Source organism: Callionymus lyra, chromosome 18 (assembly GCF_982586985.1).
Source record: "Callionymus lyra chromosome 18, fCalLyr1.hap1.1, whole genome shotgun sequence".
Taxonomy (NCBI): domain Eukaryota; kingdom Metazoa; phylum Chordata; class Actinopteri; order Syngnathiformes; family Callionymidae; genus Callionymus; species Callionymus lyra.
The window spans coordinates 16,078,932-16,202,651 of NC_141835.1; the positions used below are offsets into that span (position 1 = coordinate 16,078,932).

Here is a 123,720-nt window from a genome sequence, read left to right on the forward strand (position 1 = left end):
TTTAATGTTTAAAAGAAAAATACTAAATTATATTATAACATTTACGAAACCAAAAAAAGTAATGAAAGATAGAGGTGGTTGAAAGCTGCGATCAATTATTATTTTAAATAAACACTTTAATCATATTTAATCGTGTTTTTTGGCCCAAAACTAAAACGACGGTCGTTTATTTTCAAGTATCAAAGTTAATGTGACGTTGATAAAAACTTGTGACGACATCAATGACGTGAATATTGAGGTTCGTATCTCTAATATTGAACTCAGTTTAAGTGTAAATTCTTCACGAGCATAATGACTTTTTATGTGAAAAAAACCCCGAATTTTACGACGTTGCAGATGTTATTAAATAAACAGATAAATACAAACTAAATGTGATTTTATAAAGTAGGTTTGTGTTTAAATGACGCGAGAAATAAAATTAAACTTTAAGTGAAGTAGAGAGTAATTCAAACGATTTTAAAGTCAGATTTATTTCCATTAATTTGATGTATTTACCAGTTGAATTTTTCAACAATAGAGTTTGAGTTTTTGTCGAGACTCATGCGACGGTTCGATCCCCGCAGGTGTGGTTCAAGAACCGACGGGCCAAGTGTCGCCAGCAGCAGCAGCAGCAGCAGAACGGGGGTCAGAACAAAGTTCGCCCCGCCAAGAAGAAGAGTTCTCCGGCCCGGGAGGTGAGCTCGGAGAGCGGCGCCAGCGGCCAGTTCACGCCCCCCACCAGCACCACCACCGTCCCCGCCGTCTCCACCAGCACCGCGCCGGTGTCCATCTGGAGTCCGGCCTCCATCTCCCCGCTGTCCGACCCGCTGTCCACCTCCTCGTCCTGCATGCAGAGATCCTACCCCATGACCTACACGCAGGCGTCCGGCTACAGCCAGAGCTACGCCGGCTCCACCTCCTACTTCAGCGGCATGGACTGCGGCTCCTACCTGACCCCCATGCACCACCAGCTGTCCGGGCCCGGCTCGACGCTGAGCCCGATGGGCACGAACGCGGTGGCGGGCCACCTGAACCAGAACCCGGCGTCGCTGCCGACCCAGGGCTACGGAACCGCCGGCCTGGGCTTCAACTCCGCCGCGGACTGCTTGGATTACAAGGAGCAGGCGGCCTCCTGGAAGCTCAACTTTAACGCGGATTGTTTGGATTATAAGGATCAAACTTCCTCGTGGAAATTCCAGGTGCTGTGAAGAAAACACACGCGCGGACCTCAGTTTTCTGCTCCTTTTGAAACAACAATAAAAAAAAAAGAGGAGGTTTAATTTATTGTAGCGTGGACTCACCTGTCGAGCTTCTGGACTCTGGTTCCGAGGACGGATGCACTACTTTATTTAAGACAAAGTGTTTATAAAAGAATCAATATGTAGTTTCTAAGAGACAATCAGTGTGTGTCTGTCGATGGTGTGTTTTCTTTTTGGGTAACACTTTAAAATAAAGGTACCTTTATTCATGGTTACAGTCTTTAAACACGACAAACTTTCTGCTTCTGGTGAGGTCAGGTCCATCAACAACAGACGGGAAGTGGACCTTTTTTTTGGTCGTTTTTTTTGCACCGTCGATCATGAAAGGTTTCTTACAATTACACGACCAACGTAAATAAAATAATGGCCACAAATTTGGCCTCCGCCCTGAGAAAGTAATAATATCAGAATAAAAAAAAATACATCGAGTTCTGCTTTTCCCGGTCAATAAAATTATGGTCATACGAAAAAAAAAACATTGCGTCACAGTTCTGACCACAAATGTATTTTTTTTTAGTTTACATTGTTCTTTATCTCATGTTAACCAACATCAGAAAAATGTATTTCCACTTTTTCGCGATCTTTTTTTTCGTTCTGCAGAAAGAAACTTTACTGTGTTTTCAGTGAGCGAGATTTGATGTTGAGATTTTGACTGAAAATTGAAGGATAAAAAAAAGGTCTGAATGCGATTAAAGTAACTTAAAATGGATGAAACACATTTCGATCAATTCCCCGCTTTGATTCCAGGTTTTGTTATATTTCTGCACATCATGATAATGGAAAAAAATGTATTTTCTCATCAGCTTTACAATTCTTGTTGTTCACAAACGTCATACAAAATGTAGTCAAAAATGCGGTTTTATCAATTCACGTCAGAAACTCCGTGCCAACAAAAAACGCACGACGACTTTCATATTTGACAAAAGTGAAACAGATATTTTAACAATTTTAAAGGTTTTATTATTTAAGCAACACATGAATAAAAAAATCTGTCACCTTATGATTTTAGCTTAATTTTTAACAAATATTGAGAGACGAAGATTCTCATGTCGACAAATGTGAGTCGCACTAATGTGGAAAAATATTTACTTGTCGACAAAGTAAAAAAGAAAATGTTATAAATGCCACTACGACTTTTTTATAAAGATGCTAAACCAAGAGGAGATTTTTCAACCTGCTTCCTTGTTCCATTTAAATAGTATGTTTCCCACAAAACAAGATAAAATAAGATTCACGAGTCAGCAATTATTTTCCCCAACGAAGTTACTTTAAGACTTAATTTGTGACAAGAATAGTTGCAATAATTGTTTAGGATTTTTTTGTGTCACTTATCAGTTTCTGCGGACGTTTTCAAAAAGTGAAGAAATGTGCGAAGATTTGATGAGTAATATTTGAGTTTTAAATTCGCTGCTTTTATTTTTATTTTTTACGAAACACTTCCTAGTTCAATAGTCAATAGTTGAAAGGTCAAAGTTTCAACGCTTAGAATGAATCTGGATATATTAAGATTTTTGCGAAACGTAAATTAAGAAAAGTCTCGATGTGAGAAAAAGCGAAACTTGAAAAGAATGATTTAAGCTGCAATGTTTTCTCATATGAAAAAATAATGATAATGTTTTTATGTCATCGTGTTTAAAACTATATTTTATAACTTTCATGTTTTCTTTACGTCAAAAGTCTTAAAGACATCGTAGTCATAAGTCACAGCTAAGCTAAGGAGCTAATGCTTTCGTTCTATTTCAGAAATTAAAATAAATACATGTTACAACGAACATAAAAACAAACTATTATATAGATTAAGTTATGAACGGGACTTTCAACCATCTTGAGGCAACTTTTTCTCATTTATCTTTATTTGTTGAATTTGCTAACATACTTTTTAATGAAAACTTTCTGAAGTCCAAGACCATTTTCTTATGTTAGCATGTTAGCATTTATTTTTGCTTGGTCCTTATTTTGAGTATCTGCTTTTATTTTATCAATCAGTATAAAAGATGGATTATTTATTCACTTTTCAAGTGACTCTACAGTTTTTAACTGTCGTAGCTAACTAGCTAGATAAGCATGACACTCATACACAAAGTTAAAATACACTTTCGACGTAAAAAGCTAATTGAACCGATGCAATTGTGTGGCAAAACAAGTCGACAGTCTTTTTAAAGAAAACAAAAAACAGTTGTTTCTTTTAATTTCTTTGAAAGCTTACACTTGTTGAAGACGGCTAAGTAATGTTAGTGAGAACCAAAAAAAAGCTGAAACACACAAACATCGCTCGACTTTTACATTAACAGTCAGAAGTTGAAAGTGTTTATTAAACACAAACATCTCGTCGACAACTTATCATGCTTTTCAACTTTTCCTTCGACAACAAAAACTAAAGAAATTTGCAACATTGGTCTTAAGAAATATTTCTCGGGTTTTGTGATGACAAAAAGGACAGAACATCAACACAACTTACGGCAGTAAACGCACTGGAAAACGACAACGATAGCCGCGAACTAACAACACTTTTTCATTAGAGCTACAGCTTTAAATTGTTAAAGTGTTAATATTACTAGAATAATAACGTCGTAACTGTCAGGGAGAGACTTGTGTGTGGATGCTTGTGTGAGAGGTGCTTAAGTGTTGCTAGTGTGTGTGTGTTTGTGTGTATGTGTGTGTGTGTGTGTGAAGTGGTCACAGGGGAATTGTTAAAAGTCCGACGTTCATTAGTGTCCTTGACTTCGCCAACAATCTCTCACGGCACTTCGTCTGAAGTACAAACTAATTAACGATGTCACTTGAAACATTCCAGCCGCTAAGGAGGGGAGGGTTGTGTGTCTGTGTGTGTGCGTTTGTCTGTGTGTGTCTGTGTGTGTGCGTGCATGTGTGTGTGTGTGGGGGTGAGTGTGTGTCTGTGTGTGTGTTTGTCGGTGTCAGTAGTTGGGTGTCATTTTTTTTATGCATATGTTTGTGTCAGTTTGTGTTTGTTAGGTGTGTGTCATTTATGCGTGTGTGTGTCCATTTGTGTCTGTGTCATTTTGTGTGTGTATTTGTCAATTTATATGTGTGTCAGTTTGTTTTTATGCATGCGTGAGTCAGTTTATGTGTGTTTCTGTGTCAGTTTGTTTTTGTGTGTGTATGTCAGTTAATGTGTGTGTCTGTGTGCGTCAGTTTATGCGTGTGTTTGTGTGTCTGTGTCAGTTTGTGTGTGTCTGCTTGTCTCTATGTGTATGTGTATTTGTGTGTGAATATGTGAATACGTGCACACATATATCTGTGTGTGTGTGTGTGTCTGTGTGCGTGCGCGTGTGTGTGTGTGTCCAGCTTGGCAAAAAGAAGACAATGAACTGTTACATTTGGGGAACAATGGCCGACAAGCAGACGTCTGAATATTCATGAGTTCGTCTCAGAAAGTTCAGGCTCAGATTCTTAAGACTCTCCAGATTTGTCTAGTCGAAAAAAAACGCCTCCAGCTCTTCTGAGGTCAACTGGGAGATGACATCTCTCCCAGATCTGCCCGTGGCCTCCACCCAGGTAAGCACCTCACTAGTCCAGGAGACCTCAAAACAACTTAGAGCAAGTTATCGAGTTCTTCTCCTGCGAGTTGTCTCTGAAAGAAGACGTCCAGGACAGACTCAGAGTAGAACCTCAGTCCCACCTAAAGAAGATGTTCCACCGGGAGGAGGCCCGGGACACGCTGGAGATCTGGAGGAAGCTGTGGATTAAGAAGAAAGTCTAGTCTCAAGAACAGAAGACAGAGATAATCGTACGTGGGCAGGATCAGGAAGTAGATCTGGGATCATGTCCCCAAAAACCCGAGCACGGAATCGAATCCGGATCGCATTTTCACTTTGACGTGTCACTTCCTGTCCGGCGCGACGACGAGGTGACGGCAGTAACCGGCGATGCTCGGGAGGTCAGGAGTCGTCACGCTCGTTAGGCGGAGACAAAAACGGACTCCCCCCATACAGGTCAAAGACTTAACAAGATCTAATTAAGGTTCGAGGGTCTCCACGGTGATATACAGCTAATTTCATACGTCCCACATCATCTGGCCTCCATACACCCCCCGGACCCCCTTCCACCTGTTAGTCCGCCCGCTTCTCCCCTCTCTCCTGACACCAGATGGAGTCGAGGCTGACCCTGGGAGTCGTTGAGTTTTGGGGGGAGGCAGATGCAACACCCCTCCCCCCAACCCGCAACCACCTTCTACGCATCCACCTGTCTGGGTCATGGACCAGGAGGACCAGGCGAGCGTCGGACCAAAAACCTAGCGCTCGTGTCTTTGTCACACCTAAAACAAAGGGGGCATTTAGGGGAGCCCTGAGTGGGGGGGGGACGGGGGTCTGGCAGCACCGGCGGAGCATTCACGTGCCCGCGCTGTATAGGGGGCATCTGGTGTCTACAACCGGAGGTACGATGCCAGACGAGGGTCCAGACAAAAGAACGTGACGTGTGTTGGTGCACACCAGGGGGGTGTTCTGGGGGGATGGGGGGGCGGTTGTTGCAACCAAAACAATTACATCTATTATGACCAAATGAGGTCTTGTCATAATAGCAGGTCAACTCTTGCCCGTCATTAGTCGCACTCTGGTCTTTGTCCCAGGTTGATGGAGTGACGCCGGAGATGGTGTCGGAGCCGAGGGGGCCCGGAGGAGGAGGACTATCCTAAGACCAGGTGCCGAGACTACAGGTCGAGTTTTCGAGTCGTCAGAAAAAGTCTCAAGTCGGACACTTCCTGGAGTCCTATAATACGACGATCAGGTTTTTGGGTCTTGCTAAAACATTCAAAGTCTTCTAGTCTAGTAGACTAAGGTCCTCAGTACTTGACCTATGACCCTCGAGTCTTTAAGTTGCACTAAAACTTCCTAGTCTTTTGTAAAAGTCTTGGGATCTCACTAGGAAGTCTTTTGAATCATCGAGTTTTCTGATAGTAACGGCAAATCAAAGTCCTTCAAGACTCACTGAAACCACTTCAAGTTCATCAAAGATCCAACCTCCTTAATCCACTGAAGTATAAAGGACCTGACCTGCACCTTGGACCCCCTCAGATGTTGTAGAGTCGTCAATCTGCTGTTTTGATCCGAGTCGCTGCTCGCGTGTCTCACCGATCAATACCTTCGATTAGTTCTAACGAGTAACGATTAGCATCAGGGCCCAGTCATGAACTCAGCAACACTGGGCTACAGCAGGAGGGGGGATTGGGGGGGGGTGCAGGTCAGGTGGTGTCAAAGAGGTCGGATCAAGTCGAGCCGCCCGAGTGGAGAGGATCTTGACCTCGGGTCAGCGAGAAAATTAAATAACACAACACGTCGTTCAGAGAGAACCGACAAGGTCGCCGAGTTCTCCGAGTCGACTGAAGTGTCTTCTCTGCTGTTGAAGGTTTCCAGTCCTGCAGAAGTCCAGAAGGTTCAGGACTGAATCTTAAGGTATTTCTTAATGTTTTTATTCTTCTGCTCAATACAAATATTTAATTATTCTGTTATCTACAGACTCTTCTAGTCTTTTAGTCTTAACTTATGCTCCAAGTCTTTCTGTCCCAACAGACTCTCAGAGTGTTTACAGAATGATCAAGTTGTCTGGTCTCAGCTGATGTTCCAAGTCTTTTGGTCGCTACATAATCATCTAGTCTCCTTTTCACTACAGTATCTTCAAGTCTAATACTGTCTATAGAATCTTTAAGTATTTTAGTTACAACAGAGTCTCCAAGTCTTGTTATATCTACAGTTACAGATTCTTCAGGTCAACTGGTCTCAACAGATATTCAACACCTTTTCGTGTTAACAGAATCTCCAAGTCTTTTGTTTTCTATAGAATCTCCAAGTTTTTTGCTTCTACGGAATCTCCAAGTCTTTTTCTTTCTACAGAATCTCCAAGTCTTTTGTTTTCTATAGAATCTCCAAGTCTTTTGTTTTCTATAGAATCTCAAAGTCTTTTGCTTTCTATAGAATCTCCAAGTTTTTTGCTTCTACAGAATCTTCAAGTATTTTGCTATCTACAGAATCTCCAAGTCTTTTTCTTTCTACAGAATCTACAAGTCTTTCGCTTTCAAAAGAATCTCCAAGTATTTTGCTTTCTAAATAATCTCCAAGTCGTTTGCTTTCTACAGAATCTACAAGTCTTTTGCTTTCTACAGTAACTACAAGTCTTTTTCTTTCTACATCATCTACAAGTCTTTATCTTTCTATAGAATCTCCAAGTCTTTTGCCTTCTACAGAATCTACAAGTCTTTTGCTTTCTACAGTAACTACAAGTCCTTTTCTTTCTACATAATCTACAAGTCTTTATCTTTCTACAGAATCTCCAAGTCTTTGGCTTTCTACAGAATCTCCAAGTATTTTGCTTTCTACAGAATCTACAAGTCTTTTGCTTTCTAAAGAATCTCAAAGTATTTTGCTTTCTACAGAATCTCCAAGTCTTTTGCTTTCTACAGAATCTCCAAGTCTTTTGCTTTCTAAAGAATCTCAAAGTCTTTTGCTTTCTACAGAATCTACAAGTATTTTGCCTTCTACAGAATGTACAAGTATTTAGCTTTCTACAGAATCTCCAAGTCTTTTGCTTTCTACATAATCTACAAGCCTTTAGCTTTCTACAGAATCTCCAAATCTTTTGCTTTCTACAGAATCTACAAGTCTTTTGCCTTCTACAGAATTAACAAGTCTATAGCTTTCTACAGAATCTCCAAATCTTTTGCTTTCTACAGAATCTACAAGTCTTTGGCTTCCTACAGAATTTATAAGTATTTTGCTTTCTACAGAATCTACAAGTCTTTTGCTTTCTAAAGAATCTCAAAGTATTTTGCTTTCTACAGAATCTCCAAGTCTTTTGCTTTCTACAGAATCTCCAAGTCTTTTGCTTTCTAAAGAATCTCAAAGTCTTTTGCTTTCTACAGAATCTACAAGTATTTTGCCTTCTACAGAATTTACAAGTCTTTAGCTTTCTACAGAATCTCCAAATCTTTTGCTTTCTACAGAATCTACAAGTCTTTTGCCTTCTACAGAATTTACAAGTCTTTAGCTTTCTACAGAATCTCCAAGTCTTTTGCTTTCTTCAGAATCTCCAAGTCTTTTACTTTCTACAGAATCTCCAAGTCTTTTGCTTTCTACAGAATCTACAAGTCTTTTCCTTTCTTCAGAATCTCCAAGTCTTTTGCTTTCTACAGAATATCCAAGTATTTTGATTTCTACAGAATATCCAAGTATTTTGCTTTCTACAGAATCTCCAAGTCTTTTGCTTCCTACAGAATCTACAAGTATTTTGCTTTCTACAGAATCTCCAAGTCTTTTGCTTTCTACAGAATATCCAAGTATTTTGCTTTCTACAGAATATCCAAGTATTTTGCTTTCTACAGAATCCCCAAGTCTTTTGCTTTCTACAGAATCTACAAGTATTTTGCTTTCTAAAGAATCTCAAAGTATTTTGCTTTCTACAGAATCTCCGAGTATTTGGCTTTCTACAGAATCTACAAGTCTTTTTTTTCTATAGAATCTCAAAGTCTTTTGCTTTCTATATAATCTCCAAGTTTTTTGCTTATACAGAATCTCCAAGTCTTTTGCTATCTACAGAATCTCCAAGTCTTTTTCTTTCTACAGAATCTACAAGTCTTTCGCTTTCAAAATAATCTCCAAGTATTCTGCTTTCTAAATAATCTCAAAGTATTTTGCTTTCTACAGAATCTCCAAGTCTTTATCTTTCTACAGAATCTCCAAGTCTTTTGCCTTCTACAGAATCTACAAGTCTTTTGCTTTCTACAGTAACTACCAGTCTTTTTCTTTCTACATAATCTACAAGTCTTTATCTTTCTACAGAATCTCCAAGTCTTTTGCTTTCTACAGAATCTCCATGTCTTTTTCTTTCTACAAAATCTACAAGTCTTTTGCTTTCTAAAGAATCTCAAAGTATTTTGCTTTCTACAGAATCTCCAAGTCTTTTGCTTTCTACAGAATCTCCAAGTCTTTTGCTTTCTAAAGAATCTCAAAGTCTTTTGCTTTCTACATAATTTACAAGTCTTTAGCTTTCTACAGAATCTCCAAGTCTTTTGCTTTCTACAGAATCTACAAGCCTTTAGCTTTCTACAGAATCTCCAAGTCTTTTGCTTTCTACAGAATCTCCAAATATTTTGCTTTCTACAGAATCTACAAGTCTTTGGCTTCCTACAGAATTTACAAGTATTTTGCTTTCTACAGAATCTCCAAATCTTTATCTTTCTACAGAATCTCCAAGTCTTTGGCTTTCTACAGAATCTACAAGTCTTTTGCTTTCTAAAGAATCTCAAAGTATTTTGCTTTCTACAGAATCTCCAAGTCTTTTGCTTTCTACAGAATCTCCAAGTCTTTTGCTTTCTAAATAATCTCAAAGTCTTTTGCTTTCTACAGAATCTCCAAGTATTTTGCTTTCTACAGAATCTACAAGCCTTTAGCTTTCTACAGAATCTCCAAATCTTTTGCTTTCTACAGAATCTCCAAATCTTTTGCCTTCTACAGAATTTACAAGTCTTTAGCTTTCTACAGAATATCCAAGTCTTTTGCTTTCTACAGAATCTCCAAGTCTTTTGCATTCTACAGAATCTACAAGTATTTTGCTTTCTACAGAATCTACAAGTCTTTTGCTTTCTTCAGAATCTCCAAGTCTTTTGCTTTCTACAGAACATCCAAGTATTTTGCTTTCTACAGAATCTCCAAGTCTTTTGCTTTCTACAGAATCTCCAAATATTTTGCTTTCTACAGAATCTACAAGTCTTTGGCTTCCTACAGAATTTACAAGTATTTTGCTTTCTACAGAATCTCCAAATCTTTATCTTTCTACAGAATCTCCAAGTCTTTGGCTTTCTACAGAATCTACAAGTCTTTTGCTTTCTAAAGAATCTCAAAGTATTTTGCTTTCTACAGAATCTCCAAGTCTTTTGCTTTCTACAGAATCTCCAAGTCTTTTGCTTTCTAAATAATCTCAAAGTCTTTTGCTTTCTACAGAATCTACAAGTATTTTGCCTTCTACAGAATTTACAAGTCTTTAGCTTTCTACAGAATCTCCAAGTATTTTGCTTTCTACAGAATCTACAAGCCTTTAGCTTTCTACAGAATCTCCAAATCTTTTGCTTTCTACAGAATCTCCAAATCTTTTGCCTTCTACAGAATTTACAAGTCTTTAGCTTTCTACAGAATATCCAAGTCTTTTGCTTTCTACAGAATCTCCAAGTCTTTTGCATTCTACAGAATCTACAAGTATTTTGCTTTCTACAGAATCTACAAGTCTTTTGCTTTCTTCAGAATCTCCAAGTCTTTTGCTTTCTACAGAATATCCAAGTATTTTGCTTTCTACAGAATATCCAAGTATTTTGCTTTCTACAGAATCTCCAAGTCTTTTGCTTCCTACAGAATCTACAAGTCTTTTGCTTTCTACAGAATCTCCAAGTCTTTTGCTTTCTACAGAATATCCAAGTCTTTTGCTTTCTACAGAATCTCCAAGTATTTTGCTTTCTAAAGAATCTCAAAGTATTTTGCTTTCTACAGAATCTCCAAATATTTTGCTTTCTACAGAATCTACAAGTCTTTGGCTTCCTACAGAATTTACAAGTATTTTGCTTTCTACAGAATCTCCAAATCTTTATCTTTCTACAGAATCTCCAAATCTTTATCTTTCTACAGAATCTACAAGTCTTTGGCTTTCTACAGAATCTACAAGTATTTTGCTTTCTAAATAATCTCCAAGTCTTTTGCTTTCTACAGAATATCCAAGTATTTTGCTTTCTACAGAATCTCCAAGTCTTTTGCTTTCTACAGAATCTCCAAGTCTTTTGCTTTCTAAAGAATCTCAAAGTATTTTGCTTTCTACAGAATCTACAAGTATTTTGCCTTCTACAGAATTTACAAGTCTTTAGCTTTCTACAGAATCTCCAAGTATTTTGCTTTCTACAGAATCTACAAGCCTTTAGCTTTCTACAGAATCTCCAAATCTTTTGCTTTCTACAGAATCTCCAAATCTTTTGCCTTCTACAGAATTTACAAGTCTTTAGCTTTCTACAGAATATCCAAGTCTTTTGCTTTCTACAGAATCTCCAAGTCTTTTGCATTCTACAGAATCTACAAGTATTTTGCTTTCTACAGAATCTCAAAGTCTTTTGCTTCCTACAGAATCTACAAGTCTTTTGCTTTCTACAGAATCTCCAAGTCTTTTGCTTTCTACAGAATATCCAAGTATTTTGCTTTCTACAGAATCTCCAAGTCTTTTGCTTTCTACAGAATCTCCAAATCTTTATCTTTCTACAGAATCTACAAGTATTTTGCTTTCTAAAGAATCTCAAAGTATTTTGCTTTCTACAGAATCTCCAAGTCTTTTGCTTTCTACAGAATCTCCAAGTCTTTTGCTTTCTAAAGAATCTCCAAATCTTTTGCTTTCTACAGAATCTCCAAGTATTTTGCTTTCTACAGAATCTACAAGTATTTTGCCTTCTACAGAATTTACAAGTCTTTAGCTTTCTACAGAATCTCCAAGTATTTTGCTTTCTACAGAATCTACAAGCCTTTAGCTTTCTACAGAATCTCCAAATCTTTTGCTTTCTACAGAATCTCCAAATCTTTTGCCTTCTACAGAATTTACAAGTCTTTAGCTTTCTACAGAATATCCAAGTCTTTTGCTTTCTACAGAATCTCCAAGTCTTTTGCATTCTACAGAATCTACAAGTATTTTGCTTTCTACAGAATCTCAAAGTCTTTTGCTTCCTACAGAATCTACAAGTCTTTTGCTTTCTACAGAATCTCCAAGTCTTTTGCTTTCTACAGAATATCCAAGTATTTTGCTTTCTACAGAATCTCCAAGTCTTTTGCTTTCTACAGAATCTCCAAGTATTTTGCTTTCTAAAGAATCTCAAAGTATTTTGCTTTCTACAGAATCTCAGAGTATTTGGCTTTCTACAGAATCTACAAGTCTTTTGCTTTCTTCAGAATCTCTAAGTATTTTGCGTTCTACAGAATCTACAAGTATTTTGCTTTCTACAGAATCTTCAAGTCTTTTGTTTTCTACAGAATCTTCAAGTCTTTTGCTTTCTACAGAATCTCCAAGTATTTTGCTTTCTACAGAATCTCTAAGTATTTTGCGTTCTACAGAATCTACAAGTATTTTGCTTTCTACAGAATATCCAAGTCTTTTGCTTTCTACAGACTCTCCAAGTCTTTTGCATTCTACAGAATCTACAAGTATTTTGCTTTCTACAGAATATCCAAGTCTTTTGCTTTCTACAGAATCTCCAAGTCTTTTGCATTCTACAGAATCTACAAGTATTTTGCTTTCTACAGAATATCCAAGTATTTTGCTTTCTACAGAATCTCCAAGTCTTTTGCTTTCTACAGAATCTCCAAGTATTTTGCTTTCTAAAGAATCTCAAACTATTTTGCTTTCTACAGAATCTCAGAGTATTTGGCTTTCTACAGAATCTACAAGTCTTTTGCTTTCTTCAGAATCTCTAAGTATTTTGCGTTCTACAGAATCTACAAGTATTTTGCTTTCTACAGAATCTTCAAGTCTTTTGCTTTCTACAGAATCTTCAAGTCTTTTGCTTTCTACAGAATCTCCAAGTATTTTGCTTTCTACAGAATATCCAAGTCTTTTGCTTTCTACAGAATCTCCATGTCTTTTTCTTTCTACAGAATATTCCAAGTATTTTGCTTTCTACAGAATCTCCAAGTCTTTTGCTTTCTACAGACTCTTCAAGTCTTTTGCTTTCTACAGAATCTCCAAGTATTTTGCTTTCTACAGAATTTCCAAGTCTTTTGCTTTCTACAGAATCTCCATGTCTTTTTCTTTCTACAGAATCTCCAAGTCTTTTGCTTCTACAGAATATCCAAGTATTTTGCTTTCTACAGAATCTCCAAGTCTTTTGCTTTCTACAGAATCTACAAGTATTTTGCTTTCTACAGAATCTCCAAGTCTTTTGCTTTCTACAGACTCAAGTCTTCTGTTCTCTATGGTATCTCCAAGTCTACTACTTTATTAGTCACCACTGATTTTCCAAGTCTTTAGGTCTCAACGGAATCTTCAAGTCTCGTTCTACATAAAGAATTGTCAAGTCTTCTGAGACTACATCCAAATCAAATCTCTAACCTTGATGATTTCTTGAACTGTCAATAAAAGTTCTCAGACTTCTGTCGAGTCTCAGTCTTTAAACAAAGTCTTCTGGTCGCAATAGAACTCAATGGATTTTTTATTCTTTGTGATCTAATGAAACCGTCCTGAACGTATTTATTGTCGTGTGTGTGTGTGTGTGTGTGTTTGTGTGTGTGTGTGTGTGTGTGTGTGTGTGTGTGTGTGTGTGTGTGTGTGTTCCTCTGTGACGCCTCGGTCACACTCAGCTGCTGACCCACAACTCCCCCTCTTGTTTGTGCGCTTGTTTGGCCCAGTTTCTGCTCACAAATACGCCGTTTGTTTTGTTTTGCATAAAAATGGAATCAACAAATAGTGAGACAAAGAGCAGTTGGACGTGTGTGTCTTTGTGTGTGTGTAGCACATTAACATGTATTTGTGTCATATTTAGGAAGACTTTTTAACGTTCGTTTAAACAACATCTGCTGCATCAAAACCTTGTTATGTTGATTATTGTGTTTGTTTATTCTTCTCACTTGTTGTCATCGAATCTTTAGGTATTTCCCAAAGCATCGGACGACATTTCTAAATTGTTATTGCACTTGAAAACCTTTGAAAATGCATAAAAGTTGCAAAGTGAATTAAAAATGTAAACATTTGACAAAACCAACGGAAAAAAGAACTAAAGAAAAAAATAAATAAATATTGCTATCATTTTGAGTTTGATGTTCCACAGTTTTGGTGGGTTTATATTGGACGTTAAATGTTCAAATATTAGCGTAAATCTAGAGATAACAAAAATGTGAAATATTAGTCATTTTTGAGAAAAAAAAAGAGTAAAACAAGCTATAATTTTACATTCTGCACTTGAAATCTTAGGTAAATGTTATCTTTTTTCTTTGATATAACTCAAAACTCAAAATTATCTTTGTCTAACTTTTTCGTGGCAGATCAAAATCTGAATTTTTTTCCAACTGGAATTGTACGACAAAAACAGAAATGAGAAGATGCTAACAAAGATAATTAGCTTGTCATTCTAGTTAGCTTCAAACTGCTAGTGTTAGCGAGAAAGCATGGCTAAAAAAATAATTCGCGTTTCCCAATCTTATCTCAAATATTTACAAAAAAGTTAAATTATAACTTCAAAAAATGTAGCTAATAAAAGCTATTTTTTAACATTCTGTGCTTGAAAATTTAAGATAATGAGCTCTTGTCTTTGCAATCGCAGTAAAAAAAACTATACGTATAAACGACCTTAGATTTCCGACCTTCAGTTTAACTTATGCTAAATGTTAGCAGACATTTTCTTAATATTAACTCTAAGAAAACTTTTCTTTGTCTAACTTTTTCCATGGCAATTCAAAATCGGAAAGGTTCTCCAACTGGAATTGTACAACAAAAACAAAAATTAGAAGATGCTAATAAAGCTACCGAGCTTGTCATGCTAGTAAGCTTCACGCTGCAAGTGTTAGTGATAAAAAGGATAGCTACAAAAACATTTCATGTTTCCTGATCTTATCTCAAATATTTACAACATTTTTTAAATTATAACTTCAATTTTTTTTTACAAAAAACTGAAAACCTCTTTTTTAACCAAAAAAACAAGCTTATTTTTAACATTCCGTTTTTGAAATTTCAGATAAACTAGCTCGTCTGCAATCGCAGTAAAAAGAAATTATACGTACAAACGACCTTAGATTTCTGACATTCAGTACTTACGTTAAACGTTAGTGGACATTTTCTAAATATTAACTGAAATAAAATGTTTCATTGTCTAACTTTTCTTTGGCGATTCAAAACCAGTAATTTTCTTCAACTGGAATTGTACGACAAACAAAAAATGAGAAGATGCTAATAAAGCTACCGAGCTTGTCATGCTAGTTAGCTTCCCCCTGCTAGTGTTAGCGAGGACGGTTAGCTACCAAAACACGTTTTCAGTTATCGGCTCCAATGTTGTTCTTCTTCTAAAAGCATTAGTGTTGGTCGTGCGGTGCAGCGGCGCGACATCATCAAACGGTGATTCGCGAGCCGGACCCGTCGGTCGCGCGTCTGGCAGCGACGCGGCTGCGAGTCAATGAACTGTAGCAAACACGTGTGATTGAAAAGCTTTAAACGGGTGTCAAACAAGCGGCGACACCATGTTTGACTTACATTATCAGCGCTCCCACAGGAGGACGCCGGAGCGCTCCCCGAGAGCGCCGGGGTGTGCCCGGAATACAAACACGGGACTCAACCGGTGACCGCCGGGGTCAGCGGACGGGTGCTGCTGGCTCCTCGGGGGACTTGGCCACATTCCTGCGGCAGATTTTTTAATTTGCTGGACATGACCCCCCCCCCACCCCGCCGGACCCCCACTCACACACCCCCCACAGCGGGAACATACAGTGTGTTTGTGAGGCGTGTGTGTCGGGGGGGCTGTTGTCAGGTTCCAGATGGGTTAATGGGAGTTTAGCATCAGGATTACAATGCCCCTTCAGATTGGACTCTGATTGCCACACATAACCCCCCACGCTACGCTACTGAGAACTGAAAATAATATACTAAGACTTCTGCTTACGGGTAGGTGTCCCAGCTAGCCGGGGCGAGAGACCACTTTTCGCCACGTCCCCCATATGGACAACCTTCTCACCGTCACCAGCATGAGCGGGAGGAAACCGGAGTCCCCGGAGTAGACCCGCACGAGCGTGAGGAGGACCCACAAAGTTTTTCCAGACCAACAGTCGCCTCCATCTGTGTCGCCTCACTCCAACACAATAATCTGTTTGTCAAACACGTGTCCCTCACTAGCGCCCCCCACACAGACCCCCCCCCCCCCACACACACACACACACACTCACACACACACACACAGCCGAGGGCCCGCTCAGCTGAGATTGAACTGTCCGGGCAGGAGCCACTAATTAAATTCCTCAGGTTAATCTCCACGTCGCACTCTCCGACCAGGAGAGAGAGGGGGGGGGTTCGAACCAACCTCCGACAACAACAACACAAAAGAACAATCTGGAAAATAATGGAAGCAGCTAAACGAGCATCTGTCGTCTCCATGGCAACACCGCGCCGTACTTGTATTCCACTGTGGCCAGCAGGTGGCGGCATCACGTGATCGACCGCCGTGGATGACGCTAGAAGAAGATGAGGCTCTACTCCGAGTCTTAGCAATGCTGTTGTGTTGATTGATCATAATTGTGTTGTCGTTGTGGTGCTTTGTGTTGGATACATTTATTTGTGTGTTTAGTGATTAGCTGTTGTGTTGACTTCTGTTTTGTTGTGTCGTTTTTTCTCTGTGTTTTTATATCCATCTGTTGCAATTAGTAAATCGGTGTTGTGTTTAATAAACAGTTTTGTATTTAGTGATTCATTGTTGTGTTTTAAAATTCTTTATTATGTTTAGTGCTGCACTTTGTGTAATCGTTCGATATTGTGACCAATTATTTATGCGTGTATTTGATTGTGTTTGTTGTTACCTCAAGCTATGTGGGTTTTTCATGTTTAGATTTGTTTTGTCGTGAGCAACTTGTTGCTTTTATTGATAGGTTAGGCTAGGTTAGGTAGAACTTTATTGATTTGTAATTTTGTTCAAAACTAGTGTGTTTATTAAAATATTTTGTTGTGCTGAATAATTAGTGATGTTGTTTGTAGTTGGTTGTTATGTTTAGTAAATGTCTTGTTTAGATTTTGTGATGGTTCGTTTTGTTTTATTATAGTGTTTTGTTTTATAATCAGTTCATCTTTTCTTTACAATTCACTATTGTGTTTAGTGCTTTATTTGTGCGTTTAGTGGGTTTTTATGAGTTCATATTGTAACTATTATTTTATGTATTAAATTGTGTTTGTTTTTATATCAAGCTTGTGAGTTTTTTCCTATTTCGTGTTTAGATTTGTTGTCATGAGCAATTTGATGCTTTTTATTGATTTGTATGTAAAAACGGTGTGTTTATTACATTATGTCGTTTTATGTAAGTTTTTGATGTTGTTTGTAGTTCTGTTGCTTGTTGTGTTTAGTACATTTGTCGTGTTAAGATTTTGTGGTTGTTGGTTTTGTATTATTATACAGTGTTGTGTTTAATAATCATTGATTCTTTGTTCTTTCACTATTGTGTTTAGTGCTTCATTGGTGTGTTTATTTGTGTTTGTTTTATATCAAGCTATGTGGGTTTTTTCAGTGTTTAAATTAGTTTTGTCATCAGAAACTTATTGATTTGTGATTGTGTTTTAAAATAGTGTGTTTTTTTTAAATATTTTGTTGTGCTGAATAGTCTGTGATGTTGTTTGTAGTTACGTTGGTTGTTGTGTTTAGTACATTTGCCGTGTTTAGATTTCATGGTTGTTGGTTTTGTTTTATAATCAGTGATTTTTTTTTTAACAATTCAATATTGTTTTTTTTTATTGCGTAGTGTGTTTAGTGGTCTGTTTTTTAATGAGTTGATATTGTGACTATGTATTAATTTGTGTATTTAATTTTGTTTGTTTTTATATCAAGTTATGTGGGTTTTGTTCATGTTTAGTGTTTAAATTTGTGTTGTGATGAGCAATTTGATGCTTTTTATTCATTTGTGATTGTGTTTAAAAACAGTGTGTTTATGACATTATGTTGGTTTGCGTAAGATTGTGTTGTTGTTTGTAGTTTAGTTGCTTGTTGTGTTTAGTCATTTGTTGTGTTTAGATTTCGTGGTTGTTGGTTTAGTTTTTTATTTTTACATCATCGTTATGTTTAAAAAAATAAACCCACTTGTGTTGAATGTTTTGTTGTGTCAAAGTTTAATGTTTGAGAGAAACTCCACTATCACTGAGCCAAAACATTATGACCAGCTGCCGCCTCACTGATCTCAGGCCAGGAGTGGGAAGATTCGCGATGCGTTCAGGTGCCGAGGTGGGCGTGGAGATTTGCGGCGACGTGGGCGTGCGGCTGAAAGAAGCGGCGCTGCGTCACGCGCGCCTGCGTTGTGGCTTCGCTCAGAGGTGTAATGCCTGATTAGGGGATTACAGGAAAGTGCTTCTTTGCAGTTCTGTGAGAAACAATTATTAACATGCTGGTGTCTCTAATCCTGGATAAACAGCTTCTCAACAACACTCTTTCTTCTCCCCCTCGCTCCTCCACAACTAAACCCCTGAGTCACTTCAACTCAACTAATACCGGCGGAGGCGACCGGCCAGTGGATCAGCGTCGAGAGGTGGTGATCCGGACGGGCCGGCGGGTCCTTCATCGGAACCCAAGTCTAGCTGGAGGAGAGAGACGCATTGTGCGACGCCTTGAAAAGGCATTAGCCACGAAACATGTTCGCCGCCTGTAATCTTCCATTTGTTTGTGCTCTTGTCACGTGTAATCTGCTTTCTCGCAATTCCGGAAGATTCCCGGAGTCACGCTGGGAACCCTGCCGAGACCTGATCCAGGTTTGTGGCATCAGGAGGAATTAGAGAGGAAATGTAGCAGGTGCCCGTTCTCAGGATTGCCCTTTTTTTTACTGGCTGGACATTCCTGAACCAGAGTGTCTACCCCAGTGCTCACCCAACTTAGGTAGGTGGCGCTAGAGTCTTTAAAAAGTCTACGTAGTGCCGACGTGAACAACCACATGAACAACAATGCTAATCGGTATTAGCTAACTACGAAAAAGGAAATAAATGCAACATATCGACCCAGCAAAAAGTTTGATGTTGAGGTGGAGGCCACAGAATTGTTATTCATGCCCCAATTAGCCCACGGGCCATGAGTTTGAGACCTACTTTTCGTGTCTAAACAAGAAGGATCTGTCTCGCCTGCAGTTAATACAAAACTCTGCAGCGAGAATTCTGACCCGCTCTAGTAGAAGAACTCACATTTCTCCGATCCTTAAAACTCTTCACTGGCTTCCCTGGTCTAGAAAATAACTATTGCTTACTTACTTACTTACTAACAAATGTCCCCTGGTCCTGCATTCAAGCGACACAACTTTAAACACAACCTAAACTAAGCCACAACAAGCTGAAAATAAACTCCACAATTTAGAAAACAAACAACTGTGAACAACAATAAATAGTGTGTTGGTAAAATTGTTGTGCTGAAAAGTTGTTAATGTGCATCGCTGTCTACCAGTTGAATGAATTTCTTTGTTGTATTTATTGTGTTACGGGCACACAATACACAAGAATATTTACACACAATAACGACTCATAGTTTTGTTCAATGTTTAAATTTCTTGTTGTGTTATGCTGTTTCTGTTATTTTTTTAATACTTGTGTTGTATTTTTGTGTTGTGGCGGTGTGTTGACATTGTCGTTTGTGTGTTAAATTTATAGTGTTGATTGACTTGTTGTTCATCTATTATTAGTTTTGTGATTATAATAAGTTGTGATACCAGTTGTGCGTTTTATCTAACAGATATTAGTTTCACAAACGCACCAATGAAATAACTTAATCAACAAGTGCAAAGGATAGTAGTGTGTTAAAGATTTTTTTTTTTCGTGCAAGATTGTTGAGCTCGTAGCTACGAAGAGCCTGAATTCATCTGAACTTATTCTCACACAAACCTCACGGGGGGGAAGGGGGTCATGAGGAGTAGAGGGCCGAACGTGGCCCCAGGTCCGTTCATTGCCCAGAACCACCAAGTCAGCACAACTACCACGAGTTAATGAAACGATAGCAACCTGAAGGGGGAGATGTGGAGAAATGGCGGATTTATTACCCAAAGACTCACACCACATGTCGACACACACACACATACACACACACCCTGTGGCTGAGTGCAACAAATCAAAGCGAGCCGCTGGCTCGACTCTAATGCAGCTGACCGACCCGACTGTCCACCGACCGACACTTTGAAGAAACTGGTTTCTCTGACGATGTCTTGATCTCACAGGAAAAACTTGTTCCTGATTATTTATTCACTTAAGTCAAGACAAAGAGTTGTGTTGCAGTTTTTTGTCTTTTTGTTGATTCAAGTTTTAGACCCATGGTCTAACGTTGAAGTCTTTCTCTCCAAGATGATGCGAGTCCCTCATCATGACCCTGTTTTGAACTTATTACTTTATAAAGTTCTCCCCCATCTGAAATATCGGCGAACGAGAGGTTACAAGAGTGGAGTCCATTATGATGTAAAAATGGCTTCACTCCTTCTGAATCCAGCTGTAACCACACCCCGCTTTGTTTATACAACGAGTCCCTTGGAGGTGGAGACTTCCGGGATCGATAACGCGTGGAGGAAAAACCTGGATGTTTGACCAATCACAGCAGAGTGGGTGTGGTTATGGTAAACAAAATTTAATCTCCAGAAAAACTAAGCATTTTCAGTGGGCGGGGATTAAGCACATTTTCTAGTGTACATTTTTCTATGAAAAGAGAGTTTTGTACACACATACTGATGATACAATAGACGTCCAAGACACATTTAAGACACACTTAGTTTGACCTTTCCGTGGCTTCATTCCGACCTTAAAATACTACCAATTTTTCATTTGGATTCTTAACAGCCAGTTAGAAATATACGTTTTTTTCTGATCTTTTTTTCAAACTTGTTAGCGCTACAGTTGTGTTTTTGTCCGTCATGTGTGTAATGCTTGTGGGTCTGTACGAGTTTCTTTAAACCAGATAAAACCTTCTGGAATTTTCATAAAGAATAAAAAATGCCCTTTCAATAAAAAACTGGAATTAACCGCTATAAATTATTTGAGGAAAATAGGCGGCTCTACACCGAGTCTGATGCATTCTATTTAATAAATAATATTTGTGCTGTTGTTGTATGTACTGGTGCGTTTACTCATTGGATGTTACGTAAATAGTTTTCTATTGTGTTAAGATTTGTTGTTCTCTGAAGTTCCCGGTTGTTTTGATTTTTGCGTTTAGTGATTGATGGAAAATAACTGCGAGAGTGTGTGTTTATTACATTAACTTAACCACACACACATTAACATGTTAAATCATTGCTCGTGTTTGGGCTGGAAACTGAATGTAGGCGGACGACTACCAAGTTAACTACCACCAGGAAGAACACTAAAGATTTTGTCTTTCAGCTAAAGAACAGCCTCTCTTGTCTGTCAAATAATTACGAACTTACGATGAAGCATAGAGATACAAAGAAAACAGTCTTTGCTTCAGCGATAAATCAGACTATATGAATGTTCTGTATTTTCTCTCTCCTTGTACAAGTAAAACATTTATGGCTTTTAACCAAATTTCTGTTCTTTGAGTTACAGCTCTATTCCCAACCTGACAGTGATTTAAAGTTGTGTTTACACCTTTGATAATCCATGTTTTGTTGTGTCGAGCGATACATTTGTTCAGTGTTCAGATATCTTCAAGTGTGTGGAACTTCGGTCCAATTAGTAACCGACGTTTTGTTCAATAATCAGTTTTAATTTGTATTCACTGATCCTTTGTTGTGTCTTGTATCTCATTATTGTGTTTAGCGATGTGTTTTAAATGACTATATATATATTTTAATAACAATATTGTGATTTTGTATTGTGCTTATTAAATTGTGTTGCAGTGCAATTGTTTGTGATGTCTCTTTGTAGTGCAGTATTGTGTTTCTTTTGTGTTAAGATAAATTAGTTGTGGAGTTTTTTCATAAAAAAGTGTTGTGTTTACCAAGTTACGTCTACTTTAAAAAGCCATACAATTAGTTTGACATCAACCTAAACATTTTTGTGTTGAATGTTTGTGTCTTTGGTAAATAATGTTTCATGAAAAAACATGTCAATAAAAACTGGAACACATGTTATCAAGCGATTCCGGGATTTGGTGTCGTGTTGGACCTTTATTTTGTCATTGCTTAAAACAAGTGAACATTGTTGGCTGAGTTTTTATCCGATCTTGAGATACTAGAAACCCTTCATGAGGAAAAAGCCTCACTATCTGACACTTGCTATCTAACTCCTGTGATACACAACATAAAAACTTGTTCTTCATCTTTGAATTGACCAAAAAACCTTCATGGTCTTCAATAATATACGGACTGGAGTGGATCAGGACTGTCGGTGAAAACGTTTTTAGCTTAAAACCCAACAAATATTTTTGTGTTTTGTCGACCTGCAGCAAAAGTCAGGAGGTTCTGAATGTTGCTGATGTGCCCATCTGGTCCCTAATCTACCCCCCATGGCAGGAGGTCCCCCCCCCCTGAGTGTTGATGCCCGGCCCCCCGCCGGCTCGACCACACTCCTGACCTCCTCTGTCGGAGTGTAGTGAGAGAGGAACAGTCAACACAAACATATAATTACAAAAACACAGACGGACAGGCAAACACACACACCTCACCGCAGATAATCCTCCAGACGCAGGAACACACACACGGGGCATCACATTGTTTATCACGGCGCCGCAGCCCACCGACACCCATCACTCTAATTCCGTTTGTCTGTTTAGATTCGTTTTGCTTTAATCCTGCTGTTTGTGCCACCAGAGGGAACAGTCGCAGCTCTCGGGAGGTTTCCCCGACATCCACTAGGGGGCAGGTTCGGGCTCCCCCGGCCCGAGCTGCTGCCAGGCCCGCGGGCCGCCGTAATCGCCGAAACCACACGCCCACGACACAACATGACAGTATTTCACCAGCAGAGCAACTCCACTGGACTGGACTGAGAGGTTTTCTAGAATTAAAGGACAGATTTAATATCTTCTGTTAACAGAATTTCTTGTTCCTGAACGATTCATTTGACACAGAAAAACCCATATCTCAACGACTGGATCTAAGCCACTGTATATGGTAATGTGGGACACCCTGGAAAGTTTGCCTAATTTCTTTGCTTTAGGCGGTAGTAGGTATTATCCTCAGGCCCCAGTATTTGTTAATCTTAACCTTAACAAGGGCCATTCCTGGAGATGTGTGTATATTCCAAATTTCCACGGCAATATGAAAGTCCTAAGAATAGAGTAAAATTACTTAAGGGGGTTCTTGTCCAAGCTCGGGGGGGCAAACCAGAAAGGTGCAAGTCCATCATAGGGTACATTTAGAGAATACTCTGTAGTGATGATGAGACAAACCACATGACTAACGATGCTAATCCGTATTAGCCAACTTGAAAAAAAAGCAACAAATCGACTCTGCAAAAAGTTGCCAAGCGTTAATGTTGAGTCGGAGGCCCACATATTATTGTTGCTCTATTCCCAATTAGGTTAGGTTAGGTAGAACTTTATTGAAATTGTTTATTACAATTACAATTACAATTAATAATTACAATTAACCCACTGGCCATGAGTTTGTGAAACTCAACTTCAACTAGATAAACCACAACAATTACCAAAAAAAAACAAACTCAACAATTGAGAAACCAAACAACTGTGAATGAACAATGAAACATATTAAACATAACCTGTTGTTTTAATGAGTTTTGGGGTCTTGTCTTGATAAAATTGAATATAAATGATAAATTCAGCTGAAAAGATTTCGATGAGCATTTTTGTGTATCAATGACTTTCATATGGAATACAACATTTTCCAAATTTCCATTCGTAGAAGTCCAGGCAATAAATCAGAAGAGTATAATATTTTTTTGGGGGGTGTTCTTGTCCAAGCTAGCAGGGGCAAAAGGTGGGGGCAAAGGGTGGGGGGGACATAGGGTACATTTAGAGACACCAACCAACACTGGTATGTTTCTACAGTGGGAGGAAACCGGAGTTTGATAGAGAAAAGAAAGCTGTTCATTTTCAACGCGATACATTTTGCGGTATTTGTGAAATTGTTTAAAAAGAAAAGTGGATAAGCTAATAACAACAAGCATGGTTAGGGGGGTTTTGACCATAACCGCCAGTAGTTGAGCAAACGTGTTTGTTTAGCGTGATGCTAAATGTTGTGTGTGTGTGTGTGTACATGTGTGTATGCGTGTGTCTAAACTTCTCATCTTCAAATAAAACAACTCGGAGTTCTTCAGAGAATATTATCCCCAACTTGCCGTTGTTATCTTGTGTACACACATTTGTTTGTTTGATGCGGCCCCTTCACCGCCACGCCGTTTCTGGATATCAAAGACGGCGGCGCCGAGCGTAATTGAAAATGGCTAGCGTGGAGAAAAGGTCTCGCTCGGCTCGGCGGCAGGAAGGAGCGCCCTGTTCCGTGCTCCCGCCTCAGATCTATTTAAATAATTGAGGAGTAAACTGACAAATTAGGCACCTTTATGGACGCCCCCCGGGCTCTCTCTGGGGTCCTCCAGTCGCTCCAATTGAAGCGAGCGCCACCAGCAACTGGATAGTATCTCTTTGGAGAGGGGGCGGAGGGGGCCAGGAGGGGTTTCGCCAATCAAGCGGGCCACACTTCCTCCCCCAGGTTCTAATTTTGTGCCACATTAAAGAGCTCGGCCTCCATTTAGGACACAGAGAGACATTTTCATAATTTGCCGGGTCTCTCCACTCGCTCGGGGTGCACCCGCCGCCCCCCGCCCCACCACCCCCCGCACCCCAACCTCGTTTTCCTCCCTCCGTGTCTGAATGGAAGGCCCGAGGTGGAGAGACGGGTAAATGATTCGGTCTTTTCAAGCGGTCCGCTTCAGTTCTGCATAACGTTGCTGCTAGGTGTGTAGCGCCGCTGATATTAGTCCGTTTAATAGTTTGCCGCTAGAGCCGAACGTCGCGGGAGAAGCTACGGGGAAATCGGATCGTAAATAAAAAGACAGAACGGACGATAAATTGTCACAAAGACAACAACAAGGTGCCGTTATTTTCACGTGAAATTATGTTTACAAACCAGTATGAAAATTAAAGGCTAATGCTAAGCTAATGTGAAGCTAACACTAAGCTAGCTAAATTTATTGTCTTCCAACTATTCACTTAAAATCCAGATGTGGTTGATACTATGCAAGGAAAGTTCACCTTCTTTGACGCAAACTCCTGAGAAATAAAGTTTGGATATTGAAAGTAGAGTAAAAAATAAAGTAAAAATAAGAGTGTGATGCCTTAATATGAGGCTCCTGGATCTACTGGAAGGACCAGAAGGAAGTAAGTAAATAATTTTTATTTGTAGATCACTTTTCCAGACCAGGGTCACAAAGCGCTTAAACAATCAAAACAATATTCAAAAAAAGTATATACTTTAAAGATCAAGATAAAACTGATAACACAACAGGAGTTCCAGAAAATCAAGGAAAAGCCTGAACAAATAAAAACGTCTTAAGATGTTTCAACAAGTGTCTTGCCGAAGAAGAGGAAAGACATTCTGGTCATCAGTATAACAAAACATCTTCGGAGGGTAAAACATCGTACGTCTCCAGAAGACCAGTGCTGTGTCTCAAATCGCATACTAGCGTACTCAAAGTTAGTATTTTTAGTGCGTTAGGGCGTCTCAATTCTAAGTATGCAAAATTTAGTGCGCCATGCACACTAAATTGGCGTACTAACACGCCCACGAAACTGAGCATGGTTCGATGGACACTAACCACCCTAAACAGCCGCCATCTTAAGGACGTTTTAAACGGAAGTTACGTCATATATATATCCATATAAATGCATATATATTCATATACTTACAGGTGGATTTTCAGCAGCCTTAGGAGGATGACACATCTTCTGTGCTGATACCAGCTTAAATATCTCGCGAATATTTCGATTCTCATATTTTTTCTTTACTTCTTTTTCCAAACTTGCAAAACGTGCTGCCAGCAGGTGGCGATAGCGTTCAAACAGCTGGTTGAAACATCGTTAAATAGTAGTAAAAGAAGAAGCTGTCATGTGATTTCCCGTTAGTGTGTAGCAGCAGTGTTTGATTTGAGACATACTATCTGTGGAGAATTTGCGTACTAGTTAGTATGTACACTAAACTGATGCATACTAACTTCTAGTATACTAAGAGTAGTATACGATTTGAGACACAGCACTGGCATCTAAACCTTAACCTGGTGGCCATTCCTGGAGAGACCAATCGAGCCCAGAATTCGACTCCGGACCCCTGTTCCAAGACGCCTTCAATAACAAACAAACACCTTCTCAAACAAGAAGCTGATACTTCAGAATAATCTCTGCACAAACACAGACACAATGGAGACCCGACCTAAACACCTGTACCAATACACTCAGTGACCCCCTGTACTGGACCACCTGCTGTGAACGGCACACACCAGCTCCAATTGGTCGACGCCAACACAAATTCTGATGGGTGTAGCTCTTTCTAGTACACGCGGTGCAACTTTAGCTGCTAGCTACAGGCATCAGCAACTTGGGGTAAGTGGCACTGCTATGTCATAGTAAAGCCTAAAATCTGATGACGTTTCATGAGATTGTTGTGAAAGAAACTGTACGTTTCTCCACCTCAGAGAGACTGGACACAACAAGAAGCTAAAAATAAATATGTGTGCGTCGCTCCCCTCCGGCCCAAAGATGGGTGGCGCCTCGTAAACATCCTTGAAACAGGTTTCTCATGCTTCTGTAGGGGATCTGAAAGTTTTTTTTAAGAGTCCACCGTTGTGCAGTATCTGCAGCCAGCACCGTGCACCATGCCTCTCACACCCGACTCTCCAACACCCCCCCAGTACCCCCCGATCCTCCGCCACCCTCCATCCAGCCGAGGAGGGCACCGAGGAGATAGGCCCGGTAGCTAAAGCCCTTCTTTTCAGCGCTCGCGCCCGCTACATCTATCTGAGATCCACAGCACGCGGAGGTGTCGCTTTACCGCTGGCATTTCGGACAGTATCTACTTATAGACGGGAGGGAGAGAGAAAAGAAAAACAGAAAGGGTATTATCAGGGAGGGATGAGAGCAGCAAAGACATTTTGTCTTTTTATTCCCCTCCTAAGCCCTGGGCTTTGCTCCCAATCCGATTGGTCGATACGGCCAGGGATGTAAATGAAATGCAAAGAGGAATAAGGCTGGCTTCCCATCTCTAGTGCACCCCCCCTTAAATCCAAACCCCTCTTCCTCTGTCTTGCTCTCTGGCGGTTGATGGTGCTTCTGTCTCTCCATTCACAGACTTGCTGCTGCTTCTGTCTCACCCTCGCTCCTCCCTCCTCTCCTCTGGCTCACGGAGCTCTTATCTCCTCAGACGCCCCACATTCCAGCGCTGTCGTGGCTCCCTGCCTGCATCCCTGGTCACGGCGATTCCACGGGTTCCCACAATCCTCGGCAGCTTGCTGATTTAGGGTGGGCAACTGACTCGCAGAGACAGACGTGGGGGGGGGGAGGAACAGAGGGGGTTATGGGAAGACAGGTGGGGGGGGTTAGAAATGGAGCAGAACACAAGCAAAGAATTGCACTTGAGGACATTCACGAGCATCAATGAAGGTTTGTAAGTGTGAGGATCAGACCAAGCGTTTGATTCTTTCGCTTAATGAAGCTGAAGGAGGTTTAGCTTTGATGCGTTTGAAACATACCGGACAGCACTGGTCCGGTCCGGCTACAACCAGCGACTTCTCACATCTGGACTGATAGACTTCGCTCCGTCTTGTTCAGATACAAAGCAAATATTTTTAAAAAATGACATTACAAATATTGTAGGATTTTTTTTTAAACAGCATTGAAGTCTATACGGTTTCATCAGTGACTATATTAACTCAAAATTCTGTTTTTTTAACCATATTTTTATTCTATGATTAAAATTAAATCAATGCATTATAGCTATTTTTCTTCAAAGTCCTTACTGTATAAAAATCAACATTTATAATCCATCAGGCTCTCTTGTTCACCAATTACATGTTCTGTTACAAAGTTTCTTAAAGTGACATCCTAGATGACATCGCTCAGACCATTGCAGGAGCCAAGGTCTCAAGCAGGCAAATTCGCACATAATTCGATATATAATATTATCTCTTTGTAATATACATGGTAGGACATTTTGAGCTCTACATGCTAGCTTAGCTTGTGGCTAACGGTGCTAGATAAATATACAACTATGGAAGTAAATCAGTGCCATCAGAATGTATAATGGTTGAATTTGTTTTCTGAATAATTGAAATAAAAAGTATTGAATCATACATTTAAATGATAATATCAAACCAATATGATGTCAAAATTTCAGTATGTAATTTATCTTGAAAATATTCAAATTATCGAATCCAATTTTTCAATAAAAACAAATTCAACCTTTCAATATTTAAATTATAATATCCAACCATTCAATTTTTTAAATATTAAATCCAACCTGATGGCACTGATATACGTCCATAGTACACATTTTATCCTTTTATACGTTTAAGATTAGAATGTCAATTGTGTGAATCTACAATGAAATATTTTTGGGTGTAGTTATGGTAGGAAGTACAGTTGTGTAATCATACAAAGACAAGTGTAGCTAAAAGAAAAGTAGCCAACAAAATAAAAACAGGAACATTTAAGTAAAAAAAAGATAATTTTATTGACACGTTTACACCGAAAACAGCAAACATTTTGTACGAGAACATCTGGGCCGACTCATCATCCAGCCGTTCGACAGATGCTAACCAGGCCGGCGAGCAGACGGACCAGATTACGTTCTAAGAAAACGGTTTGTACTTCGACGATCCGACGGTTGACCTCTGAGTGGTGACTCTCGAGTCCGAGGACCGGCACGTTGATCGCTGCCACACCAGCTCACGAACCGGTTGATGATCGAAAACAAGTTGGCAACGAAACACAGACACGAAAAGATCTCCAGATCCAGTGTGTGTTGTTGTGTGTGTGTGTGTGTGTGTGTGTGTTCGCACACCTCTAAAAGGGTCTCTGGCATTGTGACATTCATTTAAATCCAGAGGGATTACAGCACAGCCCTCCCGAGGGCGAAAAAAAACTCACAGAATCCATTAGTTTTAAACATTTAAGGGACTATCTAAGACAGACTGATGGAGGGATACACGGGGGGGGGCACTGTTGGCACTGTACGCCGAGGACCGCGTGGCACAAGTCTGTCCCAGATTAAAAACCCTCTAATCCCCCATTTCTGCCCCTAAATTGGGTTTCCCCCTCAATCTCTGCCGCGCTCGCTGTTGGAAAAAAAAAATAATCAGCGCGTTAAAGAGAGACCCGCGATGATGAAGCAATCAAACGGGAGAGGTCAAAGGGCGCACGCACATGTTTGATTGAGGTCAGTCAAAGATCGCTCAACTCCAGAAGTTCACCGACGTCAACACTGGCCCCAATTCCTTTAGGATGTTCAGTGACTTTCTTTTATCCCTTTGTTGATTTTGTGTTTTAAATTCAGGGTAAACGCTGTTCCAAGATGGCGGCATTAAAGCTAAAAAAAATGACTGACATTTGAACCACCACTGATGACCCCTGCGACCCTTACGTGATTCACTTTCAGAATTCTAAATACAGATTTGATCATCATTAGAGGCTTATGCAGCTTCTTAATACAATAAAACATATGTTAAGAGGCTCAAATCAGATCACTTTGGTGGACCATATTGTGTTTGGCACGTAAGAACATGGAGGATCCGTTCAGGCAGTAGAGCTCAAGTGAGCAGCGAAAAAAAAAAGAGAAGCTTTGATTCGAAAACACATGATTTCAACTCACTGTACAAAAGGTTCAACATCACACGGTCGAGCTGGACTCGACATCTGAGGCAGCTCCGGTTTTATGACTTTTTGCATCGATGTGATGTTTTGGAATGTTTGACTCGTCACATGTTAATGTAGAAGTTCTATTAGAAACTGTAGTGATGGATGTTACATCTGGAGCAACAACTCAAGCTAATAATCATCCACCATTTTGACTCTTCACTGACAATAGACCCACCCCCAGCAGATTGACCCGTTTGAGAGACAGCAGGAAGTTCTGTCCTCACGAACCAGTGTGGTGTGAACACACCATAAATACAATGAATGTACCATATTTTTCGGACTAAAAGGGCATTAGAAGAATTTTGTTGTAGGTTGATAGGCTTGAGTTGGAAATCTGATTAATAAGCATGTCTCATAAGGTTTAATAATACTACTTTACAACATTTAATATATATATATATAGTAATACTACTGAGACGCATAGAGTTATATGAAGCGTGTGCTTGTGAGTCTCGGTAGTATTACTACTGAGACTTGCGGAGTAATACTACTGAGACGCAGTTTTACTCTGCGAGTCTCAGTAATATTACTCCACGAGTCTTAGTAGTATTACTACTGTGAATTGTGGAGTAATACTACTAAGACAATTGAGACTCGGGGATTAATACTACTGAGACTTGCAGTGAAATACTACAAATACTTGCCAAGCAATACTATTGAGACTTACGCAGTAATATTACAGAGACATGTTGAGTAATACTACATGGACTCGCGGAGTAATACTACTGAGACTTGGGCAGTAATACTACAAAAATCGCGGAGTAATACTACTGAGACTCGCGGAGTAATACTACTGAGACTCGCGGAGTAATACTGCTGAGACTTGGGCAGTAATACTACAAATATCGCGGAGTTATACTACTGAGACTCGCGGAGTAATACTACTGAGACACAGTTTTACTCTGCAAGTGAATCGTGGAGTAATACTACTTAGACAATTGAGACTCGAGGATTAATACTACTGAGACTCGCAGTGAAATACTACAGATACTTTCCAAGTAATACTACTGAGACTTACACAGTAATATTAGAGAGACATGTGGAGTTATACTACAGAGACATGCGGAGTAATACTACATGGACTCGCGGAGTAATACTACTGAGACTTGGGCAGTAATACTACATAGACTCGCGTATTAATACTACAGGGACACATGGAGTAATACTACAGAGCTTACCAGAGTAATACTAAAGCGCCTTGCAGAATAGTACAACGAAGCCTTATGGAGAAATACTACAGAGGATCCAGAGTAGTTTACTAAAGTCATATTAAATCATTTTGACAGATTTCTGAGCGCTGTGTACCACATAAAATCGTGTTTAGGTCAGTAAATACAACTAAAATATCTACATAAGGCACAATGTTGATTCTGAAAAAGACTTAAGGATTTTAAGTGGGCCTAATAGTCAGAAAAATATGGTACAAAAAATGACAGGAAGGTCAAAAACATGGTCTATCTGTCCGTCACCACCTCACGTGCTTTTCTTCTGACGCTCCCTCTCTTTGAGCAGGTGGCTGATGGCCGACCGAATGGCCGGCGCCTGAGGATCACTCGGCTCCTTCTCCAGGTAAAGACTGAAGTGCTCGGTGGCGCAGGTCAGCAGGGAGTCTGGACTGTGACCCCGGTGACCCGAGCGCAGAAGCCTCTCACAGGCCAGGGCCAGGTTTTTGTCCCAGTTCGGAGGGTAGTTGGACTCCGAGTCAACGATCTCCTTGTAGAGCTACAGCAGCAGGAAGAGGTTTTTATATAACAGACATGATGATTAGCATCTTACTGGGGTTAGCGGTTAGCTCACGCACTGTGTAGGACAGCTCGTAGAGGCCGGGTCTGCCGTCTCCCTGGATCATCTCCGCCAGGTCGAACAGAAAGAAAGCCGTCTTCATCCTGCGAACACGCAGACTGAGTGCTGGATGAATGAGTCCGACTCAGACGCACCACTTCAATGGAGTGATTTATGTAGATATACGAACAGAATATGTAGATGTTCTGGCACACAAGACTGGTTTATGGAGATGTTTGATCGCGAGGCAGCGTATTATCTGTCTTATATAAGAGAGTCGCTCGAGTCTGCCAACAAAGTTTACTGTACCTGGCTTGCCACATCTCCTCGTTGGCCACGCGCTCCCAAGACACGGCCGGGAAGCTGGAGATCGAGACAAGACGTGTTACGATTGAGCGACTCGGCTACTGACCACTGCAGGCTGGAACCACAAATGACTATTCAAAATCCTGGTTTGGAAGCTAAACGTGAACATTAGACGTCAGGGCATTCGTCACACGCTCAAAACCGAATCGTCGCCTTTTTTTTCCCCCACTTTGTCGGCTGCAAACACTTGACCTCTTCTTCAAAAGAATATTTTAGCGCAGCTCTGCAGCTAATATTTGGCTCGGGGGCATCGACGGACACGCTTGTCGCCGGAGTGCGAGAAATAATGTCACAGTATTCAGCAGAGGACGGGCGAGTGAATGAAGGGCTGCTGGCGAGCAGAAGATGTCGCTTTGACTAATTCCATTTTTGACACACTTATTGACAGAAGAGCAATGAGGAAGTCATTATTTTTCATCTGCGGACTCATTTTCAGACGGAGAGAGACTAATGTCTTGAGAGGATCTCAGCGGGGGGGCGGAGAGAAAAACTCAGAGTACAGCTGGAAACATCATGTTCTTCTTACTCATCTTCAGGTCTTTTGTAGAAGATTACATTATAAAAATATATTCTTACAAAACCTCATCATACTCTGAAGGACTCAAAAAGGTATCTTAATGCTCTACTATGAGTCTCTTCTACACCCCTGAGCTCAAAAATCCACCTCTAAAAAAATGGAAAACCCATCCACTGGTATCCACCATGTTGTTTTATTTCATCTCAACCCAAAGTTTGATCCTAAATACGAGCACAACTGCTCATAAATATAGAAAAACAACTTCCATGGGAAACAAGCTGTTGGTACTAAAGGTACAAAAGAGGAAAATTAGTAAAATGTAAAAACGTATTTTACCTTCAAAGAACATTTGAATCTCACAAAATGTAATATTAGAAGAAAACCCCCCAGAAAAGAATAAGTATAATAAGTGAACTTAAAAAGAAATTATAGAAATTTTAGGAAAATGTCTTAAAAAGGTTAAGAAATATAAAAATAAATAGTTAAAAGATTGGAAAAATATTAATAATTGGAGTCAATCTAGCAAGAAAATTGGCGGGAAAAATACTATAATGTTGTTTTTAAAAAATGGGCTTAATTAAATCTAATCTAATCTAATGAACAAGAAATTAAACCAAAATTGATTTTCAAAATAAAGAATGGAATAAAATTATTGAAAAAAATCATTACAAGTTGAAGTAAGTATTTAAAAAAAGCTGAAAGAATACAAAGAAGAACTCCAGGGAAAGGGAAGCTGAAAATAAACTAAACCATTTTAAGAGATTTTTAACAGTAGAACTGGACAAAATGACCGCCATCAGAAGAAGATCTCTGACCTGTCGTGTGGCTCGCTCCAGTTGTACAGGTTGCGAGTGCGACCGGCCCACTTGATGGGGTCGAACTGCTTCTCCACCGGCACCAGGAAGTCGCAGACGCCGAGCGGCCAGCGAGTGAAGCTGCTCTGCCAGCTGGAGTCGCCGTCAGGGAGGCCGATGCACGCCAACACGCTCCTGCTGAAGAGAGGCACCAGAGCGATGACACTTCTGCAAGAATCATGTTTTTTTTGACACATTTCTGACGTGTGAATGAACCTCTGTCTCACCCTTTAAATGGTGTTAGAAGTAGGATTTGTGTTTCAGTTCATATCAATCGACATCATGTTTTTATTGTGTTGCTTTTTGTTTGTCCACTTAATTATTTGATATGTGATGCATAATATTTTTGACTTCAAATGTACAAAAAGATGTGTTAAAAAAAGTATTTAAGTTATTTTGAAAAAGTCACTTGTAATGACTGTATTAAAAAAACATACAGTTTTAAACTGGCAGTTTTATTGTTGTCTTTTTTGTATTGTATTGCTAACTAAAAAAAAAGCTATGATTCGTTTTTTGAAGACTTTTAGACATGATCAACAAAACCTTAAAATAAATAAGGTGGAGGATCTGGAAAATTCGCTCCGAAGGGCTGAGACATGCAATTTAAAAATAAAAATACATATTTCTTAAGATTTTTCTGATTTTTCTGCTGAGCTACAACAACAAAAGAAACATGAAAGTATTCATAAAATAATTTAAAAAAGTGTCAGTCCTCGCAGCTGCACTTTACTTCACGCTTCTCAAACCTGCTTCTAAAACATTCCCAACAGGCCAGGAGGGCTAATCCCGCAGGTCAGTGACTCCCAAATACGAGTTTTGTCCTGGCGAACACTGCCCCCTGCTGGCCCAGAGGCACCGTTGGTCTCCTCCAGGAGAGACCCGAGGGAGTAGCATCAGGTCCACACGAGACCATTACAGCAAATCAAGCTGATTAGTCGACCCGGTGTAGTTCACCGTTTCTGATCTTCCTGCAGACTTATCTCTCCCTGGAACGCTTCCACTGATCTGCCGCTCATTAGATCAGCCACTTCTGCGGCTGAACCTTTGTCACCCGTCCGTTTGATGGTTTATCTGGGCGCCTGTATCTCGGGCTCACCCGGAGTTGTGAGAAAGGAACTGCTTCAGGCTGAAGCCGCCTCTCTCCCCGAGGTCAGCCGGGTCCCACACGCCGCCGGGGAAGCGAACGCCACCGTGGTGTCGCCCCAGCTTGGAGATGTACCAGGAGTACGTCATCATCTGGAGATAGCAGAACAAATCATTATCAAAATGAATGTGATGGAAATACAACAACATAGTTCACAATATGACAGAAATAAAGCATCTGATCAAAGCATTTACTTTTACTTATATGGCATTCTTATTATTAATCATAATTTTCTTAATGATTGTTGGTTATATTATTCATTATTTGTACTTATAATTATCACAAGTAGTAAGTAAGTAAGTAATTTTTACTTATATAGCGCTTTTCCAGACCAGGGTCACAAAGCGCTTAAACAATCAAAACAATATTCAATAAAGTATATACTTTAAAGGTCAAGAAAAAACTGATAACACAACAGTAGTAGTTTTCAATTATTAATGGATAAGTAATTTAAATATACACTATACTTTATTTATTTTACCAAAAAAAAAGTTTTTTGTTGTGTTTTATGTCAAAATTAAATGAATAAAAACGTTTTAAATCTTATATTCTTTTTAACAACTAGTTACCACTATTTAGTTTTTATTACTCCTCTTTAATCCTTGTGTTATCTCTGGGTCAAGGTGACCCAAAAGCTTAAAAGCAAACGTGTTGGTGGTAAACTACACAAGGGATACCACAAACATATTTGTTTTTCGGGTGACCTTGACCTAGAGGTAACACAAGGATTAGGATTTAAGCTTTTTTTGTTTAAATCAAATGTTAAGTGTGATATAAAATAGAAAATGCAAGAAATATTGTTATATTAACAGATACATTTTTTTAAATAATAAATGTCTTAAATTATTATTTTATTTTAGAGATTACAATTTATTTTCCAAACAATATAATCGCATTTATAGCTTCTGTGTTTTTGACGTTGTATTAAATTGAATTATTTGATTCTATCAGTGGGATTGAATGATATTAAAACAAATGGACGAATGACTAAACCCTGGTGCTTAAAAAACATGGTTGACCTCTGACCTCCTGGTCGACCAGCTGCACGTCCGGCCGCAGGTCCAGACAGAAGCGGAGGTAGCGGAGTGAGTTCCCGGGCAGGTCTCCCCTGGTCAGGACGATGGAGTCGGGCGGGATCGAACCCAGGACCTCCCTGCCGAACCGCTCCACCACGGCGTTGCTGCTTTGATCGCAGTCCCTGGAATCAAACCACACAGCGGGCGTGTTCAGAGGCGTCAAGGAGGGCTCGACTCCGAGGTGCTGTGAGGGTAAGTCCTCGGCGCCGCCGCCCACTTCTCATCATCAGCAGGCAGGTGTGATGGGTCTGACGGCTCTGATCAAAGAGAGTCGGGTGTAATCTGCCTCCTCGGACAGACCGACGTGATCCGCCTCTCGCCCGCGAGGTGAGCACGACTGACACGTGGGGTTCAGGAACAAATCTGGCTGACTCAGGGAAATCTTGACGGACGCGCTAATCTACGGGCCCTTCAAACCTGCGGTTGACGAGAACCATCCGTCCCAGGAGCGCCGCCGTCAGGACCCAGCCCACGCTCCGCCACAGACGGCCGCCCCCGAGCTGGATCTCCAGCAGGCTGACCGAGAGGCTCAGGCCCAGGCCCGCCAGCAGACACAGCACCGCGTCGCTCTGGAGCCAGAAACGTTCCACCTGCGGTCGACAGAACACATCGTCACATGACAACAACATGACTCCGGGATGAAGCGACCTTTGAACCCTCCTTGAAAACCTCATTTCTTCTCACCTTTATCAAAATACTCCTCGGTTATTTTCTTGTAAATTAAGAATTCTTTCACCTCAGAAAACGTTCTACAAAACCAGCTTTCAGTGTTTGGTCAATTCTAACGTCTCTAGATCATAACTAGCATGAAAATGTATTTTAAAGTGTAATATTTACCTGATGGATGACTCAGATATACATAAACATATTATGGATATGTCATCTATGGATGATGTGCAATTAAAGAAAGCTTAAAAAATAAATTATGATTCAAGTTTAGTGAATGACATACTGTTTCATTGCAAATATAAATGTGTTTTCTTTTATCAGTGTGATTTGTTAACCAAATTCTCATAATTTCATGATCGAATATTACATTTTAAAATGCTTTAATTATTGTTGTAACTTCACCCCTACATCTACGTTTATGTATAAACGTGTATTGTTGATTTATCAATCATTAAATCACTTATTATTAGCTTGTTTTTATTTGATTATTTTAATGTTATTATTATATAATTTATTATCAGTGCTATTGTAATGTTTGTTATTATTATTTTTATGTATTCATATTTTTTTTAAATGTGTTCTGTATGTCTTTATATGCGTTTGTTGGGTTAAAATGAAAACCTAAATATATTTAAAGAATAAAGGCACAAGTTACTTTTAAAATGATGTGTCATTGTTACTTTTTTCAAAACAAGTTTTAACTCCATGCAAAAGTGAAAAATCTCAAGCAGTTTGATCAGATTTATTTGGTCATCTTGGTAGTTCAATAGTTAACTTGCATAACAAAATGTAAAGTGAAGGACATTTTAAACTGAATGCTTTACTTGTTAGCTTAGCTCGTGGCTAACAGTGTTAGCTGCACTGAGGTGAGATTCAACTCCTCGTAACACTGTGTATGTTTGTATATGTTGACGATCAGAACTTCAATCTTGTGAATCTACGATGACACAGCAAAATATAATTTCTAATATTAAACCTGAGACTGAATGTTAAACACGATGACTCACCACTCCCAGCAGCAGGGGTCTGCTGACGTCCAGGTTGGCCCTCCAGGAGAAGAACACGGAGTAGAGCAGCAGCATGAGTGTAAACACTCTTGATACTGAACAGCACTTCCTGGTGACGACAAAAAAAGTCAACTGTGTTACTTGATGTCTGTGTGCAGGTTTGAGACGGGGTCATAATCCACTGCTCGGTTACAAATGGCGTCAATAGGAGGTTGAGCATTAGCACAATATGATGTTATGACATTTGTTGTAGGGTCGCAGGCGCAGCAGTCGTAACAAGAGGCCCAGAATTCCCTCGTCCTGAAAACATCCTGCAGCTCTTTCTGATAAAGCACAGATTTTCATTACTGGGTTCTTCCTTTGTCTTTAGAAATTCCTTTAATGGACCTCATGACGAGGTCATTTCCATACACTTAAATATAATTTGATTTTTTTTCACGATACCGTATCAATATTCAACAGCAATGTACCAATAAAAAATTCTAATAATTTATCTATTTTTTTTAATGTTTTGTTTAAAATAATATTTGATTTGTGTTTATTTTATTTGTATGGTTTATGTTTTTATGTAGTTTATAGTTCTACGAAGACTTCCTTGTCCAAACGTGAAGGTTTCTTGTCCCCTTTTTTCAATGTCCCTTTGGGTTATTTTAATTAAGTGTGTAAACAATAAAATAATTCATAAAAAAATAAAATAATTAAATGCATATAATCAAAGTGTTTTTTTAAACCTCCGGCCTATAGATCAGTCATTACGTCCACTACAGCGAAAGGAACTCCCACGAGATCCTAGTGATGACTGAGAACAGGAGGATACAGTCGACAGCAGCTTTTAAACTGATGTTTGGAGATATTTTGGTTTGAAAACAATTTAAAGCAGTTAAGACTTCACCGTAAGTAAGTAAGTAATTCATTTATATTAATAGGGCGCTTTTCTAGACCAGGGTCACAAAGCGCTTAAACAATCAAAAATAAAAAAAATACTCTACCGGTACTAAAAAGATCAAGATAACAGCGAGAACAACACAGGATTCCCAGAAAATCAGGGAAAAGCCTACACGAATAAGAAAGTCAGTAGACTCAAGCGCAAAGAGAGAGGAAGATCGTTCCAAAGTAGGAAAGTGTCATGTGGTCTGTAAATTCAGCAACACCAGAGTCAAGTACTCGACAATACTACAAGTATATCCTTGTTGCTACAGTAGCACAATATCTTTTATCGTTGGTACTCTGTATCATATCGCTGGACTCATGCCAATACACACCCCTAGTCTAGGATCCTACATACTGTATTCTCAACTTTCCGTCTCACTCACCTGGATCTGCTGCCGAGGTGTCAGACACAGAGAGAGCTGACGGCAGCCGTTCCAGAAACTTTTGATTGATTTTCCGTCTTTGTCATAATGAGCCAAAGCCAAGTGCTGAGTCACTGACTCATTACGGAGCAGCTGTGAAACCCACTTACACGCCCGAGAAGAAGGGAAGAAGCTTCCGTGTTATCCTCGTCATGAGACTGAGTTCTGAGTCTCCACCTGGTGTCAACAAGACTCACTGACCCTCGTTACGAGTGTTTAATATCGTCAAGTAGAGACTAGGGCTGTGTATTGGTAACACATATGTATCACGATACAGGCGCACTAATACCATAAATTGCAATACTGTAGGAACACGAATATATTTGTAGTAGTTTCGAGTACTTGACTCTGGTGTTGCAGAATTTACAGACCACATGACCTTTGTGGAAGTCGTAGCTACTTTCATTTGTTTTGAAACCTAACTATGTCCAAACTCGACTGTATCCTCTCATCCTCAGTAATCACTGTAACTCTCGCGGAATTTGACTGTTCCTTTGGCTGCGGAGGAAGTAATGACTGCTGCCATCTGGCGGCTGGAGGTTTAATTGCAACACAAAAATGAAAAAAAAACAAAAAAAACATGAATACTTGCACCTTATTGTGGATAAAGAGACTTTTTTTTTTATTTTAAAATGATTTGAAAGCAAAAAATTAAAATTAAGAACATATTTTTTTAAAAATATATAAGTAAGTAAGTCATTTATATTTATATAGCGCTTTTCCAGACCAGGGTCACAAAGCGCTTAAACCATCAAAACAATACCCAATAAAATATATTCTTAAAAGGTATGTATAAAAGTTGATACTGTACCGTTAAATAATAATACAGTATCGTGGTAAAAATATCACAATATAACAATGAACCATTTTTCTCTTACACCCCTAGTCAATTGGCAAAAGTACGTCTGAAGGTTCTAAAATCAATTGATAATGAAAAGACTATTTCAGTCTGTCTGATGATATTCGTTACTTGTTACAATTGGCGCCCGGAGTGGGATGTTGAGGACCCAGAGAGATATTGTAGCATGAATATGAGATGTGCGAGTTATTTTAAGACATTAAGCCTGTTGATAAATCGCTGAATAAAAGGTTGTTTTTTTATTTATTGTCGTTCCACCTACAGGGGCTTGATGTCCGACTCCACCCGGACCACCGCACGATGGGAGTCGCTCAAAAGGATCCCGTCGCCTTTCCGCGCTAATACGTACAAGCCGGGGCGCATTTGAACGCGTTGGGGTAAAAAAAACACTTCAGCGCCGTTAAAGAGCATCGTGACAGCTTGACAGTGAGGTGCCTCGGCACTTTTTTGTATTCCTTTTCACCCAGATCAGCATTTTGTCAGCGCTTTTTGTTCGCCGCGTTTTCACCAGAGGGGGATTAGATATCCGGTTGAAGTGGCGGCGGAGATGTGTGTGTGACAGAGATTTTTTTTTTTTTAAGGCGCCCTGCTTCCTCATCCTTACCTGTCCCGGGAGGACAGGAGGAGGCCGGTCCCTGCCAGCGCCAGAGCGGGGAGCGAGAGGTCGGTCAGGCAGTGGTCCAGCTGGGCCCTGGAAGACACGGAAAAAAAAAGAAAAGTTTGAGACGTGACGGACGTTGAAGACAAACTCAATCACCCCCCCCTGCTTAACTCAAGGACACCAATTATTAAATGCCCTCCATCCGCTATCAAAAACAAACTCCTTGGACCCGGCGCTCCTGCCTTCAATCGGATTGACAGATAGGAACGAGTGTGTCATCCGCCCCCCCGCCGCCCCATCATCTCCTCACAGCGCTCATCAGTCACACAGAGTTTCCTGCCTCTTCCTTAATACCCATCTCGATTTTGACAGCTTATTGAGTCTCTATATCTGGGGACGTACACTGGGCGAGTGTGTTTGTGTGTCAGCGCCTCCACCGGGGTTTTACGTCTGCAGTGCGACATGCCTGTCATGTACGCCTCGCCGCCTCGTCTTGAAGGTGTGCTTGTCCATCAAAGCAGCGGGAACGACGGGTAAGTTGTGGGGCGCGTGCTGCACAGGGGTTGGAAAAGTGGGGGGTCTTAAGACGCGACCACGACCAAACATCCCATCAGCAGGAGCGAGATACCGGGAGTGACTGCGAGTGTTGACGGAGGAGCGCGGGAGTGGGGGCGGCGGTCTGGAGTGGAAAGGAGGAAAAAAATATAATTTCCGCAGCTCTATTGCAGCGTCTGTCATCACAGCTTGTCACGCTTAAACACTCGAGCTGAGTGATCATTTCAAACTGCTGGAGAAACAGAACACAGCGATTTGGGCCTCTAAGAAGGTTCAGTTCTGCTTTGATGGGGGAGAGTGGAACGAGAAGAACAAAAGCGCCTGGAGAGAGAAGACAGGGATGGACCGCCGAGCTGACTGAGCTTTTGGAACACAGTCCAGCGTTGGTAAAACACACCGAGCAGAGTTGTTGGCGCGTGCAGAACCTCTTTCTTAACTGTCAACTTGTTTCCCTGCGTCGGCTGCTTTTCACTGCAGAAAAGTTCTATGGAAAAAAAATTGCAGCGATTCCCAAACTTCACCATGTTTACTCCTTTGAAAAACACAGGACATTCTTCTAAATATATGAACTTTTTAAAGTGTATCAGGGCTCCTACAACTGTCAAGTTGAATTTAAGACTTTACCTTTTGTAATGACATTTAAAATCAATCACCAAGTAAAAAAAAATAAACAACATTCATTAAATCAAGGGACAAGTTTTCTCAAATGTATTTAAACATTTGAAGAATACATTCCTAGACTACCATTTTGATTTTTAAAAGTGTGCAACACTATGCCGTGTCTCGTGCAAGTTGCCTGGTACCGTTTTCATTTGTAAAGAAAAATGTTGGTAAATTCTGGGTGAATTTAATGGGGAACCAACGGGAAAACCCAACTTTTCTGTTTCAAATTCAGTGAGTCTCTCATCATGTTTTGAAGTTATTACTTTATAAAGTTCTGAAATCTGCGCGAACAAGAGGTTAAGAGAGCGAAGTCCATTATGGGGTAATAATGACCTCACTCCAGCTATAATCACACCCGCTTTGTTTATACAACGAGTCTCTTTGAGGAGGAGACTTCCAGGATGCTTTACCAATCACAGCAGAGTGGGCGTGGTTATGGTGAACAAGATATAATGTCCAGAAATGTTTTCAGTGGGCGAAGCTTAAGCATGTTTTCTAATGTAAGTATTTTAATGAAAAGATAGTTTTGTACAAACAGACACATACTGATGATACAATAGAGGTTCGAGATCAATTTAAGACACACTAAAATCAACACATTAGTTGCCCTTTTGCGTTTGTTGCCCAAGGCAAACATATCTTCAAAAAAGTTGATACATGAACCGTGATGAAATCAGAATTTCGCGTCAATCTTTAAATGATTTCTATTTAAAAATGTATTTAAGTTACCAGATATGTTGAGTTGTCAAATTAAGATAAAATCTTACTTATCATGAGTTTTTAAGAATTTCATTTAAGACATTTTAAGGCCTTGTTTTCAATATTTTTAATGGAATTTCCTTACATTTATTCCCCTTTTCATATGTATTATTCGTCAAGCATAGGGAATTATTAACAGAAGTGATTTCAGCACAGTATAGTCCTATTGAATAACCTCTAGACAAACTGTAAACAGATAATAACAGGACAAAATTAGCTAGTTACAAGCTACTTGGTAATGAAAGATGAGAGTAATGAGAGTGAAGATCAAGGCTGTTTGTGTGTTGTATATACAGAACAAATGGTTGAGAAAACATTTAATATTATATTATATAAAATTCAATTTTTATCTTTATCCTCTCATTTTCTGAGGCCTGACTAGTGCGCCCCCTGGCGGCAGGAGTGTCAGAAATAAAGAAATCAGAAGTGTGTAATTAGATTCAAGGACAAAGGGTTTCAAACTCACTTCATCATGGTGCTCATGTTCACTGCGCTCTCCGTCTTGGCCTTCAAAAAGCAAAAATGTCGTTAAAAAAAGAGAAAAATACCATGTCGTTTGTGGTACGTACCAGGCTGAAGGTGCCGTATTCAGACCTCAGCAGGTGAGTGAATAACCCCGACAGTGAGGTCTGGTCGCCCCAACTCCAGCGGGCCGTGTTCAGGTACGAAGAGACGGGCAGATAGATGTACGGCGTGAAGCCCAACAGGAAATACGCTCCAAGCGAGGCGAGGGCTCGTAGAGTCAGCTCCTGAGGTCGAAGGTCAGAGGCGGTAAATGTGGATAGAAGAACGAAACGAGACGACTCACCGAGTGACAGAAGAGTCTGTAGAGGACCCACGGAATAATGACCAGCTCATACAGCACCAGGGTGTGCTGGTTACTGAGTCCTAGGCCACAGAACAGCGCCCCCCACTGGGAAATCTATCAAGAAAAAGATGCCGCCTTGTTAAAAATGAAGATAAAAGGCTTTTGGCAAATACCTTTATCTTCTATTGAGATTATTAATCACAGTTGATTATTTCTTAAAACAAGTTCTACCCGTTATATTTATTAAAGCCAGCGTCATTTATTGCTTAACTATTAAAATCTTTTTTTCTTCTTTACAATGGGTGACATCATCTGTCTAGCATGTCACAGGTGTGCCATGGCCTCCTCCTGGCCTCAATAGAAAAGGATCTAGAAGAAATCTAGAGTGCTTCTACTTTGAGTCTCTCCCAGATGACGGAGCTTGTTAGTTTGCCACATGTGTTCATCTTTGATGCTAACAGATGAAAATACCTTCCTTCTGTGCTCAGCGTCGTCGGCGCAGTGGAAGACCGAGGTCAGGTACAGGAGCAGAGCAACAAACAGGTTGTTGAGCGTGAAGACCTCAGCGACCACTGACCACTGCCAGCTCAGCCTGGAGACCGCAAAGAGTCCTCCGGCCAAGGCCGCCCCTGGACCCGGACCTGATAACCTGTGAGAGGAAGAAAAAGCTTTCTTAATATAAGTCATCAGGAACTCAATGATGAATCAGTGAGACCATTTAACTATTTTTGTTTCCATAAACTACCACAAATGATATTGTGATGCAGATAAATAAGACGTTGGTTTTCCGTTAGTGAAGTGAGATAGTGGTGAGAAATGTGAGCCACTTTTTGTGGAAGAGATGAAGTGATTAAGTTGATACTAACAAAGAACTGCAGCCATTTGTGTTTGAACCATAACCTTTAGTAAGCGTCGATGACTGGCACTTGTCACTTAACTGGAAAATTAAAACCTAAACTTTCTTCACTGGCATGTAAATATAGAGGGAATGTGGTTTACAGGTTAAGGTTATACATTTTTCAACGTTGTCTCAGAACCTGGAACCATTTCTGGGCTGATATGAAGCTAAACTGTTTACGTGGATAAGATTAGATCAGATGTTACATAATTAAACCCCTGGGAAAATTACTTTGTGGAATTAGGGAAATTAGCACCGAGAAAGTTTTCTCTTGGTGTCATAAAGACGTATAAGGACATCATGATAAGCATTAAAAATCATCACGTCAATTCGCTTATTAAAAAAGTATTTACTCTTTTAATTCAACAGAATGACTTTGACAATGATACATTTAAATTATAATATCATTCTAGATATTTATGTAACATTATTTCATGGGTACTCTTGGTACAATTACCAATAATTCCTTAACTTCGATATATATCGACAATTTTGGATTCCAGTCTTATGATATACAACTACATAAAACAACAAGAACAGTTTGAGTTTTATTTTTCAAGCAAAAGAATATGATACATTGACACTTTAATTGTCATTTAGAAGACACATTAACGGTTGTGTTGCCTCTGGGTCAACATGAACCACCTCGGCCACTGCATATACATTTCTGGGAACCAGGGAGGTCGTTGATGTTGTCGTTTAAATTAAAATTAAAGCGTAAACAAGTCTTCTTTTAGTTGAAAAATAAAACTCACAAGGGTTAAGATCAACTCAAATGCAGCTTGAGCCAATAGACTAGAAATTACCGTTCATGTTTCTATTCGATTAAGGAATACCTTCACATTCTATTAATGTTTTTGACTTAATTGAGTCAAGTTTCATTCAGTAAACATTTGCAGTTTGATTGTGTTTTTTAAATAATGTATTGGTCAACCTTAAATAAAGATACATTCCTTTTAGGCATCAATTTTCTTGCGTTATATCTTATTGTCATTTCATGACAAAGGCTTTACCTAAGACATACCTAAACCTAAAGTAAATGCCGAGTATGTTCTCACTTAACTGGCCATGTATCGGAAAACAACCATATTTAATGCTAAGCTAATCACTGGCCGAATTACCAGATCTTGATCACATAATTAACCACAGAGTACTTAACTTGTTACCAAACGACGAAACATGATACGTGATCGTTGGCATTGAAACTGAAGTCCAGTGTTTAGTCTAACGATAAAGTACGCCAGACTGGTCGACATCCCATGTGCAAGTCAAGCAGAAATTCTTCCCCAGACCAATTTGAAAACCCATTCTTATCTGCCCACTTCTCCAAGTTAGTACCCGTCGCTTGGACGAGAGAAAAAACACTCTCTGTGAAGTGGACAATATTTTCAGAGGCTGCCGGAGATGTGAGGCCGTTATCCTCCACGTCTTAAGTAGAACGTGAGCACAAAAGTTTGCCCGGTCCTCCTGTACCGCCACCATCTCCTCGGCGGTAATTGAAGCGAACTTGGGATAATCTGTCATACGCTTAAGACCCACCACTTACTAAAATGAGAGAGAGAGAGAGAGAGAGAGAGAGAGAGAGAGAGCGAGAAAGAGGGAGGTGACAAGTGATGGGGAGAAAGAGAGAAATGGTGTATTAAAAAGGGGTGAGACAGTGTGCGGGATGAAATAAAGAAATCAGAAGAAAAAAAAAAAAAAAAGTTCAAGAAGAGAGAAAAGGGTGGTGTTGGGGATGGCGGTGTGGTGGTGAGGTGGGGATGGGGGGCGCTGAAGAAAAGCGGCCCAGTCCCCGGCACGCTGGCTCTGAAATATGAGCGGGCTTCGACAATTAGGGAAGTCAGGCAGTATGGCCCTCGCCGCCATTGTGTGGAGTGGCTTAGAGTCCTCATCAGCCTATCAGCTAACTGACAGGCAGAGAGCTGCTCTATTCAGCGCCGCAGATACAAGCTGCAGGCCAAACGGCTGCCAGGTCCCTTATGACCCCACAATCCCCTGCCGGTGACAGCTTCAAGCTCCATAGCAAATTAGGCGCTCTCACATTACAATCGCAGAAGACAGATTCCATTAACGGTATCTGAAATTGAGTAGAGAGCAGGCCCGTTATCAGACCTGACTCATAAGCACCGCCATTAATCACAAGGCATGATACCATTTATACATTTCCAGCTCTCTGCCTGCCGCTGTGATAGTCGGCCACAAAAGGCCTGATGAGACTTAGGCGAGGGGGAACAATGAAGCTTTCTGAGGAAAGCGCGGTAAATCAGGGGAAAAAGGCGAGCGAGAGCGAGTGGAGGGTAAGAGAGGAGGAAGAAAAAAAAAAAAAAAAAACTCTTGCTCGCTGACTACTTCCCCTTTTTTCTCCATTTTTCTTCTGTTCACAGTGGAGCTGAATAAGTGCGAGCACTACAAGGGGAAGGGGGGAGTTGCTGGAGAGGGTCTTAATAAAAGATAGCAGCGTCTTTCTTGCAGCACCGCTCCAGGAATTAGTTGTAACTTGAAGCAGGGATGAAGGGTTTGGAGAGTGAGGGGGGGGGGCAAATGAGGACTCCCCCCTTTACTCCCCCCCCAACCCTGATTTTACCTCCCTGCATGACAATTTACTCACCTCACAGGGGGGCTAGTTTGGGGGTGGCAGAGGGTGCAGAGCAGTCAAGGGGGTCCACGGACAGGGTTATTACACCGATTCTGTTCTGGCTTCTTAAGCCGCACCTGATTGGCTCACACATTCTTCAGCTCCAACTTCTTTATTCTCCCCGAGCGGCTGACAAATCTCTCTGTTAGAGCTTGTCAGTCCACCGATGTGGAGCTGCAAATGACCCGTCTGTCTGCGTGGGACCACCTGGGTCCCGCAGTCGCTCCAAAGCTTGTTCAACTCCTCAAGGGTGGTGGGCGGGGGGGGGGGGCACGGTGACACATTCTGGTGTTATCGGAATCTGACGCGCAGGGTTGTAGCAATGCCACGGATCGTTGACAGGGACCTGGATTGAGGAAGCCAAGGGAAATTATTTCACCCTGACGTCGCCCGTCTTGATTTACTTAAGGGGTTCCCAAACTATTTTTTTCCACCCTCTCATCGGGGGGGCCTCCTTTTTGGCACGTGCACTTCACCATAATATCACGTGAAAAGGTGCCATTTATCTTGAAGAAAATAAAACGGATCCAAGAGCTCAAAGTCCACAAGACCAGGACCAGTTTTAAGACATGTTATCTCAGTGAGCCAGAAGCACAAATCAATACTAAACGAGGCTTGTCGGGGACAGTTGCCGGATCTTCCTGTACTCTTATGATGTTTCCTTATTGAGCTAAACATAGTCTTAGTTTATCCTAGTACAATAACTCCTGAACAATCAGTCATTATATATTGAACGCATGATAATGACAATCTGTTCAGCTGCAGTTATGAGTTCACCAAGAGGGGGTGAGTCAGGTCTCTAGGGAATGCTAGCATGTATGCGTCTCTAAAACACATTTAAAAACAACAAGGTACACAACCCTTTTGGATGTTCTGCTAGAACCTCTGTCGTCTGAGTTCACTGAGAGGGAGTGAGAGGAAGAGAGTGTTGTAAAAACAAGTGTGGAGTGACGGTAGGGGGTTTAATGAGTGAGAAAGTGAGTCTGAAAGTTATTTTATTTGGGTAAGACTCTAGTTGTTCAGTGTTGTTTCAAATGTTTAAGTCAAAACCATCATAAAGAAAGATTATTTATGTTTAAGTTCAGGGATGCCTTAAGTACACAGCAGTTTAAAACTTAGACTTGTCTCTAGATAAAAAAAGAGTGACAGTGTATTATGTTTAATACGTCAAATGGATCTTAAGAACTATATCATTTTGATTATTCATGTCCGTTTAGACTTCTTACCATGTTGTGAAGTTGAAACTATAACTTATAACAAGTTCATTGAGATCCACCTGACAATCTCTAGTGTTTGGAGAACACTCACACTTCAGCTAAAGCGTGCAGTAAAAAGAGGACACTGGAGCCGCGTGAAGGTATTTTTCACATCAATTTCAAATGAAAGATCAAAGGTAAATAGGCTCCATAAAAGACCTTAATACAGTCGCTCTGCCGAGCGCCGCTGCCTTCTCCGAGAGGACAAAAGCAGACGCCGAACACTTTGAAGTCTGAACAGAACCTGCTTTATTTACCCGCTCAGTTCTACAGTACACAGGGCAGAGACGTGCCAGCGGCGGGCTAAATAACAGCACACAAAAACCATCCCGGCGACACAAAGGAGCGGTGTTACACTCCACCTCGGAGACCAGACAATGACTGCAGCCGTGCCACCAGGATCAGAGCGGCCCGGTATCTCCAGCCGAGCCGAGCTGCTGGAAAAGAATCATACATTCCTGAAGAGGGGAGAGAATCCGAGGAGGAGGAGGAGGTCTGCAGCCGAGGTTTCCAGCTGGACCGGGATGATACCCGAGGGCTCTCCTCTGGCCACGACACCAAGCAGGATACTTAGCAGCTATTATGCTAAATTGGATGTATGCGCCGCTTTGAACCTTCAAAGTCAAGTGGATGTTGGTTAAGCAATCTACATGATTCACCCCAGCAGAGTTGCAGTATTTTCCAGAAAGAATGAAGCATCTGAGCTACTGAAGAAGTGTGTGGATTTACACAAATATACAACCTGACACTAGCCACCAGAAGAACAAATACAAGACAAACTAACAAAAAAGGAACTACCAAAAACAGAATTAACCAGATTGTTTCTGGCTCCCTATAGTTTTGCAAGTTATGATTGCGAGGTTGTGGATCCTCCCTTGCGACGTCGTAAAGCCAACCTTTGTATCTTTGTTTATTTGAAACAAATAAACATGCAGTTTGTTAGAACCAAGTACGAAGTAGATACGACATTGCAGTTGCACTATTCTGACACACGAGGGAGCCAGAAACAATAACTAAAAACTTGCATAGTGTCGCTTTAAGATTCATATTGCATTTTCAAAGCCTTTAATATCCTATATTTAATAAAAATTGACCTCGCACCAATTTGACCTGTCTTTGTAAAAGCAAAAGAAATCAAGTTTTTAAATTAAAAAAAACTCCTGGTGAACACAATTTTTATGGAAGACAGATCCAGAGCTATAGCAGGCCTGAATCTCATTTATCATCCCTAACAAGATATATTGGGAAAATAAACCTTACACATGGAATGAGAATAAACAAAATTATATAAAATTATATATATATCTCAGAATCAAAAAATTGTATTGCCAGTGTTGTGAACACAACAGAGGATTTTTTTTAATATATATATTATATGAAAAAAATAAAATAATATAATATATGCCCTAAATCTAAAATATCAGCAGTGGAGAAATAAAAAAGTTAACTATATAAAATGGAAGTGAAACAATAGCAAAGGTATAAAAAAACAAACTATTCATGGTAGAAAACGAACAACATAAGGTTGTTTATAAAAGCTTTAAAAATAAATATAATAATAAATAAAAAAAACTATGCCTACAATTAACGACAGATGCATAAAGAAAATCTTTTCTAACTTGACTTGTCACTAGAGTCCCTGAGATGCTTCTAAAATTCAGTAGCCAAAAATTCCATCCTTCTTTCTATGAGCTACCAGCTGACAGCTTTCCCCAAAAAACTTTGCAGTATCTCATCTGTCATTATGTAGTCCAAAAGACCCCCCAACAGCAGCATCCTCGGCATGACCAATGGTCCCCCCAGGACTCATCCTCTAATACAGTTAAACAGATGCCTAATGAAGATGTTATTTCCTCATTACTGGCTACAGGACGTGGATAGCGGAGGAGGAGGCGGAGGGCAGATAGGCGGCAGAATTCACCACCAGTTTAATATTCCTTTTCGCCCGTGGGCCTGAGATTGTGTCTGTCTCGGACGTCAATATTACATCCCTCACCCACCACAGGCTGTCTTAATAAGGCGGCGGGCACGGCGAAGGATCAGACTCGGCAATTACAATTCAGCCAGAATTAGTTAATGGAATCTATAGAGCAACATTTATGTCGCGCTGGTGTGTGCCTAATGACTTTGTTGGGAATGGCAGCAACAAAAAAATGAATTGCATAAACACGGGGGTTTTTCTAAATTGTTTCTCCCTCCCCGCGCAGCCTCCCGCGGTAATTTTTGTGTGTTGGGCGGAGATTAAGATGCCATTCTGGGAGAAATTGTCATGTCAGGGGCTGCATTGTTTGAATTGCAGAATTGTGGTGATTAATTTTATACGCACTTGGAGCACTGGAGCGCTTCCTGGAGGAGGGGAGTGTGAGCGGCGGGACCCTCATTTATCCTGCCGTCTGTGGGAGCTGACAGCTTCTCGCTCTCTCATAGCAAAGATGATGCAGGGAAGACTGCCACATCTGAGATGGAAACAAGTCGTCTAAATCACCCTTATTCTGATGGATTTTAATCTGTCAAAGCCTCTGTCACTTGCAGAAAACAATATTTCAGTTTTCTACTCTGAGCCGAATAGAGTTAATCTAACAACTACACCGGGAGCAACTGAACTTTGAAAATCTTGTAGGGATGGATGGGGGGACGAGAACCTGAGAGTGGGAAGAGAACCTGGAGAGGTAGAGGAGAAAATGGAGAGGTAGGGGAGGAGGAGGGTTGGAGAGAAGATGGAGAGGTGAAAGGTAATCTGGAGGTGAAAGAGAAGGTGGAGAGGTGGAGGAGAAATATAAGATGAGAGATGGAGGAGAAGATGGAGAGATGGAGGAGAACCTGGAGAGGAAGAGGAGAAGCAGGAGAAGGAGAGGATGAACTGGAGAGATGTAGGAGAACCTGGAGAGGTAGAAGAGCAAATGGAGAGGTAGGGGAGGAGAAGGGTTAGAGAGAAGATGGAGAGGTGTAAAAGAAGCTGGAGAGGTGAAGGAGAATATGGTGTGGTGAAACAAAAGATGGAGAAGTGGAGAAGAAATATAAGATAAGAGGTGGAGGAGATGATAGAGACATGGAGGAGAATGAGAAATATAAGATGAGAGCTTGAGGAGAAGGTGGAACAGGCAATGGAGAGGTGGATGATAAGATAGAGATGTGGAGAAGAAGGAGGAACCGAAAATGGGGAGGTGAATGATAAGATAGGGTGTGGGGAAGAGGAAAGAACCGAAGACACAGGGGTGGATGAGAAGATAGAGACGTGGAGAAGAAGGAGGAACAGAAGATGGAGAGGTGGATGAGAAGATAGAGACGTGGAGAAGAAGGAGGAGGAACAGAAGATAGAGAGGTGGATGACAATATAGAGACGTGGAGAAGAAGGAGGAACAGAAGATGGAGAGGTGGATGAGAATATAGAGACCTGGAGAAGAAGGAGGAACATAAGTCATGGAGGTGGAAAAGAAGGAGGAACAGAAGCTGCAGAGGTGGAGGAAAGGTTGGATTTAAAGAAAAGGATAAATGTTGGTCACATATCTTGTGCAAAATAAGGAGAGCATTGAACCAGGGAGGACCTTCAGCACACCATGATGTAATCAGGTGATCGAACTAGAAAACGCTGATGACAGATTCTTCCAGGTTTGTTGTCAGCACGCCGACGTGTCTGCTCCTGGTTTCATGAAATAAGCTCTGGAACGAGGAGAGATTCCTCTCAGGTAGCGGAGATTGAGAGCAGCTTTGGAAGATAAACTGTGGCAAACGGAGGGAGCGGAGAATACAGAGCTGTCTGGATTATCTCGCCATGAAGGGTTCGTTCCTCGGCTCAGACCGTTTCCACTGCGCCAGCCAAAAGCGCTTCTGTCCAACGGAAAAAAACCTCTCGACTGCAATCAATAGTAATTACCATTATGTCCGCCATCCTCAAAGGCTTGTCACGGCGCCGCGTGAAAAACGTAACAAGACGTGCAATTTTTGCCATCACACCCAGAGATCGAGCCAAGAGAAGTGTAATTGACAAATCAAAGGGAGGTTAAGTGGTACATTTGAAACTTATGCAAGAGGGGGAACTGGTTTCCAAGCCTATCAAGTTACATTCCTCCGCATGAAACACAGCGATCTGGCCGACTAATTTAAATTGATACATCAAAGGCTCGCCACGTTGGCTGTACTCCAGATGAATTTCAAGGTCCTACAGTTTACTACGTGCGAGGAGCTGCTGCCAGAGCCTCCGTTAATGAAGCAGGGGGAGTCTAGTGGCACCTAGTGGTTCACAGACAGATAGAATTATAGATCGTCCATCCTCTTTACTGAAAAAAAACACTCCCCTTCCTGATCCATAAATCCTGATCGCCACGGCTCCGATCGGAAAGTACCGAAATCCTTTTATGCTTTTTTCTTTTAATGCAAACGAGGGATTATAGGTCGACGCTAAAAAAGCTTATGCTTTAGGTTCTGGCCGGAGTCCAGGCGGTCCATCCGATGAAGGGTCAACTCTGACCTCCTAATGACTTTCAACTTGATCGCAATCCAAAACTGGATTTAATTCCCAGAGATTAGCAGAGAAAGGGTTCAGTTAACATGCACGGAGTAATCCCAATGTTGCTCGACCAGCAGGACGTCTGTGGACTTGAATTGACCGTCGAAAAACAGACTCGTCCTCAAGCTACACAAACCTTTCAACTGGGAAAGTATACGCTTTGTATTATCATCGGTACAAATACCTCCTTTTATGGTGGTCTTTAGTCAGCTGGTGATTCTATGGCGTCCCAGTTTGGTTCCACCACAGTGATGTCACTCATGACTCTGTTAACTAAAGGAACTTGCCCTAATATCTGACCCCCTCTTAATAGCACTCTTGAGTTGGTTAACATCGTTCCGCCAAAAAAATATCACTATCTTCGCCACTTTAATGGGGAAATCCTGGGAATTCAGGAACCCATTTGTATGAATTCATGAACAACCACATGAATACAGTGCTTGACAGCCCCTAACGACAGCCATTGAATAAAATGTGGCCCCTGTAAAAATTCAATTTCCAACAACTGCAATATCCTAATGGCACCAGTTCTGACAAGGAAACCCGAAAAGCAACACAAATGTTATTGCTTCATGTCAGTTTTGGTGACGCTTACTTATAGAAATCTAGCTGAAGTAACAGGCGTTGCCCAGGGATTTTTTTATAAGATACAATACCGTGAAGAATCTTTAAAAGAAGAATTGCAAAGGCAATGTCATAGTTTTAAACAAAAAGTAAGAGAATCAAGCATCTTCAACCGTGGTAACCGATCATCTGAGAAAAAAACCATTGCGACCAGGAGTATGACCTAGAACATTCTGGTCCAAAGGTAGACCATTGTTACACTAGCCCATTTGCTGTCTTGTAGATATATAGTATATAGTGTATCTGCCTTTCAAGCAGAGGACAAAGGTTTGATTCCAAGGACACTCCATTTAACATGCATTCATGGATAAAAAAAAGGTGCTGGCATTATTTTAGCGGAAGCTGCTAAAGACTAAAAGAAGGCCAAAAAAAGTTTCGAATTGTAAAGGTCAGTAACTTGCTTACCATTTAAGATACAGCTACTGTTTGAGCCGAAGAAAATGAGCCTATTCACGCTATTGTAGCACTAATAATAAGAGAGTAGTTAGCACACGAGGCTAAAGAGTTCATGGAGGAACCCAAAAAGATCTCTGTAGGACTTCTGCGGCACCCATGAGAGGGTAAGCAAGCTGACCCAAGGGCCCTTTATAGATAACGATATTGCTCTAAAATTCTGGAAAATAAATATTTGGACAAGTCTTGTATGTCTTATTTATTGACGGTTTCAGCACCAGCAACGTTTCAGAGGCGCAAGTTTAGCAACCGTTCTGAGAAGGTGGGCTCAGTCGGGAGCCTGATCTTGTACCCTATAAGGACAAAACCTTTTTTCAGCGCTAAAAATGTGTTTCCTTGCGTCCAGGAGTGTAAACGTGAAGGCTGTGACCCGCCTGAAAACGCCCTCCCCTGTGCATAAACACCGACAAAGACTCGGCTCTAAGCTGCCGTGTCAAAATGACCAACATCAGCAGAGGGGCCGATGTTAGATACTTCGGGGCCGGAGATAATCACACCCACAAAGAGCGTCCGCTCCACACATGACTGGGTCAGCAGCAGAGCAAAGACTGAACTGTGCTGATGAGCAGGCCCCGGAAAAGACGACGTTACACGGCGAGCGGACGTGTTCTTCTCAGACGCAGGGGGGCGAGGAGGGGGGAGATTAGAAATCGTGCCATGTCAGGATTGGGAGCCTGCTGGGCGAGAGGGGGGGAGCTGAAGGGAAGGCAGGGACGCCGGGGAGGGGTTGGAGGGCATGATAATTGTGATATACATACACACACGCGCGCCCGCCGCGGGTGGCTGATGGGTAAACAGGCCGGGCAGGATAGCTAGGGGGAGGAGGGCAGGGAGGATGTGCCGCTGAATACCGAGTAGAAGATCAGGGACGTCACCGACGGTCTGTCAGGACCCCAAAACTACCAGACGGTGTCAAGAAGCAGCGAGTCGGATGTCGGCAATGTTGACCCGCTCTGATATAAAGTCTTAATCTTATTGTTGCCCCCCCGTGGGTGTCGGATCATCACGTCGTAGATTGATTTGTTGACCTGCTTGATGGCCGGAGGGGGAATCATCAGATCCTGGTTGTACTTTGATCCCTAAACTGGGTCAACAATGGCAAGAAAAAAAAAGGATTTGTGATTAATTCTTTACTTTAAGATGTGTCCGGCGCTTTTGTGGGATTTGTTCACTCATTTATGACTAAAGTTAATCCAGGTGTCATTCATTATTTCCATTTTATGTCTGTAGAATTGTTAAACATTTGCCAAGTCTATGGTTTTAATGTGTAATAACAGTTAAACGTTGAGACGATACATCTATTTCTATACCTCACAAGATGGTAGGCCGTCTAAACCAGACATGAATAATCCAACTGAGATTATTCATTGGAATAATTTGACACATTTACAAGAACAAACTTTGACTTGTTTTATCCACTTGATGACAAGTCAGTGTCCAGGTGTTTTTAGCTGCTGTGGTAGAACATGAAACATTCCTGAACTGAAACTAAACCAAAATTCACGATTGTTTTACCTGAAAAATATGAAGCAACACTAAACAACTATTCTTCTAAATTTAATAAAATCACTTTCAGACCCACTTTCTAAATCTCCAACTCAGTCCACACACACTCTCCAAGTCTCACTCCCTCCTAGTGAACTCAGCTGCTGCGTTTTAATGAAAAGGTAACTGAAAAGGTTACGAGAGACAGACCCTGGAGACTTATGGGATTGATGACGTGCGGTGACAAACCTGGATGCTTGACCAATCACAGCAGAGTGGGTGTGGTTATGGTAAACCATTGTTTTCATTGGGCGGGGCTTAAGCACAATTTTCTAATGTAAACATCTTAATTTAAAGACAGTTTTGTACAAACAGACACGTGCTGTACTCAGATCAACACATCAGTTGCACTTTAACGCTGAGGTCATTCATTTGGTGGCACAGACCTGCAGACGGTGAGGGAGATGACCCCGCATGCTGCTGCCCCCAGCAGGGCGCTCATCAGGTTGACACTGTGGGCCGGGGTCAGGGAGGGCGAGAGGACCATGGCCAGGCGAGCCAGCAGCGTGAAGAGAGGGTAACCAGGAGGGTGAGCCACCTGCAACACAGCGCTTGAACTTTAAATATGTCGACAGATGATGGCGTAATATGGTACTTTGAAGCAATTTAAAGATTTAATCTCAGGAAAAGACCTCAAGAAAAGATGTCAGAGACCCCATTTGATTCAGCGTCTGCTGTGAGGGGCCATCAACGAATATAAAGGAGCGAAAAGAACAAAATTAAGTAATAAAATCTAGAAGAATATGCTTTGATTATTATTAACTCTTTTTACATTTCAAATCTCACTTAAAAATACTTTTATTTATATTCACTTCAATCTTTTTTGAGGGGCAATAAATACAAAAAAAAACAATGACATATTGAGAGACTAGTCATGAACATAAATACACTCAAAAGGGCCACATGTGGCCTTTGTGCCGCACTTATCTCAAGTCTAGAGTAGGGCAAGGCAGGAGCAGCTGGAAAGCAGGTCACTTTGGACTGTCATTGATTTATTCATACAAGTTTCAGATCGACTAGTCCCTAAATAATGATTCGACAGCAGCAGGATTCTAGCTTCTTCAGACTTATTTTCGGTGACTTTCTCTTGTCAGTCAAACCTACTTCCTGCCAGTGTTGACGAGTCGGTCATCAAAAGCAATTGGGTCACAGAACAGGTTCTGTCCAGAGTGGCCGCCTTCAGAGGGGGGAGTTCTGGAGTCGCCCGCACTCCCCACTGGCCTGGAAAACACGAGCTCTGACACTGAAGCTTGTTTTTCCTCTGGCCTCTTCCCAAGGACAGTGCAGCTCCCTTGAGCCGCCTGATGAACCAGCGCCGTACCCCACTCCTGCCCCCCTCCCGCCCCCCTCCATATACTGCAGTCGTCTGGGGGATCTCACCAATCGCAGCAATTAGCTGCTAAGTCTTTTCACTGCGATAAGGGCTCAGTCATTAAACTGATTCATTTGCGGGCGCTGATAACGTGAGTCAGGCGGGGAAGAAAGAGGGGCCGCACTTGAAAGGTGAGCAGGGCCGTGTCGGTCACAGAGGGGCTCCTCGTGTCGGAACTGGTGTGAGTGAAAGCAGAATAACCACCTAGTGGGCTCAGGGCTAGGGGTGTGTGTGTTGGCAAGAATCTGGCGATACGCATCACGATACAGTGGCAATAATATATTATAATACTGTAGTAACAAGCAATAATTGAAGTATTGTTGAGTACTTGACTCTAGTGTTGCAGATTTTACAGACCGTAGTCGTAACTGCTTTCATTCGTTTGTTTTTTTTCTCCAAAAAAATAAAATTTTGATACAGTGCTTTGTAATAGTGATATGGTATCGTAAAATATTGTTATTATTATATTTATTTGTGTCTCCTTTGAAACCCCTCAAATTCATATTCTGCTAGAACATTTATTTAAATAACATTTTCGGTCGGTCAGCTCGCCGTTATTTATGTAAACAAAATTGTTCGTTGCCTATTAATCAAAGGAATTTACGTAAAACGTAAAAAAAATTTAGTCACCACATAATTTAGTCGTTATTCACATTAACAACATATTTTTACTTTCTTTGTAATCCTGTTGCGTTAGCATTTCAGCTAAGATTAAAGTTATTCCCACAAACAAAATTTTAGTTGACAATAATTCTGCTAAGTTAGAGTCTCATTTTAAATTAAAGTTATTAAAGTAAACATTAAGTTATTTCTGACCACACATTATTATCGTAAGTTAGCATCTTAGCTTAGCTTTTATTTACATTACAAAATATTTGTAAAATCTCTGTAATCCTGCTAAGTTAGCATCTGAGCTGAAATAGATAAGTTATAAATGTAAACAATATTTTTAGTTGCATATAATTCTGCCAACATGTTAGCATCCCAGCTAATATAGCTTTCATTTACCTGAACAGAAAGTTCCAAATTGCCAAATTCTTCTGAAAAGTCAGCGAATATAAAGTTGGTCAACTTTTTTTTTTAATTCACTTTACATCATATAACAACAATATCACTTTTGTAACCATTTATCTGGTCCGTAAGTACAAAGCACAAAAGATTATCTGGCTTTTAAATATTGAATGCTAACTTTAGCTTAACTCCCACGAACTTAATAAACAACTAGTTTGACATGTATAAAACTGAAAGTACTTTTCTTGTTTCCTATAAATTAGATGTGCATTTCATTTGAGTAGTAATTATTGTGTCTAAATGTTGTGTGTCCAGGAGACATCTTCCTCACACAACCCATCAGCCAATGAGGCGATAGAATGAATCCATGGCTGCACAAAAAAAAAGTTTTTCTGTTTAAAGTCGCTACTTCTGAAAATGAAGTTTGAAGCAGGAGGGGACGGCGGAGAGGACGGCAGGGGGACGAGGACCTCGGGAAGAAGCTGGTCCAGCACCTCTCGGGATTAAAAGAGAGGAAGAAGGGGGGGCCCCCGAAATGTTTCCTGCCCGGGGGCCGGCCTGTGTGGCCCGGGGGAGTCCTGAGACGGGCGGGCCACACGGACCGCAGCACTAACAGCAGGATTACTGGCATAGTGACACCGCACAGCCTCCCTAAAAGGATCACAGCGGCGTAATAAACTTTATTAAATAATAAAACTTATTATAACTGTTAACCCGATTTAGTTCATTCTTCGCGGCTTACACACACACACAAAAAAAGAGGGGTGGATATAATAAGCCTTATACCGTACATAAGGCAAAGCCTACAAAAGCCATCGCCTTACCATTGACTTTAATTGGATTTGAAAAACGGGTTGCAAATTACCGCATTCTCTACTTGCAACTTAGTAAAATAAGAGTACGGGAAAGAAAGGAAGGCGAGAGAGAAAAAAACCTGCGGACGGAGGGTGAATTAATCTGCTTTCTGTCCATGCTTAATTAAACTTCCTTAATGCTTCTAAGAGTTAATGAGTGAATTGATTAAACAATACGGCTAATACTCACCCCCAGCTCACAGGCAGCGGTGATCAGCTCTCCTGTGAACAGAATAAGGGGAGGAAATTAATGTAAACCCAATAATTATTATTAAGAGACAAGTCTGTGCCCAAAGTTTTCCCAAATCAAATACTTGCACTGGGGTTTTGCATTAATTTGCCAGGATCAAAACCTGCAAATCTTCCCAGTGTGACATTTCCTAAGCGGCACGCTCATTCTCTTCATCTCTCGCCTCTCCCCTGACGCCCCCCTCCTCCTCCCACTCGCTCACACACACACTGGTACAAACACACACACACAAGCCATTAGACACCCTCTCCGTCGCACAAAGACACACATCTGAGAATCCGGTCCCATCCTCCCTGTGCATCGTTCTCCTCTGCAGAACCTCTCGCTCACTGAGGTAAAATAAATCAACCTGATTCTGTGTGAGGCGGCGTAAAGTGAAAACTTAAAAGTCAGTGGATGCATCCGGGCGCATTCGTGCCGGAATACACCCGGAGCGTTTCCAATCACACTGATTTCTCACCCAATGTTTGCATCTCCCACTCATGGAAATTGAAATTTGGCTCAGATGAGGAGACGCTGATAAAGATTTTGAGATCAACATGGCGCCCTCTGCTGGCGACAGAGCAGGACTTCAGCACCACTGGATCATGACGAAATATTTCCATCACTAAGCAGAAATTACACAGAAGATGTTAACAGTATTCAGGATTTGAACTGGTTAAAAATTGTTGTATACTGTAAGAGTAGAAATAACCAGTCGCAGTGGTCAGTGCCCGTCAGACTGGACGGCCAATGACCATATTCCGGTTCATATTTCATCAGGCATTTTTGTAAAAAAATCTACCTTTAATATTGCAGTCATATTTAATGCTATATTTCTATATCATAATATACATATCTAATTACTTACTTTTGATTAATACATTTTCATACTTCAGTTCACCATTTTTAAATAATAAAATGTGATTACAGACACAACCTTGTGTTTTTGGTTAATTTCATCCACTTATTTTTAGTTAAATATTCAGATTAAAGGTTTTTTTCAGTATGTTTATTAATTATATAATAAGAAATCAACAGAAGGTTATTTCAAAATTACCTTAATCACATATTTTCTGTTGTTCTTAAACACTATCAATTTAATAGAACTGCAGTTCTGAAAGAAATCAGGAGGCGTCTGGTCATAATGTTATGAGTATTTATAATTATTGTATTATTTGGGCCAAATGATACAAAAATTATAATACATTTCTTTTGTCGCCCATTTATAAAGGAGGTTCTCTTGACTGATTATCTAAAGTTTGAAAGTAGAGAAAGTCAAAATGTACTTTTGCATCAGTGTTTATGCATCAGCTCACCTTCACATGACATTTACGGCCCGACTAAAATATTATTCGGGAGCGACGCAGCGACAGCATTGTACATACGGCTGAGTAAAATGAGATAAGCCAGAAAACTAAACAAGTCCATGATTTCAGAGCAACTTTTTTTCTCATCATAATATAAAACCAGCAACCAGCGAAAAATGAGCTCAACCAAAATGACTGAAAATACATTTATGAGCAACAAGATTTGTTCTCTAGGTCAGGGGTCCCAAACGTATTTTGGACCACTACCCGACCTTCAGATGAACATAGTTAAAATAAATGAAGAGTTTGTGTTTCACTCATTTCCACTAGCTAACAGGTCCATTTTTATTATAATCAACTTGACTTAAACAAGCGTCTTAACATGTCGAGAACCACAAGATAATTTTACTTTGGAGAAAATATTTTCTTTTTGTCAAAATAAAATCACATTTCAGACAGTAAAAAAAAAAAATCAATAATAGAAATTGTAAGTCTCTCTGTGCAGCTGCTAACAAATGCCTCACGGCCCGGTCTGGGGGTCGGGAACTACTGCTCTAGGTAGTTCATCTGATGGAGGTCAGTGGACCAGCCTTAGGGAAGAGTTCTAGGAGCAGGTCATGGTCTTGGCGTTGTTGAAGTTGCCGTCGCAGTTGTGATGGACGAGGTTGTCAACATCAGTCGGGGCGTCGGGTCTTGCATCACGCCGGTCGATCCAGTGGATTATATCGTCCCCCCCAAAAAACCTGGTGCCACCGGAGGAGCCTGAACTCTTATCAGCCTAAACGACCGTGAAGCCAGAGCTGCGACTGCGACTCCACTTCACCTGACAAGAGCCGGCAGCCATCACTTTACATCACACTTCCTCCGATTACTCCCCTCGCCTTCCCCTCACATTCAGCAGGGGCGGCGAGCCAAAAAACGCATCCCTCACAGACGAGGCTCCATCACTAAAACGGGAAAATATTGACTCAACGGGGAAGCGGCGAGGTTTGCCAAGAGTCTTTGTGACGGCGGAGCACGGGCACCCACACCAGTCTTCCCGTAATCCCTATCATTTCCACACTCCACATTCCTAGACAACAGCGAACCCGCCGGGCCGCGCTCAAACCCCTCCGGGGCACACCACACCTAAAGAGATTAGGACGCAGAGACGGGGACCTGGAGAATTCCGAGAGGGTGTTCGGCTGGCACTATCGGAGCGGGGCATCCTGCACCGTCCCTAAACGCTGTGGAGAAGGGGCTGGCCGGTTTTTCAAAGGCCCCGTCGTTCTCCAGACGGCAGCACAAGCAGCCGGGCCACTCAGCAGTCCAACTGCAGCTTTACTGGCTCATATCTGGATGAGCTTTTCAGACGCTTTTCATTCCGCAAATGTGCAAATTTCCCTGCTGCAAACTGCACGCCAGAGCGCCGTCGCCTAACAAGCAGAGAATCCATGTCCATATTTACCCGTCTGCAACCCCAAACATTGCTTCTTAATAGTTCAGTGTAGCACGAACATTGGCCTGTCGAGATAGGAAGGGAAGTGTATTCTAGCGATGTGTGCTTCTAATGAAAATAAAGTCAAACAAATCAATTCACTCCATATTTATTTTAGGAACGCGTGGCGAAGTGAGGGAGGCGAGTCTCTTAGTCTGTATAGAAATGTGTGGCAGGACTGTGTAACGCTTGTGTACATTAGCAACTTTAACACTAAGAATCAGAGTATTTTCCTGAATTTAACAAGCGTTTATGGATCGGAATAGTTTGAAAATTGAAAGGAAAAGCGAAGAACTTTTTGGAATAATCACCTCTGCCAAGGAGCTTATTTCATCTGTCTGCCAGTAAAATAACTGAGAAAGTTATTAGATTAAATAATGGTACAAGAAAGCCATAGCAATAAATAAATTATTTCAGACGCAACTTTAACATACACAAAGCATTTATATCAACAAAACAAGATTTTTTCTATTGCTACTGAATGTGTCCAGGTTGCCCTCAAGAGTCATTCTGTCAATGCTTTCATTTGATTTTCTTCCCCCCATTAGATACACAAAGTTCAATTCAAGTCCATCCTGGAGCTGGTTAACACTTACAGAGTTCATCATTTGTTTAATATGTGGCAAAGATCTATTTAAAAAAACATATTTTGTCCATATTAGTGGTTCATATATTGGATAGAGGCTTTTAAAACCTTATTTTATTATGTTTCAAGCAGGAGTGGACAATTTTTTGATCAAAACGTAAAAAGAAAATCCCTTTATATACGGTTTATTTGAAAGACGTAGACATTTTGCAATTCCCCAAAAAGGTCCGCAATTTAAATTTGACAATTTCTTGCTTATTTTAAATGCTAAATAAAGAAATACTCTCCCAGTGCTTTTCAAGTTAATTTTTGCAATGGATGGTTTCAAATGTATTGTCATTAAATGTATCTTACATTTGCTTTGAATAATAATAATGTTTATAGTTCAATAATTCATTCATTCATTTGTTTTCTGTCGCTTATTCTATTACGTGGGTCACAGAGGTATTCAATATAAACAATCCTTAATATGGTTTAAAACACATTAAAGGAAGAAAAGCATTGACCTCCACCTAACAAGCTAATTTTTACCAATTATGTGAATCAAACCAAAGTTATCATCCGACATTTTTTTTATTTCTACTGGTTTCCATGGAGACCTTAGTTTTTGGAGTGAACAACAACACATTTGACTGATTTGTTTTATAAAGTACCGTTTCCCTTCAACAGATTCCTGATGGCAAGTTAAACATAACCATTTGTAAATAAATAAGAAAATAAAAGGTTTTCATCCCTTTATCAAAAACGTATATTTTGCTGATAAAGAGATACAATGCAGTGAAAAACAGGGAATAATCTATCAGAATATACAGTTGAAATAGAACATATTTTTAAATAAAACTAGTTGATTTCTAGTGAATAACTAATACTGATACATAAACAATTATTAAGGGATCTGTTTTACAAGGCACTGTTTTCAAATGTTCCTGCTACCACGGACAGCTCATCTGCAGCGACTACGTCATCGCCGCGCCATGCGATTGGCTGTTTGTCACAAAACAAAACCTCGTGACCGGAAGTATCAGTTAGCTTGCTAGCTAGCACCAACCTGAGTCTCCACCGGGGACGGTTCTCTGCACACACGGGACATACAAGGCGGCGACACAGGCGCTCGTTGCCCCCGCCAGGACCCAGCCGCTCCTTCGCTCCTCCGACATGTTATTTTCCCAGTATAACACTTGTAGGAGTCTGCTGCCGGCTAAATACCGAGCTACGGTTAGCTATAAACACGCCACTCGCTTTAAAAAAACATTAAAATAGGTGACTCTGGTTATTATGGATTATACCCGATGTGAAAAAATCTTAAACAAAGTAGGTAATAAAACAAAATTTAAAAAAAGTTGAATAAACCCCTCGAGTTCTTCCACTGTGTCAAACGATGGGACTTCATCTACAAACTCTCGCGATACTTCGTAAGTTAGCGCGCCATCCTTGAACTCGTAAATTAAATAAAAAGATTAATCGAGATTGTTTGATTAAAATAATGAACAAAATAATAATTAAAAAAAATGTTCGCATTACTTTCGTATATTTCAAAACACCTTATTTCCTGGTCACGTGATTCCCCCGCCTGTAACCAGGAAGGAGATACTTGATGTTGAGAGGTGAGGAATTAAATATTTAAATTTTTTGATTTTGAAATATAAAATGATGTCTATAATGTTCTGCAGACATATAATGCAGATAACACTCAATCCTTCATTTCTTCCATGTCGTTTTTGTTTTTTAGACTGATACAACTTGTTTGTTCAGTTCCTTTCTCGTGAAGAACGAGTCCCAGATAAGCTCAAAAACAATGACGCCAACCAAGAACATACGTCATTATGACGGTATGTTCTTGGTTGGTGACCTTTACCCTTGCAGAAACTAGTTTTGCAACTTCCTCTCCTCGATACTCTGTTAACTGGGGAAAAGCACTCAGAGAGTGCAAACCTCTGCCAAGACACCTCAGTCCTGACGTCAATCTGTAATTGTTATCTTTTTTATTTGAAGATACTCAGTTGAAGTTGTTTCATTTTTTCAGAGGTCAGGAGTTGCCCCTGCGATGACCCTAAGATGGGACATTAGATACAAACTGAAGAAGTATATCAGGAGAATCCAGACTAAATGAGTTGTTTTCGCCTTCAATGGTGTCAGAAGTAGGATGATTTGTCAGAGGTTCCGAGAACATGCTAGCGCGCTCGCGGTGACAGAAAGACTTTTCACTCCACTCCTGCCCTAAAACTCAGAATTATACAGTCTAATAGCACGAGGAATGAATGAGTCCCTGAGTCTATTAGAGTTGCATCATGGGAGGAGCATTCGTGCACTCTTTCTGCTTCACTGTTCACTGATTACAGTGTTTAGAGCAGGGGTGTCAAACTGGTTTTCACCAGGGGCCACATCATCATAATGGCTGCCCTCAAAGGGCCAGATGTAACTTATAAATGTAACTAAATGTAAGCTAATGTAAAATAAATGTAACTACTGCTTAATGTTAAATGACTTTGAATGTATTACTTGAGAGGGGGCATAACTACTGTAAAACCAACAATTGTGAGCTGCTAACAACATGTGTGACGTAGCATTTTACAATAAAATAAAAATGGCTGCACACATCCTTGCATGTGGTACTAAATACATTGCTACACATAAAAATAAGTCAAAACTTACAGCTCAAGACTAACAAGTTGCAACTTAAATAAGTCTGACAAGCAACTTTTCCTGTTGATGCACATGTGTCATCACACTTGTCATCTCAAGCAGAGAAAAAGTAAATCAATTGCAGGAAAATCAGATGATGGCGAGTCTTGTCATTATATGTCCCAACAAGAAAGAAAGTCTCAGTTCACAACCAGTTATTGGTCACGTTTTTAGGTTCCCCAGCTTATATATTGGCTGTGTCAATTCTTGTTGATGAGTAGATGCCTGAACACACCAAGTGGATCCCCTCTCCACCATCCATTGGTCATGTTCTGCCAGTTTGCCTTTTAATTCATCGGCAATTTGTTGTTTTTCTTGATGGGTAAACATGTATTCGCCTTCCCACCTTTCTTGAAATAGCCTTTCCTCCGCATCAACTTTTCTCTTCTTGGACATTTTGCTAGGATGTATTTGTATTTCTCAATTCCACCTGTTCGCATTGATTTGGAGACGCTGCAGCCTAGTGGCGGATGCGTCAATCTTGGGAAACATAATACCGGTAGGCATGCATTGTGGGTAAATGTAGGTTTCTTTACAAGCCACCAGCCAGAAACTTGTGCGACACTTTTTCCTGCTGAAATCGGTCATGTGACAGGGAGCGACCATTTTGTCTGTTGTGGGATTGGTTTGTCGGACAAGTTTTTTTTGTTGCTCGTTGGTCAAGGTAAGGCAGGCGGGCCACATTTGGCCCGCGGGCCTTTGACTTTGACACATATGGTTTAGAGGATGACCGTCATCATCATCATCATCATCATCATCATCGATAACGATGCTAAGACACGGCTGTAGCCTCGAATCTCTATCTATGCCATGAAAGTCATGACAATCATCATCGGGAAAAGAATCTCGAAATCGTGTCTCGTAACCGTCGCTCGTGAACAACGTGGTGTTTGCAAGGCCCGGAGCGGCGGCAGCGACTCCTCGTTGACTCCAATTAAAAGCAAACGATTCAATTTAGCCGAAGCACCAGGAAGAGAAGATAAACGACTCCCGGCTGAAGCCAGACTCTCCCGGTGGCGTCAGGTTCGTCTTTTAAGGAAACAGCTGGATTCTGACAGAGTCTCTGATGCCCCCCCTGTCTCCCCTCATCCCCCGCCCCCCCACCACCAGCCTCTATGATGTTAATCCCAATCAGGGTGACAGAGAGAGAGAGTGGGGGTGTTTCTGTAGACAGCCAGGGTGTGTGTGTGTGTGTATGTGTGTGTGTGTGTGTGTTGGGGGGTGGGGGGGGGGGTTCAGCAGGGGATCAATCCACTTACTTCGACTGATAAAGATTTAATTAACACGCGACTGTAATTACTCTCTGAGGAAGTGGGAATGTTGCTCCGAGAGAAAATAAGTCGTCTGGTTTCACTGTCGAGGGTCCGTCACGCCCCCCTCAATGTCAGAGAGGTGTTTGATGGACGTCACATCCACTGGAGACCGCGAGGAAAAGGGTCAGGGAAATTGTGTACAATATTAGGAGTCTACATATTTACAAACACCAATGTTATGTTGGAAAATTGTTGTTATAACATTGTAGTGACAGTGTTGTTATTGACTAGACTAATGAGGGATAATAACAGTGGCCATGAAGGTCAATTACAAAATTGTGATGCTAAAAACCCAACATTGAAACATAAATTCAAACAGGAAAGGGGGAGTGTACCTGCAAGAGTTATCGCGTTCTGAACTTCAAAATAAAAGCTTCTTTATATACCAGTTGAACTTAAAACTCTTCTTCGTTTTCGGTATTTAGGTATTAGCATTTTCAGTTAAAAAGAGCTTGAGTGACATTTAAAAATTGCTTGTTTTTATTACAAATTTTGGATACCTCATTCTACAATGTATAGGACAGCGAACCGCATGAAATCTGCTTGAAGGCCGAAAATAGCCCCGGGGCCACACATGGACATGCATGCTTTAGAGCAAAAAGAAATAAACGTATGTAGCATCTCTCGATTTAGAGTATGAACATATTTTCTGGTTGCACCGCAATGTTTTTTGGTCACTACTTTAATTGTGCTTCAGTTTTTGTGGTTTTACTTTTGCTTTCGAGATATCTACTGGGTCTGCTCTGGGGCCTCCCCCCATATGAACACCTCAAATATCAGAGTCTCCACAGGATGACAACAGAGTTTGAGCTACTAAATTCCCAGAGGTCGACAAGTGTTTCACAAAAACTGATTAATAAAGTTGTCTTCGATTTTTAACAATTATAATAGTTTTAAGTCTTAATTGACGCTCTTTAAAAAACGAGTATAAATGAATCGTGACTGTTTTCGTTGCATCACCACGTCGTTGCTTTAAATGCCAAATAAAAGTTAAAACGGTGATCAAATGTGACGAATGTTAATTATTCTGGCTGTGAGTTCTCTTGTCTCCCAATATAGACGCAGATGTGGAGCAGCGCGAGATAACCGCAGATCCATCAGCTATACGTCCATTGAACGTACAGAATGACGCACAGCAGCTAATTAATTTTTCATTTCTGTCTGCCAGATGTGTTTTTCATGCCTTTTCCACGGAATCAGCGACGTTTTTCAAACATCAAACTTCCGCCTGGAAAACTGCTGGGCTGGAGCCAGAGTCCATTGTTGGAGAAACACTGACCCCTAGCGGACCAAGTGGACCAAACACCGCCCAGCTAAATCTGTTTTTGTTTTTTATTCTTGAAAATGATTACAAAAACTTGGATTAAAGATCACCAATGTATAAAAATACCAACTTGTGTATTTTACTATTTAAATAACATCTTCATTCATTTTGAATTAAAAACAAATCAAAAATATTTAAACATATTTTTCATAGTTTTAACCTTTTTATTAAAGGTTAAATAAAGATTATATATTATCTAGAAAATGTACTACAAAATAAATTATATCCAATACATTATAGTAACATTATTTATTTCTAATTATTTATTAATTCAAAGAAAATGTCCATTAACTTGTCGGTCCAATTTAGTTTCGTCAGAGTAAACTTAAATATATATAGTTTGGAGGATCATTCGATTTTAATGCAACAAGAGGGCGCTGTTTCCCTCAGTCATCATTCTGTGGTTATTTCCTTTCATGTTGCAGCAACAAGTCTGTCCAAAAATAAGGCAAAGTGTGGTTCAGGAGCCACATTTGGCCCCTTGACTGTATCCGTGAGGTGATCTTTTAGAAATGATCATGACAACTTACAAGCTATTTTAAGTGTCATTATTATTAACTCTTAATATATTTAAATATATAGAATTTCAGTCTACGCAAGAATTGGAAAAAAAACATGTGTCCTTATATTACATTTCTGTATTTTTTCACAATTTTTATTTAAATGAAGCGGAAATATAAAACCATTTTCCTTTTATTCAACACATTTTTCTTTCCGAAATTCTCTGCAAGTATAAATGACCCTGAGACATTCCCCATCGTCTCCCTTCGCCTGGTTCATCGTGAAAATTCCGTCTCTGATGAGATTGTGTTAAATGCAGTTGCTCTTATCCGTCACGTTCACTTTGATAACGTCGTTTAGGCGAGAGCAACAGAAACGATGATGAAACCTCACGAAAGATCCTGTAATAAAAAAAATAAAAAAAATAGAAGCGGCGACGGTTATGGAGCTGAAAATAAAAGGTTTATTTATCCATGTCAGTGAAGTGAAACAGCAGCAGGTGAGAGGAAACACTTGTATTCACAGAGGCATCAGTCCATCTATGGCTTGTGTAACACACACTTCAAGCAAGGGGACCAGAAAACCGGAGCCACACCCATGTTTGCTGAGGAGGAATGTTGCTGTTGGAGCGTCGTCACGGAGGAATGCTACTGTACGGAAGCGTGACCCTGCCATTATAGAAATCATGTCTGGAGAAGCTGCTTCTCTGGTGCGACTACAACCAAAAAAAAAAAACACTTCACCAAGTTTTCTTTCAAGGCCACGATCTGGATTTGTAAGGAACCAACGACAATATGTTCGACTCGAGGGCAGTGCTGGTTTCAAAACCAAACAAGAAGGACCAGGGACTCTTTACGACCTCCATCAAACAGAAAATGTTACATATTTTTCTTGTTCCTGAAAGAAGAGGAAGTCGTGATCCAGCAGTGAAACAAAGGATCGACAAGGTGAGCTACTAAGTGACGACCCTGATCCTAGAATACTGACACTTTTCCTGAGTCACGGATGCAGATGAATTCATCTTCTGGAAGAAAGAAAATAATCACAAGAATCAAATCAATACAAATATCTGGGAATACCAAGATAATAATAATAAGATGGAAATATTTTGTAAAAATGACACAATGACCTTATAAGTACAAAATGTATTTTTGGGAAGTTGTGGTTGCTATTAAAAAAAAAGAAAAAAAAGGCCATTTGGAAACCGCTGCCGTACAAGAGTTTAAACAAACAAGTGATTTTCCAATTCAACATGATGGACAAACGTAACCATGAACCTCTTGTTCAACCTGGTGCTGGTTCATGTGGAGGTCCAAACCAGCAAGGTCAGGCTGCAGCCCTCCAGCGCCGCCAACTTCCACCGTAAATCAATAAACCTCGGAGCATAATCCACGTGATCTCGACCGCCATCCTTCACGTTCATGAGAGTAAACGCCTCTTCAGCTGAGCGTGCGGAGATTTTTTCATTTATTTACAAAGACACTAAAAGAGTGACCAACGCCTGACAATAGAGAGAACTCAAATTTCAAAAAAATATACTTGACACTTGTTTCAACTAATCTTATATTTTCCTTTAAGTGTCCTGTCAGGACATTTCATACAGTATAAGACATCAAGTTTTAGTCAAGGCTAGATTAAGAGCGAGGGCTGCAGTCTGACTTGAAAACACTTGTTTACAAATGTGTATAACTGATCGTCATGGCAACGAAATGACTTTTTACAAGCTACTGAACAAGTTGTAAAATTTGAACTAGCCGAAAGTTTCCGAAAAGATCTCGAGTGCTTCCTTGTTAAATGTTAAAATTGAGTTTACAAAAAGATGAAATTGAAGTTATTTTAGTCTAAAATATGTGTTTAATGGAACATCAATCTATGGTTGTTTGAGTTCAGAGTCTCTAGCGATTTGAGTGAACGTTCAATTGTCAAGTCAACTCCTCGCCAACGGTATCTGGAGTCTCCTAGTCTGAGAAATTGACATATCCTGAGTGAGATAAATCCAACCCCCCCCCACAACCACCACCACAGTACAGATCGCTAACATTTGTATCAGGTCAAATGTGGAACTACAAAATAAAAAAAAGGTACAGTTTCCCTCCTCATACCATCAACATGGATCCTCTGGTTCATCATGTCATATAAAGCTAACTAAACTTCTTAGTTTGGTTGTTCCAAGTTTTTGTTTCACCAACTAAAACGTGCCGGATCAGCATTGTGTCAAACAGAACCATCATGAAGCTTAAAATAAAGTTGTTACCCTCCGACTAACTCGCTGCTGAATCACATTTTGGTTCCTTCTAGATTCTCAATTTTGGTTCAATCATGTCTCTTTTTTTTGGCATTAACTGTTGCATAGACTTTTAAACTACATTCTGGGTCGCATCCGTACAGCATGGGTGGGCGAACCGTCAGAAAAGGGGCGGAGTCTCTGGAGAATATAAAAAGCCTGTGAGCAGCCACACACACACACACACGATTCCAAAAACACTCCTGCGCAGGAGGAAAAATATATATTAACTTTGCATAAAAAAACATGAGGCGGCGTCTCAGTGTGGGGAACGCTCGGTTCGGAAAAAAAACCTCCACATCGGAAAAATAACGTCCCGCTCACCTTTGAAACTTGACAAAATAGTTCCGAGGATATCTGAGGCACTGGAATATAGACTTCTCTGTACAGGGTTCGGGAGTCTTGGGTTGAAGGAAGACCCTCCCGGCCAACAGTCCAGCTGTCTGGCTCAGCAAAAAACGTACCAGAAACGACTCCATATTCTGGTCCTGGCCGGCCCAACAAACTATTCAGAAACTGATCCATCGGAGACCAACTGTCTTTAGTCCCGCGCCGGTTACCCCCCTCCCCCCCAAGTCCCTCAGTGCAGATCCAGGAGGATGTTCATCGGGAAGAACAGTTTCACAGCATGTCAGGGATCAGTCCACCGGGCCCTGGAAGATCAGCTTGGCGAAGCCCTGAGCGAGACCCAGCTGGGTGGCACAGAAGGGACAGGCGGCGTGGAAGGCGTGGGTCCCGTGTGGCAGAGGGATCTCGGCCCAGTACTTGACGGACTTCTCCGAGCACACGTGTCCGCAGGGGACGAAGGCGTGCGTGGGCGCCCCGGTGTCCACGTAGAAGGCGGGCTCACAGCCCAGCCACAGCGGCACATACGGGCCCACCATCCTGCACATGGGACACTCCCGCTGGGTGTTGGGCTCCTGCTCGGACCGGTGACCCCAGTTGTGGTATCCGTGCACGTGGCCGCACCCAAGGTAGACCCAGGGCTGCTTCTCCTGTGAGGACAGGGCGCGGCTGCGCTGCATGCTGGGAAAGGCAAGGGTGTTGAGGCCGACGGGGCACTGGGGCCGAGCGGCGTTGATCTCCTGCCTCAGGGCCTCCAGGTGCTTCTGGGTGGGGGTGTGAAAGAGACCCTCAGCCGTGCGCCAGAGCAGCGTCGCCCCACACAGATCCACCAGGGACCCGTCCTGCAGGGTGTTGCTCTCCATCTCCACCTGTAGGGGGCACAAGACAGACGCTCACGGATCATGGACCTCAGGATTTTTTTTAAGTCTCGACACTGACCAGTTTCCCGGGGGTCTGGGCGGAGCGCGTCTCTCTGAGAGTGTAAACGTCCCCACAGACGGAGATCTCCCGCCACACGCCGGGTTTGGACTCTTCGGTAAAACCTCCCTTCGGGTGCATCACCAGCACGCCATTGGTCGTCAGGCCGTCCATGTGACCGTCGGGGTTCTTCCACTTGGCTGCTTTTTCCTGAGAGAACCATAGACAGTAGATTTGGTCAGTAGGTATGCAAGCGAGGTATAAAACCCCTCTGGAAGTTCGGCTACAACCTCATAGTCTGAGTTCACTGAGAGGGGGTGAGAGGAAGAGAGTGTTGTAAAAACAATTGTGTAGTCGTAGAGTGTTTGTCGAGTTAGAAAGTGATTTTATTGGAGTTAAAAGACATTTCTGAACTGAAACTAACATTTTAAGTTCTACCACGGCAGCTAGAAAAACCTGAACACTGTAAAAGTTTGTTTTTTGCATGTGTCAAAGAGTTCAAACTCATCATCTCAGGTTAGACTTCTTGATGTTAAAAAGGTGAAATATAAAGTAGGTTTTCCAATCTTAACCAGGAAAATTACATTTCCTCAGGGGCCACATTGACTTAAAAGGGACAAATAATGACCTTTAAAATGATGGGGAAACTTAAACTTATCAAAGCATGTCCTGTTATTTTATTTAAGTCTTAATTTGATTGAGTTGTACTCTTTTTTATTGCAAAAACAATTATGCCATTAAAAATAAATTGTGTCATATTTGATGTTGAAAACATTCAATTTAAAAATGTTATCTAAGAAAGGAAAAAGGAAAAATAAAATAAAGAAATGAGTAAAATAAATCTCTATCAAGAGTTAAACTAGTAGAACAATTGTTTTATAGCATCATAAAAATTCTAAATGGTGACTTTTATAGTATTATTTTGACCTAATTTAACAGTTTGGATCAGATCTGACTCGATCTATGCTGCCTTCATATCTGCTGGTATTAAGAATCCATTTTATCTCACTCGTCGCTCACTTTTAACAATTCAACAGCCATTAAATGTTAATAAACCAGGAACACTTGTATAATTCAGTAATGAAAGGGTTGAATTACCCCCAAGAAGATGTTCTTGGACGAGTCGAAGCCGGCGGCGTAAATGCGAGCAGTGAAGGGAGGGTTCCGCTCGCAGACGACCCGACAGGCGAACCTGGAGATGGTGCTCTGTGTGATCGGGGTGTCGTCGCCCTCGTGGCTTCCCACCATCGTGTCCGTCACTACGTAGTCGATGGGACTCTCTGTGGACCGACCGATCTGGAGCGAAAACATCAAATGGTTTGAGGACATCAGTCATTTAGACACGAAGAGATGGATATTCATGGATGTTATTAATCATCATCTAGCACCTGAACGCTTCATTATTCGACAGAAACCTCTCGCCGAGATCCGTCTGCTGCACTTCGCACACATGGACGGAATAAAGAGCCGAATCGAGCGACGCTGCCAAGTTCCCTCCAGCCATGCTCAGTGTTCACATTCACGGCACCAGCTGAACAGAACCAGCGCTCGCACGTGTTCTCCCCAGTGGTGCGCTCGCAACAAAATATGTGCAGGACCACAACAACTGCAGCTTCTCGCATGTGAAACAAAGCAGGTTTCAAACGCTGCCAAGTGGAGGTGAAAGAGCAGGAAAAAAAGGAGAGATTTGAGTCCATGTGTTTAAACTCATGGCTCGGGGGCGAAAACCAACGCATTTAATCATTTAAAAACAACTTTTTTATTTAAGTATCAACACAAAAAACAATGCGTTGTTTTTCTTGATTGTTGTGCATCTTTTCTTTCCCCACTGCTATCCAATTTGTACCACTTACTTTTTGACATTTTCACATCTATAGTTAAGAATCTTTAAAATCGGTTTTATATCAAAGAGATTGAAATGGCAGATCCGTCCATCCATCTCTTCAGTCTTCATTGATTCAATAAAAGCGTGGAATGGTACCTGGAACATGTCCGTGTCGTTGTCGTGGCTGTACTCCACCACCACCGTCTGGTTCCTGGACAGCGTGTACGAGATGCTGTGCTGGCCTTTGCAGTTGACGGCCTGAAACGGCAACAGATGGCAAACTTAGAACCCACAACACACACACACACGTGCTGATCCATTATTATGTCAAACACTTGCTGCAGGCTGGGGGGTGTCAGGACAAACAACAGCAGGGCTCTAAAGCGTCGAAGGAAACACAGAAGTGACACTTTGACGTCGAAGGTTTGTGGCTTTAATTGTCCATCACAAACAGGAAATTCCTTCAGCAAAACGTCTTACATAAGTATTACATCACCGCTGTGGTCGCTGCAAAATAATCCCAAAGTGTTGAAAACACTTACTCGGCGAAATCCCAGATGTCTGCTCCAGATAAAGACAACATGATTATCGCCAAAAAAAAATAATCATTGTCAGGTGCAATTTTAATGGGCTTCACTCGTCTGTCGACTCGATGGATTACATCGACAGCTGGTGGTGGACTCTCAAGACCCTCCGCCCTCCCGGGGCCATTTGTGGGCAGAAGATAGAAATAGTGGACGACTACAAGGAGCCAGGCGTCGACCTCAGAAAGAAACTGGATTCTCACGAAGATGTAATGACTTCCTATATTGACCCGTAGAACAGAAGCTTACATCTGCATGATGTCTCAAATATCTAGATCAACACAGTGGGTGGGTGGAGGTTTTTGGAAGTCAAAATGTAGGAACAAAAGAGTCAGAATTGTTCCTTTATCTAATATGAAAGTATGAAAAAAAGGTATGAATGTCACTTTAAGATTGGCCACCAGCTCGACGAGTTTGATTATTTTTGAACATCTCTTTGCATACGTCACCAATAATTGAATGCTCAGTTTTTAATCTTGAGAATTCAGTACTACTTCCTGAAACGTGTCTTTAGAAACGCACTGAAGTTTTGTGTCGCATAGGTTTAGGGTTATTTGTAAATCAGTGGATTTTAACCGTTATATATATATATATATCTTGTTCGGTGTAAAATTAAGATTTGTATTGGCAGGAATCTGGCAAAACAATATAAATCACGATACAGGTGCAACAATTAATTATATTGCAACACTGTAGGAACAACAAAATATTTGTAGTGTTATCAGTGCTTGACTCTGGTGATGCGCATTTAACAGAAGGCGTGACTCTTTGAAGTCGTAACTTCTTTCATTTGTATTATAACCAAAACCTTTTGGTCAAACGTCAGCTTTATAATCTGCTAGGAGTGGACTGTATCCTCTGGTCCTCAGTCATCATAATGACTACTGCCATCTAGCGGCTGGAAGTTTAATTGCAACACAAAATGCTATGAATATTAGTCAGTGAATTGTAAGTTGTCAAAAATCGAATGCATTATTTTACACAAGCTTTATTTAAATATAAACCATAAAAAGAACTATGATGAATAAAAATGTTTGTGATTTGGAAAACAAAAAAAGACACAAGATCTACATTTTTCCACACACCTAGTCTGAATGTAAAGTCCGTCTGAACTTGGATATGAATAAAAATGTTTGTGATTTGGAAAACAAAAAAAGACACAAGATCTACATTTTTCCACACACCTAGTCTGAATGTACAGTCCGTCTGAACTTGGATATGAATAAAAGTGTTCTTTGTCTTTACACAGTTGAATTCTTGGCTGAGCCTTCATGCAGCCATTAGCTGTCTGTGACCCGTATTAGACTTGGAGACTTAAACAACAAAAAGTGCAGCGTCTGGGGGACACATGTAGTAAAAAAAAGTGTGTGGAGTCACACCCCCGTGAATGTAAACTGCCCACTGGCCTGAGTTGACACAACCCTGCTTATCCACGGACAAATCTGCGAGGGAGGGGCCGCCAGCCACCCCGTCCTCAACTCGACACCTCACCACATGCCGCCATCATCCAGCTTTAATCTGCAGATTCCATTCCCCAAACATCCCGTCCATCCGCCGTCACGTGCGGGAGATGGTGAGGGGGGAAAGTGGGTCATCGGCGCCGGCACTTTCTGCTGCGGCATTAGAGACGGACGGAGACAAATGTTCGCCCTTGTGCCCCGTCCACTACAAACAAATTCTGCCGCACCTGTTTAGCAGCTCACGCAGGTTGTTACACAAACCAAAATAAAACGTTTTTTTTTAATTGAGACCATCGATGACCCCTTTGAATGTCCTCCTCTGAAGTTGAAGGTTAAAAATAAAAAAACCCAGCAGATGACAGGAGGAGAGTCAACATACAAGAGAAACGTTAAAGGCAAGAGTTGCATCACAGGAGGCGTTTGTGATGTGGCACAAAAACCCGAGTGCTCAAACACGTGAGCGCTCAAACACACACACCCGAGATTGGAGATGCTAGTCGCAAGATAACAAAACAAAAAAAAAAAGGTTTCGACGAATCACAGGACCTGTACGATCGTCTTCAACCACATGAACTATGAATGCAGTTCAATAACTTGAGGTTAAGTCTTTCGTCAGAGGATGTGGTTCTTCTCGACAGACTCTTACACAGAGAACACAACACGAGGTTCACAGTTGTCCTTTTCACTTAAAAAAAAAGGTTTATTTTCGTGGCGTTTATAGCAGCTGGTCACGGGTCAGACAACTGACGACTTCCGCCTCCTTCATGTGAGGACTTGTGACTCGATACTGCAGCGACAAAAGGGGAAGAAGGTCGTCTTTAAAAACAGACTCACTGTGTTAATGTGTTTAACATGCGCAGAGGGAAAGAGGTTGTGATGTTATGGAGTGAAGAGCTTTTCAAACATGAATACATTTTTTGCAAAAACCATTTATACATTTGTAGCCATGATCAATTGATGTTCACAGAACTGTATCAATTTAGTTTTGCTTTGAAATCTAATTTTTATCATAGTACTTTTATGGTTTAAAGTATATTTCAATTAAAAAGAACAATGAAAACTGCAAGATCCCGGAGATGACTGAGGATGAGAGGATACAGTCCAAACCAGCAGTTTTCAAAAGGGATGATTGGGCATATTTTGGTTTAAAAACAAATGAAAGCAGTAATGACTTCGTCAAGAGAACTGTAAATTTTGCTAAGCCAGAAGAACTTGACCATACTACAAATATATCCTTTTGCTCACTGTATCGCAATATAATGTACCGTTTTTTCCGCAGATTCTTGCCAATAAACACTATAAAGACCTACTATAAATATTCAAAGAAATATTTGTATAAATTTATTTATTGAAATTTGATTTATACTTCAAAATAATCATGTCATTTCTTTATTTTGAGGCCAAATTCAGTCACTGGACCTCAGTTTTGACTTTAAATTTTAACCCGATCACCTGACAGCAGTTCAACAAAGGTGAGAGTAACGTGAGCTCAGGTCCAAACATAAGAACCCGAGGCCGGCCTCACAGAGGTGCGGAGCGAAACAGCCGGTACTGCTGATTTGGAGCTTTTGTTTTGGAGCCAACAATACTAAACTGGAGCGGGCAGTTCTTCCTCCGAGTCCAGTACTGGATTATAAAAGAGTTCCCAGTTCCAGTGAGACACGTAAACAATATCAGCAGGGTTCAACAGGCTACTGTAAACAGTGCCACTGTGGGAATTTTAAGGTGAAGCGCAACATAAGGGACCATCAGGGTCCAGGGTGGACCTCATCCTCTCAGATGTCAAAACTTTACATAAAATTGTTTACCATTTCAGATTAGACTGAATAAACAGTGATGACTCATCAGGACATACCTTGCTGGCCTGGGGCGTGTTGAGGATGTGCACCGTGCTCGGTTTAACGCCATTGGCTTTGGTCCGCTTGTGCAAAGCAAATCTGCTTTTCCGTCTTCCTCGATCCCCGTTTGGTAGCGAGCCATTGTACCTGCCACAGAGGAGGGAACACAAGTTTTAATAAACAGAAAGGGGGCTTTTGTGAGGAGATTAGCAGCCATACAGAAAGCTAACATTGAGAATTGAGTTTGATAAGAAGCTTGGCAGGAATTACATCACTGCAAGTGCACGGCGCCCAATTAGCAACCTGAGCATTACCTTGAATAATGCCTGGCATTACATAATGTACTCTGATTCCAGTGAGTGAGCTGCAGCTGTTCCAAAACCAACCGAAAAAGTAGTACCAAAGTGGTTTTAGAGCATCGCCAATCTGTTAGCGGTGCCAACCGTGACCTCTGAGCGAGATGATGTGTCTTTTTATTCGATGTGTGAAAATGATGTGACAACAGGGGACTGTATAAGCTAAAAAAAAACATCACATTGGCAGACGCCGGTTTTATCATAACAAACGGAGGCTGTTCCTCTGAGAAAGCACCTCATGCATAAACAATTTAATCCTAAAATAATACCGACAGAAAATAACAGACCATTACTATGGAAACAATTGAATGGTGCTTCGTGCAAGCGTTAGAAATATCGAATTGAATCAACACAATTTATTATAAAATGGGGTCAATGACTACTTGCGACAGCAATATTCCCCACTTTCAAATTGTTTGACGTTACATTTTAAGAGCAGGGAGAAAACAATGAATGGCACCCAAGTCAACGACATGACACAAAAGTCAGGAACATACAATACTAACACAGCTACTAGAATGCATGGCACCTGTGAAGAAAATGGCTAAACAGAAACCTTTAGGACTAGACTCCATGTATCAGTAAACATTTCGAAATGCCCCTCCATTGCTTTTAAACAAACAAATACTTTGTGAATAAGAAAACTAAAATGATGATTTAGCATAAGTTCTTTTGCACCCAACATCATGCCTTTTTTTCAGAGGTTGAGTTGGTGTTTGAGAAAGCAGGACTAGACCCCCCCAAGGTTCACCAGCTGGTTGCCACAGCTGTGACACCCCAGGACCGCCTCTCTCCAACACACACCGTCTGTCACACTCATACCAACGACCTGCCGGTTTGTAAATCCAACCAGCGCCACCGAAAGATCTCCATGGTGGTACATGTGGCGTCGTCACCACAACAAATACACATTTTCTTAAAACCAATAGAGCACACGGATGCATACAAGCAGATCACCTTCTTCCAAGGGGCTGAAAGAACCTCTGACTTTCAACACGTATATTTTAGGCGTCTTGTATTTTAGTTCCAGACTAAATATAATGGTCTAAGGGACAGTCCTGGACCACAGTCTGGTGTCAAAGCTATCACTAGTCAGACTGGCTGGTGAGGCTCAGCAGTTATAGTGGTGGCAACAAGAATAAATAAGTCGGACATACGCTGCACTTTTTTTTAAATTTACCAGGCATCGAGTCTCCTGTGCAGCAAGTTCAGTGGGAGTAGCTTCCATATGCTTTCTTGCAAATAAAGGATCACATGAACAAAAGAATCCTGCGTTTTCTGTAGAAACAGTTGGAGTTTCAAGTGTCTTATGGTCTCCATTTTTGTTGAAGGATTTCCGTCGCCAGTAATGACCGGAAGGAATGCTTTGAAACAATTAGCCATATCAAAACATTACATTAAACGCAACTTGAGCTTTAACTAGGCATTAAACAATACTCCCATATGACGTTCTATAATTAAAAGTAGAACTATAAATTAAACTTATTGTAGAACACAGAAAAAAATTGATGCCGCTTTAAAAAGCAGAAAAAAAACGTGATTTTGATCACATATTGAAAAATGTACCCTGTAATTTAATAGGCGCCAACTAATCGCACAAATCCCAGCAACAAGTTAAACGGTCTGGAAGCCAAGGGTTGAACAGCTACACTGTACAGCCTCCTAAAGGGGTCTCAGGACAGAAAATTGAGAAATTTGTTTGAGACCACCAGCGCCAGAACCATTAGACAGAATTTAAGTTCACTCAGTGTGGTCCCAGAGCTCTGATCCTGACCAATTCAGGACACAATAGTAGTTCATTTTTTGTTATTCAATCACAATGTCACGGAGGCCTAGAACGATTCCAAGCAGGATGTGGCAGAAGCCGTTGGCAGGTCATCTCAATTAGTCCAGGAATTATGTTTTATATAGCCAAAGTGCACAACCTAACAAAGCCGAGGCCAAGCTTCTTACTGAGGAGGTTCTGTGGCCGAGTACACAAACGGATCTTTGTGTTAACGAAAGACAAAGTATTCGGTTAACAAAAACATCTCAACAAACAGTGATGGTTCGTGTCAGAGATAACTTGAGGTCAATCTTCACGCTTCCTTCTCTGTGGGGACAAATGTATCAATTGGTCCAGTCTCTGGGTCACAATGGACAGAGGAAGCAGAGGCGGGAGGTAGACTGGACCTGATCAATCCGTCCTTTCTTTCTTTTCCAAGATACCCACACATCCACCCCTCCTCTTCTTCCACCCAACCCATTCAGAGGGCAACCATGCAAGTAATAATAAGCACTGCGGTCATGGTAACACACCACTGAGTGACCGGCTGCTCAGACGGGCTTTGTTCCACCCCGTCAGCTATCTTGTCTAGCATCAGATTTATCAATGGGGTGTGATGTCAGAACTGCGATCCTACAGCATCCGATTGCGTCTTCATGTCAAGGGCGGAGATGAAAAGGCCCGGCTTCAAAAGCGCCACGTGTTTCGCTCGCGGTCATTAAGAATCAGCACTTTGGGTCCCTTGTAATAAGCCATGTGATTGCCGGGACCAAAACCACACAACATCCCTTTTGTGTGCCAATCTACACACTTCAAACAAAACCCACACATGGGCAACAAGACAAAGTTTAGTGGGACAAACTCCGCACTGTGATGATGACACGTGTTTCTCATCAGCGCTGATCAAACAATGTGGACTCGGGAAATGTTGTAATGTCTGAAACTCGATGAACGCACACAGACAGACGTAAACAGGGACAAAAGCGGCGCTGGATTTCACTCGAAAGGCAGGACGAGACTTGTATAATGAGCCAGCACATTTACAACCAGCTCTGGCAGTTAGTTTCCAAGTAAGGATCTTTAGCTTGGTTTTCCTACATCTTTCTGTATACCCTGCTCCTGCTGACTGGATGGTTATGAACTTTTGTCACCTAACAGTTGACAAGATAAACACAAACAAAGTGATTGCTAACACTAGTTTTAAAATCAACTCAATCCAGCTTTATTTTTATTTATATAGCATATTTATATAAACAGCAGTAGCCATGGCACAAAATAAATACAGTTAAAAAGAAGAAAGGGTGTTCGGTTTAACAAGAATAGTTTGAAAGCCTCCGTGAATCATGGTATACAGTGGAATTTAAATGGTCTTAAAAATTCCGGGATGGAGACTCAAAAGATTTTTGAGAGTCTAATGGACGCTGGTATGTGTATTCCTGGAGACTTGATGGAAACACAGACAGTGCATCAAAGTTTAATTTGAATGTCTAAATTGTGACGGATCGAAACTGCATCTCATCAGCAACGATGTTCTCACGTTCCAATACTCTAATGCTAATGAACATTACACAAATATCAGCCAAATAAGCAGAATTCTGGGCTATGGTTACTTGAAAATAAGTTATCATTATAGATCAATAATCCTCAGTCTACGGCTAGGGAAAGTACAAACTCTGTGGAAGACTTCCTGTATCGTTCCGACCGAGTGTGCTGAACGATTACAGACCGGTGGCACTGACTTCGCAGCTGATGAAGACACTGGAGCGGCTGGTCCTCAAACATCTCAGGCCACAAGGCCAGCACGCGCAAGACCCCCTGCAGTTTGCCTACCAGCCAGCAGTTGGTGTGGAAGATGCCATCCTTCACCTCCTACATCAGACCTACTCCCACTTGGATAAAGGAAGCGGTTCAGTGAGAATCCTGTTCCTGGACTTTTCTAGTGCCTTCAACACTATCCAACCCACTCTGCTGCAGGACAAACTGACTAAGATGCATGTGGACCCTGGTCTGGTCTCCTGGATTACGGACTATCTTACTGATCGACCACAGTAAGAAGGATATCAAGTCTGACACTGTGGTGTGCAGTACAGGAGCACCTCAGGGGACAGTACTGGCCCCTCTCCTCTTCACCATCTACACTTCAGACTTCTGCTACAACTCAGAGCTGAGTCTCGTCCAGAAGTATGCTGATGACACTGCCATTGTTGGATGCATCAGGGACAACAGCGAAGACGAGTATAGGAGTCTGATAAGTGACTTTGTGGACTGGAGTGAGAGGAACCACTTGCAGTTTGACTCAAGTCATCTTTTTGGCAGTTTGGTAATCTCTCCACTTGATAACACATAATAAATATACTGTGTAAAATTAGAAGGATATTTAAAACCTATTGCTATACTTGCTAGTTGATGACAATGCTAGCCTCAGTGGGTGAAACTTAAACTGAATAATAAAAATTCTAATTTTAATGTAACAACTTTGCGACATTTTATAAGGAAAACATACATTAAAGATTAAGAAATTGATTTACAAATTGGACATTTTGCAGGTGCAGAAATGGATTTTTCCTAAAGTAAACTGGAAGCACTTTTGTAGAAGGACCCAACTGAAGTTTGGGGTCGATCCACGGCCAACTGAGACCCGTACACTGTAAATATTTGTGTATTATAAAAGTATGTTTGCTCTGAAACTAGCAAATATGGAAGTACACACAACTTCATGGTAGAATTTTCCATCTTACATAACCACACAACAATTCACATCCCCACTATTACACTTGACTCTTTTATTCGCTCCATCTTCACAGTCCAGGAGATCCATCTATCTCTATACGTTCATGACAGAGAGGTGAGCACGTGGTTAAGTATTGTTTTCCTTCTTTCGTGACGTGGTCCCTGAAACGGATCAACCTGTTAATGGTTACCTGTGCGCTCTCCATTGTTGCCCGTGACTAAAGAGGTATTTGGGCTCCTGAATAGGAAGAGAACCCGGGGCACCGTTGGTGTTTTTTTTGGGGGGAGGGGTCCAAACCCCACTTCCGAATTCCTAAAACTCCATGGATCCAACTCAAAAACGTGGGAATGATGGCGGGATTGTTCTGGACCTTCTGCACCCGTGAGCGACCACCAGTATAAACAAACGGAACTTGACGCGACAGTTTCCGTGATCGACCCGCGATTCAATAAACATGTCAATAAAAAACAATGTAAACTAACTTGAATTGTGAATTCAATAAAGTTGTACCTGCTAGCTTGATTGTTGGCGAAACTTAGCCAAGTTAGCTTCACGGCTACTCTTCGCCAAAAGAGTTCGACCTCAACCTTAAGAGTGTTTTTTTAAAGTAGAAATATAGTTGTTTTTTTAAAAGAAGAAAACTAAAGAGTCCAACTCACCCCAGCACCACCAGTTCCCCGTACTTGACCGGGTCTTTGGTCGGGGCGCAGTTCTCTTGGCTCGACGAAAACATGAGGCTCCACAAAAGTGTTAGCAGCACGACAAGGATGACTTCTCAGCGCTCAGACACACCATAGATCCACCGGTGCGGCCTCACATGTTCCGAAAAAACATCCAGTCCGGACGAGAAAAAAACGGCCTAGAAAGTTCTCAGCCGCGACATGACGAGTCCTAACTTGGTGTGTTTGACTCCGAGGCAGAGACGACTCAGCAGCGCCGGGCGAGACCATTGCTTTCTTCTTCACTTTCTGCAGGGGCGCCCGGATATAAACTGTCTTGATAAACCACATTATTGCCTTCAATAAACTCACGAAACACTATAACATCGACATATGACACTAAATTATCGACGCCATCATTTTCAGTGCTAAATTAGATCACATATTAATAATAAAACCAGTGTCACCCCCCTATCACAGCAGTTGGTCTAGTCCATATATTATGTAAACAAACGTACTATCTCGTATTATTCCTTTTTCGTTTCTCGGATTTCACTTCTTCATTCCAGTTGTTTTTGACACACCTTATACAACCCACGCACACCTTTAAACTGTTTCTTTCGAGTCGATTGGGATTGATATTAGTTTTGTTACATAAGGAGGATGTTCGAGAAACTATAGTACTAAACTGATACTATAGGTTATTTCAGTTTTATTTTAAATTCAATTACAGGATTATTATTCCAAGACATCATCCGATATAAAGTCTAAATCTATCCAATATTTTAAAATATAATATTTCCATGTATGTATCATTATACAGAGACTCTATACAGGATTAAAAGCCAGAAATACAGCTATATTTAATCCACTAAGAAAGACACAGAGACGTGCTTCTGCTGGTGATTCTAGTATCCGCTTTCAAGTCCATCAATGATTTAGATTTGTCTTTGTAGATCCAGAGAGGAAGCTTGGTACTGGATGAGAAAATAAAAATGTTTATAGAGATGCCTGAACTTTTTTTTTCCATGGGTTTTCGGATGGTATTGTTATTAAACGTATCATAAACGTGCTCTTCAGACTCAAAGATCAGATGCATTTGTTTGGAGGTGAAGATACAGTGAGATGAAGACACAGAGAGGATGTTGTTGAAGAGAGACAAACATTAACACAGCATTAATAATGTGCACTTAACAGCACACACATCCACATTTCTACATGTTGAGAAGGCTTCTAAGACAGGAAGGTCTGATGACCGCTTTCCAGGGTGAGTCACTTACCTGGGGATCTGGAGTGGAAACGGATAAGCGAGAAGTGACACCGTTCGGCTGGATATCCTGTCACTCATACGGGATGTACGAGTTCCATTTGTTTTTAAAGTTTCCAACTATAAAAACCTCATTCATTGACTAGATATGTGGTACTAATATGAAAGATCAGATAATGGTCTAGTGGTCCATGACTGTCGGACCTTAAAAGGTGGTCATAATGTTATATTGTTTTGCAGATATTTCTCCCAAAAACCTTTTGTTGGGGTTCCTCTCCCAACCCCCTCTCACAGCTCCTGTGTTTGAACTGGTTTCTGGTTACAAAGTGCAGTAAAAGTAAAAACAAAAGGCGGTCAGGAGCAGGAGGGACGGCGGGGGGGGCCTGCAACAGTCTTGAAGGGAATAAGACAAAGCGTGTAGTTTCCCAGCGTCTCCATCTATTGGAGGTTTGATCAAGAATCTCAGTGTGACTTTAATGAGTGTTTACTGCTGCTCTTTGTGTCTTTCCGCTCGCTTTCATCCATTGTCTGTGGAAACTAACACTACAGTCTTTTCTGCTGCTGTCCCACACACAGTTGGGTGGGTGTGTGTGTGGAGGTGGGCCGATCAAAAGCTTTCTCGCACATACCACACTGATGGACAGCAGATGCAGGAAAGTTTTTTTTTTTTTGGGGGGCGGGGGGTCAAATGCTGACCATAAACGTGCAGTTTGGATGACTAAATGCAACAAACTCCATCTTGGATTCATCACTATTTGACAGGGTTTGGGACTTGAGCTGAACCCCAGATCCACGCTGACAAAGTCAAAGTACAGATGTGGGTGTTTTGGTTAACGCCTTGATTTCACAGAAGCTCATTTCAAAAGCTCAAAAATAAACTCAATTGTAAAACAATAGAGTTTTTTTTACATTCAACCAAAACCAACACGTAACAATCTGCTGAGCTGGTCATTTCAACCAACATTGGCATCATCTTGTCTTACATTTTATTTATCTTTATGGTTTTACTGCCACAAATACATTTTGTGACACAAAAGATAAAACCAGCATCAACTCAAAGCCACAAAAATGTAAAAACGATTAAAGAAACGCGGAGAAGATGTGGCGCCTCTTGGTGGTAAATAAAGGAATAGCCACGTTATTTATTAAGCATCCCTTTTATTAACATCACCTGTTACAAAAAGAACAAACTCTTCAGTGTTAATTAACTTAGCCACAGTTGAAGCATAACTGATAACCTGGAGCAGCTCAAGTGGAATTAAAAACCTTCTCAGACAAGTTTAGAACCCGATCCAACAGAACCAGAACGAGGAAGGAGACGAACACGGATCTCAGCAGGTCCTAACGTTAAAAAGATAACGTGCCATTGCAGTGTTGGGTCAGAAGTGTGAATCATACAACAAAAGACTCCAGGATGGGTAGAAAGAGGAAATTAAACAGAGGTGAAGCAGCTGCGGTCTGGAGTGAACAGTCTGCGTGATAAGGAGTGTGGGACAGTGCGCCGCGTGCTTCCGATCTCCGCCGCTCACTATACCTTCGGCAGATCTTTGTCGACCTCCTGCAGAGACGGAAACAATGTGATTAGCACATTACCGAAGTGAGGACGATGACGACGAGGACGCCCGGACTACCTGGTTTGACTTGGTGAGCTGCTGGCTGACTCCTTGTAGCAACTGCTGCAGTTCACGGACTGTCTGGTTCAGTCCAGCGGTCATCTTCTCCTTCTGGTCCATTTGCTCCTGTAGGACACCAGAGCTCGGTTAGACTCGTCCGGGGTGTCCAATCACCAACATTGACTAAGAGCTTCATTTAAAACTTCAAAATAAAAGCTATAACCAGTTGAAGACCAAATTTATAAATCCTGCACGGACAGAAACGAAAAACATTTTACAAATTCAGGAATTGGCATCAACACTTTCTTTTGAGGTGTTTTAATCTCATCGCTAAAGTCATTGTGTGACATTGACAAATTTTGTTTTTACAATTTAAAATGTTGTATACTTAACACCGTGGGCCGCATGAAATCTGTAAGAAGGCTGCAAGTGGCCCCCGGACTGCACTCTGACATGACTTAAGGGAGGCATGTCCACAGTGTAAGAAAATCAAAACAAGAGGTTGCTTGAGGAAAGCATGTGTTGTCTGTCCCTTTGTTAGCCTTTATTAACATTTTAGCAGTTAGCTGTAATGCTACATTGGTGTGATGTCTAAATTATTTATAAACTATACATTTCTCTCTGGAGATTAATTCAGTAAATATCTATCCATCTAATCTTTTAGCATTTCTCTCAGAGGAAGTAATTGGTAGAACTACTAGTTTCCAACAAGCAGAACGAAGCCTAAATAGAACTCAAATACAAAATTCTAAAGGTTCTTTATTAGATAAAGTTGATATAGCATGTCCTCTGAACACTGTCATCAGTGAGCAGAGAAGCAGAATGAGTGCACAAATGCTCCTACCCAGGTGCAAAACAAATCGACTCAGGGACTCATTCATCCCTCGGGCTATTAAATTGTACAATTCTGAGTTCGGGGGCAGGAGTGGAGTGAGAGTATCTGGATGTTCTGTTCTATGTTAGTCTTTGTATCCTTTGACTTTGTTGTTTTTCTTTGACCTATGTTCTTTGTCTTTATCTTTAGACTTAGATTGTGTCATCTTGTTCTTTCTCTTTATGTTCTTCTTCTTATTTCATTTTCTATTTTTTATTGTTTATGAAAAATTGCTGGCTATTGGAAAAAAACAATTTCAATAAAGTTTTACCTTACCCTCCCTTAAATGTACAGTATTGTGCCTTTAAATATTATATAACATTTCAAATAATCAATATTTCTATCTAAATTCTTACAACCCTTCTGTCATACGACTCAATAAAACACTCCGTTTTCCTAAAGCCGACGGGTCAAATCATCACCGACTAGAGCAACTGTAGCGTTCGACAAGGTCTCAATAAAGGTTTTGAACTTGAGTGAACTCTGACCTAGATCGACTGCGACAGCGCGTTCATGATCGATCGACAACGAGCTACAAACATCGCAAACATTCCTGCTTCGCCACTTCACTCACACTCTGAGATGACAGGTTGCTGTTCTCGATCAGGTCCTCCGGGTGGTCTGCCACTTTGGAGAGCTCCCCCTGGATCAGGTCCAGAGACTGCTGGGCCTGAAACACAACAGTAGTATGTTGAGACACATAAATGAGCAATAATATCTATCAATCTTAAAAATATTCAAGCATGCGTTTGTGTCATTAATAAATCTACCTTTTGTGCAGAATTTATTTTTAATATTCCTGCTTTTACTACTTTACTTGATCTCTTGCAATACATGGCGCCATCAAGTGGCGGGAAAGGAACATGACGGGTAACTTAAGTGATCCGAGTATCACATAAGTATCTCAATATCAAACGTCGCCTTTGCCAAAATAAACTTTGAAATGAAAACTGCAAGATAGTCAATCGATTCATTACTTTCATCCGTTTAACATTTTTGTCGGGTAGTTTATTCAGAACTTAATTTTCAACATAGAAAGTAGGGGGACATTATTAAGCTTCTATAAATCCTCCATTTTATATTTTTAAACATGAGAGGTGTACTTGTGTGGCGCTCACCTTGTACAAGTCTCCAGCTACTCGTTGTCTTTCGCTCTCTTCGGCCTCCAGTTTGGACAAAGTCTGCGTCAGCTGAGACTTGAGCTGGAAGACAAACAACTTCATCAGCTGCTGAAAAGACTCGTGAGTGACGCTGCGATACGTTTTTTCCTCTGTAGTATTTTAGACAAATTGAGCTGCAGAAACGAGCGACAACAGTGTGGTTGCCGTAGAGACATAGGGTTTGGATCACACATTAAACTCAGGTGAGAACCAAAGAGTGTCAGGGGAGCCCAGAAAGTGTTAGTTCAGGAAGCATGTGCCCCCCCACAGAGGAGTGGAGCGGGTGGAGAAAGAGGGGAAAGCTCTAGCTACGAGGGCGAGTCGCTCTTACCAAGTTCAGCTCCTCATTCTGCCTGATGGCTTCTGTATATGAGCCATCAAGTCTGGTCTGCAACTCTGTCAGCAGATCTTTCAGCTGAAAGCCAGTTTGAGACGACCGTTTAAAAGCTACTCAACAAAACAGCTCGGAGTGGGAAACTAAATTAAGATCCCCCTGCCTTGACATTTTTGAATGAAGAAATCTTCTGCTCACCTCTCTGACCTCCGTCACATAGGTGGCGCTCTCTCGCTCTGCTCTCTCCAGCTCAGACTCCAGATGCTGCTTCTCTCTCTTCAGCTTCAAACACAAACGCCCAGTTAGCGAAAAACAAGTGAAATACAGATTGTTTTTTTAATACAAACATTCTCCAACTCTGCTCCTTCGGTAAGTCTCTCGATCTCCTGCTCCAGCGACGACACTTTCTGGCTCATCTGTGTACAAATTTGACTCTTAAGCAAGACATTAAAGACGCCAGAGATAATCGAGTGAACCATACCTCTCCGAGTTCCCCCTGTGAGCCCTCCAATTTGGCCCTCCAGCGAGACTCCTCCTGCTCCACGCTGCTCTGGAGCCGCTGCAGGATTCCCTCCTGTGGACACCAAGTGTAGTTAGACTCACAGATCACTGTCATCAAATGTTCAACCTTTACTTACTGATCCTGAACCACTTATAAAAGCAAACTTAGTCAAGTTCTAAGAGAATTCATAGCATTTTATTTGTTAAAACCAAAGTCACCATTTTTTTAAATCCTGTTTTTAAAAGAAAATCATATAATTATATTGACGTTTCCTTCTTTGTTTGTAGTCCACATAAACGGCACACAGGCTGAAATATTACTGACAACTATATATGAAATTATTACAAACAAAATTGTGTAACAAAGATAAATAAAATACATTTTTCACATTGAAAAAAAATAAATAAATAAAAGCTTTAAAAGTACACGTTTTGTCTCCCAGACTGAAAACATTTTTACATTCTTAAGAATGATTTTCTTTTTAAAGATTTCCCCCATATGGTCAGGTTGAACAAACTTTAAATAATCAAAATAAAAAAAAATACATTTTTCAGAGAAAAGGTCAAACTAAATCAATGGTAAAAATATCTTATGAACTCTCGTTTAAAAATAGACAAATATTTTTGTCTTTTGGATTAAAGAAAAAAAAAGTAAATAATGAGGGTGCATCAATTATAAACAACTATTGTGGTTGAAGACATTGCACCCAAATAGAAACTGAGATTGTAAATATGCGTTTAAGTCTTTTCCGATCTCCCTGCTTCATCTCTGTCCCTTCTCTTCTTCCTCTCTGCATCGTCTACGTAGCCTCCCTGACTCTGATGCTCACAAGCCTACCAATAGCAGCACAAGTCACTGCTCTGGTTCTGATGGTTCTGATAATCTGGAAGATGAACAACAGCACATGTAACAATGTTCTGCTGTTTACGTTATTATTTTGCTGCTTCCTACAAACTTGCCTGGCGTTTCCCTCTCGTTGCTCTGAATAGTAGTTTGACACGAGTTTTATTAGACTTCTCACCGTCTCTCCCAAAACCCTCTTGTACGTCTCACAGTCCTTCTGCAGAATTCTGTGCGTTTCCTCGGCTTCCCTCAGTTTCTCCGTCTGTTCCTGAGCAAAGACAAAGACGTTGACGGCTGCTGTGAAGCTCACGCACCACATTTGTACCAACCTCTGAATCCCCTGATGCAGGAGTGGACTGTGCTGCCGGACTCTCAGCTGCTGCTCTCTCGAAGCTTTGCAGCCACTGCTGATGGTTCTGCAGAGATGGTGGGGTGTGAGGGACTGTGAAGGCGTAAGGGGGGGAAACACGGGACGTACCTGCTCGCCGGGCACAGGCACGTGTGGCAGGAGTCTGTGCAGGACGTCCCGACACTCCGCCTGACACGACGCCACCACGGACTGGTTCTCCTGAGAGGAGAGAAGAAGCAGATGAAGTTGAACATTAATAGATGCACAAATGAAACTTCCAAATCAGTTGATGATTAAATAATTGAAAAGTCGGAGGAAGTTCACCGGTGGAACCAGTTCACCAACTTAAAATCATAGACGATCACCAGTGTCAGGAGAGGTGCGCAGAGAAAGATTTAAATTATGTTTTAAAATCATAGCATTATGTGCCAAGAAGAATCCTGGATTTAAGGTTATAGCACAGAGGGAACTGGAGGTTGGAGAATGCACCACTGCGCTAATGGCTACACTCAAGAACTGATTGCACATTTTATATTTATTTTCCGAATTATTAACGTCGAAAACATGAACAATACAAGAAATGGATTCATGTTTAAAGTCACATTGTCGTGGTTAACATTTACTCACACCTTTTAGAACAGTCTATGGGAACCAGAAGGTAAAACAATTCTGTCAAGTAAATAAATGTTTAACGAGCAAATGGTAGGAAAGATGAAAGTGAATTGCTCGCACACATGTGATGGTCCATGCTTGTATTTTCCAAGTGCATGGCTCCACTGTTATGCTGACTATCAGGACCAAATGACAAGTTTAAGCCACAGACACTGTTGGTTTAATGTTATCCATAAGAAATTTTCCCCCGTTCATTTTGTTGACTCTTTATCAAATGATTTTTATTATATTCGCCATAAATACTTTTGCCCTTTAAAGTTCTTAAAATGATTCATATCTTATTACAATCTCTACTCCCCTTTTGTAAACCTGAACCAGATTTAGGCTCAAGCACACACTATTCAATAGTAAAATAGAAGTTAATCAGTTTCATGGAAGCAAACACTGTAGAACCTTTGATCAATCATAAATTAAAAGTGACGTCATCGAGTCCGAAGCAGAATGGGAGAAAAACATGCGAGACGATGACGGACAGAAAGCAGACGGTCATGAATGTCTCATGGTGACTAGTGCCGTCGCTTCTAAGCTGCTGCACACTCATTTCCAAATGTCAGTCCGGAGAATTCTGACAAACAATCACAGAAAGAAAGCTTTGGAATCAAACGTTAACAGGGACAGTGTGCACATTTATGATGACTAACGATACTATATTTTTTAAACAAGCGTTAATCCAAGATTGTAGTTACAATTAAACAATGTTTGACACACTGGTCCCTAAATGCTGAAGTAGTAGCAGATTGAACAGCCAATTGAGGATTCAAGCCGAGCAACACACAGTGCCAGCAGGAGTAAATGAGTATGCAGCTCGGTTAAGGATGAAAAATACCATTCGATCAATGGCAGCGAAAAAACAACAGCCTAATGGCCAAATGTGTCAGATTGTAACTGGAATGAAGCAGACTGAGGTGGGATGGCGAACCTTGACAGCTTTGCTGAGTTTTCCTTGAAGCATGGACTCGGTGCTGGACAGAGCTTCCATTGCAATCCAGTTTTTCTCCCGAAGCTCCTGTTTTGGTCGGGGGTCCAGAGAGATACTACGTTCAGTTCAGCCTCAGGGGAAATGCATTGGGTGACCTTTTTAAACTTAAAAAATGCCATCACTGCCGTTTTAACCTTCCATGGCTTATACGTCCTGGATGGACACTTGAAAACAAACACAGATGGAAAAGGCCGAGGAAGGGTAAGTCAGGAAAGTGCACTCACCATCAAATACTGGAATGACTCATGGATTAATTCCACTATTAAAAAACTAAAACATTTTGAGTCCAGACCTCCGTCAAGCAGCTCATTTTCCTTAAAACCGTATTGCAAGTATGACCCAATAGCGTCACTACCCATTGATTTTTTTTTAAGATTGTGATCATTAATAGTAAAATTCAAAGAGCTAAAATCGGAATTGAGTTGTGGAACCTACTTGCACAACCAAGTACAAACTGTGGAAGACAAGTTCTGAAAAGTGGGCAAAATGGCAGTCAAGCGGATCACCTGACATCAGAAAGGAATGAAGCGACTCAAGAAGAAAAGCAAACGCAGAGACGAATGCCAAGAACTGAGCAGACCACTGCCAAAAATTTGGCAACCGCATGCACATTTTTGCATTTCTGGTTAAACCCTTTCCGATTTCCTCTTCTCCGATACTTGGCAAGGCACGGGAGGTTCACCAGTGGGTTGAAAGTTGCATGCTTATTGCAAAACTGCAGAAATGCAATTCCAAGACATACATTGCCCTACCCAGGATCAACTTCAAGTCCTACAAGAGGTTATATACAGAGATAGAGTAGAAGTATAATCTTGCTGTTCACCTTTAGACAGCAAGATCAAAAGGACCTCAAGAGCAACTTGACCTTTCTACTCTAATGCAGTCATCCTCGGTGAACATCTTCGAGGAATGTTCCACTTAAAGAGTTGCTAAAAGGTTTTCCAGGATCACAATAGCTTCCTCATACAGCCATTTTATACTTGCACCCATTTTCGTTTCAAATTGCAGCATCGCCAACCTTTGGTGGGATGTCATTTCAAAACGGACTTCTGTTGGCAACCATGTTTGGCTTTGGAGCAAATGGATATCATCAACACCTCGAATAGCGTTTCCCTTTTTAATGAGGCGTCGACAGGTTTTCAAAAAGCACTTTCGTTTCAGACGCTCTCAGATTTTAATGCTCTCTTCAAAGTTGTCCAAACTTGACGTCGTTTTAAGGTCTTTGCATGAAAGTTCCAGCAGTTTCAGATGAGACCAGCAGCTGACTTTTTGTATTCTCCTATTGGTGCCTCCCGTCAACAGAATTTTACACAGCTGACCTTCAACATTACTCTAGGATTTGGTTCTTCAACTTGCATTCAAAAAACTTTGACCAGACATTCTTAAACAAACTAAGTATTAAGTATTAATGAGAAGATTAATTACTGTATGGATGAAGTAGAGTCCAGAGCAGTCTAAAATGACCCAGCAAGCAGCAAAGAGAAATCTTGGACCGTTTGTTAAAGTAAGTAAAGTAAAAGTAATTTGTAAAGCACCTTTTTAGACCAAGGTCACAAAGCGCTTTAACAATCAACAACAATACACATTTAAAATATATACTTTGAAAGGCCAAGACACATAAGACAGACACAGGAGTCCCAGAGAATCAAGCAAAAGCCTGCACAAATAAGAACATCTTGTTAGGTGTTTCTTGAAGGAGTCAGTAGATCCATCAACACAGAGGGAGAGGAAGATCGTTCCAAAGCTTAGGAGCAACAGCCTGAAATAATGATTATAATAAGAATACTTGACCCAATTGGAGGAGGCCGAAAAACGAAAAAAAAAACATATTTGACCAGAGAGACCCCTTTAAGCGGTCTAGACTTTTGGTTCAACTTTGGGTTCTCTGAAGTCCCTTTTCAGGGAAGGGTTTAACTAAGCCCCCCCACATTGTGAGTGAGGGTCAAGGTCAGTTGCTTTTACAGCCAAGAGAACCTACAGACCAAACAGCACATAAGCCGTTCACCCGTCAAGTTTCATACAGTGCAGACTAGATGGGCACTAGCTATAAGGAAGAGCAAGCAGGTGAGATACAACTTAAATAAAATGGCCAAACCAATAAAACACAAGCTTGAATATTCGAGTCACATCCAGTTTGTTATGCCATTTTTTTTTCAGAAAAATCCAGAGATCATCTAGGAATGTTAAGGCATTAAAGACATGAATGGAATGAAATTTGTTTCTGAAGCTCTGAATCACGCACAAGCACGGACAAGCTCACTGAGAATGGTCATGGCTGAAGGCAAACAGAACAGGAGGAGGCTGGAAGCACAGTTATGCAATATTCAGCCCCGACAATCTGAATCAAAATAGACTGTTAACGGTGGAAGGGAGAACAGTGACTGCTTAAAACAAGACGTGAGGTGGAAACGACCAACAGTGAAAGCTTGACTGCATATGTTCTGGCCAGCGCCCGTCCACTTGTATGTGGGCCGACAGTTTTATGCAACACGGTTGCAGTTCATCCGGGATAGAAACCTACATTGTTCTTCTTTCTCTGCAGATCCAGTGAGTCCCTCAGTTCGTCCAGATCACCCTTCAGTTCTGAAACCTGCTTGTCCTTTTCAATCAACCTGGTGAACATCAACATGTGAGGATCATCTTTTAATCATCCACTCTTAAGTGCCAAATAAGTGAAAAAGGAATGACGTTACTTACGTCAGAAGAAGCTCTGGGCTCTGCTGAGAAACTTGCGACTGAAACATAGACAAGTGAGATAAACATTAAGCTGTAAAAACAACAAGCATTAGAACAATTGATCGACTACTCTCAATTGGCTGCTCTGGTGGAGAAATCAAGATCCCGGTGTGTCAACTAGAATCATTTAACTTAACACTAAAAAGAGCACAAAATGTTGATTATTTGAAAGAAGTGATTCCTTCTCTTGAAGGTCACAATAAAAGATACATTAAAATATAAAATATTCAACTTGGTATCACCAAACCAACTTGTACATAAATAATATTCACCATTTGGAAATTTGTTTTTGTTCAAACGTAGCCTCAGCTGCAGCCAAGGATGTTTCATGACTAGACCAAGAGTCAAAGTTCCATGTAGGAATGCAAAATATACATTTTCTCAAATAAAGTTCAGTTTAGTTTACTTTTAGCTACATTTTGTCAGATGTCTCTGCATTCATGTAAAACCTCCAAGTCAGACAGAGAACTGAATCAAGCAGTGTTAGAGAACTCCTTGAGTAAAAAGTTAAAATAATTATATTTTTAAATGACTTCTTTATTCCCACCTGCTGCTCTAGTTGCTCCAGCTTCTGGTTCAGTTCCACCGTCTTCGCCATGAGTTCCTCCTGCAGCACCTGTATCTCCTCGTTCTTCTTTGAGAGCCTGGTGTCGAGACATTTTTAGTTTCCAAAACTCTGTCTCTAGACCCCAGAACCATCTTAAATGACTCACTGATCCTGGAGTTCCGCCACAGAACTGATCTGCTCCTGACTCGTCTCCTTCTGTCTGAGCTGCTCCATCTCAGCCTGGAGGGCGACCAACTGCTTCTGCACGAGCTGTGAGTCGAAGAGGACGGGAGTTAAACTGGGCTGCTCTGAGCTCGTGAGACAGTTTACCACCAGTCTCTCCATTTAGCAGAGAGTACCATCTCACCTCTGCTGCCTTCTCATTGGAAGAGCTGCTCCCTTGTGCCGCCTGCAGACTTTCCTTCATCGATTTCAACTTTTCCTCACTGTCCAGCACCCTGGGGAGAATGAACAACAGCTTTTACCAAATACCTAATTTGTTTCTAAATAAGAAAGAGAATTTCATTACAATTGAAGATAATATTGAAGATAATATTTGTAATTGAATATACTGTATTGAGCTTAATTTTTTTAAACACAGAATCAATTCACTCTCAATGGAGGCTACACCCAAATTTAGAATGTTGTAGTGAATCCAAATTAGCCGTTGAAATAATTAACGTTATTAACAAGTCTTAATGCCGGGTTGTCTTCATTACACGACTGCTCAAGTGTTGGTTCTCAATCTACTCTGGTTGGGCCGAGGACTTCTTGTTCATGTGTAAATATAAGGATTCTTACTGGCTCTGCAATGCTGCAACAACGGTCTCCGATGTCACCTGAAATAAAACAAAATATTTAGCCACAAAAATAAACCAAGAGATTAATCATTTGCCAGCTTACATCCTTCAATTCAAATGAAAATACGCTGTCATTATGTTTTTATTTTTCATTTTCTTACAACCCATTAATGATGGAAGTACATACTTGTTTCTTCTATAATATTTTGGCTTTTTGATTATTTTATTTTTAAAGCCAATTTTGCAGACTATCTAATTTGTCTTCTCTTGTGGTTTGTTTGATACTCTTGTATCAAGAATCAATTAAATAACTTGTTATTCTATTATTATATGGTTGCAATACTGTATTTTTGTAATGTTAAAATGTAATTTATAATTTGTAGGGTTGGTTTTAATTTAACTTCATAAAAAGTGAGTATACCCATTCAAGGATTTACAGTATCAAAAATAATCATATTGCTCAGGGGTTACTTACGATTCCCTTTCTCTTACATTTCTATACCGTTTTGATAAACTATAATAGATTAGAAAAATAAACCTATTTGCCCAACCTGTTTCAAGTGTGAAAATGTATTGATCTGGTGAGAAATGCATTTTAAACAGACATAAAAGTGCCATCTATATAATGACGAACCTGTTCTGCTGCTTGTCTCTTCAGTGCTTCCACCTGCTGCTTCAGCGCCTCACTCTCCTCTCTGAGAGTCTGGATTCACAAAGAAGAAATACATTAGAATCCTGTTGAATTATTATCTTTATCATGTACACATCGCCACCTTAAGCTCTTCCTCTTTGTTGGCCACTTCTATCAGCCCCTTCTCCAACAAGCCCTCTACAGTCTTCATGTTCTCCTCCTTCTCCTGGAAACTGATTGGGGAACAAATATGTTCAGATGACATCAAACTAGAAGAAATCTACACTTTTCTGACACTCACCTCTTCTGGATCTGATCCATTGCTAGCTGGGAAGTTTTCTACAAGAAGAAACATCGGCATGTCAATAGATGGACAAAGTTGACATGATGGGAGTAGAAAGAACACAACAGACCTGTTCAGATATCTGAGCCTGCAGATTCTGAATCTCAATCTTCGACGACATGTTCTCGTTGTGCAAGGCCTGAGGAGAAAGACGGGCAGAAAGTCGGTGCCACTTTCAGAGTCCAGAGGTTGTAATCTTTTTCAATGCGTTACCTGCATGCTAGTTTCTCGACTGGCACCGCTGCTCCTCTCAGCATTGAGAGAATCCTCCAGACTCATCCTCTGCACCTCTTTATCAGCCAACCTAGTTACCAGAAACATGATCACCAATAACATTCAAGTTGTGTCTGTACCAAGGTCTGGATGGTGCCCTTACAGCTTCTGTAGCTCCTCAATATGGGAGATGTGATTGACCTGCGCAAGAGAGGACAAGATCTCATTAGCCTATATCCTCCGTGCCTGCGAGCTGCTGGATGTTTAATCGTCCCTAAATGTGGATGTTGACCCAGTTACCTGTGAGGAGAGCTGAGCCTGAAGGTTCTCATTCTGGGCCTGCAGAGTCTCCTTCTGGACCTGTAGGTTCTTATTTTCATTCATGAGCTCCTGTAAAACAACACAATATTACACGGATGCATTTTTTTACGTCAACATTCAGCGAGGTTGAAAAATTAAGTACTGCCTTGAGAATTGACTTTTTAACTTATTTAAATTATTAACAGTTTTACTTAAAACCTAAACATGAGTTGCCATCCTCTCAACAACCCTGTCAGCAACAGTGACTAGAACAGCTCCTATAATGCTTTGCTGCGCAACCAGCCAAGCTGTCGATCATAAACATAAGAATACAATACTATGCAATAGGGCTGTGTGTTGTCAAGAATGAGGAGATACATGTAAGTAAGTAAAGGTTATTTCTAGAGCGCCTTTCTAGACCAGGGTCACAAAGCGCTTTATCAAAAACAATACACAGTTAAAAACATTTTTTTTTTTTAAAGGTCAACACAACATTGAAACAAACAAAGCAGAGACAAGAAAGTTAAGAAAAAGCACAAATAAAATGTCTTAAGATGTTTCTTGTGAAGATACGATATATTGCGATACTGTAGGAACAACTATGTATCCTTTCTTTAACTTTAACAATTTTTCTGGCTTTTACAACAAAGAAATGAGTTAATATTTTCTCTAGCCAAATGTGAAATTCCTTTTAAAATATGAACAAATGTAAACTTATATTAACAATGAAGTGCATTAAAAGTAAATGTTTATTTTTTTTTTATAAATAAAACAATTTCATCTGTGATTAACAGGATTTAAGTAAGTATGTATAGTAAGTACGTAAACCATTTAATGGTGTTATGACTAAACTAAACTTGTTAAACTAGTTTGTTAAATTTATCGCTGACATCACACACACGGAACTCTGCGCTGTCAGCCTTTATCTGTGTGAGCCTCTTCATTCTCTGACGCTCGAGTGCGTCACACGGACTCATCAGGAATCACGGGTTCAAATCAATGAATTGCAATTTATTTAAATCGAGTCATTTCTTATCGACAATTAATCGATAATTCCTCAGGTGGGACATCTTCAACCTTGTCAGGATGTTTTTAAATCTCGTCTTAAAACACACTTTTATTTTCCTTTTAACACAGGATGAGACTCGGAGCTGTTTTTAGTGCTTTTTACTTGTTTTGTGTGTTTAACTGTGCTTTCTTAGCACTTTCATGTCACTGTACAGCACTTTGTAACGACTGTTGTCGTTTTTAAAGTGCTTTATAAATAAAGTTGAGTTGAGTAGACGTGTTCAACCGTGACTCTGTTCAGGCACACATTTAATAACATCAGCAGGAAAAGGACCGTCACCTGCGCTCTGGTGTGCAGAGAGTCATCAGGCATGCTGTGCTGCGACGCATCCAGCAGCTCCAGCACTTTCTGCTCCAGCCTCTCGTTGGACACCATGTTCTCGGCCAGGTTGTTGTGGAGTGTCTGCACCTCCTTGTTCTTGTTGTTCATCTCCGTCTCCATCGCCACCATCTGGCTGTGAAGCTCTGCCAGCCAAGAAGAGAAAACCTCCAGCAACCGGACTACATCCTGGGAAAGCGGAGAGCAAACTAAGGTGAGTCACCTTGTTTGGCGCCCTTCAGTTTCTCCCTCTCGGCGTTGACGTTGTGGCAGTAGTTCTGCAGCTCCTCCCAGCTGCGCTTGGCGTCCTGCAGTTGAGCCTGCATCAGAGGAAACATGAGTTTAGGGGAAAAAAATCAAATGTTCTTTATTCTAAAATCTTCTCTGTACAGGAAGGTGATGTTTACTCTCCACCCAGCCTCCAACATTCCAGCTTCTAAAGCCAACATCAACCCCACCTGATTCCCACACCCAGGACGTCTCCTTCAATGCTCCCATTTCCCTGCCCACGCCCAGCTGAAACCAGCCTGCTTTGTGTTGGTCAGCGACATTCTGCTTCAGCTGAGGAAACTGGAGCTAAACAAACAAGCCGTCGTACCTCCAGCTGTGACACGTTCTGCTTGTAGCCGACCTCCAGCGACTTCCTCTGGTGCTCCTCCTGCTGCAGTTTGCTGTTGTTGTCTGCCATCTCTTTCATCAGCCCGGCGTACTCTGAGCGCAGCTTGACTAGCTCTGCGGAATTTCTTTTATGCAACAAAACATGTGCACGTTAGCGCGGGGGGGGGATCTCGGGCTAGCACGACAAGACTCACTTGCTCTCCATCTGGTTGGTGGCCGAGCTGACGGCGTCTCTCAGGATCCCGTTCTCCTGCTGCAGGCGGTTTATCTGGCTTTCCAGCTGCTCCCTCACCTGCTGGAACTGAAATAAGGCAAAGATGCAATTCAAAATGATAATTTAACAAATTGTTAATTTTACTCTAAATGTTGTCATTTTATTTAAAAAATATGATACAAGAAACCTGAGCACCCATAATTCTACATAATTCATCCTATAGAGTTTTATTATGTGGGCCAAAACTTCAAAGGCATATTTGTGACTCATGGTTTCAATTAAAATTCAGGTTTAGCATGTAAGTAAGCAAGTAATTTTTATTTGTATAGCGCTTTTCCAGACCAGGGTCACAAAGCGCTTAAACAATCAAAACAATATTCAATAAAGTATATACTTTAAAGATCAAGATAAAACTGATAACACAACAGGAGTTCCAGAAAATCAAGGAAAAGCCTGAACAAATAAAAACGTCTTAAGATGTTTCTTAAAGGAGTCAGTAGACTCCATCAAGCACATCAATGTGGACTAGTCTTACCAGTTTGACTCATAAAAATGATTGTAAACATGCATTTCTAAAGCATCATTTGCACGTACACACCCACACACTTACTTTCACCACATGCCAATAATGAGTTCAGGAGGCCTCACCTTGATCTGCATGCCCTGCAGCTCCTGGTAGCTGCCCTGAGCTTTGGCCTGCATTCCTCCAAGTTCTTTCTCCATGGCTGAGCGCTGCTCCCTCATCATGGACTCCACCCTGCCCGTCTTCTGCTTTTCCACCTGGAGCTCCTGAGACCAGGAATAATAAAAATCATTAAACCAAAAGGAAGTCCAGGTCAGAGGCACTCAAATTCCATGCCTCCAGGGCTCATTATTTACTGGCACATTCAGATAAATGTATTTTTATATAATCATCTATCATGGTTCATTCCTCATTAAAAATAAGTGTAATTGATAAAAAACATGTTTTTGTAAGTATTATTGAAATAGTTATGAAGTAGATGAATTAACACCATTACAAATCTGTCCTTGTACAGAGGTATTTCAAAGATTTCAATTTAATAATACCATAGAACATGAGAAATCATTGAACTGTTTTAATGTTACAGGAACAGGAAACATTTCTAGACGCTCAGTTTAAGAGACAAACCTGACTGAGTTGTTTGACTTTGTCTTTGGCGATGGAGGCCTCCTCCTGCATGGTGGTCAGCAGCCGCTCTCTCTCCTGAGCAGCTGGGTCAGGTCTGGAGGCAGACTGGTCACCAGAGAGGACATAAATCAAGACCACGACTCCACAGCCAGGGATTCATTACAGCGAAACTTACTTTCTGCCAGGCGTCCACAGCGCTAGGACTCTTCTCACGGAGCATAGCGATGACGCTGACGGCCTCTGGGTCGGACAGAGGGAGACCAGACAGACCAGAGAGGAGCTCCTTCAGCTTCAGCCCAGAGTTCTCTGTCACAGGCAGGACTTCAGGTGAGCATGATTTTCCCCAGTCAAGCAAGCCTTTGTCTCACCTTTGTTGGCCTCGTTCTTCTGCTTCTTGCTGCTGGCTTTGACTGGAGCGGCATCATTGGCCGGAGCCTGATGGTTGGCGGAAGCAGTGGAATCGATCACAGCGTTGGTTTCCTCTGCTGGAGGTTTTAAAAAGGGAGTTTCAGTGCTGGAACCATCGGGTTTAAACACCTGTGCGTCTCGTCTGTACCTGGCTCCGTCTTCTGCTTCTTGTTGTTCCGCTTTTTTCCCGCTGCAGCAACAGGGGGTGTTCCATCCACCGCCTTGGTTTCAGCCACAATAGGAACTTCCTTCATCACAGGTGGAGGCGTCGGCTCTACTTTTACCTCTGGCTGGGGTTCCTCTGCTATAAAACATCAAAGTTTAACCTCCAATCGGGATTGACCCTCTCTCTCTCACTTTTCCTGGTCACCTTACCAGCTAATCCAATGGGTTAGTTTATACACTATGCTATAGGAGGGGGTGAAAAATATCGACACCACTATATTTTCACGATGCTGTATAGTTATAGAAAAGCACTGCAACAAATGTATTTATTCTTTGTGCAAAATTAAACAATTTGGCATTTGAAATACAATTCAAATATTAACAGTGTTTGTTCATTTTTGTGTAGCAATTGAAATTCTGTCTGCTAGATAGTAGCACTCATTACTTCTTCTACTAAAGAATGTTGAAATGCTATTACATCCCTGCAATGACCTAGGACGAGAGGATACGTTCAACTCCAGCGACTTTTAAAGTCTATCTTTGGACATATTTTGCGTTCAAAACAAATGAAAGCAGGAATGAATCAGTCAATAGTCAAGTAATCTAGCAAAACTGAGATTATATCATTGTTCAAATAGTATGGCAATATATAGCGTATCGATGCTCCTGTATCGTGATACGATCGTACAGCCATATTCTTGCCAATACAAACCCCTAGTAAACTGGGTTGTTTTCTTGTCGTCTACTGAACATGCATCATCAACGCACTAATTTCAACATCAAAAGACATCTTTTCAAACATACCTGGTTCTATTTTCTGTTTGTTCTTCTTTGCTTTCTTTCCAGAAGTGGGCGGGGGCGTCTGCACCTGGGTCTGAGGGGGGGCTGCCTGCACTTGAACCTGGATCTCTGCTTTAGGGGAAGGTGGGCTGGACTGTTTGGCCGCAGCTTTCGGTTCCGTTGTTTTGTGGCTCACAGGCTTGGAGCCGTTGACCTTCGGTTCCTCAGGTGGAGGCGTGGTGGCCTTCTGTACGGGCGCGGGAGCAGCAGCCGTTACAGTGGCAGCAACCTTCGCTTTTTTATCTTTCTTCTTTCTCTCCCTCAGACCAGCAGGAGGCTCCACTGCAGCAGGAGGTGCCCCATATGTAGTGGGAGCTGGTTGAGCAATAGTCACGACCGGTTCCTCGTCCATTTCCAGAGAGGAGCTGTTGTTCCCGTCTGCAGCTTCGTATTCCCGCTGATCTTCCTCGGACTCTCCGGCGGCTCCACCTCCCCCGCCAACATTCGTACTCTCCTTCTTCTTGCTCTTCTTCTTCTCCGTCTTTTTACGAGCTTCTGGTTTGACCGGTGGCACCTTCAGGTCCCTTTTCTGTTTGGCCAGAACCTCATCGTAGGAGGTTTCCTTCATGAAGAGCCAGAAGAAGAGGAACATGAGGGCGATGACCAGGGAAGGGGCCAGGATGAGGAGGTACTGAGAGTCATAGATGTCCGCCATGCTGCAGGAAACAGAAATTGTTATAAATACAAGTTTTGTTCCGCTTTTATTATTTTCAAATTATTTTAATCGCTCAAAGATTTCCATTACCCTCAAAAAGCTAAATCTCAACAACAAAGAAACCAACGATATCCGTGAATAAACATTGTGCCGCAACTGAGGGAAGATATCAAGGAATGACCACGTATTTGAATTGATAATGCTTGAAGGCCTTTGACTGTACCCTCCATTAGTGATACATTTAGACAAGTCTCGGAACCTCTTTGCATTCACGGGAGTTCAGCGCCGGCACAGTCAATAAATTATCAACCTGAAAGAATCAAATCGGTCCGGACCAGGGTCACGGTCTCATTCAGGTCTTCCGAGGACAGCAGAGACTCCCTTCATGATGGATTTGCACGGAGCAAAAATACACTCGGACGGCTGCTGACCAGTGCGCTTCCGATTACAGTTCAGTCACCTGGAGGAGACTTCATTCTGGTTTTCTAGTCCACTGGTTTGAATCCCATGTACTGAACCGGAGGCAACATTCCTCTGCTGAGACAAATGCTTCAATTTATCTGTCCTGGTGGGGAATGAGTTTCATGTCCCGACACATTTTCTACTAGATCAACTTCCCTACCTTCAAGTCAGGTCCTTGAATCTGAAGGGATGTGGATCAATGTGTTGTAAAAAAAAAAGAAAAAAAGTGCTGATGTTCAGGTGGCTGTTTTAGTGCTCTGCTAACAAACATCAATCCCAGATTGTTTCGGACAGTCAAGTTGCCATGTCAGGCACTGGTAGAATTGATGGCTGTTTGTGTCAACGGTGATCGACTCTGATGTAGGTTGAGTGCAGACTAGTTTAGCAAGTTGGATTAAGCAGATTACACACGATAACGCACTTAAGAATAACCTTCCACAGCAAGACTTCCTGCGGCTTAAACCCCAAGTGTCATGTTGCCGGTTTCACTGCCAACAAAATCGACCCTCATTAAACTCAAAAGCGCTCATCAAAGTGATAGTTCACCCAAGATTCAAATGTAATTTCAATGTTCAGCGTAAGATGCATCTTTATGGAGAAATGTATGTCCATTCCGCTCTAATAAAAAAGGGAAATTTTATATGACTAGTATGGGGGTATTTGGATTGTTTTCTGGATGGAGAAAAGTAAGCACTGGTTGCTGCCCTTAGATTTCTGCCTGTAAAGACTTGAGAGTTAGTAAAAATGAGCTACGTCTGAATTTTGGGTGAACTAGTAAGCAAGTAATATTTATAGAGCGCTTTTCTAGACCAGGGTCACAAAGCGCTTAAACAATCAAAACAACACCCAATAAAAGATACTTAAAAGGTCAAGATAACACAGAGACCAACACAGGAGTCTCAGAGAATCAAGGAAAAGCCTGAACAAATAAAAGTGTCTTCAGGTGTTTCTTGAAGGAGTCAGTAGATCCATCAAACGAAGAGGAAGTTATCAGAGGAACTATCCCTTTAAGCAACAACCTCAAGATTTTACCTTTACAAATCTGGGTCATTGGAGCTGTGGTTGGACAGGCTAACGCGTGAGGGCGAGTTCTCACAGTTGACCGACAAAGTTTGTCTTACACATCAGTTAACTTTCAGTCTGCGCGAGGAAAACTCACATTCCTCGCAACTGGATAATTATGGAGCGCTCCGAGCAAAAACCTGGACATTGTTTGGACCCCCATCATAAGCAGCTTAGTAGCTTCAACTAGAATGTGACTGGAGTTGTTTGCTGTTGCACGCAGTCGAATCATTTTGTGGAGTTAAGGATGCAAAGCGATTTAAGACGTTGGCTTCTGCAAATACTTTGGTTAATCAGAAGTAAACAATCTGCTTGAGGCAGAGATATAATATGAAGTGGAAATAATGTCCACGTCTGAGATCACCCGCATAATTTAAGATGCAGCGACACAGAGCTTATTTTAGTAGTAGACTGTTAAAATGCAGAGTCAAATCTACGCAAGTGGAGCAGAACACTACAAGATGAGGAATAAAACAGTACGCTATTTAGTTCAAAATTTAACATATAGAAAACAAGGTACACCTTGACTTTCTAATACTGCTTTCATGCTTTGCTCACTTCCCTTTGGGAACATAGACAACCGAAGTATGTTTGGAAAACCAACCAAGCCAGAATGTTATAACAAACATGTGATCAACGAACATACTTATGACATGGTAAGTAGTATCACCTACCAGAAAGTAGTTTGTCAACATTTAAGCTTTATTAATTTATTAGGACCTTATGCAAACAGGTCTGCCACAAGGGACTTAGTTAATTCTCAATGGTGTCAGAAGTGGGATGGTCACGCACGAAGCATTTACAGATTGTCAGATTGGTATTTCCTTCAGAAAAATCATGACCCGAGTCCCAGTTAAAACATAAGTCACAAATCATAACCAACACAAGAGCCACCTTTGGCTTATGAACAAGATCTATGCACTAATATTTTGATACAGAGTTCTAGATTGTAATAAACCCAGAGGACAAAGCCCTCTCGAGCCGTTAGCTCTCGGGAATCCAACAACTTGGCTCCCCGAAATTCCACCATTTGGCAAGAACGGAGCCAGCGGGCTCTTGATAACCATCGGACTCGACAACTTAACCACAAACAGCTCATGAAGAACAATAACAGCTCTTCTGTGGTCTGGAAGAGCACAGCGCTCCCATTGAGTGCTGCACCATATATTTAGGGGATAAAGGATGGATTGAAAAATGAGTGTGTGTTAAATAAAGTGGTTCTAGAGAGGACATTTAACGAAGGAGGAAGGCTCTGTTGGGAACTTCACATGTTCAGGGGTAGCAAAAAGTTATGTTTCTTTAGATAGCCATTGTTTGATCTTTACATTACAGGACCGGATCAGATGCAAGTCAGCTACAATTCCCACTTACATCAATAGAAAGATATTTTAGATGTCTTCAGATCTGAATATGGATTGGCAGTCAGATTTGTTCACTTCCTTAAACATAGTTGGTAAAAAAAACGACATAAAACTGAATTATGTTGTGCAGTTTGCATCAAGTGCACCAAGATTATTTAAAGTATACAAATGTCAAAAATGTAGTTTGACAGCCGACTAAAAACAAAGGCTGAGATCATTCCTGGTCCACTACAGCAGGCTTTTGTCTAATGTTCTATCCGACTTCACACCCTGTATTTTGTTTTGATGTTATGCAAATACAATTCTGACACAAAATGTAGTCAGTGGATGTTACAGACGAGTTTGCAATACAACATTTGGGTTTCGGGGATACAAATGACCTTAGATTAAAAATAAAATAATAAATTAAAATCAAGATGCCAAAATAATTGTCATTATTTTCTACTTTGTGTCAGGACCATGCTCTCAAACCGCAAATTCTCAGTTTAAGTTTCAATTTGTGGTGGCAACATTTAACAGCCATTATACTCCCTTATACGCAAATGAGTTGGTGACTAAATAACTGCGATGCACTACCTGGTGACTCTCAGTTTAATTTTCTCTGAGATGTCAGGTAGGACAAATGACTCATTTATATCACAAGACCTTTGAGACGTGGCACCAGGCATGACCACCTTTAACTAACAAGTCGATACGATTCATCTCATATGTCCTTTAAAGTCTTAACAGTGAAATATATCTACAGCGTTGAATGCTGACGAGGAGAAATCCCACAAACAGCTGGTGAAGAAATGCCTACAGCAGGTGGGAAAGTGCAGCGCAAGATCGCAATAAGGGAGTAACACATATCAACATTAATAACAAATGATAAAAGTAGTAAAGTGTCTTTCGGGTAATTAAACCAAATAATTAAATTATAAACCAAGTTTATTTCGTCACTGCTTAAATATAAAAAACATGTGTCCATTCTGTATTTGGAACATTTCTCATAAAGCATGTGCTGAAAGATAAAAGACATAAGATAAGATAGATAGTTCCTTTATTGGCCCCAGACAGGGAAATGTGTGACCACAGTGGTAAAATTTGAGAGCCAGTGAATGAAATATTAAACCGTGACAAAAAAAAAATCTGGAATCTGTTCAATGACCTACTAAAAGGTTTATGATATCTAAATTATCAAACAACAAACAATCTTGCGAGATCCCAGAGATGACTGGGGACGAGAGGATACAGTCGACTTTTAACGCTGATCTTTGGGCATATTTTGGTATGGAAAGCGGTTACGACTTAGTCAAGGGTCACCATCTGTAACTCCTGTAACGCCAGAGTCAAGTACTCGGTCAATGCTACACACATATCGTACTGTTGCAGCTGTATCGTGACGCGTATCGTGACGCGTATCGTATTGCCAGAGATTATTAGAACAAAAATGATTTGTCTGAACCTCCTTTTAACTAGTCAAAAGTATAATTATATTTCAAAAATCGAAATATCATTTGATTTTCAATATCTAAATAATATTTAACTGAGTAATAGTTGAAATATTGATGTTTGGAACACGTTTACTTATAGTATATTTATCTGATAGCTAAAGTTATGTGTAGTTTACCACATAAATAGTCAGAATAAATCTAATTTTAAGCGAATGTTCGGCTGACTAGTATTGAGATAATTTTAGGCAGAGGACCAAGTGTCCCGGAATGTGTCGTCATGTGTAACCATCGGGCTGAACCGTGACACGTAATGGCTGCTTGTCTTACTAGATTAGAAGAACTGCTCCAAAACTTATTCGCAAGGGTATTTATATTAACTACAAAAAAAGTGATCCGATACCATGAGCTTTCGGAGCGAGACTCTCTTAACATCGCTACAAGTAGTTGGATCCTGCTTTGTAAAGTCCAGGTCCTCGCGGTGACAGGAGGCTAACATGAAGGCTAACCCGGTTCTCACGCTAGCCGGCCACTTATTAGCACCGCGGCGGTGTATTAAAGTGACCCGCAAATATCCGCGTGTGCGAGTTTAAATGCCCGCCACGAAGACCGCTCGCATCCACGCGAGGGCGTGGGTTCGAGTCCTAGCAAGGCCTCGGCCCGGGCTCGGTGACCCAACCTCCCCGTAACTGAAATCTCTGACCCGGCGTGTGGCTCCATTCTTCCGCTTCAGCCTCCAAAAAAGGCCGTTCCCAGGCCCCGGGTGTGAAGCTAACTCGGCTAATGCCCCGGACTCCCCACGGAACACGTTTGTAAAGAGAATCAACTTACGTAGAGCTTCGTGTCGGTGTTCGAGCAGCGGTGTCGTCCGTTGACTCAGCCGGTCCTCAGACTTCCCAGAGCGGCTTCAACCCGTCACACTCTCCGCTGCTTCTGGTTCACGTGGGCGGGTCTGGATCCGGCTACTCGGGGTGGGCTCGTTTTGGTGACCGCGGAAACACCGGGTGGCGCTACTGCTACATAACACACGTTAACAAGAGCAAACCCCGCCCTTTCCAGACATACCTTACTGAAAACCGAACCACCAATCGTGGCTGAGAGGGAGTGGCTGTGAAGTTAAGTAGTTCTGCGAATGAAGCTCCTGAATAGAAACTAAAACACGCATTAATAATTAAAAAAACTAAACTATAATCAGTTTAAATTTCAACTTATCCTCCCAAAATGTCTAAATATTCAGGAAGTAGAACTGATGGCTGTAACTGTGGTGGTCACTGCCATGATGTTTGGCTGAAAATGTTTAAACATGTGACGTAGAAACAGATGAACAACTAGTTAAATAAACATGCTCAGTTAGTTCGATAAATAATGCAGACGATATAAAATGATTAAGAAAACATTTATTTAGCTCAACAACTAGTCTTACTCCAAACCTCACTTAAAGGGTTATTTTTTAATAACTCTAACCAAATAACACTTAACCAACCTTTTTGAATTAATTTTCAATACCCTGTAGATAAGCTAAGAGAATCATGAGAATCATCTGTGTCAGTTTCTATGCCATAGACTCAGGTGGCGCTCCATCTATGGCCTGTAGCTCGACCTCGTACTGTTTCTTCAGACCCTTCAGATACTCTCTCAGGCTCTCCGGGTCCAGCCGGGAATTCCTGGCAGCCTGCTGGAGGTGCGTGGCCAGACGGTAAACTGCCCTCTGTCTCTCCGCCTCTGGATCTTTAACAAGCTTTGCCTGCGGAGAGCAACGCACCATCAGTCTGACCTCTGGCCCGAGAGTCGCTGAGAAAAAATGAGTTTCATATGCTCATCATGATCGTAGGCCCGGATCCCGGTGGGTTGGGTCGGAACCGGGTGCAGCAGAGGAATATTAACAAGTGAGTTGGAGCTTCTCTTTGAGAATGGGAATGTTTTCAACAAATATTTACTTTGAGAGAGAGATCCTCAAACATGATGAAATGAAAGTATGATCAAGACTTTGGCAACATGTCATATATTTGCAGAACCTCAGTATAGACGTGATCTTCCTTAAAACACAACAAAGCGTGTACAAGCTTGATAGATAGATAGATAGACAGATAGATAGATAGATAGATAGATAGATAGATAGATAGATAGATAGATAGATAGATAAACAGACAGACAGACAGACAGACAAGTTGATAGATGATAGATAGTTTCTATAAAAACAAAGTGCAAGATTACATCAATCTAAGTCTAAAGATAAAGGATATAGATCAAAGACAAATAAAAAAGACAAGGATTAACATAGAATAGAGTATAATGACACTTTCTCTCCACTCCTGTCCCTAAACTCTGAATTAAACAGTCTAATAGCATGAGGAATGAATGAGTCCCTGAGTCTATTAGTTTTGCATCTGGGGAGGAGCATTCGTTCGCTCCATCAGAGGATGACTGTCATCATCCATGATGGACACTAGTTTGTCCAGTGATCTCCTCTCTACAACTGTCAACAGTGAGTCCAGATTCATGCCAACTTCAGAACTCAAAACTGGACGAGGAATTCAAATGAAGGGGGGAAACTGCTGAGTCAGATGTCCCTACTTAAGATAAAAAACAATCCTCTACTTTAAAATATGAAATGAGAGCAGGAGTGACTCATAAATATAACAGACAGAGAGCATGTTGAGACATAGAGGTCATAAAGTGTACCGAGAGCTGCTGGCTGACTTTGGACGCAATTGTCTTGGCTTCCTGGATTATGCCGGGAGGAAGCGAAGTCAATCCTGCTGCTCGCAGACCTCAGAACGAAGAACGAAAAGAAACATTGTTTTTTTGTCAGTGGAAATATTTTACCAGTACAAGACGAATTATATAAATGAAATGTATTTTAAATAGTTGTTAAAATTAAAATGATAGACTCAGATTTTGATTATTATTTCAACTTTGTTTATGCTAAATGTTTGAAATAAATACATCTTAAATGTTCAAAGTTAGTTGCTGCTGAAAATTAAGCACTTTAACATGACAAAAGCTAAATGAATAAAAAAAAAATGAAATCACATGATTTCAATATTTAATCATGCATGATTTATGATGTTAACTCTCGTGTTATCTCAGGGTCAAGGTCGCCCGAAGGCCGAACAACAAATGTGTTTGTGGTATCCCTTGTGTTGTCTCTGGGTCAAGGTGAACGACCTCCCTGGCTTCCATTAATACATATGCAGTGGTGGAGGTCGTTTATCTTGACCCAGAGACATCACAAAGGATAAAACAATTACTATTTGTTTTCAGGCCTTCAGGTCATCTTGACACTGAGGTAACACAATTTATAATTCCACAGGGTCCCTACAGCCCAAGGCAGTTTAAATGTAAGACTTTTCAAATACTATTTGAAATTAAATGTAATACCAATTAGACATTCAACCAAAAAAGTAAAAAAAAAACATAAATAAATAACATATTTTTATGGGAAATTTAACCTCAATGAAAAAAGTAAACATTACTTTTTTGTGGAAAACTTTCTGTCACTCCAATCTTGCTGATTTTTAAAATTGCCTTTCAATAAATAATAATTACATTTTAAGTATTTTCGTGTTTTGAAACCAAGACAAAACGTACTTATCATGAGTTCCCTTTTTTTTACGACTTTTTGAAATTTTTCTTCAGGATAATTTAATGCTAGTTAAGGCCTTGTTTTGATATTGATGCATTTAGTGCTTTTAAATAATCCCACATAAACAAGAAAACATTAGTCTTGCATTAAAACAGTTTTTCTAGAACTTTAAAGAAAAACTACATATGTCATATATTTGTTACTCAGCAATACTGTGGTGCAGATGGACTCGCTAAAAAGTTGTTTTCAAGTACCGTACTGCCTCTCCTCAGAACACCCTCGACTCAGCGTGTGTGTGTAAACCACACACTCAGCTCCTGTGTCGGCGTCCCGAGTGTGCTGCACCTCCATGTGCTGGATCTCGACATTCGGGTACAAGGACTCCAGGGACTGGCACAGCTCCAGAAAGTGAGTGGCAAAGAGAGTGAACGCCTTCAGGAGAGACAAGAGAAACACCGTCAGAACAGGTTCGGTTATAATGATAATGATTACGATGATGACTGTATGTTAATAATGAGAAAGAATCTGAATTTTCTGGTTTTTGATTCTGTGGGGTGAAGATGATGTGACATACCTTGAGGCCAAGAAGGAACTCGCAAACTGCGTGGCAGATGCCGATGCCCTCCTCGGCACTGGTGCCACGCCCCAATTCGTCGATGATGATAAGAGAGCGGCCGCTCACGTTGTGGATTATGTAAGAAATCTTTGTGGGAAATGAGAAGCTGTTAAGTAGACGACTTTAAAAGGGAAAAGACCGAAAAGACACCAAACCTCTTTCATCTCCAGCATGAAGGTGGAGCAGTTGGTTTCAAAGTCGTCGTCCACACCGATCCTAGTGTAGATTTGATCGGCCACGCGGAAAGAGGCGTACTCTGCTGGGACGAAGGAACCTGCAAACAATGTATATATATTAATATATATTTTACATCATTCATCTTTAAAATTACAGTTTAATTGTATTTTTAGATACAAAATAACTTGATAAAATTGTTTTTTTTTCTGCATATATATTCTTTCTATTGCGTCTATTTAAATCAACAAAATAAAAATATAACAACGTTAAAATAGATAAATAAACCAACCGATCTGAGCCATGATCTGACACAGCGCCACCTGCTTGAGGTAGGTGGACTTGCCGCTCATGTTGGGCCCAGTGATGATGACGAAGTTGCTGCCCTCGGAGATGAAGCTGTTGTTGGAGACCGTCTTCTGTCCAGAGATCCGCTCCAGGACGGGGTGACGTCCTTGTTTGACGGCAAGAGTGTCTGTGAACTCTGGACGAACTGCAACGAGAAAAATAAAAGGGCTCTGTCTGTGGCATTTAAAAAAAGGTCACACATACATATCTGGAGTACCTCCATCACATGATAGACCCTTAGATCACCGACTGGACTTGTCGGATTCGTCTGATGATATCTAGACTGAAACTTGTAACATGTCCTGCATTATTCATGGGGAGCCTTGTGTCGCTCTACAACACATCTCACCAGTGCATCCATTATGTAACCGGGGTAATCTGAGTACAAACTGGATGGCATGAAAGAAGGACAGACAGTCATTGCATGTCATGCTGAGTGTCGCTGTGCACCATGTGGTTAATTTGAGAAGCAGTGACCCCGCGAGGTCAGCGTGAAAGCGAACGGAGAGGCCTGTGAAATGGGCGGACTCACCGTAGTCAGAGAGAGTGCAGGCGTTGGCGAGCGAGAGCAGCATGTCTAACATGGAGACGGCATCGGAGAGCTTGTAGAGGCAGTGGATGTGTTCACGGACAGCGCTGAGCAGTTGACTAATTACCCTGGAGGAGAAAGGAGGGATGAGAAACGGAAAGATAGCACGCTCTAGTGGACTCTAGTGGACGGCTCTGGTGGAGCAGAAGCTGACATAAGTAGTCATCAAACCTACATGGAAGACATGTGGAAGATCTCTCTCAGGGCGTGATCACAGCGGTCGTTCATCTTCATTAGGTCGGTGGTGGTGAAGGCGTAGTTGTCTTTGTTCCTGGTCACCTGAGAGGAAAGCATCCGCATTCACCCTTTTTATTTACAAGCCTTTGGCTCTGGAGCGGATTTGACAAGCACATTCATAGCAGAGCAGGAGAGATTACGATGATTTATGTGTATCTCAAACTCAACCAGCGGCCAGGACATATTAGTCTTCACTAAACTTGTCTTTAACAGGGTGTATCAAGTTTCAAATTCCTTTCTTCCACCTCAGTTTTACTGTTTTTGTAAGTCTTTGTATAACTGTGACATCCAAAATTTCTGTTTCTTATCTTAAACACAGGAATGTTTATATGTAATAATATGAGCATGAACATTTATTTACTTTGATTTTGAGCATTTTGACAAATGTTTCTCATTTGGTGAAAGGGCATTGTTGTAGGAAAACTAGTTTCACATGTTTGAGTCAAAACAATCATGAAAAAATATTAGTTTAGTTTCAGTTCAGGACAGGACAGTTCAGCGTAAAACACATGGAAGATGACTTGTCAAAAAGTGGATAATAAAAGTCCAGGAGTCAAAGTCTGTTCCTGTTAATATATCAAATAGTTCAAACACATCATTTTAATTTCCTTATTTGTGTGATTTGAGTGAATATTTTTAAAGTGAAGAAAAAAATCCAGTAGTATTCTCTTTTCTTAAATACCTATAAATATTAAAATTGTAAGGATATGGAAAAGAGACAGAGGCGCTCACTTTTCTATAGCAACTCTACAGCTCAAATAAAAATAAACCCAGACCATGTGTGTGTCGTCCATCTACCTTCATAAACTCAGCAGGAAGTCTCCCATCTGGCAAACTAACCCCGTCCAGCTTCATCTGAATAAAGAACCCTCGGGAAGAGCTGAAGCTGGTCCTCATGGGGAAGCCATACTTCTCAGCCATCAGATCCACCAGACCTGAGAAACCGTGTGTGTGAGACGTCGGACGAGACCACGGAACGAGGAAGCTTCAACACCTGCGATGTCATCCACGATCTCCGTGTAGGCCCGCCGGGCGATGTCCAGGAACTCGTTGATGTTGGGCCGAACGGCGTAGCACTTCTGGGTGCGCATGTCCAGACTCCCTCTCAGGTAGACGGTGTCGTCGTTGATCACGGTGTGGATCTGCTTCAGGATCAGGTCGAATCTAGGGGAGAAATAAAGTGAAAGTGATTCAGTCTAAATCCCAGGACCACCAAACAGAATGTGTTCTTTTGTCAAACTCATGTGCCATCGTGTTCTTTCATGTGCTCAGCAAGAGCATTAATAAAGTATATTTTTATTCAGATTAGGGGTGTCAACATTAAAAATTTCCTTTACACGTGTGGTCGATGCTTGTATATTTCGTCTAACTGGTTACACACAGTTGTGCTAAATAACCAGTAGAGGGTTCCATCTCAATTCAAACACTTCCTAATCCCATTACAGCAAAGCCCTGCCAGTAGTTATCAAACAACAATTCTTTATTATTGTAAACCCACTTAAAATATGTACCACTTTAATATCATAACTATATGTATCTATTTATGTATTTATACATGTATGTACGGTATATTTTTTCCGACTATAAATGGCATCTAAAATCCTTTAATATTCCTTAAAATGACATTATTAGCCTCATGCATTGATTCTGGTTTTACTTACGGACCTCAGAACCAATTTTAATGTGGCATTCAAAAATCCGTCAATATATTTATGAAGCCAAACCGCAATACACCATCACTGTAGTATTACTTTGCCAGACTCGATAGTAATACTACGACGCTGTAGTATTACTATCTGTATTTTGTAATTTTACAAAAATTGTTAACCCTGTCTAAGTACAGCAAACATTTATTTATTCATGAATACAATTGCGGTGCTTATCGTATCTTTTAACAATTGTTCATACAAAACTTGCCGGTTGTTACTGTCATTAAAGTTAAAGCTTCCATCAAACAGCAGCTCCGCATCACTTGCAGGAATGTTTATATTGGTGAGAAACTCGGAGGAGAGAAAAAAACTGTTTTTTACTTTTCTAAATGGTTATGATTTGTTTCAAAAATGTCCAGATATTGACACCTGTAATTCAGATTCTAAACTTGAGTTTCAACTCTTAATATATAACATTTCAGACCCATAACTGATGGAAACTCATGGAGTGAGATCATGATTTTCTAATGAAAACCGTCACCTGTTATCGTTCAGTGAGGCGCTGTAAGCCTTGAGCAGGGCAGTGTTGCAGTTGCTCAGCACCGTCTGTTTGAAAAGACAAATCTTATGTCTAACAAGGATGATTATATCAGTTTGGAAAAAAAGCTGTTTGTAATTATTTGTGTATGAAAATACAAACTGTTAACCGGGGAACCAGATCTAGTGTGTGCTTCAGCTGGATGACGTGAGTGATCTTGGCCTCAGCCACCTGGATCTACAAATAAACCCCACACGTTAAAAAAGGATAATAAACGCCTGATTCAAAGCACTGGGTCACGCACAGTATCCTGTTTGGGGACCTGGACGAGGACGGAGAGCAGCTGGTCGATGTCCAGGAAGTGACTGATGGCTGTTAGAAGAAAGATAATGTGAAATATGACTCAGTTTATGAGTGGGCAGAATGTTATTGACCATTTTTCAGTCCAAAGAATAACTCCTCGTTCTGAAGCATTTCTTGAACCGAATCCAATCGAATGTTTATAGAGTCCACATCAACGAGAGGCTCTAGGATATTAGAGCGAAGCCGTCTAGCGCCTCCCGGTGTCTTGGTGTGGTTGAGAACTCCTAGAAGAGTGTGGTCGCTTCTGTGCACGAGTTTATATTAGTCATAAGGATTGAAAGTCAGGGTCTTGCTGCGGAGTTACCTGTGGTCTCTGTTATTGACCACCAGCTCCAAGTTAGAGGCAGACGCCCAGTCGATCATGGCGGTCTGCTCGCTTCCCTTGAAGACCACTTTGAGGGACTTGGCCGGGTAGACACAACTCTGGATGAACTCGAGGTACTTGAGCAGAGCGGCGGCGGCGGCGAGGCAGTAGTATCTGAACACATCGTGAGATTAAGCAGAGTTTTGTTAAACGTTACTACGGTCAGGGACGTACTTAGCTCGCACTTCCATGAGGATCGTGCCAAACTCTGGAGCGCACAGCTGCTGAATGTACTCCAGACCTTTCTTCTCATTGAAGTATTTCCTCTGGATTGCAGTGAAAGCGACTCCCTGGCGAGGAATGTTGTGGAAACACAGAATATTAGTTTTCTGTGAAGGCCAAAGAACAAGGTTTTATGGGAACGGCATGTTTTATGTTGCGGTATTCAAATATATTTGCTAAAAATCTAGAAATTCAACTGTCCCATGAGCCACTTAAAGTAAAACGTCTTCATTATGTTTATGTTTAATTTGTGTTATTCATATTGAATTTCTCAGCTGGATTCAGTATTTTTTTAATAATATTTAAACTTGACCTTTAAACATTTGTCATTATTTCTACGTAATATTTTAAGATAATAAATATAGTTTTATATATATACAGCATATGTATTTAACGCAGACTTTTCTCTGTAGTGTTATTCATTTAATGTATATTTACTTGCTTGTCTTATTAAATTATTTCAGGACATACAGTATAAAAACATTTTTAGACAAAAAAAATGATTTTGAAAAGAAACAAATTGAAGAAAGAATTGCAGGATGTTTTACCTGAAAGTTCTGTGTGATGAGGTTGAACAGTTTGGTTCCTTTCCCTTTGTCTGTACTGGTGTCTGGCATGAGAATCTCCATCGGACTGAGGACGTGAATCTTTGTGATGACCTTCACAACACGAAGGGTGAAACATGAGAGGGACAGCAGGGAGTTTCTGGAGCGTGTGGGCGTCGGTTTACTTTGGCATAAGTGCCAGTGTCAGCAAACTGAGACAAGACCAGTTCTGGGCATTTCAGGTCAAGACTGGCCATGCCGATCTCCCCCCGGGCCAGACCGGAGCCCTCGACCACCGCCACGACGACAGAGGCCGATGTTGGGGTCGCTGAGGAACAACTCGTGCCTGTAAGAGAGATTTGTTTTTTTAAATACTTCTGTGGGATTTTGACAGTACTTTATTCTGAAGTACCAGTTTGGCCATTGCTAGGGGTCCGGGTACGATGAACACGGGCGGACCCCGGGGTGACTCTTGTCCTGGGTGTCCATGCATGACCGCAGGAGGAGCTGTCAGATGTCAGTGTAGGAAAAGAATGGTTTGGAGGCTGGATTGGACCTGTGTCAACACATAATACCCCTCGTTGTTTTTGCGACATGTACCACATAAAATCAGTCTGAGGTCAGTTAGCAAAACAAACAAACAGAATTAATACATAAGGCTAAGGAGCCGACCTGTTGATTTTAAAATAAATTAAAGGATTTTATGTGCGCTTTATAATCCAAAAGAATACGGTAAAGTAAGTTCTGTGATTCATCTGTTATGTTTGCTATTACATTGAACTACCATTTGAAGTGGGTCTACAATAATACACTTTTTGTCTGATAGCTACTGGAAGGGCCTTGTTGTAATGGAATCAGGAGGTGTTTTAGCAGAGACAGAACCCTCTTGTGGTTATATATGTTTGTGTGTATTTGCCATTTGCTGGATATCGACACTGGTCACATTTGATGTTTGATCCTAATACCAGACAGTTGTGTTTCCCGATCAACTCTGTTTCCCATTCAACTGCGTTTTCGTTGTTTTCTTTACCATTATAAAACATTACTGATGACGTAGAACGCATGTCCTAGTTTATCAAGAAGATCTCAATTATTCGGATTGACTAAGTACACTCGCCAAAAGTATCTAACAACAAGATTTTCTCTTGACAATACTCTGTCGCAAAACATCTAAGGCAAGTAAAATGTTCATTGAAATCCCTGTAATATTATGTTATAATGTATCTGAAAGTTTGCCAATTCCTTTTTTGGGGAAATGGTCGATTGCCTGGTCAATCCAAGCAGCCATGTTTACTGAAAAGTTCTGTCACCTCCAACGCTAACTACATCAATGTTTAAAATTAAAATACACCCTAAATGTTTCCATTACTGTTTATTTAAAGGTGTGTTTGTTCAATCTGGGCTATGTATTTCCTTTTTCTATGCATATTTTGAGAGCCAATTTTTCTAATTCAACACAAATTAATTGATTAAAAAAGTATTATTAGCTGATAAAACGTTTTCTAGTTGTCTGTTTACCAAGCTTCCCTTTTAAAAATGGGGTAAATATTAAGTTGGATTTAACAAAAAGGTCACACCTACAATATTGACTTAGTATTTAGGAGGTAGTATTCGAAAATAGTGCATTTTTACCGGTTTTAATAATCCATATGTTTTTGATCACAGGAAAATGATACAAATATCACTGGAAATATCTTTACAATACCTACTGGTTCCATACGAACCAATTCATCTTTAAAATGTTATTTATTTTGAGGTCAAAAGATGTGAGGAATTTAAAATCATGAATTAAAAGAATCATTATGATTATTTAATTTATAAGTATGTTATAATAAACAAGTATACAATATTTATGGTATTATTTGGTAAACAAATAAAATGGTGGTTTGTTAAATGTCACCTGTTGCTGCTCTAGGAAGGGCAGGTTGTTGAGTGGGGGGGCTGATGCTGCTGCTGCTTCTGCCGGTCACCTCCAAACTTCCAGTTGACCCCGCTGACCCTGGGATGTTGGAAGGACAGTCTTCTGGTCCTCGGGGGTCAGTGGGTGACGTCAGCGACCAGACCGGTCCACGGTCGGTGGTGTCGCTGTTTGACGCATTATTGGCGCTATTGTTGAGCATCTTCTTCTTTACTCCTCACAGATAGAAATACAAATGAATCACGAGGGTCTTAAAAAAACGTGAAAATAAACAATCTAACACGTTATTTATTAATGAAAACAAGAAAACAGCTTATAGCTTAATTAAAAGTCAAGTTCGTTAGCAACGTCACGTGAGCTAGCTAAAGTAAGAAAATCGCGGGCTTATGGGAGGAAAATGACGTCATGATCATATATGAATAATTACTGATTTAATTTTTGCGTTATTTTTTATTTATTTCAGAGGGAAATCTATTTTGGTCTGGATACTATTTGTTGTTCTTTAAAAGGTTTGTTAATTTGAAATAAATCCTTACAATTATTGACGTTTTGACTGATAATAATTTGACTAATGATGTTTTAAATAATTAAATAACACATTCAATAATTTAAACAATATAACATGCAAACATGTAAAATAACAATCGTACATATGTGTGTATTGTAAGTTTTATCGAGGCAGTTTAACTTCCGATGTGTCAACCATCTAAATCGTTTAAAACTTGTATTATATATTAGTAAATACAGGTGTTAAAATATATATATAATAGACATTCTACTTTGTATAAACCAAGGGTTTAACATTATTTATATTATTATATTAATCCATGTATATTATCAATGACAACCGAAGCTTTTATTGTGTAGGGGAAAACCCGGAAACGCCGTCAGCATGTGAACATGGCGGCGTCTGAAAGTTCACATGAGTATTTCATTCGAGATATCGAGAAAAACGACGGCTCTGCGCTGAAGCTGAAGCAGTGCTACCTCGGAGATGTCGGCTGTGTGGTGTGGGACGCCGCCATCGTCTTGGCTAAATATTTAGAGGGTAAACAGTTTCAAGATCCGTCGTCAGGCTTGGATTCATGGTCTGGGAGCAGAGTTTTAGAACTGGGATCTGGAACTGGAGCTGTGGGTCTGATGGCCGCTTCTCTAGGGTGAGATTTGTATTGTTATATTTAAAATTGAAAGTCAATTCAATAGTGTTTTCATCCTGCCTCATGATGGCTGTCAATCCTGATCAAATGATATCTCCTCCTTCAGGGCCCAGACAACACTGACAGACCTGGAGGAACTCCAGAACCTCCTAACATTGAACATCCAAGAGAATAGGGCGCTGATAAAGACCGGATCCATAACTGCAAAGGTGCTCCAATGGTTCGTGCTTCTCATCCAATACCTAGTGCTTCACTCCAGAGAGGAATGATTGATGGTTCTTCTGCAGGGGTGAAGATGTTTCCGACTTCCTGCCGTCACCCGACTACATCCTGATGGCCGACTGCATCTATTATGAGCAGGTACGTCGATCTTTCCGTCGCCATCGTGTCTCTGATCGTCTCTGTTCATCCGTCGCAGTCCGTCGTTCCTCTGGTAGAGACGCTGAAGCTGCTGACTGGACCTCAAACCTGCATCATCTGTTGCTACGAGCAACGCACGGAAGGAGTCAACCCCAGGGTGGAGCAGCAGTTCTTTGAGGTGAGATCAGACTGAAGGTTTTTTACAACTATATATTCAGTTTCTTACATTGTGATAAAAAAAACTAGGGAAGAACTGAGATAGTGCATACCTCTGCCAAGGAGATCATTACTTTAATAAACTAAAAACAAAATTACATTCATAACACAACTTTCATGATTCAAGAATGTTGTTGGCTCATTTTAAAACTCTAAATAAAATCTTTGTTTCTAATGATCAAGTTTGAAGTTGAAGATGCAGTGAGTCCCTCATCATGCCCATGTTTTGAAGTAATTACTTTATAAAGTTCTCCCTCGTCTTAAATCTGGGCGAACAAGAGGTTACAAGAGTGGAGTCCATTATGATGTAACAATAGTCTTCACTCCTTTAGCCAGCTGTAACCACTCCCTGCTCTGTTTATACAACGAGTCCCTTGGCGGTGGAGACTTTTGGGATTGATGACGCGCAGTGACAAACCCTGATGCTTGACCAATCCCAGAAGAGTCGCTGTGGTTATCGTACACAAAGTGTTTTTTCAGTGGGCGGGGCTTAAGCACATTGTACAAAACTATCTTTGAATTAAAATATTTACATTAGAAAAATAGACACATACTGATGATGCAAAAAAGGTCCAAGATCAACTTGGGAAGGGCATCTCACTTAAATCAACACATTAGTTGAACTTTAACCACTAAGAAAAAAATGCCGTTCAAGTTGCAACTTCTCCCTGTCTCACAAAGTTTTTAGGAGTATTTACCAAGGGTGTGTATTGGCAGGAGTCTAGCAATACAATGCCTAGCAACGTGACTGTAGGAACATGGATATAGTCGAGGTACTTGACTCTAGCGTTACAGAATTTTCAGACCACATGGCTGTAAAACAAAGTCTATTTTGAAACATTAGCGTTGAAAGCAGCTAGAGCTGACTGTATCCTCTCATTCTCAGACGTGACCGGGAACTTCCGAGATTTAATTGCTCCTTAAGCCTTTGACGGCGTAATCACTAATACCTGAAATTTGATTGCAACACAAAACTGAGAAAACGCAATGAATTAATTTTTGCAAGTAAATAAATTAAAAACAATATATCGGTGTATCAATATATTCTAGCATCCCTAGTATCTTCAGTTATGTGAATTTTTATTTTTATCTAATGATTTCACTCTATCTTGTGTCACGTTTTTGTTTCTGGCTGCATAACCAGCGGCGACAAGAAGCGCCAAAGTGAAGCAGCAGACGACACTGATATCCTGGTTTACATTTCAGAAAACTGTCGTGCTGTTATTGATTCAACACTCTTGTTGTTTAAGCTTCTGCGCCAGGACTTCAGCTGCGAGAAGATCCCGCTGAGTAAACAGGACCCAGAGTTCTGTAGCGCCGACATCCACATCCTGCACATCAGGAGGAAAGCGTGACAGACGATCGTCGGCCATATTTGAAGAAGAAGGGCAGCTCAAAAACTGGATTATATTTTTCTACAATAAGATGTGTTTCGACAGACAACTCCGAGCTCAGAGACTCAAGTTTTTGAGATGTTTCCTTAATCTGCCAGTGTTTGATTCTCAATTTGTATTCATCAATTTTTCATCCATTTTTAAAATGTCTCTATAAACGTTTTTTAATGCCTCTTTTTACTTATTTCGCTCATGTACTGAGGATGTCCACAAGGGGCACTAGTTCAATTCTTCTCACCACTATTTAACATTGTATTACAGTGTTTCATCATCAATGACACTTTTATGTAGAAATATGTGATGGAAACAAAAAATAAACTAATTATTCTTGCGACAGGTGTGAAAGCTGTGAAAGCAAACTAGCAAAGCAGCTTTTTTGTTTTTCTTGCATGGTGAAAATTAAAATTAGTTTGTTTTTCAAAATGGCTGCTTCTCAACTTTATTAGCTTTTGTCTTAAAAACGTGCAAATAATATTTCCACCCATTTTTCTGGACCTAAATGTCCAAACATAGATTCACATCTCTAAATATTTTTGCTGGATATTTATTTATTATATTTATATTGGATACATTGGATACATATCACACACATGTGATCACATTCCATAGTTAATGCATTAACTTTTCATGTGAACAATAAAGCCAAATAATCTTTTAGAAAACTCTGGATTATCATAGTTTGTTTAGTTTTGTAATTTCTATTTTCATCTCACAGATATACAGAAATATTTTTATATTTATGTGACACTGAGCCAATTGTTATTTGCTGATAACTCGTTTTGTTTTCTTTTGACTCCGGGTAAAAAAATAATTTTCCTTCTTTGACAAATGTATTCTCCCTCTTGCTTTTTTTTCTAAACTATCCTCAAACTATATATTTTATTGACCACATTCTAATTTATTTAAACATATTTTCACATTTAAAATGGTTATTTATATTCCTGGTATTGTGTTATTAAATTAAGTCAATTTAAATGTGTTATACCTAATGTCGTATTTCAGTGTTGTGAGTTATATTTCTCATGAGTAAGAATATAGTGATCTCAGTTAATAGGAGCTCCATTCATTTTGATAAAGCCTTGGGAATAATGTGCTAGTTCGTCAGGAACAACTATGAATACAGAGCAGAGTAATGTGTGACTTCACTGCAGCAGAACCAAAATTTATCACCGAACATGTGACCAGTCTCTGCTGCAGCAGGACATGATGATCTCCAGCAGGGGGCGCTGTAAGCATCAAACTTCTGCTTCGAAAGCAGTTACATCACTAGTAATTAAAATAAAATAAAATCTAAAATAATGTCATTAGTTTTAACCATATATGTCCTTAACATACTGTAAATGATGTCTATTTTCTTTTAAAGCATTTGAATAAAACAGTAGTTTTCTCATGTTTTCATGCAAATCATAGGCTCTTGAAGTGTTAATAAACTAATATCTTAGATTATTTTTATATTTTTACCACATAGATGAGCTGCAGAAGAAAACAAAGAAGATGGCTTCTGCAGCTAATTTGAACATTTCAAGTTTAAACAGTTACATTTTAAAGTCTGAAGAATTTGAAAAAATTGCTTTGTTAATATACTATAATATTTTACATTCCAAACCAATTATAAATATTTATCTGAATACGTTGAATTTTTACATTGAAACAAATGATGGATCCATGGATTAATTAAAAATGTTAAATCCATTTTAAACATCTTTATCAAATGTATGCAAAGCTATGTGATTGCAGCAGAGTACCACGTGGTGATGGATCGAGGAGGGTTGTTGTTAAAAGTAGATGCTCAAATACAAAAATACAAACTAATCTTTTGAACTGTGTAAAGTCAGAATATAAATATAATTTAACCTGACAACTTAGCTGTTGTAACAAAGAGGTTAAATGTGAGAAATAGTTTAATTAATGTGATAAAAATCCCTTTAAATTGGATTCACATGAAAAGTTAAAAACACTCCAGTCAGCCTTGTCACTTCTTTTCCCTCCATCATGTCGTTCATCCATCGTTTTCTATTTTTAATTAACCTAATTCGTTTCCTCCTCTCCAGCCACGCCCTCGCCCTCTTTCTCTCTCGGAACTCCCGGGCGACGACACGCGAGCCGTGATGCGGCAGAAGGGGCTTCTGGGAATCTCTCCTCCTCGCCGCTGAAGAAAGAAAGAATGCAGAATCGCATAGCTGATGCAGATGTTTGTCCATGTGTGGAGTACATTCCTGATGTGTGCGGAGGTCAGAGAGCCGTCTCCGGCCAGAGGAGACGACCCTGCACTTTGTCCTGCGCGAGCAAACATGCGACACAAACACGACTCTGCACGGCGAGCGATAAGAGACGAGGACAAAACAACCTTCAACATGATCCGTCTGATCTGTGTTAAAACTCTACTTTGACACACTTTTCACAAGGGAGAGAGGCAGGGGACACCCTGGAAAGGTCACTCCATCATGCAACACAGACCTTGGATCTGAACCTTCAACCTGTAGAGGAAGCAGCACCGACCACAGCGTTAATGATCGTGAGCGATTGGTTGAAGTCATCATGGTTTAAACAAAAAAACGCTGCAGAGCTCCAGCTGTAAAAACAAGCTCAAAGGTTCAGCTGCGCTCTGACACCCTGCAATTCCCCGGAGAGCGAGCGAGGCCGACAAAATTTCAGGTTTTCACTTCACGGTGGAGTAAAAATAGAACCGGCGTCGACAATAATGACCAGTGAGCATGTTTTAAAGTGTGTGCCGCGTCAGCTTTCTTTTGATTAACGATCGGGCCTCCTGAGCGGGTGCGACGATTGCAGCAGAGGACCACATGGTGATATCCCTGCCATCATTGAGGGGTGCTTGAATGAAGTCCAGAGAAGGATGTCGTTGTGCTCTCTGGAAGTTTCACCCACGCTTCCTCTTTCTGAGCAAACCGAAAGGGGGAACTCGCTGGAAACAAAAACCAAAACCCCGTTGGTCGCCATGGGAACCAACAAACCGACGTTCATAAATCTGTCAGACACATTCTTTTGCTCGTGCTGCCGGCGTGGCCGTGGTTTGGATCTCCTCCTCATTATTTTTTTTAAAGAAACGGCCCTGACCCCGACGACCCTTCCTGACACAAGGGAGGAAGTCGGCAGGGACAGAAACCGCCGGGGGTCCGATCTTCACAGAGGTCGTTAAGTGTCGCTGTCCTCTGCACCCCGACATCCCCGAGGGGGCACAGTAGCTGCAGTAAAAGCTGGGACCGCCATGTGGTTCTCATGAACACAATTACACCAGTTAAAATTCTTCTGAAGGCGAAGGGAAAAAAAAAATGTTGCTGTAAACTTTTTCTAAATAGATTCTTGGAATTCCTTATACGGTCACAGCTTCCTGCCTCTGGTCCACAGGATGCTGTTGGTCATAACAGCAGGTTTATATGTTTCGCTTGAGACTGATGATAACTACAACTAGCTTGTCCAGTTCCTCAATTTCCTTGGT

General features: G+C 40.9%; 6 protein-coding genes across 15 annotated transcripts in view; 2 read left to right on the forward strand and 4 right to left on the reverse strand.

Moving 5' to 3' along the window:
- The window catches only part of otx2b (orthodenticle homeobox 2b), a 4,462-nt gene extending 3,013 nt beyond the window's left edge, over window positions 1–1,449 (forward strand). The window contains exon 4 of the mRNA XM_087780109.1: window positions 564–1,449. Within this exon, the coding sequence (XP_087636235.1) occupies window positions 564–1,187 (624 nt within the window). The 3' untranslated portion in view covers window positions 1,188–1,449. The remainder of the gene's footprint in view (window positions 1–563) is intronic.
- Window positions 1,450–28,554: 27,105 nt separating this feature from the next.
- On the reverse strand, window positions 28,555–62,858 carry tmem260 (transmembrane protein 260). 2 transcript variants are annotated; one of them, XM_087779233.1, is made up of 16 exons: window positions 62,536–62,858; window positions 58,076–58,107; window positions 55,035–55,186; window positions 43,202–43,379; window positions 42,731–42,844; window positions 42,492–42,671; window positions 42,389–42,429; window positions 39,949–40,035; window positions 37,134–37,242; window positions 35,875–36,047; window positions 35,408–35,579; window positions 34,334–34,473; window positions 33,199–33,372; window positions 31,810–31,863; window positions 31,520–31,604; window positions 28,555–31,440 (listed from the first exon to the last, which is right to left on the reverse strand). In XM_087779233.1, the coding sequence occupies exons 1-16, from the start codon at window positions 62,642–62,644 to the stop codon at window positions 31,192–31,194; spliced, it is 2,049 nt and encodes a 682-aa protein (XP_087635359.1). In that variant the 5' UTR covers window positions 62,645–62,858; the 3' UTR covers window positions 28,555–31,191. The 2 variants fall into 2 exon arrangements, with proteins under 2 accessions (XP_087635359.1, XP_087635358.1); XM_087779232.1 differs by having other exon boundaries at window positions 33,199–33,375.
- Window positions 62,859–67,747: 4,889 nt separating this feature from the next.
- On the reverse strand, window positions 67,748–82,311 carry peli2 (pellino E3 ubiquitin protein ligase family member 2). The gene is made up of 6 exons (XM_087779234.1): window positions 82,073–82,311; window positions 76,579–76,708; window positions 72,836–72,937; window positions 71,953–72,150; window positions 70,876–71,064; window positions 67,748–70,805 (listed from the first exon to the last, which is right to left on the reverse strand). The coding sequence occupies exons 1-6, from the start codon at window positions 82,144–82,146 to the stop codon at window positions 70,230–70,232; spliced, it is 1,269 nt and encodes a 422-aa protein (XP_087635360.1). The 5' UTR covers window positions 82,147–82,311; the 3' UTR covers window positions 67,748–70,229.
- Window positions 82,312–84,477: 2,166 nt separating this feature from the next.
- Window positions 84,478–106,949, reverse strand: ktn1 (kinectin 1). Of its 6 annotated transcripts, none has more exons than XM_087780431.1 (36): window positions 106,819–106,946; window positions 100,982–101,673; window positions 100,161–100,313; window positions 99,973–100,089; window positions 99,780–99,910; window positions 99,605–99,709; window positions 99,103–99,243; window positions 98,435–98,541; window positions 98,221–98,365; window positions 97,846–97,942; window positions 97,584–97,768; window positions 96,236–96,325; window positions 96,099–96,136; window positions 95,936–96,026; window positions 95,793–95,861; window positions 95,681–95,718; window positions 95,522–95,612; window positions 95,383–95,451; window positions 94,750–94,787; window positions 94,316–94,406; window positions 94,115–94,218; window positions 93,949–94,045; window positions 93,363–93,400; window positions 93,187–93,277; window positions 90,606–90,692; window positions 89,144–89,233; window positions 88,995–89,081; window positions 88,844–88,933; window positions 87,802–87,894; window positions 87,668–87,736; window positions 87,519–87,602; window positions 87,318–87,401; window positions 86,945–87,028; window positions 86,401–86,496; window positions 84,971–85,078; window positions 84,478–84,897 (listed from the first exon to the last, which is right to left on the reverse strand). In XM_087780431.1, the coding sequence occupies exons 2-36, from the start codon at window positions 101,670–101,672 to the stop codon at window positions 84,868–84,870; spliced, it is 3,819 nt and encodes a 1,272-aa protein (XP_087636557.1). In that variant the 5' UTR covers window position 101,673; window positions 106,819–106,946; the 3' UTR covers window positions 84,478–84,867. The 6 variants fall into 6 exon arrangements, with proteins under 6 accessions (XP_087636557.1, XP_087636558.1, XP_087636556.1 ...); XM_087780432.1 differs by having other exon boundaries at window positions 99,973–100,086; window positions 100,161–100,316; XM_087780430.1 differs by having other exon boundaries at window positions 100,161–100,316.
- Window positions 106,950–107,127: 178 nt separating this feature from the next.
- On the reverse strand, window positions 107,128–117,566 carry msh4 (mutS homolog 4). 4 transcript variants are annotated; one of them, XM_087780439.1, is made up of 21 exons: window positions 117,208–117,566; window positions 117,119–117,171; window positions 115,631–115,774; window positions 115,404–115,564; window positions 115,222–115,332; window positions 114,626–114,741; window positions 114,392–114,565; window positions 114,159–114,331; window positions 114,029–114,096; window positions 113,887–113,961; window positions 113,728–113,792; window positions 112,532–112,701; window positions 112,336–112,472; window positions 111,476–111,579; window positions 111,244–111,368; window positions 110,656–110,856; window positions 110,345–110,463; window positions 110,148–110,276; window positions 109,828–110,005; window positions 108,670–108,758; window positions 107,128–107,731 (listed from the first exon to the last, which is right to left on the reverse strand). In XM_087780439.1, the coding sequence occupies exons 1-21, from the start codon at window positions 117,336–117,338 to the stop codon at window positions 107,540–107,542; spliced, it is 2,715 nt and encodes a 904-aa protein (XP_087636565.1). In that variant the 5' UTR covers window positions 117,339–117,566; the 3' UTR covers window positions 107,128–107,539. The 4 variants fall into 4 exon arrangements, with proteins under 4 accessions (XP_087636565.1, XP_087636563.1, XP_087636562.1 ...); XM_087780437.1 differs by lacking the exons at window positions 117,119–117,171; window positions 117,208–117,566 and having other exon boundaries at window positions 108,670–108,746; window positions 115,631–115,941; XM_087780436.1 differs by lacking the exons at window positions 117,119–117,171; window positions 117,208–117,566 and having other exon boundaries at window positions 115,631–115,941.
- A 470-nt stretch (window positions 117,567–118,036) lies between these two features.
- vcpkmt (valosin containing protein lysine (K) methyltransferase) lies at window positions 118,037–120,224 on the forward strand. The gene is made up of 5 exons (XM_087779396.1): window positions 118,037–118,293; window positions 118,400–118,513; window positions 118,581–118,653; window positions 118,712–118,831; window positions 120,120–120,224. The coding sequence occupies exons 1-5, from the start codon at window positions 118,037–118,039 to the stop codon at window positions 120,222–120,224; spliced, it is 669 nt and encodes a 222-aa protein (XP_087635522.1).
- Window positions 120,225–123,720: the final 3,496 nt, after the last annotated feature.

What these genes read in the sequence shown, in the direction of transcription:
- ktn1 (XM_087780430.1), bottom strand. Translation starts at nt 101,672, where the DNA reads ATGGCGGACATCTATGACTCTCAGTACCTCCTCATCCTGGCCCCTTCC. An exon ending in CTGTGGACGCCTGGCAGAAA is followed by an intron (nt 99,710 to 99,779) that starts GTAAGTTTCGCT and finishes TCTGGTGACCAG; the next exon opens with TCTGCCTCCAGACCTGACCC. An exon ending in TGCAGAGAAAGAAGAACAAT is followed by an intron (nt 90,693 to 93,186) that starts GTAGGTTTCTAT and finishes CGACCAAAACAG; the next exon opens with GAGCTTCGGGAGAAAAACTG.
- peli2 (XM_087779234.1), bottom strand. Translation starts at nt 82,146, where the DNA reads ATGTTTTCGTCGAGCCAAGAGAACTGCGCCCCGACCAAAGACCCGGTC. An exon ending in GGGGAACTGGTGGTGCTGGG is followed by an intron (nt 76,709 to 82,072) that starts GTGAGTTGGACT and finishes CCTCTGTGGCAG; the next exon opens with GTACAATGGCTCGCTACCAA. An exon ending in ACACGCCCCAGGCCAGCAAG is followed by an intron (nt 72,938 to 76,578) that starts GTATGTCCTGAT and finishes TTGCCGTTTCAG; the next exon opens with GCCGTCAACTGCAAAGGCCA.
- msh4 (XM_087780439.1), bottom strand. Translation starts at nt 117,338, where the DNA reads ATGCTCAACAATAGCGCCAATAATGCGTCAAACAGCGACACCACCGAC. An exon ending in TCATGCTGGAGATGAAAGAG is followed by an intron (nt 110,277 to 110,344) that starts GTTTGGTGTCTT and finishes TTTCCCACAAAG; the next exon opens with ATTTCTTACATAATCCACAA. An exon ending in AGTTCCTTCTTGGCCTCAAG is followed by an intron (nt 110,006 to 110,147) that starts GTATGTCACATC and finishes TCTCTCCTGAAG; the next exon opens with GCGTTCACTCTCTTTGCCAC.
- vcpkmt (XM_087779396.1), top strand. Translation starts at nt 118,037, where the DNA reads ATGGCGGCGTCTGAAAGTTCACATGAGTATTTCATTCGAGATATCGAG. An exon ending in ACTGCAAAGGTGCTCCAATG is followed by an intron (nt 118,514 to 118,580) that starts GTTCGTGCTTCT and finishes GTTCTTCTGCAG; the next exon opens with GGGTGAAGATGTTTCCGACT. An exon ending in TGGAGCAGCAGTTCTTTGAG is followed by an intron (nt 118,832 to 120,119) that starts GTGAGATCAGAC and finishes TTGTTGTTTAAG; the next exon opens with CTTCTGCGCCAGGACTTCAG.
- tmem260 (XM_087779232.1), bottom strand. Translation starts at nt 62,644, where the DNA reads ATGTCGGAGGAGCGAAGGAGCGGCTGGGTCCTGGCGGGGGCAACGAGC. An exon ending in ACGCTGAGCACAGAAGGAAG is followed by an intron (nt 42,845 to 43,201) that starts GTATTTTCATCT and finishes TTTTCTTGATAG; the next exon opens with ATTTCCCAGTGGGGGGCGCT. An exon ending in TGCAGCTGGTCGACCAGGAG is followed by an intron (nt 34,474 to 35,407) that starts GTCAGAGGTCAA and finishes TGCTATCTCCAG; the next exon opens with ATGATGACGTACTCCTGGTA.